The 144,179-nt window shown below is 44.3% G+C and overlaps 1 protein-coding gene across 1 annotated transcript; it reads left to right on the top strand.

The window, feature by feature from the left end:
• Positions 1-53,521: 53,521 nt before the first annotated feature.
• LOC126150385 (cytochrome P450 6k1-like) lies at positions 53,522-115,414 on the top strand. Its single transcript, XM_049915874.1, has 6 exons — positions 53,522-53,741; positions 65,488-65,726; positions 98,264-98,466; positions 98,576-98,584; positions 104,682-104,980; positions 115,251-115,414. Exons 1-6 carry the CDS (start codon positions 53,522-53,524, stop codon positions 115,412-115,414), a joined length of 1,134 nt encoding a protein of 377 aa, XP_049771831.1.
• The last annotated feature ends 28,765 nt before the right edge of the window (positions 115,415-144,179 follow it).

The following is a 144,179-nucleotide window of genomic DNA, read 5'->3' as shown; positions in this document are numbered from 1 at the left end:
CTTAAGTTTTTCCTTCGTGTTCACGTTTAGATCGGTCTCCAACGTGAGGCCCAACTCCATGCATTGGCGCTGACGACGGATAGCGGCCATGACCAGCACCCCATCTTCCGCCACACTGTCAGTTACATAGCAGCTACGGTATGTAGGGTCTCAGTTGATTTTTCAGCTGCCAAAAATTCGAACAGAGGTTTCTCAGCTGTGGCATCTGCAGAACCAGTTTGCCTCCTTAGGTGACGTCGCGTATTGCGTTCGATTACTACCCACTTGTTTACAGATATTATACAATTCCCCTTTTCTCTTTGCCCACCCCCCTCCCCCTTCTGGTGGTAGAGAAGCACACTAGACCCCATGCAGTGTCGTTTGTACTTCGTTCTTGCCAACACCTCCATCAACTGAGGACTATTTACAAATTTGGTTTACGTTTATATACATGATTGTTCCTCGTACAAATGAATGTAATTGTAAATTTTTAGGGCGTTAATTATCTGTTAAATAGTCAAACTCACAATAATAAGTTTGCCCCCACCGTCTTTGAAGGGGGATTGTGATCAGTTAATTTTATGTGTAAATTATACGACAGTATCCACACCACGTAGGATTTGTACCAAGGCAGCTATAAGATAGCGTTACACACGTTGTACATATTCAGTATAAACCCCCTTGTGAGTGATTTACATAACGTCGTGATTCTGCCCCCTAACTTGCATATGAGTTAAGGGTCACACACTAGCGACCACGCAGCTGGTTGATCTATTCTAATCGACTTTCATAAGTACACTGATTCATGGATCTCACCGTCGCCTTAGATATCTTTCTGAGTAATCCATCACAACACTATAATCGAACATTGAAGAAACTTCTGCAGAATTCTAGAACATTCTGGAAAATTCTCGAACGCTGTGCATATTATAATGCTGAAAAATTCTAGAAAATCCTCGAACATTCTAGAAAATTCTGAAACTTTCCAGAACCTTCTGAAAGTCTACAACATTGTGGAATATTATAAAGTCTTTTACAGCATTGTGGAATATTCCAGAATGAACGTTTTGGCCAGTATCAGCCACTTGAGTACTCATTCTCCAGCTGCTTCTGTATGTTGCGAAAATTAGCAGTTATCTCTGAGTAAGGAGAAGTGTGAGAACATCCACATGGGTACGAAAATAAATCCGTTAAATTTCGCTTACATGATAAATCATACAAATCTAAGGGCTGTGAGATCAACTAAATACTTAGGGATTGTATTCATGAATAACTTATATTTGAACCATCACGAAGATAATGTTGTGGGGAAGGCGCTTTATAGGCAGCACACTTAGAAAAAGTTTTTCGTTATGGCGAGATCTTTTCACGAAATTTGAGGCACCAACATTCTCCTTTGAATGCGAAAATATTCTACTGTCACCAACCTACGTAGGGAGAAATGATGATAATATTAAAGTAAAAGAAATCAGAGCTTACGTAAAAAAGATTTAAGTGTTCATTATTCCACAAGCTGTTACAGAGTTGAATGCTAAAGAAATAGTGTGAAGGTGGATCGGAGAACCCTCTGCCAGGAACTTACAATGAATTGCAGAGTAATCATGTAGATTTAGATGTAGACGAAGATGCTTCACTGACTTCACAGCAGTAGCCGACTGGTAGGGTGCCTTTCTTTGAAGAAAGCATGTTTGAACCCAGCATCAACGATTCCAAACCACATTGGAATCCTTGGTGATCACCAGTTCTGATGTTAAGTTTTTCAGTGGTCATATTTCCGCTACTTCTCGTTACTTCGTTTCGCTCTCTGTCCATATACTGTATTCATCAGACTGTTCATTTCATTCAACGCAACCTGTAATTCTTCGCCACTTTCACTCAGGATAGCAATGTCATCAGTGAATCTTATCAATGGTATCCATTCACCCGGAATTTTAATCTCGCTCTTGAATATTTCTGTCAGTCACTGCTTCTTCTATGTACACTCCTGGAAATGGAAAAAAGGACACATTGACACCGTTTTGTCAGACCCACCATACTTGCTCCGGACACTGCGAGAGGGCTGTACAAGCAATGATCACACGCACGGCACAGCGGACACACCAGGAACCGCCGTGTTGGCCGTCGAATGGCGCTAGCTGCGCAGCATTTGTGCACCGCCGCCGTCAGTGTCAGCCAGTTTGCCGTGGCATACGGAGCTCCATCGCAGTCTTTAACACTGGTAGCATGCCGCGACAGCGTGGACGTGAACCGTATGTGCAGTTGACGGACTTTGAGCGAGGGCGTATAGTGGGCATGCGGGAGGCCGGGTGGACGTACCGCCGAATTGCTCAACACGTGGGGCGTGAGGTCTCCACAGTACATCGATGTTGTCGCCAGTGGTCGGCGGAAGGTGCACGTGCCCGTCGACTTGGGACCGGACCGCAGCGACGCACGGATGCACGCCAAGACCGTAAGATCCTACGCAGTGCCGTAGGGGACCGCACCGCCACTTCCCAGCAAATTAGGGACACTGTTGCTCCTGGGGTATCGGCGAGGACCATTCGCAACCGTCTCCATGAAGCTGGGCTACGGTCCCGCACACCGTTAGGCCGTCTTCCGCTCACGCCCCAACATCGTGCAGCCCGCCTCCAGTGGTGTCGCGACAGGCGTGAATGGAGGGACGAATGGAGACGTGTCGTCTTCAGCGATGAGAGTCGCTTCTGCCTTGGTGCCAATGATGGTCGTATGCGTGTTTGGCGCCGTGCAGGTGAGCGCCACAATTAGGACTGCATACGATCGAGGCACACAGGGCCAACACCCGGCATCATGGTGTGGGGAGCGATCTCCTACACTGGCCGTACACCACTGGTGATCGTCGAGGGGACACTGAATAGTGCACGGTACATCCAAACCGTCATCGAACCCATCGTTCTACCATTCCTAGACCGGCAAGGGAACTTGCTGTTCCAACAGGACAATGCACGTCCGCATGTATCCCGTGCCACCCAACGTGCTCTAGAAGGTGTAAGTCAACTACCCTGGCCATCAAGATCTCCGGATCTGTCCCCCATTGAGCATGTTTGGGACTGGATGAAGCGTCGTCTCACGCGGTCTGCACGTCCAGCACGAACGCTGGTCCAACTGAAGCGCCAGGTGGAAATGGCATGGCAAGCCGTTCCACAGGACTACATCCAGCATCTCTACGATCGTCTCCATGGGAGAACAGCAGCCTGCATTGCTGCGAAAGGTGGATATACACTGTACTAGTGCCGACATTGTGCATGCTCTGTTGCCTGTGTCTATGTGCCTGTGGCTCTGTCAGTGTGATCATGTGATGTATCTGACCCCAGGAATGTGTCAATAAAGTTTCCCCTTCCTGGGACAATGAATTCACGGTGTTCTTATTTCAATTTCCAGGAGTGTGTAAACTGACCAGTAGGGACGAAAGACTACACTTCCGTCTTAACACCGTTCTGCGCACTTCGTTCTTGGTCTACCAGTCTTCTTGTTCCCTATTGGCTCTTGTACATATTACACACGGAAGGGCCAAAGAAACTGGTATTGGCATGCGTATTCCAATACAGAGATATATGAAGTCAGAATACGGCGCTGCAGTCGGCAACGCCTGTATGACAAGTGTCTGGCGCAGTTGTTAGGTCGTTTATTGCTGCTACAATGGCAGGTTATCAAAATTTATGTGAGTCTGAAAGCGGTGTTAGAGTAGGCGCACAAGCGATGGGGCACAGCATTTCCGAGGTAGCAATGAAGTGGGCATTTTCCCGTGTGTCTGTTTCACGAGTGTACCGTGAATATCAGGAATCATGTGAAACATAAAATCTCCGACATCGCTGCGACCGGAAAGAGATCATGTAGGATCGACTCCAACGACGACTGAAGAGAATCGTTCAGCGTGACAGAAGTGCAACTTATCCGCAGATTGCTGTAGATTTCAATGCTGGACCAAGTGTCAGAGTGCGAACCATTCAACGAAACATCCTCGGTATGAGTTTTCGCAGCCGAAGGCCCACTCGTGTACCCTCGGTGACCGCAGGGTACAAAGCTTTAAGCCTCGCCTGGGCCTGTTAATGACTGGATCTCCACTCCCTCGTACTCTTTCGGATTTATGGACAGCCCCGCAAGATTCGTGGCGTCGATTCCCTCCAGCACCACTTCAGACATTCGTCGAGTCTATGCCACGTCATCTTGAGACAGTTCTGTGTGCTCGCGGGGGCCCTGCGTGATATAAAGTGAGTGTTCCAGTTTCTTTGGCTCTTCAGTGTATAGTTCTTGAATTTTCCTATGGCTTACACCTACACTTCTCGGAATTTCGAACAACTTGCTTCATTTTATACTGTCGAAAACTTTTTCCAGGTAGAAAAATCCAATGAACATGTCTTTATTTTTATTCAGTCTTGCTTCCATCATCAAGCGCTTCGTCAGGACTACCTCTGTGGTACGTTTACCTTTCCTAAAGTCAAACTGATCGTCGTCGAAAAGATCCCCAGTTTTCTTTTCTATTCTTCTCTATATTATTCTTGTTGGCAACCTGATGGCATGAGCTATTAAGCTGATGTGCGATAATTCTCGCACTCACCGTCTCTTGCCATCTTGGGAATAATGTGGACGATGTTTTTCCGAATGTCGGGTGGTATATCGCCAGATTCATTCTACATGCCAACGTGAACAGTCGTTTTGTTGCCGCTTTACCCAATAATTTTAGAAATTGCGATGGAACGTCATCAACCACTATTAACTTATTCGATCGAAAATCTTCCAAACATCTTTTAAATTCTGGTTCTAATATTGGATCCCCTATCTGTTCTATACGGAAGCAGCAAAGAAACTGGTACACCTGCTTAATATCGTGTAAAGCCCCCGCGAGCACACGGAAGTCCCGCGAAACGACATGGTATGAAGTCCAGTAATGTCTGAAGTACTGCTGGAGGGAACTGACACCAAGAATCCTGCAGGGTTGCCCATAAATCCGTAAGAGTACGAGGGGATGGAGATCTCATGTGAACAGCACGTGGCAAGGCATCCCAGATATGCTCAATAATAGTCATGTCTGGGGCGTCTAATGGCCAGCGACAGTGTTTTAACTCAGAAAAGTTTTCCAGGAGACACTCTGTAGCAATTCTGGACGTCTGGAGTGTCGCATTGTCCAGCTGGAATTTCCCAAGTCTGTTGGCATGCAAAATTGACTTGAATGGATGCAGGTGATCAGATAGGATGCTTACGTACGTGTCACCGGTCGTATCTAGACGTAACAGATATCCCTTGTCACTCCAAGTGTACATGACGCACACCACTACAGAGCCTGCACCAGCTAGAATAGTCCCCTGCTCACATGCAAGGTCCATGGATTCATGAGGTTGTCTCCATACCCGTAGACGTCCATCTGCTCGATACGGTTTGAAACGAGACTCGTCCGACCAGGCTACATGTTTCCAGTCATTAACAGGCCAAGGCGAGGAGTAAAGCTTTGTATTCCGCAGCCACCAAGAGTACACGAGTGGGCCTTCGGTTCCGAAAGATCTTCTCTGAACCGACTTCCAATTATGTCTAGCCATTTGGAGCGAAAAAGGATGAATTATGACTTACAAAGGTTTTTGTCCATCGACCACAATCGCCCACGAAATGATGGCATTCTCAAAATTACATATTTCATCAATCGACATTTGCCTTCGTTGAAATGGATGCCGCAAACAAGGCAAAAGGAATCTAACCTTGAGCAATGGAACATCAGAGGGAGAACTGAATAACACCATCACATAGTCCATGTACGCATATACCTAGACCGTCTCGTACAAGAATGTCCATCCTTGTACGAGGGCTATTCGGAAAGTAAGATCCGATCGGTTACGAAACGGAAACCACTGAGAAAATCAAAAATGTTTTATTTACATCAGTTTCCTACACCTTCCAGCTACTTCTGTACGTAGTCACCACTCCGACTTATACTCTGTCGTTGCGTTGTACCAACTTTCCAATACCCTTGTCACAGAAGGCAGCCGCCTGCGTTATCCGCCAATTCTCTTCGCTGGTCTGCAGCTCGTTGTCTGTGCCAGAATGCCATAGCCAGCGGTTTATGTGAGCAGAGATGAAACTCAGAGCGAGCAAATTACGGACTGTATTATGGGTCATCAAACACTTTCCAATCGAAAACGCAGCAGGAGCATCTTCATTGCCATTGCATAGTGCGGTCGAGAACTATCATCAAGAATGACTTTTGTGTTATGCGTGCCGCATGACATCCGGCGAAATGTCTCACCAGGAGCTTATACTTGGCGGGAGACATTATTTTCTAGGCATCTTTACATGGTAATTTGTGCTCTCAGAACAGAAAAGAGCGACTTGAGGTGATCGACGGTAATAGCAGAGACACTGCCCAACACATTGTGCAAAGCTTCGTCAGATGTTTACTGTGATTTCCATATTTTCTATTTCGTGCCCAGTCGAACCTTGGTTTCCGAACAGGACTCGTAAATGAGAGACGATTCTTTGAAGGAGGGGCCCAAATGACAGAAAAAACAAGGCACTGAAACCGCACTTCCCCGAGAAAAGCCCCCATAGTTGGTAAACAGGGGTACCCGTTGCCCCTTAACAGTCACCAGAGCTTTCCATAAATACGTTACACAAAGTCCTGAGTGAGGCAGTTATGCACCAAACTGCTTTCCATACCTGCAACAGGCTTACCCGGTCGAATGCCTTATGAAAATCCATATACATCAGACTATCAGGAACAGCAATAATACCAACCAACGATATGACACCACATCATTCATCTACGAGGGTCGGCACAGTACGGCCAAAGTACTTTTATGGTCAGCAACAACTTCCTCCAGCAACGGAGACAGCCGGCTCTTAATTTCCCTCACCACAGGGTTATAACCAAAATTTGATAAGGTAATGGGGCAAAATTTATCAGTTTCTACAGAACATTTGCGAATTTACACGATTTTGTTAACTTTAAAGAACTAGGGCACAAACTCCGTTCTGGACACTTCATTCAAAAGCTGTGTAAAAGTAGACCCAATAGACGCAAAAAAAGCACATATTACTCATTAGGCATACCATCCAGTCCCGGTGACTTACGAAGAGGTGACCCTTCAATAAGTTCATAAACAACGACACAGCATTCCTAGCAGGTGTAACTCTACAATCCAGAGCCGGAACAAACAAATCGAATGACATTTCGTCGGGAAAGGGTACCTCATATGGCCCAACATAGAAGTGATGTAGAGCACGCAATACGTCCTCCTATTGCGTCACAGCACTGACGTTCTCGATGTTCAGAGACGAGATACACAGACTTCGACGACGAGTCTGATGTCGAATCACATGATACAGAGAAGTCAGTTCATCCGCTACCAAAGTAAGTGGTTTGGATAGCATCCTTTAATCTTCCATCTGGTGCTGCTTCGATCGTAACACTTCTGGCACCTGAAATCCGTAGAGGAGCCTGAGGAGCACTTTGGTAAAGGTCACATAACAGGGAGTGCTAAAATTCTTCTGCCCTCCGAAATTTCTGCGCTCTGTCTGCGAAAAATTGTATCAACTTAGGTCGGAGCTTGAGTTTTGCCAGTTGAATCCATCGCTCAAAATGGACTTCTATCATGCAGATGAATGGACACAACGGTCCCACATTTCCCGAATTACCTCATATAGAGAGGGCTCCTCCAAGTGAAACATGGAAGCATGTACATCATCCACGGCTATCGAAACAATCTCACCGATTACCGCATGTTGTTTAAAATAACAGTAAGCACACAGTGGTCCGTGAAGCTGGCAGTGATGACATCGACATCGACGCATCAATCTGATAAACAAAATGTGTCAAGCCTACTGCTAGAAGCAGCCGTAAAATAGGTAAATTTGACAAGAATCGGATATTCACGGACCCAAAAATCTTACAGTTTCGAACACATTAAATGTAGCAATTCCCGACAAAAATTGAGAGCCCAATCTACAAGAGGCAATACACAGTCAAAATATTCTACGGGCCTTACCGTAAAACGTAAACCACGTGTCCAGGAACAGTGCCAAGGGCGTCCACTGCCAGTCAGCGTGTAAAGGAGAATCAAGATAAGATGAAGTACATACATCCCATTCCTCAATCATGAACAAGAACTTCAACCCCTTCAATGGCAATGCCCTCCCTAAAAAAACAAGACTGCCCAATGGAACATTACGGAGCTACAATAAGTACATTGAAGAAACAGGAGAGAAAAATGAGTAAACTGAACTACTTGTAGGAATACATCTGCACAGGAATCATAGAAAAACTGACACAACGAAGCGAGTCGTATGTCCGATTCCATCCTATTAACATCTAGCGAAATAAATGGATAAGCCTGGATACTTCAACAAAAAGAAACAAAATTCCATTTGTTGAGCAACTTCATTACGTCATCAGTGTGTGTCAAGGTCCATCCATTGACGAGTCAGAGGGTGGGGGGCTTACCTCCTAGCGTCTGGAGTCTTTATGTTTCTTCTTTTCACAAGCCACTGCCTCCTCAGGTTGGACGCTTTGTATACAGCGACTTACAGGCAATACAGCATCAGCAGTCGGGGATGTAGCCGGTTCTTGAACACTTACCAAAGCAGGTGACAGACAAGGACCCTCAGAGGCGCGCTCCGCCGGATAGAATACTTGCAGTTCACATTGAGGCAAAGGAGAGGCGTCAGGCATCATAACATCTGGGTCGACAGGTAGGACTCCTTGGCCACCAATCGCCTCCACGGGAATAACAACAGTCCGGTTCTGAATGGGGACACCAAGAGAACAGGTAAATGTAATGGCGCCTAAATTGGCTGCCGTTGAATCACTGGATAGCCGGAACCCTCTACGGCTATTTCTGCAGAATCGGTCCAGCAGAAATGCAGGACAAAGCGCTACACGATACATTTTCCGACAAATTTCCTTCAGGGAGGATTGGATGAGGAGAAGACGTATCTGATTTTTGGCTATCCTGTGTACGACGTCTCTTATATTGGAATGCGGACACGGCTGGTTTGACAACAACAATTTCAGGACCATGCTGCGAGGGTGCAGGTGGAAAGTCAGGAGCAGTAAGCTGCGCGTCCCTCTGCTTTTTAGTGGCAACTTGGGAAGAAGTGCCACCAACCTCGTGAGCAGGAGAAACGAAATCAGCTTACGTTCATTTTCCACGTTGTCCAATTACATCAAAGGCGGCCACTTGCCCACTATATATTATATGAACATCGTAGCCACAGAGCTGTAGATGGGAACGAATGTTAGGTTTCACTTCCGTCCCCATCGAAAGGATTCCGGCATGGCATTGGAACCGCTGTTGAGTGGACCAGAGTTCACGTCGTATACCCTTCAAATCTCCTCCGTAAGTAAACTGTCATCAACTTCCGGCGGGAGACTAAACACTCGGAGATTGGTATAATCCAGTTCCTCGCTAGGAAGAAGCATCTTACTTATGGAACCACCATGACGCTTAAAAGGAATTTGAAAATCATGACACAAAAGCAACCTGTCTACTTGTAGTGGATCCAGAAATTTAACGAAAAAGACATAGTAATCAAAATACATAATACAAACCTGAACAGTTGTTACATGAATGGTGTCAACGAGGCAACTAAAGCTGACTGTACCTTTTCTCGGAGCACAGTGGGAACCCATGGTTGACATTACAAGCAGACTACGCAGCTACCATCTGACGCACACAATAACTAAATCTACTACAAAATGACGGTGTAAATGAAACACGCAATGGCAGAAAGAACACTGAGGAAAACCTGTCCAGGCACGTGCGACGCTGCTTTCATGTGGTAAATTAACAAACTCCCGAGTCGGCGGTTGAAGTGGAACAAAACTACACATCTCGGCTACTCCGACACGGTTCCAGGATCGGCCCAAACCTCCATTTTCCACAGTGTCCATGCCCCATTTCTCGCAGCTTACCTGGATTCCCGCAAGACTGTCAATGAAGAAACGTGTTCAACATAAGTATTATTGTCGTTTTGCATGTCTAGACTCTTGCAATTATTGTAATAATAATGCTTTAAGGAGCAGACAGTGTAGTAATACTTACGCAATGAAAACAAGTGTTATTGAGGAATTATCTGATTGGGGCCGATGTCGGTAGATGTAATAAAGACAAACAAATGATTACAATTTCAGAAAAATTGGATCATTTATTCAAGAGAAAGAGCCTCACAAACTCAGAAAGTCAATAACGTGTTGGTCCACCTCTGGCAATTATTCGACAGTTGTGTGTGTCGCACGAAAGCCGCGTAGTCCCCTCGTAATGGGCAAAAATTTTGTTCCGAGAAAAGGTACAGTCAGCTTTAGTTTCGACAGATCCACGCATTCCGTGCAGTTATTCGGCCTGGCTTTGACTTGTAGAGTTGTTGGAGGTCCTCCTGAGGGGTATCTGCTAAATTCTGACCAATTGAGAATTTCCTTTAGTCTTATCACAGGTTCGTTGCGACCCACCACGGACCCCTCTCCTGTGCTAACCGTTGTATCTCAAAGCAGCACTTGCAATCTACGTCCTCAGTTATTGGCTGGATTATTTGGACTTTCCCTGCAGCTGTTTTTACTCTCTGTTGCTCACTCTAGTACCACGGAAATTACTCCTTGACGACTTAACAGATGTCCTATCATCCTGTTCCTTATTCTTGTCACTGTTTTTCACGTATTCCTTTACTCACAGAGTCTGCGGAGAACCTCTTCATTCGTTACTGTATCAGTCCAGCTAGTTTTCAACATTCTGCTGCAGCACCACATTGCACGTCCGTTTTCGCGTTATATGCCAAAATCCCAAGATGGCTGGAAGGCTGTGCCCATAATGTTCCAAACGTTCTCAACTGGCGTGAGATCCGGCGACCTTGCTGCCAAACTTCAGTTTTCGCACACGAAGACAAGCAGTTAGAACTCTCGCCGTATGCGGGTGTATATTTTCTTGCTGAAATGTAAGCTGGAGAAGGCTCGCCACGAAGGGCAACGAAACGGGGCATAGAATATTGTCGACGTACCGTTGGGCTGTAGGGGCACCGCGGGTGACAAGCGTAGGCGTTCTGCAATGAAAATAAATGGCGCCAGAAACCATCACTCCTGCTTGTCCAGCCATGTGTGAGAGTCGGATTTGTATCCCACCGCTGTCTGGGTGTCTCCAGATAAGTCTTCGCTGGTCATCGTGGCTCATTTCGAAGAGGGTCTCATCACTGAAGACAATTCTACTATAGTAAATGCGATTCCTGGTCGAAGACGTGTCTTCAGACGCCCCAGGCAGAACAGGGGTACCATCCTGAGTGTCGCACGCCATACGGTCCGACTACCAGGACTGACGGTCTGAGGTGCCACTTGTTTTCAAAGCAAAAACCCTTTTGTTATGCGGGGCATTTTTACGGCACAGCAATACGTCGACGATATTCTACTCCCCGTTTTGTTGGAAAGTCACCGTTTGCTTACATTTCAGCAAAGTACTGCCTGCCCGCAAACGAAGAGAGCGTCTTCTGCTTGTATTCGTGCTTGACCAGCAATACCTTGGCCACCGAGGTCGCCGAATGTCTCACAAAATGAGAACGTTGCAAGTATCGGGGGCAGCGCCCTCCAACTATCTAGAGATTCTGACGATCTAACGCGCCAGTGGGACAGAATTTGTCAAGATATCTCTCAGGAGAATATCTAACAACTCTTTTTATCAACGCCAAGCTGAATAACTGATTGCGTAAGCGCCAGAAGCAGACCAACGCGTTGTTGACTCGCTCGTTTTGTGCAGCTCTTTCTCTTGAATAAACGACAGGATGTTTCTGAAAGTGTAAACATTTGCTTGTCCTTACGAGTGCGTCACATCTATCTGTTTCCTATTCATTCGGGTAATTCTTTCGTATTGTGTCGTTTCTTTTATCTTACAGTCGTTCTTGAAACTTTTTATACAGGTTTTCCGGGACAATAGGCGTATATCTTCTAGTGTTGTGTCATCTGAGGTTTGTTAGCACTTCCGCGATGCTCTGCTTTGTGTTCAATATTCCAGTTAGAAGTATTTGGTGTGGGTACCACACGGCGAGCAGCGTTCTAGGATGGGTCGCACGGATGTTCTTGTCATCGATCTCCTTTCTTGACTTGTTTCATTTCCATAGTATTCTACTAGTCAACTAAAATCTGCCACGTGGTTTACCTACGAATGAGCACATGTGATCATTCCATTCTGTAATCCTACTGACTATTCACTCAGCCATTTCTGTGCATTGTCTTACTCCATTCTGACCCATGGATACACTCTCATATGACACTACGATTACTTATTCCGTGAAATACATAACTTTACATTTAAGTAGGTTGCCATTCTTTGCGCCACTTTCAAATTTTATCAAGGTACACTATGTGCTCAAAAGTATCTGGGCACCCCCAAAAACATACACTTTTCACATTATATGCATTATGCTGCCACATACTGACAGGTACTCCATATCAGCGACATTAGTAGTCGTTATAAACCGTGCGAGAGCAGAATGGGGCGCTCCGCGGAACTCACGGATTTCGGACGTGGTCAGGTGATTGGGTGTCACTTGTGTCATATGTCTGTGCGCCAGATTTCCACACTCCGAAAGATTCCTAGTTCCACTGTTTCCGATTTAATAGTGAAGTGGAAACGTGAAGACACCTGTACAGCACAAAAGCGCACAGGCAGATCTTTTCTGTTGACTAACAGAGACCGCTGACAGTTGAAGAGAGTCATAACGTTTAATAGGCAGACATCTATCCAGACCATCAAATAGGAATTCCAAACTGCGTCAGGAACCACTGAAAGTACTATGGCAGTTAGGCGGCAGGTGAGAAAACTTGGATTTCATCGTCTAGCTGCTGCTAATAAGCCACACATCACGCCAGTAAATGCCAAACGACGCCTCGCTTTGCGTAAGGAGCGTAAACATTGGACGATTGAACAGTGGAAAAACGTTGTGTGGAGTGACAAATCACAGTGCACAATGTCGCGATCCGATGGCAGTTAGCAGCGATGGGGATCGCTTTCGTGCCGTTGGTAGGTTGGTATTGGTTAATAGGGATAGTGGCGTATAGGTTTCTTCTTGTGCTTACTGGCGCAAGTATGTTTGTTAGTGTTGTCTGTCCGTGAGTGGAAGCAACAGCGGTTATCGATATCTAGTACGGTGGGACTATCTTTGGAGGGACGCCAAGTATTTCTGAGTCGGAGTGTGTCAGCTAGTTCAATTGGGACGTAGCAGCCGTGAGGTCCGGCATAGCAAGGACATGCCGGGAACGCTGGCGGCACGCAGGCACTGCCTGATCGAGGGGCTGTAGTTGTGAGGGCCACAACCTCGTTCTCCATCGGACCCAGGACTTTTGAGTTGAGTGAACATTAACCCAGCAGCGAAACCTCCACTATTTTGAGATCACACCATTTGTTGACGTGTTGCTGCTCACAGGGTCGCTGAGATAAATAGCAAAGAGTGGACTGTTTGAAGTTGGCGAAATTAATTAGCTGTCCTCCCCCTCTTATTATTAATCATTGAATTCCTTGTGTTTATTGTTTAAGTTCAAACAACGGTATTTTTCTGCCCTGTGGCCGCTAACGCCTCAGTTACCTGCCCTGGAGGTAAGCTTATTTTTGTGTCAGTGACCTCTCCTCGCCTTGCCTCTGCTGTCCGGTAAGGCGTGTAGTTAGACAGCCTCCTTGATTGTGGTTCGGATATTTGTTTCTTTTGGACTACTTTGGTCGTAGTGGGTCCTTCTGCATCTGGATGTTCTAAACACCCGATTCAGAAGACGCATTGCTGTCCGCCGGTTCAGCCTTGCCTGGGTTATTCCATTGCTGTGATGGTTATCATAAGTTAGGTAGATGTTGCAAGAGTGTTGGCCGGTGTTTAAACTGTCACTAGTTCCAGTTGCCATCTGGTTAAGTGAATACAACTCTTGGCTGTCTGTCGCATCGTTTACGAAGTTGAGCGACTTTCCCAGGTCGGTCCTTGGAGCACTGTCTGGGGCCCACTTCTCTCATGATTTGATCAGATTCTGATGATTGGCAATAAGCCCCTAAGCCATGAATGAAATTTGTCTTAAGAAATTTAAATTAGATATTGTCTATTAATATGAGTGATATTCTTCTATAATATTTTAGTAAGAATTTGCTACCTAGGCATCCAGCCGTCAAATTGTTTTTGAGTAATTACTATTGGGGCCTTCAGTCGACAAATAATTTGATTTTTTTGTCACTAAGGTCTTCGCCCGTGAATTAAACTTGACTTAAGAATTTTTAATCATATATTGGCCCTTAATATGACTGTCTTTTCTTTTAAATAATTTTAGTAATAGTTTGCTATCTAGGCCTTCAGCTGTCAAATTGTTTTTAGATTTATTGCTATTGGGACCTTCAGCCAACGAATTTCTTGTCAATAAGGCCTTCAGCCTAGAATGCAATTTGTCTAAAGAATTTTTAATTAGATATTTTCGTAACAGATAAATTTGATAATTGTTCCTTATTGTCAACTTTATATGCACTTGGTTCCAAATGACTTGTACACACAAAAAACTGAGCACCCAACGGTAACTGAGTAAGGTCCCGTCCACACCGAAATCTGCCCTTTCCCTAAGGACCACGTCTCAGGCAGGGTGTGGGTATAGCGAATGCCCGGAAAAGATCATCTGTCAGCGTGTGTAGTGACAACAGTAAAATTCGGAGGCGGTAGTGTTACGATGTGGTCGTGTTTTTCATGGAGGGGACTTGCACCCCTTGTTTTGCGTGGCACTACACAGCACAGGTCTATATTGATGTTTTAAGCACTTTCTTACTTCTCACTGTTGAAGAGCGATTCGGAGACGGCGATTGCATCTTTCAACAACATCGAGCACCTGTTCATAATGCACAGCCTGTGGCGGTGTTGTCACACGACAATAACATCTCTGTAATGGACTGGCCTGCCCAGAGACCTGACCTGAATCCAATAGAACACCTTTGGGATGTTTTGGAATGCCGACTTCGTGCCAGGCCTCACCGACCGACATCGATACCTCTCCTCAGTGCCGCATTCCGTGAAGAATGGGCTGCCATTACCCAAGAAGCCTTCCAGCACCTGATTGAACATATGCCTGCGAGAGTGGAAGCTGTCATGAAGGCTAAGGGTGGGCCAACACCATATTGAATTCCAGCATTACCGATAGAGGACGCCACGAACTTGTGAGTCATTTTCAGCCAGGTGTCCCGATACTTTTGATCACATACTGTACGACTGAACATTACGTAGCTTATGCAGACAACACTTAATAACTACATCATGTGCAGAAGTTCATGGTCCCTATTGTCTACCGAATCATTAACACACACGATCGGCGCAGTCCGAGTTAACATCCCTGAGAAAAAATGTATAAGCAGAGTAAAGACACAAAGTTTGTACAGTTCGCCCAACTCCGTGACCTGGTTTTATTCTTTAACGGGATCGTGTACGTAGGGACTCTTCCGATGTATTATTTAGGCTTGTATTGAACGGAAAGAAGGCATAACAGAGTAGCATTGTGACTAAACGGTTTTCAAATGAGAGTTTCTTTTTAGTTTAATTGTTATTCCGTGTAGTGAGGTGGTAAAACGTAATGCGATTAAACATTTTCTGTAATCACACAACAAGAACAAAGAACTAGGAGGTTACTTTTTACACCCATTCTTAGTCTGCATTTATGTTCGAAGATATATAGGTTACTGTGCAGTATGTTAACACTACAGACAAATGAGTGTCAAAAGGAGTCAGCAGATTATGATTGTAGACATCCACAAGATGGAGATAACCAGCGGAAGTTTTTCACTCTACTGCTGGTGTTCGGTCTCTTCCTAATCTCAAGTTGTGAAGTTAATTCTTATAATTCTTAGGTCCCTGTCAGTTCCTCGACTAATGGTACTCAGGGAATGAGATTCCGTACCCTGTAGCCCCAGAAACAACCTATTCGAGTCTATTTATAGACCTGAATCAAAAGTCACAATGAACATAGATTAAGTAATGCTAATCATGGATGTGTAGATGAGCAGTAGAGGCTATACCATAAATATAGCGCCGAGAAGAAACCCAAACGGTCTCAGCAACTGAAAGCTTTTCGTACTGCTAAGAAACCAGAAACTTTAACATAAAGTCAGAGGAAAAAAGTGCTCTAGTTTTGGTCAATAGGTTTCACTGGTTAACATAAACGTCATTAGTCATTATCGATATGACTGCGATGGGTGTGAGACTGGTAATAGAGCAATGAGAGGTAAAATTTGGATCATTCAGATATATTAGCATCTTAATGTCTCCGTGCAGGTTGCGAATCGTCGGCACATTTTCAGTTCGCGAAAATAAGACAGCTTGTTTAAAATGCATCGGGTTGCCGTGCTTAAAATAAACAACATATCACGAAGTGTTTCTTGAATCGTTCACGTGCATGGATAAGACCGCACTGCCCAGATCAAGGCAAATCTATACCACGCCTCCAAGCACAGCACTTCTGTGTTTTTTTGCATATTTTCTCTGCCATCAGAGGCATACCAGGGTTTCTTGGCCTCAGATGACAGCCGTCTCCATACATTTTTTGGACATAAGGCTATCACTCTGTAACGTCGGCCATTTTTTCTCTTGTTATGTTTTAGTTTTTTAAATGCCGCGTTTACTCTGTCATGGTAACAGCCTAGTCTAACGCCGTCCTGTAATAGTGTGTATATTTCTGTCTTTAAACTGTTATGCATCCAATGGATAGTTGCTTCTGTCAGCGTGACCTTCACTCCCGAGAGTGTCATAAATATAACACTCTCAACAAACCATTAATTTAGAGTTTTTACTATTTCTAAGAACCACTTGGACTTAAGAATTGTTACTAAAATAATAAGAGAAGGTATTGATAGCAACATAGTCCTCAATCAACCGTGTGTATGTCTTAACTGAAACTTTTGTCATCGGTTATTGTATACTTACTTCCGAAGCGTCGTGTGGATATGGGGTTTGCTTTCTTAACTACAGTGCACACATACAAATGTATATAATTGACTTAACTACATTTTCTACCTGCAGTATCGTGTTCTTCTTTAATGATATCCACCAAATGAACAGTTACTACATATAGCATCAGGATGAGAGCAGCGCAGTCATGGACTGTGCGGCTGGTCCCGGCGGAGGTTCGAGTCCTCCCTCGGGCATGGGTGTTTGTGTTTGCCCTTAGGATAATTTAGGTTAAGTAGTGTGTAAGCTTAGGGACTGATGACCTTAGCAGTTAAGTCCCATAAGATTTCACACACATTTGAACTTTTTTTTTTTGAGAGCAGCGGCTAGCTTACCGTTAGTATAGCCCTCCGAAATAAATACTAAAAATAAAGTATAACAGTCGCCAGCCCTGATGGGGCAATTTTTTAAAATTGTTCTGAATTATACTGAACTGCTTTAATGCAAGCTTTTCTTTTACTATTGCAAAGTTATTTGAAATGAACATGAGTGTCAGCAACACCTTCATTACGTAGCTATCATGTTTGAATTCTGATACGAAATCAATTACTAAAATTCAGTTATGAGAAACCTGAAAATGTTTCACAACCAGTATAACCATGAAAAGTTACAAAGCGACGAAGGCAAATTAGTATTCTCCTTTTTGGCCATTAATAGCATTATTTACTTTGATAAATGACCGACATCCTAACATAGTCGTCTCAGATATTAAAGCATGCTGAATTAACCAACTCTGTAAAATGACCAGGAAAATAGGATTTTACTAACTTGGGGGTGATACCGAAACACACAACTTCTGACAGAACGTATTATATTGTTCCAAACGTTCAATGCAGTGACATCGTTGTTACTTCCTTCATTGTAGCAGTTGATTAGTCGTAATTGGCAGTGGTGAACAATAGTATGTAATTTAATCATGTTTCTAATAAAACAACTATAGCTCGCCATGAAACCTCTCAGGCCCATTGTTCTTGATGTAATTGTGGCACAATTACTTCAGCAAGATGCAATTTCCGAAATCTACATCTACGGTTACATAATTACTCTGCAATTCACATTTAGGTGACTAGTGGAGGATTCAAGTTGAGTTGCTTCTCTACCGTTCCACTCTCGAAGAGCGAGCGGGGAAAACGAACTCTCAAATCTTTCAGTGCGAGCTCTGATTTCTGATCATTTATCCCTGCATGGGTGACCGCCAACAAAATACTTTCACACTATGTGGAAAAAGTTGGTGATTAAAATTTCATGAGAAGGTCCAGCCGCAGCGAAGAATGCCTTTTATTTTAGTTACTGCCACCCCAATTCATGAATTATTTCCATTGCACTCTCTCCCTTATTTCGCGATGATACAAAATAAGCTGCCGTTTCTGAACTTTTTCGATATCCCCCGTCAATGTTATCTGATGCAGATCCCACACCCCACAGCAATATTGCAGAAGATAGCGGAAAAACCTAACGCAAGCAGTCTGGTTAGCAGACCTTTTCAACTTTCTAAGTGTTCTGCCAATAAATGGCTGTCTTTGGTTTCTTTTCCCCACAACGTTACTTATGTGATCACTTCTATTTAAGTTTTTCGTAAATGTAGTCCGTAAGTATTTAGTTGGCTTTACAGCCTTTCGATTTTTATGATGTACCCTGCAACTGAAATTTAGAGTATTCCTTTCAGTACTCATGTGGATGACTTCCGACTTTTCAGTATTTAGAGTCAATTTGCACTTTTTGCAGCACAATTCTTGTCGAAATCACTTTGCGACTTGTTTTGATCATTTGATGACTTCACAAGACGATAAATAACAGCATCATGTTCAAACAGCCGAATAGGGCTGCTCAAATACTTGCAATTTTGGCATTCACAAGAAACAGTACTTTAACAGGGCTTGTAATTAAACAAAGTATCGGCACACCACTTCACTGACCTCTTAATCACAGTTTTAACGCATAAACGAGATTGGTTTTCATTGTACGCTTTAACACATCGACCGTACGGCTTCACTGTCTGGTGCCTGTCGTCCTTCCGCTTCCAGTTCGGTTCTGCCTTCGGCCGCTAGGGTGCCAATGTCATCCAAAAACGCATCAGAAGAAAACCCAGTGTGGTTCGCCTTGTTACGTTGGAGATTCTTGCACTTGTGAATCTGATGTTCCCATGGGATTTGAACAGTCATTTACCATTAAGAACGAATTTTTCATTGTATGCTAATTAGTAATTTATACAGATAAATAAAACATTCGGATTTTGAAGTGCAAAGACACTATCATACTTTCACAAGCTTCATCCACAGGTTAGTATCGATTAAGATAAACTATGTGACCAGAAGTATCCGGACACCTCGCAGAAAATGACTTAAAAGTTCGCGGCATCCTCAATCAGTAAAGCTGGAATACAATATGGTGTTGGCCCACCCTTAGCCTTCATGACAGCTTCCACTCTCGCAGGCATAGGTTCAGTCAGGTGTTGGAAGGTTTCCTGGGAATGGCAGCCCATTCTTCATGGAGTGCTACACTGAGGAGAGGTCGGTGAGGCCTGGCACGAAGACGGCGTTCCAAAAACATCCCAAAGGTGTTCTATAGCATTCAGCTCAAAACTCTGTGCAGGCCAGTCCATTACAGGGATGCTATTGTCGTGTAACCACTCCGCCACAGGCTCTCCATTATGAACATGTGCTCGATGGTGTTGAAAGATGCAATCGCCATCCCCGAGTTGCTCTTCAACAGTGGGAAGAAAGAATGTGCTTAACACATCAGTGTAGGCCCGTGCTGTGATAGTGCCACGCAAAACAATGAGGGTTGCAAGCACCCTCCATGAAAAACACGACCACATCATAACACCACCGCCTCCGAACTTTACTGTCGCCACTACACACGCTGGGAGATGACGTTCACTGGGTTTTCGCCATACCCACACCCTGCCATCGGAGCGCCACAATGTGTACCGTGATTTGTCACTCCGCTGTTGAGTTGTGCAATGTGTACGCTTCTTACACCAAGAGAGGCGTCGTTTCTCGTTTATTGGCGTGATGTGTGGCTTATGAGCAGCTGCTCGACCATGAAATCCAAGTTTTCTCACCTCCCGCCTAACTGACATAATACTTGCAGCGGATTTGGTTGCATTTTGGAATATCTGTGTGATGGTCCGGATAAATACCTTCCTATTACACAATACGACCCTCTTCAACTGTCGGCAGTCTCTGTCAGTCAACAGACGAGGTCAGCCATTACGCTTTTGTGCTGTACTTGCCCCTTCACGTTTCCACTTCACTATCGCATCCGAAACAGTGGACCTAGGGATGTTTAGGAGTGTGGAAATCTCGCGTACAGACGTATGACACAAGTGAAACCCAATCAACTGACCACATTCGAAGTCCGTCAGTTCCGCGGAGCGCCCCGATCTGGTCTCTCACGATGTCTAATGACTACTGAGGTCGCTAATATGGAGTACCTGGCAGCAGGTGGCAGTACAATGCACCTAACATTAAAAACGTACGATTACATGGTGTATTATCGATATTTAGGGTACAATATGATTAAGAATTTTTTTTATAATTTCGTGGTGTAGTTAGGCATTATAAAGTCATTACATTATAATCTCCTTTCTTCTTAGCTTTAGCTTCCAGAATCACCCCTTCCACAAAACACGATCCTTCGAAATTTATGGTGCTACTGCCGGATGACACCAGTTCTGACTGTAGGATGTCGTGTATGGGAAGCTGTGGGATGAATTCTATAGCACTGCAACGAGCGCAAGGGTGAAGAGTGCACCAGTCGAAAGGACAGCGGCGAAGGACTGCTGCTACCTACTGTGGTGGAAGCGTTTATACTGGCTTCGGCGGGATGTCACGATGGGAAATGCAGCAAGCAGCAACGCAGCCGATCCCTGACAGCAGAACGCACGTTACAGAGGAGTGCACCAGCGCCACAGAATTACGTAACTTGCTGGCCAGCATAGACCTTGCTTTTACGACGGGGTACCCAAAAAAATACCGGAATAACATTGTAAGGGGCGGAGCGTGTATAGTAGGCATTTTTGGCGCTAGGCGTCTATTAGGCAACTCACTGCCAGCTAAGTGCCTCCTGTGTTGTCGACCTGACTTGTTTGTTCATCTACAGTGACTGTTTTTACTAGCGCTTTTTTGTTCTTTTTTCGTTTTTTATGATGGCAACCTTAAGTGAACAACGTGCAGCTGTGAAATTTTGTTTCCTACTCAGTAAAAATGATGCTGCTGACACTGTTTTAATGTTGAAAACAGCTTACCAAGATGATGCTATGGGGAAAAACTCAAGTGTACGAGTTATTTACTCGCTTTAAAAATGGCGTCATGTCGAGCGGCGACAAACTTCGTTCTGGAGGTCTATCAACTGCCCGAATCGACGAAAGTATTGAAAAAATTCGAGAGTTTGTGTTCACAGACAATTTTAAGGGGTTTTAAGAAGATTGTGCAACAATATTCGTCAAAAAAGACTCGATTTGTGGCAGACAGGAGACTGGTTCTTCCACTACGACAACGCACCTGCGCATACAGCCATCTCTGTTAGAGAGTTTTCTGCTGCTAATAGCGTGGTTCCGCGGCCATACGCACAAATGTGGATGTTGCCGTAGATCAGTGAGCACAGGAGTGAAATTTCAGGATTGTCAATTGTTGTTTCACTGGAGACATTGCAGCGGGGAAGCTGTTATAGTGCCAGATGAGGCTCGCCAATGGAGTTGTAGATTATGTAGCCGTGACAAGAAAATCGTGGAACAGGGAAAAAAGATTTGTGCCCTTCAGGCTGAACTAGAAACGGTGTACTTTGAATCGGACAGGTGGTAGGGGAAAAGAGACAATGGGAGCTGGGAACAGGTAACAAGTCGTAGTCAGAAGGAGAAAACCTCAGAAATCACTTTTCAGATTCCAGTGAGCAATCAGTTTGATTTATTACCTGAAGCAGAAGAGCCTCAGGTTTTGAGCAACGTAGAGCGCAGCAGACTCGTAGTAACAATTATAATGCTACATCTGGAGTAAATTCAAGCAGAAAGAAAAGAGTCCTGCTGTTAGGTAGCAGTCAAGGGAGAGGTGTAGGCCAGTCGCTACAGGATAGGCTAGGAGTCGAAGACCAGGTCACAAACATTGTCAAACCTAGTGCTAAGCTTAGCCAGGTTACAGGAAACCTTGGGACTTTGTACAAAGTTTTGATGACGAGAACCAAGTTCTTGTTTTGCAGTCCGGGGGGGGGGGGGGGGGGGGAGCTACTGTTGGCAGAAGCTAAAGCTCATATCTGTGTTGTGCCTGTTGATGGAATTGGAAGGTGGGGTTACACAAGTCATGGCCTGCACCTGAATAGAAGCGGGAAGGATAGATTAGTTGATCTTCTTGCAGAAGATGTAAGGGGTGCGGGCACATGCACACAAGACAAAATACTTGTGATTACTGGAGTCAGAGGGACACATTTTTTAGGTTACAGTGAGGTTACAGAGAGAGAGTATTGAAAGAGATTAGAACAGAACAGTGTCTGTAGCGTTATCCAAAGAAATAAAGTTTGTGTGTTTCATTAGAACATTAGAGGACTAAAAAATAAGATAGATGAGCTTCTTGTATGCCTAGAAAATGGGGTAAATTCTGAAGGTATGAATGTTTTGTGTCTCTCTGAACACCATGTAACCACAGGTATGGAGAAGTTATATTTAAGGGATTACATATTAGCATCTTATTCACGTAAAATCAACATGGAAAAGGGAGGAGTTGCTACTTATGTAAGAACTGGACATAAAGTGAGAAATATTGAAACAAATAACTTTTGTGTAGCTCAGATGCTTGAGGCATGTGCTTGTGAGTTGCTACTGCAATATACTGACTGTGTGTGTAGGACTCGCCCACTCAGAGTTCTGTAGAAACTTACAAGGGTCACTCCAAAAGAAATGCACACTATTTTTGTAAAAATACAGTTCTCATTCTGCATGTGTGAAAGTTTTAAGTGTGTAGATACATCCTTGCCGCTTGTTTTCAAACTTAGTTCAACCTGTTCCCGTGAGTGGCGCCGTCACAGCATGTCTTCAAGATGGCTGCTACACTTGACGTTCGTTAGAAGCAACGTGCTGTCATAGAATTCCTGTGCTGTGAAAACGGGACAGTGGAAAACATTCACAAGAAGTTGAAAAAGGTGTATGGTGATGCTGCTGTCGATCGCAGTACAGTTAGTCGGTGGGAAAGCAGGTTACATGATGAAAGCGGCAGGCCTCGTACTGCACACACTCCAGACAATATACAGAGAGTTAACAAATTGGTGACAGCTGACAGACGCATCACAGTGAACGAATTATCACGCTAGGTTGGGATAGGGGAAGGAAGTGTTTGCAGAATACTGAAAGTGTTGGCGTTAAAAAAGGTTTGTGCCAGGTAGCTTCCCAGGATTTTGACAGTGGCTCACAAGGAAACAAGAAAAACGGTATACAGCGAACTTTTGGAACAGTATGAGAATGTTGGAGATGAATTTCTTGGAAGAATTGTGACAGGTGATGGAACATGGCTCCATCATTTTTCATCAGAGACGAAGAGGCAATCAATGCAGTGGCATCATGCAAATTCAGACAAGAAAAAAAATAATTCATAACCACACCATCTGCTTGAAAAGTTATGCCTATGGTGTTTTTCGATTACGAAGGACACTTGCTTGGCCGGCCGGAGTGGCCGTGCGGTTCTAGGCGCTACAGTCTGGTAACGAGCGACCGCTACGGTCGCAGGTTCGAATCCTGCCTCGGGCATGGATGTGTGTGATGTCTTTAGGTTAGTCAGGTTTAATTAGTTCTAAGTTCTAGACGACCGAAGACCTCAGAAGTTAAGTCCCATAGTGCTCAGAGCCATTTGAACACTTGCTTGTGGATGTCATGCCATGTGGAACCACCATAAATTCTGATGGATATGTGACGACAATTAAGAAACTTCAATCTCGACTGAGTCGTGTTCGACCGCATCAGCAAAAGCAGAATGTTTTGTTGTTGCACGACAATGCACGACAATCGATTTACATCGATTGGATGAACGTTGTGGAAACAATCACTCGAAACCGACGTTTCACGTAATTCACATGCAACGAAAATCTGCAACGCAACCATCTGCGTGTGGCGTGTTTGTAATTATGTTTTATTTATATTTTAGGACAATTAATGTATAAAAAACACACCAAATGTCAGAAAGAAAGCGTGTAAACCGTCTGATGATGAATCGCAACGATTCGAAACCGGTAACGGTTTCCTTTGAATAAAGGAACTCAAAGTAAATTTGTGGCTGGTTGCTGTCCTAACACCATCAACGTTAACTTTTGGTGAATTGCGAATTTGCTGCACGAATGCGTGAGGATTCTCTACTGCCCAGATTCGCACATTGTGTCTGTTCATTTCACCATTAAGAAAAAATGTTGCTTCATCACTGAAAACAAGTTCCGCACTGAACGCATCCTCTTCCATGAGCTGTTGCAACCGCGCCGAAAATTTAAAGCGTTTGACTTTGTCATCGGGTGTCAGGGCTTGTAGCAATTGTAAACGGTAAGGTTTCTGCTTTAGCCTTTTCCGTAAGATTTTCCAAACCGTCGGCTGTGGTACGTTTAGCTCCCTGCTTGCTTTATTCGTCGACTTCCGCGGGCTACGCGTGAAACTTGCCCGCACGCGTTCAACCGTTTCTTCGCTCACTGCAGGCCGACCCGTTGATTTCCCCTTGCAGAGGCATCCAGAAGCTTTAAACTGCTCATACCATTGCGGAATGGAGTTAGCAGTTGGTGGATCTTTATAGAACTTCGTCCTGAAGTGTCGTTGCACTGCTATGACTGACTGATGTGAGTGCATTTCAAGCACAACATACGCTTTCTCGGCTTCTGTCGCCATTTTGTCTCACTGCGCTCTCGAGCGCTCTGGCGGCAGAAACCTGAAGTGCGGCTTCAGCCGAACAAAACTTTATGAGTTTTTCTACGTATATGTAGTGTGTCGTGACCATATGTCAATGAATGGAGCTACAGTGAATTTATGAAATCGCTTCAATCATTTGTAATAGCCCTGTATAGCTCTCTTGCCAATATCATTTTCTTTGTTCTATGTAAAATATGAATTTTCATCGTAAGTTATCATTTTGTACTAAATACACTCTAAGACAAAAAAGCGACACACCGCGAAGGAGTATTGGGAATTGATCACAAACTGATATTGCCGGCCGGGTGACCGAGCGGTTCTAGGGGCTACGGTATGGAACCCCGCAACCGCTACGGTCGCAGGTTCGAATCCTGCCTCGGGCATGGATGTGTGTGATGGCATTAGCTAGGTTTAAGTAGTTCTAAGTTCTAGGCGACTGATGACTTCAGAAGTTAAGTCCCATAGTTCTCAGAGCCATTTGAACCACTTGAACAAACTGATACTCATCGATAGCGAGGGACGATGAATGAATGTGTGACGCTGCAGTACAGATTCATCGCGCAATTGGAAAGGATAGTAAGCAGGGACAAATCGATACCAGGGCACAAAGATCTTCCGAAGTTCATTCCGTGCACTTAGTTGGGCAGTATCTACGCCTCGCAGGTAGATGCGTGAACAATACACGTAGATTTTAGCATTTGAGAGATTACGCGTAGCTGGACTCAAAAAAGTCGATTAGGGTAATCGGCGAATCGATCGACATTTGAACAGGAGTAATGCCACTATTCGACGATGTTGGCTGAAAATTTGTACGTCAATCTGGTGATGCGACCTGCTGTGCTACCATTCACAAACAGTATTCCAGGGGGTGTTTTCCAACAGGATAACGCCTTCCCACATTCGTCTATTGTAACCCAACATGATCTATGGAGTGTCGGTATGTTGTCTTGGCCCGCTCGGTCACCAGATATGTCCCCAATCGAGCACATATGGTACCTCATCGAACCACAATTGCAGCGTCAACCATGAATAGAATTAACCTTCCCTGTATTGACCAACCAAGTGTAACAGGCATGGAGCTCCATCGAAAAAAACTGACATCTACATCTACATATACATACATACTCCGCAATCCACCATACGGTGCGTGGCGGAGGGTACCTCGTACCACAACTAGCATCTTATCTCCCTGTTCCACTCACAAACAGAACGAGGGAAGAATGACTGCCTATATGCCTCTGTAAGAGCCCTAATCTCTCTTATCTTATCTTTGTGGTCTTTCCGCGAAATGTAAGTCGGCGGCAGTAACATCTGTACAACACAATGCATGCACGTTTGCATGCTTACATTCAACATTATGGGGGTTACACAGGCTGTTAATGTACCAGCATTTCACATTTGCAAAAAAAAAATGGCTCTGAGCACTATGGGACAACATCTGAGGTCATCAGTCCCCTAGAACTTAGAACTACTTAAACCTAACTAAACTAAGGACATCACATCCATTCCCGAGGCAGAATTCGAAGCTGAATGGGTGAACCACGCCATTAGAAAGCGTCAGGGAGGAAGCGGTCGACCTATAGAGACGGCAGACCAATCAATCATCAGAGACGCTCTCAGAGACGCGGATTTATAATTACCATAGATTCGAGGTGGAACTGGCGCTTCGGTGTTCACAAGGGCCATTAATAGGCGGTTCACAGAAAGGAGGCCGAGCTCATGGCATACCCTAGCATCGACTACTGTTCACCTCTGTACACCAACAATCCCGTCTGCTGTGATGTCGAGTAAATTCGGCCCGAAGTCTCACTGGCTGGAGTAGAGTTGTCTTCAGCAATGAGTCCGAACTGAGCCGGATGACTAGAGTGAGGAAGTGTTTGCAGACGACCACAAAGTAGTGGGACACCTTCCCGGCTGGCGACCACCATATGGACGGACAATCAGGAGTAATGTTCTGCGGTGCCTGCCATGCCATTTCATTGCTGGACGCCTTTCGTTGTCATCCGCGGCAGCCTTACAGCTCACTGGTGCGTCGACGATATTCTACGACCCGTTTTGTTGCCCTTCATGGCGAGCCACACTGGGCTTACATTTCAGCAAGATAATACCTGTGTAATCTCCCCACGGAAAATTCCCCTTACCACGCACCAATTAATCATTGTCAATCAAACCATCCACATTTATTTACTTTGGAAAAGTATCTGATCTGATTTTCTAGTAACATATGCGGCGACAGCTCGTCGACGCCAAATTATTTTCCAGTACGTTTATCCTTTGGAATAACAGAGATACATGTATGTATTCTCCAAGGTTGTTAGACTGGTAACGAGGACAGCTTCGGAAGTATCTGTTGAAAGATTGACGGGTTTCTAAAAGAGACATATTTGCTTTTCTTCTCGCTAAAGCGAGCTATTAACATTTGTGCCACTGGCGGGTTGTTTGAAGAGAAAGAAACTGTAATGGAAAATAATTGAGACTTGGAATCAACAGAGATCTGGACATGTAATGGAGGTGGATTGAATATACAATTTCCTTCATAAATAAGGTTTGTGACCCCTTTTATTCTGGAGTGAATGAACGAATGAGTTCTTTGTCTGAATCATTGATGATCGCGTTGGCCCTGTAATTAGTGGGGAAGTTTCAGCTGTGTCGAAGAGAGCCTGCAATCACCGAGTCTTTGTTACATCGTCCAAAAAGGCTTCGTACACATCTGGAATTCGAAATCTTCCGTAAAAGGAACGAATTGTTCAAACGATTGATTTTCCCAACTGAATGCAGCGCTTAATAATAATAATAAATATAAAGATCTCTTACAGCTGAATACTAAGACGAAGGGCTCCACCAGAGATTCTATTTGGCTGATTTCACGTAATGAAATATTATATCAAAAACTGTACACCGATAAAGGAGAGAGAGAGAGAGAGAGAGAGAGAGAGCGAAAGAAAATTAGAGAAAATACTAATAATCCTCCATTAGTCTAAATTTTCGCCTGTCTTATCACGGATCAGCCTAAAGACAAAACGGGAGGCCCTTACTTTACTGCATAGCTTTATGTGTGAAAGTGAAGGGATCTTAAAGGCAACAGATACACGTCTATACAGACAAGACATTACACAAAGTTAGCGGCAAGCTGCATGCATTCATCATTCAGCATCTATTCTCCTTACATTAATACATTATACCTGCCGCAGAGAGCGAGAGGTTCTACTGCCTCTCTTCGTGCATATCAATGTAAATTAATGCAGATCAGTTGGAGAAACAAATTCGTAATGTTCGAATACAGCAGTAGTAGTGAGCTGATTGACACAGTGATGTCGGTTAAATAGCTTGGAGTAAATTGCAAAGCAATATGAAATGGAATGAGAATGTAAGGATTTTAGTGGGGGAGGTGAATGGTCAACTTCCATTTATTGGTAGAATTTCAGCAAAGTGCGGTTCAGATGTGAAGGATACCGCATACAGGACATTAGTGCGACCCATTGTTGACTACTGTTCCAGTGTTTACGATCCGTACCGTGCCAGACTAAGGAAAGACATTGACGCAGTTCAGAGGTGGGCTGCTACATTTGTTACCAGTGGGTTCGATCAACACTCAAGTATTATGGATATGTATCGGGAACTCGAATGGGAATCTCTGGAGTGAAGGCGACGTCCTTTTGGAGGAGCACTACTGAGAAAGGAGCTGCCTGCAGAGCGATTCCACTGCCGCCAACGTACGCTACGCATAAGGACAACGAAGATAGGAAATTACTGTCTGTCACTTCCATCCGCTCTTCTTCCCATCGAAGAATAACCTTGTCGACATCGAGGCTGAAGCATAGGGGAACGGCACAATCAGACGGCTTCATTTAGTAGACTGGATTGTATTAGGTGACGTACGGATAGTATAAATTTAATATAGAAACTTACGGATGCAATTATGAACATTTTGTTTCAATATTGATCTTCAATATAATGGTTCCTAGCATTCTTTGACTGTGTGCACTAGCTATTCCTTAAGTTAAATAACGAAATTACGATTTTACAAATGTTCGATTTATTTGTGTGAGTTGATGAATAAATGACGCTTCACACTCTCATTCACCAAACCAATAAAAATACGATACAATGAAATTAAAAATTCATTTTAATATAACATCAGAAAATTATGGTATGTTATGGATTTTCTCTTGACCTACAATGCCACAAAGCATCCACTGGTGGAAAAATTAGTGGAATAAGTTTTGTGAGTGAGTAATTTATGTTTACACTTAAACAGTAAGACGATATACGTTTGGAGTACATACTCTGCCAAAGTTCTTTCATTAGCACTGTTTTACGATGGATAGTCCTATTGCATAGACAGCAAACAACTGATGTGCACTGATCTGAGACGCTTTAGAATGAGATTTTCACTCTGCAGCAGAGTGTGGCTGATACGAAACTTCCTGGAAGATTAAAACTGTGTGCCGGACCGAGACTCGAACTCGGAGTCTTTGGCATTTGCGAGCAAATGCTCGACCATCTGAGCTGCCCAAGCTCGACTCACGACCCGTCCCCACAGCTTCAATTTTGCAAGTACCTCGTCTCCTACATTCCAAAATTCACATAAGCTCTTCTGCGAACCTTGCAGAACTGGCACTCCTCGAAGAAAGTATATTGCGGAGACACGGCTTAGCCACAGCCCAGGGGATGTTTCCAGAATGAGATTTCCACTCTGCAGCGGAGTGTGCGCTGATATGAAACTTCCTGGCAGATTAAAACTGTGTGCCGGACCGACACTCGAACTCGGGACCTTTGCCTTTCGCGTTTTAGTTCGATACAGTGACAAATAAAAGACATTTTACAAATTTGTGAACCAAGCGATGAGATGTTTCCAGATGAAGTGTATGAGCAGACAATCCCTTCAACGGAAACTTTCAGTGTTTTCGGAATTAAGTTTATGAAGAAGAATTAAATATGTAAATTAAATGCCACTGTGGAACGATAAATGTATCACAAAAAGATAAACGTTTCAGAATCAATGCTTGGTTAGCTCAGTCGGTAGAGCACTTGTCCCCAAAAGGCAACTGTCACAGGTTCGAGTGCCGATATGGCACATTGCTTTAATTTGCCTGGGAGTTTCAAAAGATAAGACACATTGGAAGCCATAAAATGCCCTCAATTTATAAATATTGCTCCATACCAAGTCCAACAAATTGATCAAGTGGAATTCATCGCAAGGGACGTAATGCTTAACCCTAATTTCAATGCAGCCGACCCCATCCCTGAGATTTAAGCGCGGTTTTGGAAAAACAAGGGGGGAGAAAAACAGCGATACAGAAGTAGTGTTTACTATTTATTATTTATAACCTATTACCTCCGGAACGAAGTGGTTTGCGGATTAGAATATCTGAAGAACGTGATGTCCATCATGAGAACGGGCTTGCATCTCAGCGAATTGGGCAGCGGCCTCCAGAGGAAGACGCCAGAGAGTCCCCAGTTTGGTCCAACATCAGAAAATGTTTTAACTGAGTTACCCATTCTAAACGTAAAATAACAACAGGCTGTAAAACTATTTTGTAGAATCGTGTGTTTACATAAAACAACAAACAAAAAAACAACACTATCCGAACAAGCCTTCAAGGCCTAACGGTAGCGACCGGCCGCCGTGTCATCCTCAAGCCCTTAGGCGTCACCGGATGCGGATAACGGAGGGTCACGTGGTCAGCACAGCGCTCTCCCAGCCGTTGTCAGTCTTCGTGACCGGTGTCGCTTCCTCTCAGTCAGGTATCTCCTCAGTTGGCCTCACAAGGGCGGAGTGCACTTCGCCTGCCAAACGGCACTCGGCAGACCTGGACGCTGTCCCATCCATGCTTTAGCCAAGCTTCGGTAATCTGACGGGAACCGGTGTTACCATTGCGGTAAGACCGTTGGTATATACAGGGTGTTTTAAAAATGACCGGTATATTTGAAACGGCAATAAAAACTAAACGAACAGCGATAGAAATACACCGTTTGTTGCAATATGCTTGGGACAACAGTACATTTTCAGGCAGACAAACTTTCGAAATTACAGTAGTTACAATTTTCAACAACAGATGGCGCTGCGGTCTGGGAAACTCTATAGTACGATATTTTCCACATATCCACCATGCGTAGCAATAATATGGCGTAGTCTCTGAATGAAATTACCCGAAACCTTTGACAACGTGTCTGGCGGAATGGCTTCAGCTGCAGATGAGATGTACTGCTTCAGCTGTTCAATTGTTTCTGGATTCTGGCGGTACACCTGGTCTTTCAAGTGTCCCCACAGAAAGAAGTCACAGGGGTTCATGTCTGGCGAATAGGGAGGCCAATCCACGCCGCCTCCTGTATGTTTCGGATAGCCCAAAGCAATCACACGATCATCGAAATATTCATTCAGGAAATTAAAGACGTCGGCCGTGCGATGTGGCCGGGCACCATCTTGCATAAACCACGAGGTGTTCGCAGTGTCGTCTAAGGCACTTTGTACCGCCACAAATTCACGAAGAATGCCCAGATAGCGTGATGCAGTAATCGTTTCGGATCTGAAAAATGGGCCAATGATTCCTTTGGAAGAAATGGCGGCCCAGACCAGTACTTTTTGAGGATGCAGGGACGATGGGACTGCAACATGGGGCTTTTCGGTTCCCCATATGCGCCAGTTCTGTTTATTGACGAAGCCGTCCAGGTAAAAATAAGCTTCGTCAGTAAACCAAATGCTGCCCACATGCATATCGCCGTCATCAATCCCGTGCACTATATCGTTAGCGAATGTCTCTCGTGCAGCAATGGTAGCGGCGCTGAGGGGTTGCCGCGTTTGAATTTTGTACGGATAGAGGTGTAAACTCTGGCGCATGAGACGATACGTGGACGTTGGCGTCATTTGGACCGCAGCTGCAACACGGCGAACGGAAACCCGAGGCCGCCGTTGGATCACCTGCTGCACTAGCTGCGCGTTGCCCTCTGTGGTTGCCGTACGCGGTCGCCCTACCTTTCCAGCACGTTCATCCGTCACGTTCCTAGTCCGTTGAAATTTTTCAAACAGATCCTTTATTGTATCGCTTTTCGGTCCTTTGGTTACATTAAACCTCCGTTGAAAACTTCGTCTTGTTGCAACAACACTGTGTTCTAGGCGGTGGAATTCCAACACTAGAAAAATCCTCTGTTCTAAGGAATAAACCATGTTGTCTACAGCACACTTGCACGTTGTGAACAGCACACGCTTACAGCAGAAAGACGACGTACAGAATGGCGCACCCACAAACTGCGTTGTCTTCTATATCTTTCACTTCACCTGCAGCGCATCTGTTGTTGAAAATTGTAACTACTGTAATTTAGAAAGTTTGTCCGCCTGAAAATGTACTGTTGTCCCAAGCATATTGCAACAAACGGTGTATTTCTATCGCTGCTCGTTTAGTTTTTATTGCCGTTTCAAATATACCGGTCATTTTTCAAACACCCTGTACGTTTAATAACAGGGTTTCAATTCTTTTGGCACACCTTCTTGTTTTTGTATCTCGTTTCTTGATCCGTGATATTGTCCATTTCTTCTCATCCCCGTCAGCCAGTTGGCTGTCCAATTTCCAGTATTAATTAGTTTTTCTTACAAAATCACAAAGTCACATTAGCTTTTGAAGCGTAACCATGGCGAAAGCAATAGAAATAAAAGTTGGACAGCGCTGCTGTGGTGGTCCTCCCATTATCAAATAAACAATTAGTTTGGAAAGCAATACATACATAACATTGAATCTTTACTTACTAACGTTCGGATCAGATCTCGTTCTTTAAACACCCAATTACTTAACATATTCACCAAGTTTAAGTAGAGTATCCTAACTGTGGATGGCATACACAGTTATGAAGAGCTTAGAAAAACATTTTCCGTCACCTCTGTATATTCAATGAGAACATTGCGTACTAATGTGCTTTTACTTCTAAAATTTTGTATTTCTTAGCTGCATGCAGTAAAACAGTTTTAAAATATATCATGAATTTAGGGGTTGGTTGCTGTTTCAAAACGTATCTTATACCGGGGCATTGTCACTGGCTTGTTACTGACTCCGAATAATGAAGGAATGACGAGAAGTCAGTGGCAAGATGAGGCCTTCACTGCACTGTCGTCGGAAGGCGAATTGCTTATTTCTAGTATTCGTCGGTTCGGCACATAGTCGTAACTTATATATATCACTCGCACGTTCACAATGAAACTTCCAGAAGACGATCCTTTCAAGTACAAAATGTTTAAAAAAAGATTAATCTTCTGCACTAATGAAAATAAGCGATTGCCATTAATTTTATCTTACACACTAAACAGAGGCACAATCTCTGTTACAGGTTGCTTTCCCAACGGCTTCAAGAGGAAACAAAGATATGATTTGCAGTATTTCACACAGTTATTGACAGAATGTATAAACGTAAATACTATCATACCCCATTGATTAAGAGCTAGAGTCAGGTGGCTAAAATCAAGGGATAGCGTTATGCACGTACATAGATGGCCGTAGTAATCGCGTACACAAAGTGTACCACTGCAGTGCATTGGCGGGCCTGTCATTTGTACTCAGGTGATCTACACGAAAAAGTTTCCGACGTGATTATGGCAGGACGACGGCATTAACAGACTTTGAAAGCGGAGTGGTAGTTCGAACTAGACTCATGTGATATTCCATGTCGGAAATCGTTAGGCACTTCAGTATTCGGAGATCCACAGTGTCAATATAGTTCCAAGAACATTACATTTCAGGCATCACTTCTCACCACAGACAACACAGTGGTGGGCGGGGTTAACTTAACGACCGAGAGCAGTTACGTTTGAGTAGAGTTGTCAGCCCTAACAGAGAAGCACCACTGCTTGAAATAACCGTAGAAATCAATGTGGGACTTAACGACAAATTTCTCCGACAGGACGGTGCGGCGAAATACACTCCTGGAAATGGAAAAAAAACACATTGACACCGGTGTGTCAGACCCACCATACTTGCTCCGGACACTGCGAGAGGGCTGTACAAGCAATGATCACACGCACGGCACAGCGGACACACCAGGAACCGCGGTGTTGGCCGTCGAATGGCGCTAGCTACGCAGCATTTGTGCACCGCCGCCGTCAGTGTCAGCCAGTTTTCCGTGGCATACGGAGCTCCATCGCAGTCTTTAACACTGGTAGCATGCCGCGACAGCGTGGACGTGAACCGTATGTGCAGTTGACGGACTTTGAGCGAGGGCGTATAGTGGGCATGCGGGAGGCCGGGTGGACGTACCGCCGAATTGCTCAACACGTGGGGCGTGAGGTCTCCACAGTACATCGATGTTGTCACCAGTGGTCGGCGGAAGTTGCACGTGCCCGCCGACCTGGGACCGGACCGCAGCGACGCACGGATGCACGCCAAGACCGTAGGATCCTACGCAGTGCCGTAGGGGACCGCACCGCCACTTCCCAGCAAATTAGGGACACTGTTGCTCCTGGGGTATCGGCGAACACCATTCGCAACCGTCTCCATGAAGCTGGGCTACGGTCCCGCACACCGTTAGGCCGTCTTCCGCTCACGCCCCAACATCGTGCAGCCCGCCTCCAGTGGTGTCGCGACAGGCGTGAATGGAGGGACGAATGGAGACGTGTCGTCTTCAGCGATGAGAGTCGCTTCTGCCTTGGTGCCAATGATGGTCGTCGCCGTGCAGGTGAGCGCCACAATCAGGACTGCATACGACCGAGGCACACAGGGCCAACACCCGGCATCATGGTGTGGGGAGCGATCTCCTACACTGGCCGTACACCACTGGTGATCGTCGAGGGGACACTGAATAGTGCACGGTACATCCAAACCGTCATCGAACCCATCGTTCTACCATTCCTAGACCGGCAAGGGAACTTGCTGTTCCAACAGGACAATGCACGTCCGCATGTATCCCGTGCCACCCAACGTGCTATAGAAGGTGTAAGTCAACTACCCTGGCCAGCAAGATCTCCGGATCTGTCCCCCATTGAGCATGTTTGGGACTGGATGAAGCGTCGTCTCACGCGGTCTGCACGTCCAGCACGAACGCTGTTCCAACTGAGGCGCCAGGTGGAAATGGCATGGCAAGCCGCTCCACAGGACTACATCCAGCATCTCTACGATCGTCTCCATGGGAGAATAGCAGCCTGCATTGCTGCGAAAGGTGGATATACACTGTACTAGTGCCGACATTGTGCATGCTCTGTTGCCTGTGTCTATGTGCCTGTGGTTCTGTCAGTGTGATCATGTGATGTATCTGACCCCAGGAATGCGTCAATAAAGTTTCCCCTTCCTGGGACAATGAATTCACGGTGTTCTTATTTCAATTTCCAGGAGTGTATGTCGTTAATGGGCTGTGGCAGCAGAAGACCGACGCGAGTGCCTTCGCTAACAACACGACACCGCCTACAGCGCTTCTCACGGGGTTGTCATCGCATCAGTTGGACCCTAGACGATTGGAAAAACTTGGCCTAATTAGACGAGGCCAGATTTCAATTGGTAAGAGCTGATGATAGGGTTCGAGTGTGGCACAGACCCCAAGAAGGCATGGACCAAAGTTGTCAACAAGGCATTGTGTAAGCTGGTGTTCACTCCATAATGGTGTGGGCTGTGTGTAAGTGGAACGGACTGGGTCCTCTGATCCACCTGAAACGACAGTTGACTAGAAATGGTTGTTTGGCTACCTGGAGATCATTCTCAGCCATCCGTGGAGTTCATGTTATGGACGCCAATGCTCCATGTCAACAGGACACAGCTGTTCGCAAGTCGTTTGGAGAACATTGTGGACAGTTCGAACGAGTGATTTGGTCACTCAGATCGCCCGCCATGAATCCCATAGAACATTTATGGGACGTAATCTGGAGGTCAGTTCGTGCACAAAATCTTGAACCGGCACTCCTTCCGCAAGTATGGACGCCTATGGGGCAACATGGCTCAATATTTCTGTACGGGTGTTCCAACGACTTGATGCGTCCATCCCACGTCGATTTGCTCCACTTCGTCGGCCAAGAGGAGGTCGGGAACGATATTAGAAGGTATACCATGACATTTGTCACACCGAGCGAGGTGGCGCAGTGGTTAGACACTGGACTCGCATTCGGGAGGACGACGGTTCAATCCCGCGTCCGGCCATCCTGATTTAGGTTTTCCGTGATTTCCCTAAATCGCTCCAGGCAAATGCCGGGATGGTTCCTTTCAAAGGGCACGGCCGACTTCCCTCCCCGTCCTTCCCTAGTCCGATGAGACCGATGACCTCGCTGTCTGGTCTTCTCCAAAACAACCCCAAACATTTGTCACCACAGAGTATAATCATAGGTTAAAGGTTCAACACAATAAATCAAGTATTACAGTTGCAGGTAGAATCTGTGTATATCTCTTGAGGCAAAATGATATGTGGGAGGGAAATTACCATCGATAAATTTATCCATTATTTAACAATGAGTGCACTTAACGTCTTCCAACAAACTTCGCTCGTAACTTGAAACATTTACTGTACTTTTCTTGCTGTTACTCTCCCCAACCCAATCCAAAGAAAGAAGAAGAATTTTATTGCTTCATTTTAACTATTTATACGAGGGCTATTCCGAAAGCAAGGTCCAATCGGTCGTAAAATGGAAACCACTGTGAGAATCAAAAATGATTTATTAGCTACACTTAGCTACACCTTCCAGTTACTTCTCTAGATAGACAACGCTCCGACTTACAAATTTGTCTTAGGGTTGTACCACCTTCGCAGTACCCTCGTCACAGAAGGCAGCCGCCTGAACATTCCACCAGTTCTCTACGCTTCTCTGCAGTTCGTTGACTGCGCCAAAAAGTTGTTTTTAGAGCCAGCGCTTCATGTGAGCAGAGATGAAACTTAGGAGCATCTAATTAAGGGCCGTATTGTGGGTGATCAAAAGCTTCCCAACGAAAACGCTGCATGAGCGTCTTCATTGCCTCTGCAGAGTGCGGCGGAGAATTGACATGAAGAAGGAACCGCATGACAGTTGTGTTATCTGGGTTGCATGACTTCAGGCGAAATCTCTCACTTGGCTCTCATACTTTGCGGAGAGGGGGGGGGTTTAGCTAGGCATGTTTATGTGCTGACTGTGCGCTCAAAACTGGAAAGAGCGATGTGACGCGATCGATGAGAATGCTGGAGACACTGCCCAACGCATCTGTGCAAAGCTGTATCGGATTTTCTCTGTGGTGTCCATTTCACACCCGATCGCACCCTACTTTCCGAAAAGCCCTCGTATAGCGAAGCTGCTGCAGTGGGCATGATGTTTTAATTTATTACTTTTTTAGTACTAACTCTAACCATAACACAGTTTGCAGTAAATATCAATACTTACCAGTGAATGTGCCTGCAAAGTTATATAATTGTGTAACACATCTTTTACAAGATATTACCTTTTACACACGGGAGTTGGATTTTTCAAAGAATCGAATATCGAGACTAAATTCTTACCCTGGCTCCAATTTTAAGTTTCCGGTACTGATCTGCGAGGCGCCACTAGTTCATCTGCTCGTACATTTTTCAATGTGCGTCGCGTCGAGTAAGTGATAACGTAAGAACGAAAGATGCTTCAAGAGGTGCAGTTCAGTTACAACAGTGAGGCCTGGATTCCGGCTAGAGCGCCACACTGCACCTCCAACAGCTCAAATCATTCAACAACTGCTGGTTGATCCAAACTACTTCTTGTTTACCCGAGGGAAAATGGGCAGATCACGTCAGTGTCCGTAACATAAAGCGCGTTAATCACTACTATGCACTTAGTCTGCCGTAGTCATTTCTTCGTACAATCCGGGAGTTTGGAAAATCCAAGTGTCGGCCCGGTGCGTATTGTAACTAAACTGCACCTGTTGAAACGGTGAACGCAAATCGCCCTCTCTTGTAAAGTTATCGCCAGCTCGATTCGACGCGCGCTGTGTAATGAACGACCGAAGGAGCGAGGCAGCTGCACAAAACCGTCCTCGTTTCTCGTCGCGAAGCGCGTCAGACGTGGTGTCCGCCGTGGTCGCTGCAGGCTCCTAAACGACCTGCTACATCTCACGGAACGTGCTCGTGCTCGCCAACGAGATTTGTGACCTAAGCGCTCTTCCGCGGTCGCTCCCGCCTGCATCTGGAGAAGTAATGGCCGCTATCGACAGGGGATCTCAAGTTGACTCCGTATTTCTAGATTTCCGGAAAGCTTTTGACACCGTTCCTCACAAGCGACTTCTAATCAAGCTGCGGGCCTATGGGGTACCGTCTCAGTTGTGCGACTGGATTCGTGATTTCCTGTCAGGAAAGTTCGATACGGCACCTCTGCCGCCCTATACGCGGTACACTCGATAAAGACTGTATCTGCAAATGTTATTATTTGATCTTTAGCTACTACAGATTGTTCCAAAAAGAAGCGCTTCTAATATGTCATCATTTTGCGTAGCGTTTAAATGGTATACTCTCATAGGACAGTAGTTATGACACTAAAAATATCGCAAGCCTTAACTACCGATATGTAGTTTGCTGACACTTCATTGCAAGAAGTCGTGTCTAAAACGACTCGAGGAATCCGCAATTTGCTGACGCGTGGAGACAGAGTATGTTGTTGTTGTTGTGGTCTTCAGTCCTGAGACTGGTTTGATGCAGCTCTCCATGCTACTCTATCCTGTCCAAGCTTATTGATCTCCCAGTACCTACTGCAACCTACATCCTTCTGAATCTGTTTAGTGTATTCATCTCTTGGTCTCCCCCTACGATTTTTACCCTCCACGCTGCCCTCCAATAATAAATTGGTGATCCCTTGATGCCTCAGAACATGTCCTACCAACCGATCACTTCTTCTAGTCAAGTTGTGCCACAAACTTCTCTTCTTCCCAATCCTATTCAATACCTCCTCATTAGTTATATGATCTACCCATCTAATCTTCAGCATTCTTCTGTAGCACCATATTTCGAAAGCTTCTATTCTCTTCTTGTCCAAACTATTTATCGTCCGTGTTTCACTTCCATACATGGCTACACTCCATACAAATACTTTCAGAAATGACTTCCTGACACTTAAATCTATACTCGATGTTAACAGACCTCTCTTCTTCAGAAACGCTTTCCTTGCCATTGCCAATCTACATTTTATATCCTCTCTACTTCGACCATCATCAGTTATTTTGCTCCCCAAATAGCAAAACTCCTTTACTACTTTAAGTGTCTCATTTCCTAATCTAATACCCTCAACATCACCCGACTTCATTCGACTACATTCCATTATCCTCGTTTTGCTTTTGTTGATGCTCATCTTATATCCTCCTTTCAAGACACTGTCCATTCCGTTCAACTACTCTTCCAAGTTCTTTGCTGTCTCTGACAGAATTACAATGTCATCGGCAAACCTCAAAGTTTTTATTTCTTCTCCATGGATTTTAAGACCTACTCCGAATTTTTCTTTTGTTTCCTTTACTGCTTGCTCAATATACAGATTGAATAACATCGGGGAGAGGCTACAACCCTGTCTTACTCCCTTCCCAACCACTGCTTCCCTTTCATGTCCCTCGACTCTTATAACTGCCATCTGCTTTCTGTACAAATTGTAAATAGCCTTTCGCTCCCTGTATTTTACCCTTGCCACCTTTAGAATTTGAAAGAGAGTATTCCAATCAACATTGTCAAAAGCTTTCTAAGTCTACAAATGCTAGAAACGTAGGTTTGCCTTTCCTTAATCTTTCTTCTAAGATAAGTCGTAAGGTCAGTATTGCCTCACGTGTTCCAGTATTTCTACGGAATCCAAACTGATCTTAGCCGAGGTCGGCTTCTACTAGTTTTTCCATTCGTCTGTAAAGAATTCGTCTTAGTATTTTGCAGCTGTGGCTTATTAAACTGATTGTTCGGTAATTTTCACATCTGTCAACACCTGCTTTCTTCGGGATTGGAATTATTATATTCTTCTTGAAGTCTGAGGGTATTTCGCCTGTCTCATACATCTTGCTCACCAGATGGTAGAGTTTTGTCAGGACTGGCTCTCCCAAGGCCGTCAGTAGTTCCAATGGAATGTTGTCTACTCCGGGCTGCTTGTTTCGACTCAGGTCTTTCAGTGCTCTGTCAAACTCTTCACGCAGTATCGTATCTCCCATCTACATCCTCTTCCATTTCCATAATATTGTCCTCAAGTGCGTCGCCCTTGTATAGACCCTCTATATACTCCTTCCACCGTTCTGCTTTCCCTTCTTTGCTTAGAACTGGGTTTCCATCTGAGCTCTTGATGTTCATACAAGTGGTTCTCTTATCTCCAAAGGTCTCTTTAATTTTCCTGTAGGCAGTATCTATCTTACCCCTCGTGAGATAAGCCTCTACATCCTTACATTTGTCCTCTAGCCATCCCTGCTTAGCCATTTTGCACTTCTTGTCGATCTCATTTTTGAGACGTTTGTATTCCTTTTTGCCTGCTTCATTTACTGCATTTTTATATTTTCTCCTTTCATCAATTAAATTCAATATTTCTTCTGTTACCCAAGGATTTCTACTAGCCCTCGTCTTTTTACCTACTTGATCCTCTGCTGCCTTCACTACTTCATCCCTCAAAGCTACCCATTCTTCTTCTACTGTATTTCTTTCCCCCATTCCTGTCAATTGTTCCCTCATGCTCTCCCTGAAACTTTGTACAACCTCTGGTTCTTTCAGTTTATCCAGGTCCCATCTCCTTAAATTCCCACCTTTTTGCAGTTTCTTCAGTTTTAATCTACAGGTCATAACCAATAGATTGTGGTCAGAGTCCACATCTGCCCCTGGAAATGTCTTACAATTTAAAACCTGGTTCCTAAATCTCTGTCTTACCATTATATAATCTATCTGATACCTTTTAGTATCTCCAGGGTTCTTCCATGTATACAACCTTCTATCATGATTCTTAAACCAAGTGTTAGCAATGACTAAGTTGTGCTCTGTGCAAAATTCTACCAGCCGACTTCCTCTTTCATTTCTTAGCCCCAATCCATATTCACCTACTACGTTTCCTTCTCTCCCTTTTCCTACACTCAAATTCCAGTCAACCATGACTATTAAATTTTCGTCACCCTTCACTATCTGAATAATTTCTTTTATTTCATCATACATTTCTTCAATTTCTTCGTCATCTGCAGAGCTAGTTGGCATATAAACTTGTACTACTGTAGTAGGTGTGGGCTTCGTATCTATCTTGGCCACAATAATGCGTTCACTATGCTGTTTGTAGTAGCTTACCCGCATTCCTATTTTCCTATTCATTATTAAACCTACTCCTGCATTTCCCCTATTTGACTTTGTGTTTATAACCCTGTAGTCACCTGACCAGAAGTCTTGTTCCTCCTGCCACCGAACTTCACTAATTCCCACTATATCTAACTTTAACCTATCCATTTCCCTTTTTAAATTTTCTAACCTACCTGCCCGATTAAGGGATCTGACATTCCCCTTCCGATCCGTAGAATGCCAGTTTTCTTTCTCCTGAAAACGACATCCTCTTGAGTAGTCCCCGCCCGGAGATCCGAATGGGGGACTATTTTACCTCCGGAATATTTTACCCAAGAGGACGCCATCATCATTTAACCTTACAGTAAAGCTGCGTGCCCTCGGGAAAAATTACGGCCGTAGTTTCCCCTTGCTTTCAGCCGTTCGCAGTGCCAGGACAGCAAGGCCGTTTTGGTTATTGTTACAAGGCCAGATCAGTCAATCATCCAGACTGTTGCCCTTGCAACTACTGAAAAGGCTGCTGCCCCTCTTCAGGAACCACACGTTTGTCTGGCCTCTCAACAGATACCCCTCCGTTGTGGTTGTACCTACGGTACGGCTATCTGTATCACTGAGGCACGCAAGCCTCCCCACCAACGGCAAGGTCCATGGTTCATGGGGGAGGGAGACAGAGTATAGTCATAGAAAAATACAAACTCGATACAATATGATTAACCCTAAGATCTGTTTATGATGTAAAAGCAATGTCGCCTTGGCCATGTCCTCTCAACGAGGCAAAATTTGAAATGCCAGATTCCTCATTCCACGCTTTACAGAGTAGTGGAACGTGGAATTCCACGCCAGCTCCTCGTCCGTATGAGTTTTCACGTTCGGTGAGAGGACGGCTTAAGGGAGATCCCATACCGGCAACCAGATGAACTGAGAACTTACAGCTGATGCCAACACGCACTCTCAGTTTCGATAAGTATGTTAAAATTCACCAGAAGTTTTTATCTTCAGCGATGCAGAAGACAGCTGATGAAATCAGATGAATTTTTGTTAAAACATCCTTTATTGCCATACTCACATCGTCAGAAAATGTTCAGGTAGCAGATGACATCCAGAATTTTAGAGTGTTTGAACAGCCGTTCCTATCTTGCAGTGTTTGGTTAGGGGCCAGAGATAACGTTATCTTAAGAACTTAAGCGGCCCTCACACGCTCAATATTAGTGACACAATAACATTATTTCAGTGTAGAGGTGTTGCGTGAAAGTGCGAGATCTGGAAACGTACAATACTAGTGCGGCATATTTACGTCCGTGGTACTCCAGATAGAACTTGTTTTCACAGTAAACACATCGGCGCTCCACCATGTGAATGTGTACTGCAGGTGACTTGCTCGCCTAGGAAACACGAGCAGCAACTACGCAGAACGGCTGAAACAGGTCTGAGAAGCTATCTGTGAACATTTAAATGGATCAGAGACTCTTTCATGGCGGCCGCCAGATTCGTAAATCACAACAACAAATAACTACAATTTGTCGTGTACGTGTGCTTTCTGTGTATTTCTCTATCACATAGCTGTTGCAAACGAAATAAAACAATTACTCTTATGCTGATTGACAGCTTACATGATCTTATGTCTCTGCTGTAATAAATGTTACAAGAAAAATAGACAACTGTGTTCGATGGGCAGCCGACTTGATCGCATTCACCAGTTTTAAGAACTGCTACAAGTAAAGTAAACATTTCTCCTGGCATGACAATGTGATCTTCAGCTAGGTTCCCTATCGTAGACAACGAAGTGTCTGGTGTGTCCTAATCAGTTAGGAAATTCATTTCCTCAAATTTTGATGCTTTGATATACGTCATCCAGCCCAGCTTATAATGTTTTATCATTCCCATCTTTCAGTTCTTTGCGAAAAATCGTTCAGAGACAATTGAATGTCTGTCGTTCTCCGGAGGAACTGACGTGAATGGTGCAATACCGCCAGCACACGGCGCAGTATATTGCGTAAAATATTGGACAATCGTCAACATCTTTAAATCTCTCGCCTGCATCTCGTGGTCGTGCGGTAGCGTTCTCGCTTCCCACGCACGGGTTCCCGGGTTCGATTCCCGGCGGGGTCAGGGATTTTCTCTGCCTCGTGATGGCTGGGTGTTGTGTGCTGTCCTTAGGTTAGTTAGGTTTAAGTAGTTCTAAGTTATAGGGGACTGATGACCATAGATGTTAAGTACCATAGTGCTCAGAGCCATTTGAACCATTTTTTAAAATCTCTCACAGCCTTCTTGAACATAGATCGCTTTAAAACTAAGTATTCCACATTCTGAGAGGTGTGTGTATGAACCAATACAACGGAAAAAGTTGGGGTAAACATGGGCACTATGATGCAGAACGTGAGAGCAACGAGCACTTTTTCATCTTCGGTATTGCGAAACACATCTCCGTCACTGTAAGTTTTTCGCTACGATGAACGACCTACAGGGTGAAGTAAACAAATGGGAACACATTATTCTGTTACTGTCAAACAGCAGAGCTTACAACTACATGTGACCTGCACGTGGAGCCGTCGCTAAGCCAGGTGCTCGATATGATGTCTACTGATTGTATGTTTCTGTCCGACTTCTTAGAGATTTACATACTCTCTGAAAAACTTCAGGTTAGTCACGGATGGGCAGGAAAACCAATGACGCGTTCCTCTGACATTTGTACATCATTAAAGGGGTTTACGCACACCAAAGCTTTCAACCGTCTCCACAACCCAAAAAACCAAGTGTTTAAGATCCGAAGAACGAGCTGCCCAACGTAACGAACCTCTCCGACCAATCATGTCCATTAAACGTTCGTGTGAGGTGTTCTAGGACATTTTGGAGAAACTGGGCTGGTGTTCTATCGTGCATAAATCGCATCTCCAGTTGGTATGATACCTATCCCAGCACGACAAGCAGCTCCTTGGATATAAACTGAACATGCCTGTTAACTTAAAATTAATATATGCACTGCTCTTACCCAGAGCTGTAAATACGGTTTGCACAACACGACTAGCAGATGTTTAGCGCTTCCTGTATCCGAGGTCAGCCAACAGTCTTGCAACAGTGCTAACATGGGCTCCCGTCAGATCACCGAATTTAAGCGCTGTCGGGCTGGGCTAGCACTTGGCTGGGTGGTCGTCCGATCTCCTGAGCGTTGTTGGCAAGCGGGGTGCACTCAGCTCTTGTGAGGCAAACTGAGGAGCTACTTGACTGAGAAGTAGCGGCTCCGGCCGCGAAAACTGACAGCGGACGGGACAGCGGTGAGCTGACCACATGCCCCTCCATATCCGTATCCGGTGACGCCAGTGGCCTGAGGATGACACGGCGGTCGGTCGATGCCGTTGCACCTGCAGGGCCTGTTCGAATGAAGTTTAGAGTTTTAATATCTATGGTCAGGTACAGGGGAATTTGTCGTTCGTAATAAGAAAATACCATGACGTAATAAGGGAAATCAGAGCTGCTACGGAAAGATATTGGTGTTCATTCTTTCTGCGAGCAATACGAGATTGGAATAATAGAGAATCGTGAAGGTGGTTCGATCAACCGTCTGCCAGGCACTTAAATATGATTTGGAGAGTATCCACGCAGGTGCAGAAAGAGTTGGCATTAGAAGAGATGACTGTTTCGCAGTAGCGAGGATGAAAAAGTGCTCACAACTGTTAAAATATGCATTTTGGAGGCAATGTTTAATGGACATTTGTGTTTTGTTCTGGTCCATACTACGACCTCTCAAAATTTGTAATGTATTGCGCAATCCATCAACATCTGTATCAGGCGGCCGATGTAATCGCACCGTACTGCGATTGCACAATGACACGCGCTATAGCGACCACCGTCATGGTTACGCATCAGTACCTACCCGCCCCCCCCCCCCCCCCCCGTCCTCTCTTCCACCAACCACATAACGCTCCGCGGTGCGCGAACTTACAGTAGTATACAAAACAGCTGCACCATGCAAGCGGCATGTGCGTTCCATTCTGTTATATCTAGATATTGTAACGAGAGCGAATTTGCTTTCTGTTCAAACTGTGCGACGATCAGGCTAGCGTTATTCGTTTCGATCTACTCCTGAAGGTGAGTAATCCAATTACAAATTACTTATGTTTGATTCCCAAAGGATTTCTTTCACTTGCTCCATTGCAAAGCGTAATACTACGTGTGTTAATTCATGTCATAATCGACCATTGCTCTAATACGTAACGGGTACTGGGAATATTGAATTGATCCTGTTACAGTTGTTCCTGTACTAGAATTAGTTCCGATTTATTTTTGAAACTTTGTGTTACCTATAGTACATGGATATAGACAGATGGTATCGAGAGTTTTTCTTAATCTATGATGACAGGTATTCACTTTTTTGTGCCTTTGTAGTATCACTGTGAAGATAGGAGATACTGGAAATTTAATAGTCAGTCATAGGTGCACTTTGGATCGCATTCTTCTGCAATCATTCTTTCTGGGGTCCGTTACCGTTCTTTCTGCCATACTTCCACAGCTGTTATAACATGTTTCACGCAAGTAATGGGATGTTTGCTGCGGGAAACGTTCTCCTATTATCTACGTAGATGTCTCTTTGACGAGGTGCTCTGCCAGTTCGTTTCCGTACATGTCTGTATGACCTCTAATCCACCAGATGCCTGTAATTTAGTTCTCATTTTGCAAGACTTTAACAGTAATTCTTGTTTCTTTAAGTAAACTACACTCGATTGTTTCGATTCCCTCGATTGTTGTTTTACTACCGGAATTGCTGCCATTATTTGTAAGCTATGTGACGTGTTTTTTATGAAAATTATTATGTATGATCATGTTCCTGCTGTTTTGCTCCCGTGTGTTAATACTCCTATTAAGTATTTATTTTTATTACAACTATAATTGAAGAGGACGATATCTGCGCGAAGTGGCCAGTTTTCCCAATGTACAGCAGTTTCCAACGTTTGTTTAGAATTTCTAGTTTTAATTAGAGTGTATCTATTCAATATGTTCTTGGTTTCAATAGTTATAGGTATTGGGTTCGATAGAATACAAGGCGTATGATTTAATAATTTTCTACGGGCTTTGGAAATTTTGATATTAATGACTCGCAGTAATCAGTTGTACCAACGGAAGTTGCACCGTCTTGTTAAAAAGTTAAACCTTGGAAATAATGCATTCTATAAGTAATGTCGTTCTCGGTAGATGGTTACAGCAGCAAAATAGACATCTGTTTGTGAATTCAGTTGCTGTCCCAGTATGGATTTTCACTCTGAAACCTCCTGGTGGATTAAAATCGTGTGTTAGATGGACCGCTAGGCGAACCTGGTGTGACGTTCGCCTTATTTTGAACTTTTTATTTGCCCGTGTTAACACTGAATTGAAACGCTCAGTGTAATAACTCGCCTTCGTAAGCAGCAATGTAAAACGCTATAGGGACAAGTAAAGGCCCACGTAAACGATCAAACGTGCTTGACAAAATCACCCTTATCTGGTCACAGATTTGACAAGCAACATCGTACACATTCACACAACGATAGTCAGGTTAATCTCACTTTGAAGCAGACACTATTCGTGTTCGTGAGTATATTGAGAGAAGTGAGAACGGCCATTAGTTTAGACAGAGCAGTCATGGCGTTGACTTAGCCACTGTGTTTAAAGAAGGAGAAGAAAACAAGACTTTGATCCAGGGAACTGCTTGAAATGAGAGATTTGCCCACGAAAATACGCTAAAGGAAATACTACTCTTAGAACTCGATGATTACATCAACTTTCTCCAAATGGACAACGAAACTTCTTAAAACTTATTAAGTCTCTCCTACAAGAGCTATGGAGCTTGCTTTTATCTAGCCACGGATTTGTCAAACAAGCCCTTACACGTACTAAGAAAGCTTGTCAATTTGACCTTACTTTTGAAGCAGGCACTTTCCGCGTATGCTGCATTTTGTTACTAGTGGGAATGGCTGCAAATGCAGATAAAGCGTTTCCAACATTGCCTATGGCACTCTCTTTAAAGAAGAAGAAAACACGAGGCTGGTTCGGGAATGGTTTAAAATGAGAAATATTCAGCTGGAAACTTGTTAATGGAAATGTTTCACTCAGAACCCGATGATTAATTCAACTTTTCGCTGACAGACAGTGAAACATTTAATGACTTGTTTAGCGATACTTCGCCCTCACATTGAAAAAAAAAGGGCTCAAATGGCTCTAAGCACTATGGGACTTAACATCTGAGGTCGTCAGTCCCCTACACTTTGAACTACTTAAACCTAACTAACCTAAGGACATGACACACATCTATGCCCGAGGCAGGATTCGAACCTGCGACCGTAGCAGCAGCGCGGTTCCGGACTGAAGCACCTAGAACCGCTCGGCCACAGCGGCCGGCTCACATTGAAAAAGAAGACACAAGTATGTGACACCTCATTCTCTTCTACTTAGTATTCTAATGACAGGTAATTAAATTACCACAACTTGAGAACATATAGCTCACATCGACCGTGGAAGAACCGGAGGACTTCAATTTCTGTTATTTCATTGCACTCCCACTTACATGTTACTGTATGCGTAAGATATTTATTTTATTCATAACGTATTCATGCGTAACATATGGCTGGGAAAGAGGTAGTAGCTCTACCATTTAGGTAATTGTAAGGGCTATTTTGTTTGTATATTTGATCGTAGTTTCATATAAGTGGAAATTCACGATACAGTGAGATATATTTTTCACTAAGTATATGTGGCGAAACATCTACACAAGCAACATCCGCCATCTTCTCAAACTTTTTGTCAATCAAAATTTCTCGCAAACAAAATATGTTGGATCGTTTACAGTTGTCTTAACAAGCGATTCCGACTTTAGGAACTCAGGCAGCGAGCCTGGCGGCGCCACGTGCTACTGAAGTAGTACTGGTGCGATGAGCTGCGAGTAAGACGTGAAAATTGATCCAATTCGGCGATTCTGAATGATGAGGCCCCACGAACATTCAGGCGCGAAATTAACACATTTTCTTAATCAAATGTTGTTAAGAGTCGACTTCTGGTGTAATAAGTGCTAGGGGGATACTAAGTGCAATTAAAGCTTTTCTACTAAATTCTAAAGGTGGCAGGGGTAAAATTCAGGGAGCGAAAGGCTATTTACAATTTGTATAGAAACCAGATGGCAGTTATAAGAGTCGAGGGGCATGAAAGAGAAGCAGTGGTTGGGAAGGGAGTAACACAGGGTTGTAGCCTCTCCCCGAGGCTATTCAATCTGTATATTGAGCAAGCAGTAAAGGAAACAAAAGAAAAATTCGGAGTAGGTATTAAAATCCATGGAGAAGAAATAAAAACTTTGAGGTTCGCCGATGACATTGTAATTCTGTCAGAGACAGCAAAGGACTTGGAAGAGCAGTTGAACGGAATGGATAGTGTCTTGAAGGGAGGATATAAAATGAACATCAACAAAAGAAAAACGAGGATAATGGAATGTAGTCGAATTAAGTCGGGTGATGTTGAGGGTATTAGATTAGGAAATGAGACACTTAAAGTAGTAAAGGAGTTTTGCTATTTGGGGAGCAAAATAACTGATGATGGTCGAAGTAGAGAGGATATAAAATGTAGACTCGCAATGGCAAGGAAAGCGTTTCTGAAGAAGAGAAATGTGTTAACATCGAGTATAGATTTAAGTGTCACGAAGTCATTTCTGAAAGTATTTGTATGGAGTGTAGCCATGTATGGAAGTGAAACGTGGACGGTAAATAGTTTGGACAAGAAGAGAATAGAAGCTTTCGAAATGTGGTGCTACAGAAGAATGCTGAAGATTAGATGGGTAGATCACGTAACTAATGAGGAAGTATTGAATAGGATTGGGGAGAAGAGAAGTTTGTGGCACAACTTGACCAGAAGAAGGGATCGGTTGGTAGGACATGTTCTGAGGCAGCAAGGGATCACCAATTTAGTACTGGAGGGCAGCGTGGAGGGTAAAAATCGTAGGGGGAGACCAAGAGACGAATACACTAAGCAGATTCAGAAAGATGTAGGTTGCAATAGGTACTGGGAGATGAAGAAGCTTGCAGAGGATAGAGTAGCATGGAGAGCTGCATCAAACCAGTCTCAGGACTGAAGACCACAACAACAACAACTAAATGCCGCCATGTAGTGAACTGCTCTGAAGAGCCAAAGAAACTGGTACACCTGCCTAACATCACTTGCTCCCGCAACCACGCAGAAGTGCCGCACACGACGTGGCTTGGACTCGACTAGTGTCTCATGTGGTACTGGAGGGAACTCAGCCCATGAATCCTGCACGCCTGTCCAGGGTGAAGATCTCTTCTGAACAGCGCGTTGCAAGGCATCCCAGATGTGCTCAATGGTGTTCATGGTGGCTTCAAATGGCTCTGAGCACTATGGGACTTGACATCTGAGGTCATTAGTCCCCTAGAACATAGACTAATTAAACGTAACTAACCTAAAGACATCACACACATACATGCCCGAGGGAGGATTCGAACCTGCCGGCGGCGGTGGTCTAGCGGTTCTGGCGCTGCAGTTTGGAACCGCGGGACTGCTACGGTCGCAGGTTCGAATCCTGCCTCGGGCATGGGTGTGTGTGATGTCCTTAGGTTAGTTAGGTTTAAGTAGTTCTAAGTTCTAGGGGACTTATGACCTAAGATGTTGAGTCCCATAGTGCTCAGAGCCATTTGAACCATTTTTGAACCATAGGAATCGAACCTGCGACCGTAGCGGTCACGCGGTTCCAGACTGAAGCGCCTAGAACCGCTCGGCCACTTCGGCCGGCATGATGTTCATGTCTGGGGAGTTTGGTGCCCAGCGGAAGTGTCTAAACTCAGAAGAGTGTTCCTGGAGCCACGCTGTAGCAATGTCATGTGTGGGATGTCAGATTGTCCTGCTGCTCTTTCCCACGTCTGTCGGAATGCCCAATGGACACGAATGGATGCAGGTGATTAGACAGGATGTTTACGTACGTGTCACCTGTCAGAGTCGTATCTAGAGGTATCAGGGGTCCCATATCACTTCAACTGCACAAGCCGCACACCATTACAGAGCCTCCACTAGCTTGAACAGGCCTCCGCTCACATACAGGGTCCATGACATCATGAGGTTGTCTGTATACCCGTATTGTATTGTATTAAACCGGGAAACCAGAAACGACGGAGAGGCTTTGTCCCGACGTGGCCCTCAGTGGTTCACAACCCCACGACAAGTCACATCAGTCCACCCATCCCACCGCCGCCTCACACCGAACCCAGAGTTATTGTGCGGTTCGGCCCCCAGTGGACCAAGCCCCCCCCCCCCCCACCCCCGTCCCCCCATACCAGACGAGTGTAACCCCAAATGGTTGCGTGGTAGAGTAATTATGGTGTGCACGAATGTGGTAGCAGCGACTGCGCACCAATCGCTGACATAGTGTAGCTGATGCGGAATAAGGGAACCAGCCCACATTCCCCGACGTAGATGAAAAACAGCCTTAAAAACCATCCAAAGGCTGGCCTGCACACCGGCCCTCGACACTATTTCGCCCCCGCCGAAGGTTCGAGTCCTCTCTCGGGAATGGGCGTGTGTGTTGTTTTTAGCATAAGTTAGCTTAAGTAGTGCGTAAGTTTAGGGACCGATGACTTCAGCAGATTGGTCCCTTATGAATTCACACACATTTGAACTTATCTTCCTGGCGGATACGTGCCGGGGACCGGCACGCATTTCGGCTCGGAAAGAAGCGCATGAAACCTGGCGGGCAGCCGGGCGGGCTCTCTATACCCGTACACGTCCATTCTCTCGACACAATTTGAAACGAGACTCGTCCGAAGAGGCAACATGTTTCCAGACATCAACAGCCCAATGTCAGCGTTGACAGGACCAGGCGAGGCGTAAAGCTTTGTGTCGTGCAGTCATCAAGGGTACACGAGTGAGCCTTCGGCTCCGAAAGTCCATATCGATGATGGTTTGGTGAATGGTTTGCACGCTGACACTTGTTAACGACCCAGCACTGAAATCTGCAGCAGTTTGTGGAAGTATTGCACTTCTATCACTCTGAACGATTCTCTTCAGTCGTCTTTGGTCCCGTCCTTGGAGGCATCTTTTCTGGCCGCAGTGATGTCGGAGTTTTGATGTTTTACCGGATTTCAGATATTCATGGCCGCACGGAAAAGTCCCCGCTTCATCGCTACCTCGGAGATGCTGTGCTCCGACTATAATACTACGTTGAAACTCACGCAAATTTTGATAACCTGCCATTGTAGCAGCAGTAACCGATCTAACAACTGCGCCGGACACTTTGTCTCACATAGGCGTTACCGACCGCAGTGCCGTATTCTGCCTGTTTACATATCTCTGTATTTGAATACTCATCCCTATACCAGTTTATCTGCCTATTCGTGAATACCAATTCTAAATTTAACTAACTTTAAAAGAAATCTGATACTTTAAATAAGTTACTACCTCTCATTTATATTACATGGCCGGTTTTTATCTTCCACAGGTAGCTTCGTGTTTACTTGATTACTCAGATGTTAAAAAAAGTTTCCATCAAAATTAAATGCAGAGTCTTGCTTTTAATATATTTATACTTGTCATTCAACTCGACGATCAACACTGCTGTTCTCCGTGTAGCTGAAAAATTTTTCAATCCTTGAATGTATATAATGAGCTATGTTTTTAATTTTCCTTTGAAGGTTTTCGAATCTTCCACATATCTGATGGAAACCTTATGCATACAATTGGACGAGAAACTAGACAAGGAGGCAAAAACCACGTGAAAATTATTTTTGGCTCTACCATTGTAACTATGTGCGTTACAGATTATCTAAAACTGCTTTTCATTATCAGCAACAAAAACCGTTAACGAGAAAATACTCTGGAGTGTGTGTAAGAATCCGACGGTCCTTAAAAAGGCTTCTAAGAGATGTGCAGCTAGTTAATTTATGGAATATTCTTGCAGCTTGCCTTTGCTGAATATATACCTTAGGCGAACTGCACGTAAGGTAAATCCATATGACAACCGGAAATGAATATATCAACCAGCACCGGTCAGCACAATGAGGCGCCCATCTAAGGATAAAACAGGCTTAACTTGAGGTTTCTTATTTAGTTTTGTATTCCTTTTGGATCATTTTAACTTGTCTTCACATTGTTCACATTGGAACTTAAAGAATTTTATGCAGAGTCTTTCATTAAGTGTGCAGAACTAAACGGTCTACTGAATTGATAATAGTTTTTCCTATTATACAGACTTGGAAATAGGAATGACACTCGATTTCAACAAATAACGACTGATTAGAACTGTGTCGAACCAGGACTCAAAACAGGGATATCTGCTTTTGGTATGGCAAAGGTCCCTGTACTAGATCCCTCCGTAGTACTAAACCTCCGTAGATATTTCTCAGTCGAGCCGCGTGTCAGTATAAGTGGTATAGGCTATGTAACTGATCGTTCATTCCAACTCACGACTGCAGAAGTTCAGTTAACCATTTCCTGGATCATCTTAGTGAACTGACGTTTAGAAATCCTCCTACCTGTTCCGTGTCTCGTTCTTGCTGACGTAATCCATTGAAGCAGTTCTTGTAGCGAATTGTATTCGTTCGGAGATGCAAACCACCTGTCTCCATTATGTGGCTTTAAGTGGAAATGTGTGTAGGTAACCTATTTTAAACAAATTCCTACTATGCTTTTATTAACAAACACGCTAAGGTACTTCACAATTGCAGAATTTGATACATGTCTTCAAAAAATCTGAAAAATCGAATGCAATGGCGAGACGTAGAATAGATCTTCGTACATCCATAGTTGAAATGGAGGACAGTGGTATAAAGATGGTATAAATTTATATTAAAAGTGAAGAAATTCCTCCAGCTGTATTTAAGGTGTCGATTTTTTTGGCAACTAGTTTCAACGTTGTAACAACGTCATCTTCAGCTTGTTGATGTCAGCTGCGTGCGGCTGATACTAGAAGTCAGTGGTAAGATACGGATGTGCTCCGTGTGGAAGTTAGTAGAAGTTCGACCTTGCCGTGGTGGATGGGCTTTCCTAACTAACAGCACTACGGCTGTATAATGGCAAAACTTGTGAAGTGATGCACATTGCACAGGACGGCTGGTTTCATCTGCAAGCCACACCATAGCCGTCACTTGTAGATGAACCCATCTACGTTACGATGCTTACAGTGCCGTCTAGTGGGAAAAAAATTTTTTCCATGAAATTTCCGTCTTCTTCGGTAATATTCCGGTCAAATTTGATGTCATTCTGATCAGTGTCTTTTTTTCAGCATCTTCAAATTGGAACTTTAATGTGCAAACTGCATGGATTTTGCAGTTCTGCTGTTTTGCACCACTTACACTGCTGTGTTAAAGAGTAACAGCCACTAAAAACGATGATAATTCCGCAGTACAGGATCTGCGTGATGTGGTTAACAATGCAATGTAGAGGTTCAGTACATCAGGAGCCTTCAAACTACCTAGCGACGGACCATTATTTTTATTCAGCGCTAGCGCCGCACGCCAATAACCCCTATTTCGCCCTGCGGCAACGTTGGCTTAGTTCGATGGTCATTCAGTGCTCCAGCGTTCAGCTGTGGTTACGTAATGCTTTATTTACAGAGTCACAATGGGCGTGTACCTGGACAGCTGGCTGCTGGAGCTGGCGCTCGCTTTGTCAGCGCTGCTGCTGGCTGCCTACCTGAGCTTCCAGTGGAGATACCAGTACTGGAGCAAGAAGGGCGTACCTTGTGTGGAGCCGAGTTTCCCATTCGGTAATCTGGGGCACAGCCTTCTGGGCCAGAAGTTCTTTGGAGATGTCCTCCGTGAGCTGTACGAGAAGGCAAAAGGTGACTGTCCCTTTATTGCTACATTATTCAAGTGGGTTAAGTTTTATTATTACTACTATTTTTATTATTATTACATATTCCTCAGCCAGATTCATACTGCAGATACTACATCTGATGATGATAACATATCTTGTAATTACATTCAGAGCACTCAGTAGCTGACAAATGGTAATAACTACATACACTACTGGTCATTAATGTTGTTACACCAAGAAGAAACGCAGATGATAAACGGGTATTCACTGGACAAATAAATTATACTAGTACTGACATATGATTACATTTTCATGCAATTTGGGTGCATAGATCCTGAGAAATCAGTACCCAGAACAATCACCTCTGGCCGTTATAACGGGCTTGATATGCCTGGGCATTGAGTCAAACAGAGCTTGGATAGCGTGTACAGCTACAGGTGCCGATGCAGCTTTAACACGATACCACAGTTCATCAAGAGTAGTGACTGGCGTATTGTGACGAGCCAGTTGCTCGGCCACCATTGACCAGACGTTTTCAATTGGTGAGAGATCTGGAGAATGTGCTGGGCAGGGCAGCACTCAAACATTTTCTGTATCCAGAAAGTCTAGTACAGAACCTGCAACAAGCGGTCGTGCATTATCCTGCTGAAATGTACGGTTTCGCAGGGATCGAATGAAAGGTAGAGCCACGGGTCGTAACACATCTGAAATGTAACGTCCACTGTTCAAAGTACCGTCAATGCGAATAAAGAGGTGACCGAGACGTGTAACTAATGGCACCCCATACCATCACGCCTGGTGATACGCCAGTATGGCGATGACGAATACACGCCTTCCAGTGTGCATTCACGGCGATGTCGACAAACACGGATGCGACCATCGTGATGCTGTAAACAGAACCTGGATTCATCTGAAACAATGACGTTTTGCCATTCGTGCACACAGGGTCGTCGTCGAGTACACCATCGCAGGCGCTCCTGTCTGTTATGCAGCGTCAAGGGTAACCACAGCCGTGGTCTCCGATTTGATAGTCCATGCTGGTGCAAACGTCGTCGAACTGTTCGTGCAGATGGTTGTTTTCTTGCAAACGTCACCATCTGTTGACTCAGGGATCGAGACGTGGCTGTACGATCCGTTACAGCCATGCGAATAAGTCATATCGACTGCTAGTGATACTAGGCCGTTGGGATCCTGCACGGCGTTCCGTATTACCCTTCTGAACCCACCGATTCCATATTCTGCTAACAGTCATTGGATCTCGACCAACGCGAGCAGCAATGTCGCGATACGATAAACCGCAATCGCTACAATCGCTACAATCCGACCTTTATCAACGTCGGAAACGTGATGGTACGCATTTCTCCTCCTTACACGAGGCATCACAACAACGTTTCACCAGGCAACGCCGGTCAACTGCTGTTTGTGTATGAGAAATCGGTTGGAAACTTTCCCCATGTCAGCACGTTGTAGGTGTCGCCATCGGCGCCAACCTTGTGTGAATGCTCTGAAAAGCTAATCATTCGCATATCACAGCATCTTCTTCCTGTCGTTTAAATTTCGCGATTGTAACACTTCATCTTCGTGGTGTAGCAATTTTAATGGCCAGTAGTGTAATAATTTTAATAGGAACTCAGTTCTCGTGGATTATTCAGAGAATAATAAGATAAAGATTAAATTCAATAGCTTGTTATGAAATAATTCAGCGATGCTATCTTCAGTTTGTACGATAGATTCAATTAGAAAAAAGTTCAATAATACATAGATATAACACTATCGTGTTACGTTTATGGACTGACACAACAGATATTGGAGGGGTCAGCCAGTCTCATATTGCAGGTGGTACGTTTGAGGACTGAAACGTAATTTGTAATTACTTCAGCGCACTCAGTGGCTGATAATAGGAGACATGTACATAATAATTTTAATAGGAACAAATTTCCTTCTCCTGGATTATTGAAAGAATAATAAGATAAAGATTAAATTCACTAGCTCGTTCTGAAATGATTTAGCAACGATACCTTCAGGCTGTACTATGGACTACACTAGAGAATAGTTAAATAATTTCTAGATGTAACGCTAGCTTGCTAAGATCATGGAATGACGCAAGAGATCTTCTAGGAACTACATCAAGTTATACGTTAAGTTCACAAAACTAGTTCACAAACTAGTACTGTTAAAAACTACAAGCGTGCTTGTATAACCACATGTCTGGATAAAAGGACACTGTCTGATCAAAATTGGACATTGATATGAGCCGTGTCCACCCTTTTCGTTCATGGAGGCGTGAACTCCAGTGAGCTGTGGAGGAACAGCAGCCCATTCTTCCTCGAGAGCCCAAACCAGAGAAACTAGTGACGTTGGGCGCTGGCGTGTGGAGCTTAGTCGGCGTTCTGGATCATCCCAAAGGTGTCTCGTTGGTATCGGGTCTGGACTCTAGACAGAGCAGTCCATTTCAGCGATGTTATCGTCCATGGCCCCTTGCTGCACAGATGGTGCTTTATGACGAGTTGTACTGTCGTGCTGATACTATCGACTCCGACCAGTTGTTCTACCGTGCGCAGTAAACGATGCTGTTAAGTGTGTTCACACTCTTCCAGCCTTAGCTCTTCTTAAGCGCAGCAAGGGTATCACATCCTAAACGCAAAGACCACCCTCCATTGTCCTTTACATATGCCACTAGTAATGATAGCAGGCAACTTTCTCCAGGCATTCACCAAACCAAAATATTTCGATCGGGCCGCAACAGGGTATAGCGTGAATCATCGCTCCAAATCATTGTTCCTAGTTTTCGACTGTCACTCTTTGCACCACATCAAGTGTGGCTTAAGACTGACTACATACATGTGTAGCTTATGTGGAGCTGCACTCCATTCTAACGTACAGTCATGGCGCTGTCCACAGCACGTCGTCTAGTGACTAGCGTTGCTGCCTTTGGATCACGGGGTCCCGGGTTCGATTCAGGGCTGGATTGTGGATTTTCTCTGCCCGGAGACTGGGTGTTTGTGTTGGCCTCATCATTTCATCATAATCATCATCATCATCATTCGTGACAGTAGTTTGATCGGAGCGTGAAAAAATTGGACTGTGTGAAAATTTGCACTTTGTACGGGCGCTGATGACCGCGCAGTTGAGCGCCCCGCAAACCAATCATCATCATCATCGTCAGTCATGGCACTACTTGTACTGCTGGTAGCATTCTGGAACTGACGAGTGACTCCTTCCGCTCATTTCACGCGATTTTTTACAACCACTCTCCGCAGTGCTCGACGATTCCCGTCCGTCAGCGTATGGGGCCTGCCTGGTCTTGGCTTGCTCTTGGTTGTTCCTTCAGTCACTCAGGTGACGTCCAGTGACTAAGCCACTGTCCAAGTCGCTTAGTGCTACTGACCGACACACCCCGACAACTCAATAATTGCCGGCCGGTGTGGCCGTGCGGTTCTAGGCGCGTCAGTCTGGACCGCGATACCGCTACGGTCACAGGTTCGAATCCTGCCTCGGGCATGGATGTGTGTGATGTCCTTAGGTTAGTTAGGTTTAAGTAGTTCTAAGTTCTAGGGGACTGATGACCTCAGCTGTTAAGTCCCATAGTCCTCAGAGCCATTTTTATTTGAATTCAATAATTCCTCCCTCCTTTTATACTGGCGAGTGTGCTTCTCGTGATATCTATTGATGAATTCCGTCTTCCATAGTGATATGTGGGAAATTTTAAGCAGATGGTATACTTGCTGACGTATGGGCCATGCTGTGCTATTACAGTCCCGTGTCCGTCGATATTACGGGTGTGGTTCTCACTTGTTACACACCTTCAGGCTCTCCTTCTCAAACAATGATGAGTTAGTGCGGATATATCTGTCTCTCTGCCCTCATATTTGGTCACATTTATGAAACTCACGCTCCTCTTAACCCTTAACAACCATAATATCATTCACGGAAGTACCCATGTGTGGTCTGGAAGACCTAACAATATTTAATACCAAGAAATCAGATAACTGCCATGGAACTTCCCAACATTGATCTATTAATGCTTTAATGCATGTAACACGAATTATACCATTCCAACTTCAGAAACAAATTAATTGACTAACTGAAAATATTAATAATCATAAACGACAAAAACTAATAATATGTTAAATACATATGAAAAGGCCCAATGCATTACATTTTTAATGCTGCTTTCGGTTCATTATACATAGAAACTCTTAGTTTAGGAACAGATTTATATACTTTACATAAGAAGTTTAGAAGGAATATATTTATTCAAGAAAACTGCTAGCAACATTTTACAAATATAAATTCAGTTGGTTGCATTTATTACATACTTTCATTACACTTAATTACAAGTCTTCTTCGCATTGCTTATCATACATACACAGATAAAGACATATCCTCACGTATGGTGACAATTCAACAAATTGCATTGCGTACCTGAAATGAAGGCTTCGCGCAAGAACTGCACTTGTATACAGTTTTCTTCTTTTGCTGGAAGGATGCGTACAGCACACTTTCCGCTCTTCAAGTTTCTCTTCAAAGCATGGTAGTTCTCCTAAGAAAGGTTCGAATTTCAACGGTGAGGCGTTTGTCAGTAACTCGAATTTCCGTGAATGGACCATCGAGCTCCTTTGCAAACATTTTCACGAAATCTAATCTAGAAACTGGGGGATTGCTTTTGTAAGAGCAGTAAATCACATATTCACTTACTGCTCTAATGTCAACGATTTCGTAAAGAAGTGGCCACAGACCATCACCAACGACAACTGCTATACTGGGTGCATTTTGCATCTTCATTATGATTCTCTCTCGTTGTCGGCCATCTCCAGTTCAGATGCCCAATCATGATCAGTGTGTACAACGAATTCTTTGTCGCAATCAGTTACTTCTTCCTCTAACCATTGCAGTATTATGTGGTCAAAACCGGGATCATTCACCTTCATCCCTCGGGAAGGACCAGCTATCGATCACATAGGTGATACCTAGGTTTTGTCCCTCAGACCACGCGCAAAAAGTCGCAAGCCACAAAGTTGCACCTAATAAGAAAACTGCAACGAAACAACCACACATGCTGTAAATGACAGCTGTGGAGGTCTACGTCTCCGAATAGCTCTGTAACTAGGATGGTTTAAATGAAGCAACAAATACTACCAAACTCTGAGGTCTGACAGACAACACGTGTCACTGGGTGTTCAAGGGACCAATGCTTTTTAAATTACCTTTAGCCGCAAATAATTAAATTAAGGTGAAGGGGAGACAATGCGAGTGTGTTAGAAAAGCAACTGGAATCACTCAACAGAGGAAAGTCCACTGGACCTGACGGGATACCAATTCGATTCTACACAGAGTACGCGAAAGAACTTGCCCCCCTTCTAACAGCCGTGTACCGCAAGTCTCTAGAGGAACAGAAGGTTCCAAATGATTGGAAAAGAGCACAGGTAGTCCCAGTCTTCAAGAAGGGTCGTCGAGCAGATGCGCAAAACTATAGACCTATCTCTCTGACGTCGATCTGTTGTAGAATTTTAGAACATGTCTTTTGCTCGAGTATCATGTCGTTTTTGGAAACTCAGAATCTACTATGTAGGAGTCAACATGGATTCCGGAAACAGCGATCGTGTGAAACCCAACTCGCTTTATTTGTTCATGAGACCCAGAAAATATTAGATACAGGCTCCCAGGTAGATGCCATTTTCCTTGACTTCCGGAAGGCGTTCGATACAGTTCCGCACTGTCGCCTGATAAACAAAGTAAGAGCCTACGGAATATCAGACCAGCTGTGTGGCTGGATTGAAGAGTTTTTAGCAAACAGAACACAGCATGTTGTTCTCAATGGAGAGACATCTACAGACGTTAAAGTAACCTCTGGCGTGCCACAGGGGAGTGTTATGGGACCATTGCTTTTCACAATATATATAAATGACCTAGTAGATAGTGTCGGAAGTTCCATGCGGCTTTTCGCGGATGATGCTGTAGTATACAGAGAAGTTGCAGCATTAGAAAATTGTAGCGAAATGCAGGAAGATCTGCAGCGGATAGGCACTTGGTGCAGGGAGTGGGAACTGACCCGTAACATAGACAAATGTAATGTATTGCGAATACATAGAAAGAAGGATCCTTTATTGTATGATTATATGATAGCGGAACAAACACTGGTAGCAGTTACTTCTGTAAAATATCTGGGAGTATGCGTGCGGAACGATTTGAAGTGGAATGATCATATAAAATTAATTGTTGGTAAGGCGGGTACCAGGTTGAGATTCATTGGGAGAGTCCTTAGAAAATGTAGTCCATCAACAAAGGAGGTGGCTTACAAAACACTCGTTCGAACTATACTTGAGTATTGCTCATCAGTGTGGGATCCGTACCAGATCGGGTTGACGGAGGAGATAGAGAAGATCCATAGAAGAGCGGCGCGTTTCGTCACAGGGTTATTTGGTAACCGTGATAGCGTTACGGAGATGTTTAACAAACTCAAGTGGCAGACCCTGCAAGAGAGGCGCTCTGCATCGCGGTGTAGCTTGCTCGCCAGGTTTCGAGAGGGTGCGTTTCTGGATGAGGTATCGAATATATTGCTTCCCCCTACTTATACCTCCCGAGGAGATCACGAATGTAAAATTAGAGAGATTAGAGCGCGCACAGAGGCTTTCAGACAGTCGTTCTTCCCGCGAACCATACGCGACTGGAACAGGAAAGGGAGATAATGACAGTGGCACGTAAAGTGCCCTCCGCCACACACCGTTGGGTGGCTTGCGGAGTATAAATGTAGATGTAGATGTAGATGTGTGTGCCCCACGTCTTCCAGCGGTCGGTATGTACTGCACTACAAGGCGTAGAAAATTTGGCTGTGCCCCATTGTGCAACTCTATAATAACGCAGGCAATTTGAGGCGTAAAACTGGTAATAAAGAACATTTGTTAACATGTGCAGTAAATTGTACGCCTGGCCCTTGAATCTGCCACCCAAAATTAACCACACGTTGACACTAAAGGGAGGGGTTTAACGTCCCGTCGACATCGAGGTCATTAGAGTGCTAAACCGAAACAGGTGCTTTGTTCCACGATGTTTCGAAGATTTCTATCTGCCCACACGTGTTTATTCTGGTAATTCATCATCCCAAAATTATCCGTAAATGAAATGTAAGCTATTAATTGTGGAATTCCAGCGCTCTGTTTTATAGCGTCTGTTGGCAGAACTGTAATCTGGCGTGGCGCTCTCGTAGTCGGACAGCTTTCCCAAGCTGTGAGTTACATTGGTAAAGTAATAGTGTGTGAAGAATTGAGTGTTTTATGCCTTGAACAGCTCCATTTCTCCGCATCCTCGGTTCAGGCTATACTTCCTTTCATCGCGACTCTTGCTCCTTCATATCTGGCGCCCGTGAACTGTGCGAAGTCTGTCTCGATCCCTTGATGTTGCCTGCGAAAGATTCAGTAAGTCGCAGTTCGTGACAGCTAGAGCAATTTCATTTACATGTTCAGAAATGTGAAACTCCGCACGTCACAAAACAGAAAATCGTTGTACCCTATGAATATAATATCAGTGAGTCAGTTGAAATCGGTAAAGACATACAAATACCTGCGTTTAACGCTACTAGGGACATGAAATGGAACGATCACATATGCTCAGTCATGGGTAAAACAGGTGGTAAACTTCCTTTTGTTTCTAGAATATTAGGGAAATTCGGTATTTTAAGTTATCCATCCCAGAATATTGCGTAAGTGTGTGGGACATTAACAAACTGGACGAAGAGGGGGTATTGAACGTATATAGGAAAGAGCAACTCCGGCCACGGTGGCCGTGCGGTTCTAGGCGCTGCAGTCGGGAACCGCGGGACGGCTACGGTCGCAGGTTCGATTCCTGCCTCTGGCATGGATGTGTGTGATGTCCTTAGGTTAGTTAGGTTTAAGTAGTTTTAAGTTCTAGAGGACTGATGACCAGAGATGTTAAGTTCCATAGTGTTCAGAGCCATTTGAAACATTTTTTTGAAAGAGCAACACGAATGGTCACAGGTTTGTCTGACACATGGGAGAGTTCAAATGGCTCAAATGGCTCTGAGCACTATGGGACTTAACATCTATGGTCATCAGTCCCCTAGAACTTAGAACTACTTAAACCTAACTAACCTAAGGACAGCACACAACACCCAGTCACGAGGCAGAGAAAATCCCTGACCCCACCTGGAATCAAACCCGGGAACCCGGGCGTGGGAAGCGAGAACGCTACCGCACGACCACGAGCTGCGGACTATGGGAGAGTGTCACGGAGATCTTGGATGAACTGAATGGCAGACTCTCTAAAACAGACGGAAACTTTTCTGAGAAAGTCTAATAACAATGTTTCATGAACCAGCTTTAAATGACGACTCTACGAATGTACTACAATACCTTGCATGTCGATCTCACAAGGATTGTGAAAACAAGTTAGATTAGTTACAGCACAAACAGAAGCATTTGAGCAATCGTTCTTTCCGCACTCATTATGTGAATAGAACGAGAAAACAGCAATAATAATTGGTACAATGGGACGTAACCAACTGCCATACACTTTACTTTATTCGCAGAATGTAGATGTAGAATACCAGGAGTCACCTCCCTACATTTGTCGCAGGTTTCGTCCTCGGTCCTGATTAAACCAATATCGCAGTTGTTCAGAGGATGCAGTCAGTGTCACGATTCATAAATTGGTCCCTGATTTAAATGGCAATGTATGGTTCAGTTTAGTTGGTACTGAAGACGTCGCATGAATCATAATTTCTCATCAGGATTCCTAGTCCATTTTCCCATGCCGATTTACACTGTGACATAACGTTCGAACTTTCACTACAAATTGTATTAAAAACGACGTCATGCCTTTCTTCAAATTAATGAAACGCTCTCACTAGAATCGAATGCTCCAGTGGCCTTATCAACAACGAATGAATCACCTCAGACAGGTACGTTTTGTTCTCTGCATTTTTCGAGAAGTGGTATCTCACCTTGTCTGGCCTGTTTTTCTCCTACCTATGTGCATGATGGAGGGAGTTAGGATTACATAAAAATCAGTCTAGCACTGGCAGAAAGGGCATTTCTGGCCAACAGAAGACTGCTAGTATCAAACATAGATCTTAATTTGTGGAAGAAATTTCTGAGAATGTACGTTTAGACCTCAGCATTGTATGCAAGTGACTCGCGGACAGTGGGAAAAACGGAACAGAAGAGAATCGAAACATTTGAGATGTGGTGCCACAACAGAATGTTCAGAAACCGCTAAAATGAAGAATGAGCAGGTTCTCCGCCGAATTGGCTAGAAAAGGAACATATGGGGAATACTGACTAGAAGGAGGATTAGCATGATACATCGTATGTTGTGAAGTCAGGGAGTAACCTTCGTCATGCTAGAGAGTTCTGAAGAGAGGAAAAACTGTAGGGAAAGACAGAAGTTTGAATACATCCAAGAAATAATTGAGGACGTTGTATACAAGTGCTTCTCTGAGAGATGGAAAGAAAAGCATAACATACTTCGATACCTGAAAAGCATAATGCAAGGAATAGAAATAAGAACATGGTCAAAAGGATTTTTACTAAAATAATTAGGACGCAGGGGAACAGTAGCACAACCAAGACAATATTTTTATTCATTTTTCATTACTGTATTGGCGTTCCGTTTCTAAAAGAATGGACAGCCTTGACCATGATGCAGAGATTTTAACACTAAAAGGTTTTTGTACTCAAACAATTGTTCTGTATAATTAAATACTGTATAGAAAATCTAATCCAATGGCAATAGACAGTTTTTAAACATTATTAAGGAACAAGAGTGGCAGGATGTTCATAGTGCTGATAACATAGATGACAAATACCGGGTGATCAAAAAGTCAGTATAAATTTGAAAACTTAATAAACCACGTAACAATGTAGATGGAGAGGTAAAAATAGATACACATGCTTGGAATGACATGTGGTTTTATTATAATAAAAAAAGTATTGCAAGACGCGTGAAATATCTCTTGAGCGCGTCGTTTGGTGATGATCGTGTACTCAGCCGCCACTTTCGTCATGCTTCGCCTCCTCGGTCCCCAGACCTCAGTCCGTGCGATTATTGTCTTTGTTGTTACCTAAAGTCGCAAGTGTATAGTGATCGACCGACATCTCTAGGGATGCTGAAAGACAACATCCGACGCCAATGCCTCACCATAAATCCGGACATGCTTTATAGTGCTGTTCACAACATTATTCCTCGACTACAGCTATTGTTCAGGAATGATGGTGGACATATTGAGCATTTCCTGTAAAGAACATCATCTTTGCTTTGTCTTATTTTGTTATGCTAATTATTGCTATTCTGATCATATGGAGCGCCAGCTGTTGGACATTTTTTGAAATTTTGTATTTTTTTGGTTCTAATAAAACCCCATGTCATTCCAAGCATGGGAGTCAATTTGTACCTCTCTATCTACATTATTCCGTGATTTATTCAGTTTTCAAATTGATGCTGACTTTTTGATCATCCGGTATAATGCTTTCCTTAACACGTCTCTCACGCTCTTTGAAGTTGCTTTCCATTAGAACTTTCTAAATAGGGTAGTAGCAGTAAAAGGCAGCCTGAGTCTGTTTAGTATGATAAGGATATTATGTAGAAGAAAGTGGGAATTACATGAAAATGTTAGAAGTAGTCACAATTGAGCTACAGCAGCCCGTTACAAACACTACTGTAAGGTGCTTAAAATGTTATTTGTAAGGCACAGAGTATGTGGTATCCCAACAGAATAGCTAATTCTCAGGATACTTCCTTGGGGGACGTCAGATGTCACTACCGTTTTATTCAATGACCTTCCCTCAGTTACTACGAACTGTGGTCATCCTGATAGGATGTATAGTTGCACAACAGAGACGACACTCCATAGACACACAAATTGGTTAGACGCCCTTGTGCAACATGGAATCAATTTGAGATCCCCTGTCGATGGTTATTACTACATGAGAATAAAGAATTATTTGTGTTGCTCAAGAACGATAGTTTCTGAATTCCTACGGGTTATCTATCAACAGATCTTTTTCTTCGAGATAATCTGTCATATTCTAACGCAATATAATTATCTTACAAACTACTAATGCAAATATAAATTAGTGATACGGGGGATTCAGGGGATCACTCATGTTTCCCTTCTTGATTATTAATGTTACCTGTGCAAATTTCCAACCTTTAGGTATGAATCTTTCGTCGAGTGAGCACGTGTACGTTATTGCTAAACACTGTATGGAGCTATTATATCAGCTTACTTGGAAAGGAATCTGACTGATATATTGTCTGAACTGGAAGACTTTCCTTTATTAAGTCAAGTGAGATGCTTCGCTACACCGAGTATATGTACGTCTAAGTTACTCATGTTAGCAGCAGTTCTTGATTCGAAACTGGAATATTAACTTCGTCTTATTTGGTAAAGAAATTTAGGAAAACCACATTTAGGGACTCCACTTTAGTGGCCCTGACTTCGGTAACATTATCATCGCTATTTGCAATGGAGGTGTTTATTATATGCTGCCCATTGTGTCCTTTGCAAACGACCGAACCTCTTCCCATTTTCGACCAGATTTCGAAACAGAGCTTCCAGTAAAAGTATCTAGCATAGAAGTCCATATTAAACTTCTACCATCTGTAGGACTTAGCGCATCTTGAGGATTTTGGATTCTTTTAAATTTGGCGTGCTTTTTCCATAGCTTCTGCAAGATGAAATGTGTTTGCCCTTCGAGGCAAAAGTGGATCGAATTGGTGGGTAGTCACACAGTATTTTATTTCAATAATTTTAGGAAAACGATTCATTGGGCTCTACTCGATACTCCGTCCTGTGCTTCTCGTGCGGGATCCCGAAATTGTTCGCCACATTCTGATAAAGGGCTTCGCTTCGTTCCGTGAGCGGGGGATCTTCATGGACGATGAGCAGCCTCTCAACAGCTACTTGTTCTGGCTGCCTGCTCAGGAGTGGCACCATCGCAGGGCCAAACTGACCCCTGCATTCAGCTCCGGCAAACTGAAAGGCCTGTTCCAGGTGAGTTGAGTAATGATAATGGTATATATACTACAGAGTTACGAACTTATTTAGTTACGACTTAAACAGAACACTAGAAAGACATAGAGCAATGTCACGGAATGAGTCCTACACTGACGGAAAAAAAGCCAAGACACCAAGAACGAGCTGTGCAACATAAACAAAACTTGGTAGGCCTGCTTCTACATCTGATAGGTTACGACTATTCAAATTTTCGCCAGTCGCGTAACAGTGGGGCTGATAGCGCTACGGTGAGAGTACAAATGAGGTTTACCTTAAGTACACGCTGTAAGGGTCATGAGCGTTAGTTATCTTTAAGATTAGGCATGGTGACTTTCTGTTGATTAAAAATGTCTTTAAATCGGCAAACACGTCATTTACAACGCCTCACTGATTTTGAATGAGGACGTTGCTTCTACAATATTCCAGAAAGACTTGGCAGGATGTTGCCACATTACAGGGTTGCTGGCAGAGTAGCTCACGGCAATGTTCTGTCGCAAGAGGATCGGGCTCTGGAGACCCTCATGACACTAGCGAGAGGGAAGACCGTCGTGCTGAGCTTGCATCGTACTGCTTTTGCTGCAGCAATTAGAGCAGCAGTTGGCACAATGATACAATGAGCTGTTACAAATCGGTTACTTCAAAGACATCTCAGAGCCACACGCTCTGTAGCGTACATTGCACTAACCCCAAACCGCCACCATATGCGACTTCAGTGAGGGCTAAGTGGAGGGTAGGGTGGAAGTCTGTTCTGTTTTCTGTTGAAAAGTGGTTCTGTCTTTTTTGCTAGTGATACCTGTGTGTTGATTAGGAGGAGGGCAGTTGAGGGCCTGCAACCAACCCATCTGCATGCCAGACACACTAGACCCAAACATGGATTTATGGTCTGGGGTGCAATTTCGTGTGACAGTAGCAGCACCCTCGTGGTGATCTCACGCACGCTGACTGTAAATTTGTACGTCCATCCAATGGATCGACCTGTTGTGCTGCCATTCATGAACAGTATTCGCAAGGGTGTTTTCCAACAGAATAATGCTCGCCCACAAACAGCAGTTGTAACCCAACATGCTCTACAGAGTGATGGCCCATTGCCTTGGCGTGCTCGATCACTGGACCTGACATCATTCAAGCACATATGCAACATATTGGACAGCTCCAGCTTTATCCACAACCAGCATCAATAGTATTTGTATTGTCCGACCAAGTGGAACAGTCATGGAACTCTATCCCATAACTGACATCTGGAACATGTACATCACAAAGCATTGGCATTTGAATACTTGCCTTCAACATTCATGCAGTTTACATCGGTTATTAATGTACCAACATTTCTCATTTTTAATGACTTATCTCACACTTACACTAAACAATGATCTTGCAATGCTAAATCAGTTAAATATGTTACTTAGACAAATATATTTAGAAAATGTCATTACTCTACATAAATATTTTGGTTTTGCGAACTTTTTCTGTCAGTATATAATGGCCTGCCTAGCACCATTCTTTTCATTTCCATTGCAATGGCACCAAAGCTTATCACAGCCGAAGTAAAGATTTAATCCTCGTAGTGGATGAAAACATGGGTAGATACGGAAAAAGATTACTTCTTTAGTACAAAGAAGAACATCATGGCCAGACGGGAAGTACACTCCTGGAAATGGAAAAAAGAACACATTGACACCGATGTGTCAGACCCACCATACTTGCTCCGGACACTGCGAGAGGGCTGTACAAGCAATGATCACACGCACGGCACAGCGGACACACCAGGAACCGCGGTGTTGGTCGTCGAATGGCGCTAGCTGCGCAGCATTTGTGCACCGCCGCCGTCAGTGTCAGCCAGTTTGCCGTGGCATACGGAGCTCCATCGCAGTCTTTAACACTGGTAGCATGCCGCGACAGCGTGGACGTGAACCGTATGTGCAGTTGACGGACTTTGAGCGAGGGCGTATAGTGGGCATGCGGGAGGCCGGGTGGACATACCGCCGAATTGCTCAACACGTGGGGCGTGAGGTCTCCACAGTACATCGATGTTGTCGCCAGTGGTCGGCGGAAGGTGCACGTGCCCGTCGACCTGGGACCGGACCGCAGCGACGCACGGATGCACGCCAAGACCGTAGGATCCTACGCAGTGCTGTAGGGGACCGCACCGCCACTTCCCAGCAAATTAGGGACACTGTTGCTCCTGGGGTATCGGCGAGGACCATTCACAACCGTCTCCATGAAGCTGGGCTACGGTCCCGCACACCGTTAGGCCGTCTTCCGCTCACGCCCCAACATCGTGCAGCCCGCCTCCAGTGGTGTCGCGACAGGCGTGAATGGAGGGACGAATGGAGACATGTCGTCTTCAGCGATGAGAGTCGCTTCTGCCTTGGTGCCAATGATGGTCGTATGCGTGTTTGGCGCCGTGCAGGTGAGCGCCACAATCAGGACTGCATACGACCGAGGCACACAGGACCAACACCCGGCATCATGGTGTGGGGAGTGATCTCCTACACTGGCCGTACACCACTGGTGATCGTCGAGGGGACACTGAATAGTGCACGGTACATCCAAACCGTCATCGAACCCATCGTTCTACCATTCCTAGACCGGCAAGGGAACTTGCTGTTCCAACAGGACAATGCACGTCCGCATGTATCCCGTGCCACCCAACGTGCTCTAGAAGGTGTAAGTCAACTACCCTGGCCAGCAAGATCTCCAGATCTGTCCCCCATTGAGCATGTTTGGGACTGGATGAAGCGTCGTCTCACGCGGTCTGCACGTCCAGCACGAACGCTGGTCCAACTGAGGCGCCAGGTGGAAATGGCATGGCAAGCCGTTCCACAGGACTACATCCAGCATCTCTACGATCGTCTCCATGGGAGAATAGCAGCCTGCATTGCTGCGAAAGGTGGATATACACTGTACTAGTGCCGACATTGTGCATGCTCTGTTGCCTGTGTCTATGTGCCTGTGGTTCTGTCAGTGTGATCATGTGATGTATCTGACCCCAGGAATGTGTCAATAAAGTTTCCCCTTCCTGGGACAATGAATTCACGGTGTTCTTATTTCAATTTCCAGGAGTGTATCAATTGCACTGTGTTTGATGTGAATTGAGACACACACAAGACATGGTCACATGTCAATATAACTTCGTAGATGTACGCACCATAGGTTGCCATACAACGATTAGAGTGGCAATTATTCTCTGTGACAGGTAGAACAGTCTCCTGACTGTATCACTGTTGTTCATGTTTAGCGTAGGGTGTATAAGTAGGTAGGATATAAAGGGGCCGGGACACCTTCAGATGTTGAGTAATCACTGTGGAGGACAAGGGGATGTCGAGTACTCATATGTGGCAGTGTTGTCAGCACCTTGTAGGTTTTTAAAGTGGCTTCATCGTGGGTCTCCACAATGCTCCAACAGTATAGTATCTACATTTGTGGGGAAATCCGATGTGACAGTGGCCCATTGTTGGACTGCATGAGAACGCAAAGGCAGGTGTACTCATGATGATGTTCCAATCGACTACATCTGCCTAGAAAATTGATGGATCGCTGTACTCTGCACCAAGCATAGCTCCAACACATACACATGCGTGCCTGACATCTGAGAACAAATAACATGCTCCCTGTAACATTCTGGATCATAACATCACTTTGGCCAGTGGCTAGCAGCAGCCAGACTAGCGAACGACCATCTCAGCATAGGTTGTTGGCAACACCACAATGCAAACGGTTGAGTTTGCAATGATTCTGCGATTGGGAAACACGACTGATGAATGGTCTGGCTCTGTGTTGAGTGAATGGTGTTGAGTGATGAAATGTTGTTCTGCACTGCCCCAGATTGCCATCTTCAGTGAGTGTAGTAGTGATGTGGGAGAGGTCTTGGAAAAGCGCAGTGGTGTTACTCCTGGATATCAAGAATCAGTGACAAGAGATGTGGGCCAGTTTATCTTAAGAGAGGATACAAAGGCTTTATAACACCCCGTCCCAACCGAATTAGTGCATGCAACCACGCATGAATGGGTGCAATGTCATACTGACAAGCACATACTCCTCCCCACCTGGATGCTATGCTTTTTCATTAGACGCTGTATAAAAATTACACACAATATTCTCATTTCAGCTATTGTTACAAAATTTGATTTACATAATCATGTACAAATTTCAGTTATATGAACAAAAACGAGAAAAAGTTTTCTATCTGGCATATGTGAGCTTGTCACAGTGTGGCATGACACCATGGGCATCACATCAATGGAATTGCAAGTTTCTGTGAGACGCTGATGGCTGTCATGCAGGATGTGGCAGATTCATTGGGGCACGCCCACTGTGATATACTTCCAGCAGCTATGCTGCCACAGTGTAGGATGGCCTTCAGCAGCCACTCAGCCCACTCACAATAGGAGCCCACTGCAGTGACACTGTAGTTCATGCACAGTACAATGAGCTTCATCCTTGTTGATACTGTGATAGCTGGACTCAACTTCTTGCTGTATATTTGTAATGAGTCTACGTTTGTTTGGAGATATAGAAGCTAAGTAAATCTTCCATTTACTGTGTTACTTGTTCCCTAACCATTTACGCTTTTGTAATAAAGTGAAACATCTACAGCCATCATTATGATGTCATTTATTGTATGGCTATTAGTTATGGTGTTTCAGTGCAACACTACAGACCTTAGTCGATGCTGAAGGGGTTAACACCATCCGTATACACTATGTATTCGTGGACAACATCTATAACTGGTTTTCGCAGACTAACTGTAGCCGCCATGTTGTCTCTCCAACCATCCACTATCAACTGTAGTTCCTAGTTGGAGGGACAACATCGCAGTTACAGGTAGTCTGCAAAAACCAGTTGTAGTTGATGGTTGGAGAGATAACATAGCAGTTACAGGAGGTCGGTGAAAACCACTTATGCTAACCACTGATGCATCGTGCATATGAATGGTGTTAACGCCCTCAGCATCGACTAATGCATGAAGACGGTGCACTGAAGCACCGAAACTGGTAGCCATACAATAAATTATGTCATAAGAATGGCTTTATTACAAAATTGAATGGCTGCGGGTAAAATAACCCCCATTCGGATCTCCGGGCGAGGGTTACTCAAGAGGACGTCGTCATCAGGAGAAAGAAAACTGGCGTTCTACGGATCGGAGCGTGGAATGTCAGATCCCTTAATCGGGCAGGTAGGTTAGAAAATTTAAAAAGGGAAATGGATAGGTTACAGTTAGATTTAGTGGGAATTAGTGAAGTTCGGTGGCAGGAGGAACAAGACTTTTGGTCAGTTGAATACAGGGTTATAAATACAAAATCAAATAGGGGTAATGCAGGAGTTGGTTTAATAATGAATAAAAAAATAGGAGTATGAGTAAGCTACTACAAAAAGCATAGTGAACGCATTATTGTGGCCAAGATAGACACGAAGCCCACGGCTACTACAGTAGTACAAGTTTATATGCCAACTAGCTCCGCAGATGACGAAGAAATTGATCAAATGTATGATGAGCTAAAAGAAATTATTCAGGTAGTGAAGGGAGACGAAAATTTAATAGTCATGGAGGACTGGAATTCTAGAGTAGGAAAAGGGAGAGAATTTGGTAGAATTTTGCGCAGAGCATAGCTTAATCATAGCTAACACTTGATTCAAGAATCATGAAAGAAGATTGTATACATGGAAGAACCCTGAAGATACTAAAAGGTATCAGATAGATTATATAATGGTAAGACAGAGATTTAGGAACCAGGTTTTAAACTGTAAGACATTTCCAGGGGCTGATGTGGACTCTGACCACAATCTATTGGTTATGAGCTGTAGATTAAAACTGAAGAAACTACAAAAAGGTGCTAATTTAAGGAGATGGGACCTGGATAAACTGAATAAACCAGAGGTTGTACAGAGTTTCAGGGAGAGCATAAGGGAACAATTGACAGGAATGGGGGAAAGAAATACAGTAGAAGAAGAATGGGTAGCTCTGAGGGATGAAGTAGTGAAGGCAGCAGACGATCAAGTAGGTAAAAAGACGAGGGCTAATAGAAATCCTTGGGTAACAGAAGAAATATTGAATTTAATTCATGAAAGGAGAAAATATAAATATGCAGTAAATGAAGCACGCAAAAAGGAATACAAACGTCTCAAAAATGAGATCGACAGGAAGTGCAAAATGGCTAAGCAGGGATGACTAGAGGACAAATGTAAGGAAATAGAGGCTTATCTCACTAGGGGTAAGATAGATATTGCCTACAGGAAAATTATAGAGACCTTTAGAGAGAAGAGAACTACTTGTTTGAACATCAAGAGCTCAGATGGAAACCGAGTTCTAAGCAAAGAAGGGGAGGCAGAAAGGTGGAAGGAGTATATAGAGGATATACACGGGCGATGTACTTGAGGACAATATTATGGAAATGGAAGAGGATGTAGATGAAGACGAAATGGGAGATACGATACTGCGTGAAGTGTTTGACAGAGCACTGAAAGACCTGAGTCGAAACAAGGCCCCGGGAGTAGACAACATTCCATTAGAACTACTGACGGCCTTGGGAGAGCCGGTCATGACAAAACTCTACCATCTGGTGGCCAAGTTGTATGAGACAGGCGAAATACCCTCAGACTTTAAGAAGAATATCGTAATTCCAATCCCAAAGAAAGCAGGTGTTGACAGATGTGAAAATTACCGAACTATCAGTTTAATAAGTCACAGCTGCAAAATACTAACGTGAATTCTTTACAGACGAATGGAAAAACTGATAGAAGCCGACCTCAGGGAAGATCAGTTTGGATTCCGTAGAAATGTTGGAACACGTGAGGCAATTCTGACCCTACGCCTTATCTTAGAAGCTAGATTAAGGACAGGCAAACGTACGTTTCTAGCATTTGTAGACTTAGAGAATGCTTTTGACAATGTTGACTGGAATACTCTCTTTCAAGTTCTGAAGGTGGCAGGGGTAAAATACAGGGAGCGAAAGGCTATTTACAATTTGTACAGAAAGCACATGGCAGTCATACGAGTCGAGGGGTATGAAAGGGAAGCAGTGGTTGGGAAGGGAGTGAGACAGGGTTGTAGCCTATCCCCGATGCTATTCAATCTGTATATAGAGCAAGCAGTAAAGGAAACAAAGGAAAAGTTCGGAGTAGGTATTGAAATCCATGGAGCAGAGATAAAAACTTTGAGGTTCGCCGACGACATTGTAATTCCGTCAGAGACAGCAAAGGACTTGGAAGAGCAGTTGAACGGAATGGATGAACGTCAACAAAAGCAAAACGAGGATAATGGAATGTAGTCGAATTAAGTCGGGTGATGCAGAGGGAATTAGATTAGGAAATGAGACAATTAAAATACACTCCTGGAAATGGAAAAAAGAACACATTGACACCGGTGTGTCAGTCCCACCATACTTGCTCCGGACACTGCGAGAGGGCTGTACAAGCAATAATCGCACGCACGGCACAGCTGACACACCAGGAACCGCGGTGTTGGCCGTCGAATGGCGCTAGCTGCGCAGCATTTGTGCACCGCCGCCGTCAGTGTCAGCCAGTTTGCCGTGGCATACGGAGCTCCATCGCAGTCTTTAACACTGGTAGCATGCCGCGACAGCGTGGACGTAAACCGTATGTGCAGTTGACGGACTTTGAGCGAGGGCGTATAGTGGGCATGCGGGAGGCCGGGTGGACGTACCGCCGAATTGCTCAACACATGGGGCGTGAGGTCTCCACAGTACATCGATGTTGTCGCCAGTGGTCGGCGGAAGGTGCACGTGCCCGTCGACCTGGGACCGGACCGCAGCGACGCACGGATGCACGCCAAGACCGTAGGATCCTACGCAGTGCCGTAGGGGACCGCACTGCCACTTCCCAGCAAATTAGGGACACTGTTGCTCCTGGGGTATCGGCGAGGACCATTCGCAACCGTCTCCATGAAGCTGGGCTACGGTCCCGCACACCGTTAGGCCGTCTTCCGCTCACGCCCCAACATCGTGCAGCCCGCCTCCAGTGGTGTCGCGACAGGCATGAATGGAGGGACGAATAGAGACGTGTCGTCTTCAGCGATGAGAGTCGCTTCTGCCTTGGTGCCAATGATGGTCGTATGCGTGTTTGGCGCCGTGCAGGTGAGCGCCACAATCAGGACTGCATACGACCGAGGCACACAGGGCCAACACCCGGCATCATGGTGTGGGGAGCGATCTCCTACACTGGCCGTACACCACTGGTGATCGTCGAGGGGACACTGAATAGTGCACGGTACATCCAAACCGTCATCGAACCCATCGTTCTACCATTCCTAGACCGTCAAGGGAACTTGCTGTTCCAACAGGACAATGCTCGTCCGCATGTATCCCGTGCCACCCAACGTGCTCTAGAAGGTGTAAGTCAACTACCCTTGCCAGCAAGATCTCCGGATCTGTCCCCTATTGAGCATGTTTGGGACTGGATGAAGCGTCGTCTCAAACGGTCTGCACGTCCAGCACGAACGCTGGTCCAACTGAGGCGCCATGTGGAAATGGCATGGCAAGCCGTTCCACAGGACTACATCCAGCATCTCTACGATCGTCTCCATGGGAGAATAGCAGCCTGCATTGCTGCGAAAGGTGGATATACACTGTACTAGTGCCGACATTGTACATGCTCTGTTGCCTGTGTCTATGTGCCTGTGGTTCTGTCAGTGTGATCATGTGATGTATCTGACCCCAGGAATGTGTCAATAAAGTTTCCCCTTCCTGGGACAATGAATTCACGGTGTTCTTATTTCAATTTCCAGGAGTGTAGTGAAGCAGTTTTACTATTTGGGGAGCAAAATAACTGATGATGGTCGAAGTATAGAGGATATAATATGTAGACTGGCAAAGGCAAGGAAAGCGTTTCTGAAGAAGAAAAATTTGTTAACATCGAGTATAGATTTAAATGTCAGGAAGTCGTTTCTGAAAGTATTTGTATGGAGTGTAGCCATGTACGGAAGTGAAACTTGGACGATAAATAGTTTAGACAAGAAGAGAAAAGAAGCTTTCGAAATGTGGTACTACAGAAGAATGCTGAAGATTAGGTGGGTAGATCACATAACTAATGAGGAGGTATTGAATAGAATTGGGGAGAAGAGGAGATTGTGGCACAACTTGACTAGAAGAAGGGATCAGTTGGTAGGACATGTTCTGAGACATCGAGGGATCACCAATTTAGTATTGGAGGGCAGCGTGGAGGGTAAAAATCGTAGAGGGAGTCCAAGAGATGAATACACTAAGCAGGTTCAGAAGGATGTAGGCTGCAGTAAGTACTGGGAGATGAAGAAGCTTGCACAGGATAGAGTACCATGGAGAGCTGCATCAAACCAGTCTCAGGACTGAAGACCACAACAACAACATGGCTAGAGTCCCCCAGACCTCCAATCATAAGGATGGACATACAAAAATGTCTGCTTCTATCCAGCTTTCCTACGACGACAGTTGCCACACCATTCTGTAGCCCACCTCTGCTTGCTGTTATGTACGAAGTCATACAGGTATACAAACAAGTTTTTAATTAATACATCCACCCTGTACTTTGAGGTACAAAGGTTGCCACATCCTTAGGTCGGAATCAATCCTGTCAACATGAAGGATTTGTATGAAGAGTATGTACATGTATCGCTCAGTCATATCTAAAATTTGTACGTTTTGATTCTACCAGCAATGTATGAGACTGAATCTTTACTTTGTGACTATTGCGAAGTATAGATTTCAAGTGGGCTGTGCTCAACAGCTGATCCAGGAATGCGGCCGCGAGCTGGCTAAAGTAGCGACGGAGGTTAGATGGCCTCGGGCAAGTACAGAAAGGGCAACAGCCTCAGCGGGTGCGGGGAAAAGTCAGGACATGCGGGGACCAAGCAGTAATCGGTATTGTAATTGTAAACTGTCGAAGCTGCGTTGGTAGAGTACCGGAACTTCAAGCGCTGATAGAAAGCACCGAAGGTGAAATCTTTATAGGTACAGAAAGCTGGCTGAAGCCAGAGATAAATTCTCCTGAAATTTTTACAAAGGTACAGACGGTGTTTAGAAAGAATGGATTGCATGCAACCGGTGGTGGAGTGTTGGTCGCTGTTAGTAGTAGTTTATCCTGTAGTGAAGTAGAAGTGGATAGTTCCTGTGAATTATTATGGGTGCAGGTTACACTCAACAACCGACCTACGTTAATAATTGGCTCCTTTTACCGACCTCCCGACTCAGCAGCATTAGTGGCAGAACAACTGAGAGAAAATTTGGAATACATTTCACATAAATTTTCTCAGCATGTTATAGTATTAGGTGGAGATTTCAATTTACCAGATATAGACTGGGACACTCAGATGTTTAGGACGGGTGGTAGGGACAGAGCGTCGAGTGACGTTATACTGAGTGCACTATCCGAAAATTACCTCGAGCAATTAAACAGAGAACCGACTCGTGGAGATAACATCTTGGACCTACTGATAACAAACAGACCCGAACTTTTCGACTCTGTATGTGCAGAACAGGGAATCAGTGATCATAAGCCCGTTGCAGCATCCCTGAATATGGAAGTTAATAGTAATATTTAAAAAAGGGAGAAAGGTTTATCTGTTTAGCAAGAGTAATAGAAGGCAGATTTCAGACTACCTAACAGATCGAAACGAAAATTTCTGTTCCGTCACTGACAATGTTGAGTGTTTATGGAAAAGGTTCAAGGCAATCGTAAAATGCGTTTTAGACTGGTACGTGCCGAGTAAAACTGTGAGGGATGATAAAAACCCACCGTGGTACAACAACAAAGTTAGGAAACTACTGCGAAAGCAAAGAGAGCTTCACTCCAAGTTTAAACGCAGCCAAAACCTCTCAGACAAACAGAAGCTAAACGATGTCAAAGTTAGCGTAAGGAGGGCTATGCGTGAAGCGTTCAGTGAATTCGAAAGTAAAATTCTATGTACCGACTTGACAGAAAATCCTAGGAAGTTCTGGTCTTACGTTAAATCAGTAAGTGGATCGAAACAGCATATCCAGACACTCCGGGATGATGAAGGCATTGAAACAGAGGCTGACACGCGTAAAGCTGAAATACTAAACACCTTTTTCCAAAGCTGTTTCACAGAGGAAGACCGCACTGCTGTTCCTTCTCTAAATCCTCGCACAAACGAAAAAAATGGCTGACATCGAAATAAGTGTCCAAGGAATAGAAAAGCAACTGGAATCGCTCAACAGAGGAACGTCCACTGGACCTGACGGTATACCAATTCGATTCTACACAGAGTACACGAAAGAACTTGCCCCCCTTCTAACAGCCGTGTACCGCATGTCTCTAGAGGAACGGAAGGTTCCAAATGATTGGAAAAGAGCACAGGTAGTCCCAGTCTTCAAGAAGGGTCGTCGATCATATGCGCAAAACCTATATCTCTGACGTCGATCTGTTGTAAAATTTTAGAACATGTTTTTTGCTCGAGTATCATGTCGTTTTTGGAAACCCAGAATCTACTATGTAGGAATCAGCATGGATTCCGGAAACAGCGATCGTGTGAGACCCAACTCGCTTTATTTGTTCATGAGACCCAGAAAATATTAGATACAGGCTCCCAGGTAGATGCTATTTTTCTTGACTTCCGGAAGGCGTTCGATACAGTTCCGCACTGTCGCCTGATAAACAAAGTAAGAGCCTACGGAATATCAGACCAGCTGTGTGGCTGGATTGAAGAGTTTTTATCAAACAGAACACAGCATGTTGTTATCAATGGAGAGACGTCTACAGACTTTAAAGTAACCTCTGGCGTGCCACAGGGGAGTGTTATGGGACCATTGCTTTTCACAATATATATAAATGACCTAGTAGATAGTGTCGGAAGTTCCATGCGGCTTTTCGCGGATGATGCTGTAGTATACAGAGAAGTTGCAGCATTAGAAAATTGTAGCGAAATGCAGGAAGATCTGCAGCGGATAGGCACTTGGTGCAGGGAGCGGCAACTGACCCTTAACATAGACAAATGTAATGTATTGCGAATACATAGAAAGAAGGATCCTTTATTGTATGATTATATGATATCGGAACAAACACTGGTAGCAGTTACTTCTGTAAAATATCTGGGAGTATGCGTGCGGAACGATTTGAAGTGGAATGATCATATAAAATTAATTGTTGGTAAGGCGGGTACCAGGTTGAGATTCATTGGGAGAATCCTTAGAAAATGTAGTCCATCAACAAAGGAGGTGGCTTACAAAACACTCGTTCGACCTATACTTGAGTATTGCTCATCAGTGTGGGATCCGTACCAGATCGGGTTGACGGAGGAGATAGAGAAGATCCAAAGAAGAGCGGCGCGGTTCGTCACAGGGTTATTTGGTAACCGCGATAGCGTTACGGAGATGTTTAACAAACTGAAGTGGCAGACTCTGCAAGAGAGGCGCTCTGCATCGCGGTGTAGCTTGCTCGCCAGGTTTCGAGAGGGTGCGTTTCTGGATGAGGTATCGAATATATTGCTTCCCCCTACTTATACCTCCCGAGGAGATCACGAATGTAAAATTAGAGAGATTAGAGCGCGCACGGAGGCTTTCAGACAGTCGTTCTTCCCGCGAACCATACGCGACTGGAACAGGAAAGGGAGGTGATGACAGTGGCACGTAAAGTGCCCTCCGCCACACACCGTTGGGTGGCTTGCGGAGTATAAATGTAGGATGTAGATGTAGATGGCGAGTCGTGGAGACCCTGTGGAGGTGGGGGCGAGGTGGCGCCTCGCTTCACGACTGACGCCATCGTCTCGGTAGGCTTCGGCCTCTCGTCGGACTACCAGCGAAACCCCGACTCCGTATTCCGCGACTGGAGCAGCAGGGCGTTCGCAACCGGTCTCGTGTCGAGTCTCAGCGTCAGACTGAATTTCATGGCTCCACGGCTGACCAGCTTACTGATGCAAGTCCTTTGGGTAATATCAATTTTCGTGTATAGAATTATGCCTATAAAGTCATGGGAGTGGTTGAGTTATAGATCATAAAGCTTTATTGTAAGTCATTAAACTGCTTAAATTGTAATTGATATGGAAGCTGAAGAAAATTTTTTTATTATAAAAGGGAAGGATAATGTAAAATGAATGTTTCCTCAACATCGTGCTCTCTGGATGCAGAGCGACGTGGATAGCAGTAAGGCCTAGCTTACGTAAGAATCGAAGAGGCACAGCAATGATGCGTCCCATGAATACCAGTTTATACGAGTGTCTTAAACCAATATGGCTGGCCATTCATACGGAAGTATAAGGGAGGATGGGAAATAACGTGACTGTAGCTACTTTGTGTGTTTTTGGGCCATGGAAAACAATACATCTTTTTTTTTTGTTATTACAAGGTACACCATATATTTATATCAATATAACTTATAGATAGTTGTTCTACACACGTTCCCTGTTCTCAAGAGCCAAACACAAGTTTATTTCTTAAAAAGTACATCACTGAAATTGTTTTCATCATTGGCGATGCGTTGCTGAAGACGTTCGTGTACCGCCACATTACTTTCTGAGTCAAGTCTTGAAAGAAGCTCTCTGTCCCTCTGCCTCCGTCTCAGCATTGTGGACTCACACAGTGGCCCAGAATCCTGAAAACCAGATCAAAATATCAGAACTGCTCCAATATGGCCAAAAATGGGTATAATTGGATTTCTGACCCTTCTGATAACGATTTTATATCAAAATTGAAAAATTCAAAATGTTTTGATTCCGTATGAAGAAAAGAATATGAAAAAAGTAATAAATTGATAAAAAAAGTTACCGGTGAACATTTATAATTTTAAAACTACAATTTATTAAAAAACTGTCTTCATTACAGATGTGTATTAATAAGAATAACTGAAAAGTTTTATTTCTTAATCTTCTTCCTCGTTTGCTTCTTCTTACCATTTGCATTTCCCTCTACATCTTCCTACACACTAACATTTGTACCAGGTGTAGAAGTATGAAACCGGAATTTGGTTGCAATAATTACACGTCTGTTGTTTAAAACTGATAAACAATATAACGTGACTGGAGCTACTTTGTGTGATTGTGGCCCATGGGAAACAATACATTTTCTTTTTGTTATTACAAGGTACAGCGTATATTGACATCAATATAACTTATATATAGTTGTTCTTCACACGTTCCCTGTTCTTAAGAGCCAAACACAAGTTTATTTCTTAAAAAGTACATCACTGAAATTGTTTTCATCATTGGCGATGCGTTGCTGAAGACGGTCGTGTACCGCCACATTACTTTCTGAGTCAAGTCTTGAGAGAAGCTCTCTGTCTCCTCTGCCTCTGTCTCAGCATTGTGGAGTCACACAGTGGCCCAGAATTCTGAGAACCTGATCAAAATTTCAGAACTTCTCCAATATGGCCAAAAATGGGTATAATTGGATTTCTGACCCTTGTGATAACGATTTTATATTAAAATTGAAAAATTCAAAATGTTTTGTTTCCGTATGAAGAAAAGGATATGAAAAAAATTTATAAATTGAAAAAAGTTACCGGTGAACATTTATAATTTTAAAAGTGCACTTTATTAAAAAACTGTCTTCATTACACAGATGTATATTAATAACAATAACTGAAAAGTTTTATAAGTCTTCTTAATGTTCTTCCTCGTTTGCTTCTTCTTCCCATTTGCATTTCCCTCTTCATGTTCTTACTCACTAACATTTGTACCAGGTGTAGATGTTTGAAACCGAAATTTGTTTGCAATAATCACACGTCTGCTGTTTAAAACTGATAAACAACATTTTATGGAAAATAATCACCGTTGCTGTTCATATATATCTTCCACCTCTCCGGCAGGCTATGAATGCCACACCAAAAACAGTTCTTCTTTTGAAGCGAACCAGTCATCAAGCCATTTTCGCACATTTTCATACAAATTAAAGCGTTGTTCAGCGAGAGAGTGTCCCAGTGACGTAAACAGACGATAATGGGACGGAGCCAAGTCTGGAGAATAAGCCGCATGCCCCTGTGTTTCCCAACTGAACCCCTCGATCGTTCCCTTGACCCGTTTTGCTGTGTGTATGATGGGGCATTATCATGCAGCAGTACGACTTTGTGCTTCCTTTTCCCATATTCCGGTAGTTTTTCACGTAATGCTCGATTTAAATCGATCATTTTCTGTTGGTAGCGATCAGTGTTAACCGTTTCACCAGGTTTTAGCATTCCATAATAGATGCCTCCCTTCTGATCCCAAAATAGTTCAAATGGCTCTGAGCACTATGGGACTTAACTTTTGAGGTCATCAGTCCCCTAGAACTTAGAACTACTTAAACCTAACTAACCTAAGGACATCTCACACATCCATGCCCGAGACAGGATTCGAACCTGCGATCGTAGCAGTCGCGCGGTTCCAGACTGTAGAGCCTATAACCGTTCGGCCACACAGGCCGGCTTCTGATCCCACCAAACACGAAGCGTTATCTTCTTTCCAAAGCGATTTTGGTCTGGCAGTGAATATCATTAGTTTTCCTGGATTCACCCATGATTTACGACGCTTAGGATTCTCAGAACATATCCATTTTTCATCACCTGCCACTGTTCGATGGACAAACAACATTCTTTTGTATCTGGAGAGCAGCATTTCACAAGTCTGGCTTGCTGTCTTTCATTCAGTTCATGCTGAACCTATTTTCCAACTTACTGCACCTTTCCCATATCTTTCAACTGAAGAGAGGCGGCTTTCTGCGCTACATTCAATTGTTCCGCGAGTTTTTGTAGAGTTTGCATATCATCTTCACCCAATAAGGCCTGCAATTCGTTGTCTACGAACTTTTTCAGTGGTTTTCCGCCCTCGTCGTTCCTCACGTGAAAATCACCACTTCGGAATTTTTTGAACAAGTCGAAACACTGAGTTTTCCCAAGAGCATGTTCGCCGAAAGCTTCGACAAGCATTCCATGTGATTCTGCAGTCGTTTTCTTCAAATAATAACAGGAAACCAATGCTGTCCCCAAATCGTAGTTCGTAGGCACAGAACTCAACATGTTTACGTGTCTGAAACAAATAATGATGTATGGAACTTGGGCTACTGTGGGTTCATATTCGTCGTCAGCCGTTACAGGATGCAGTGGTGCTGCAGACTCGGTCTACGGGCCCTACACTGACGGCCAGCAGCATCTATAGGGAAGTTCCGGTTTCACACCTCTGCATCTCATCATCCTCAGCATCTGATCCCTCGTAATCCTCTGTAGCAGGTACCAAGACGGCAACAGCTTTCGACGACAGAATTTTCACTTTCCTCGTAGATGGTTTCCGCAAAGAAGAGATATATTTCCAGAATGAGATTTTCACTCTGCAGCGGAGTGTGCGCTGACATGAAACTTCCTGGCAGATTAAAACTGTGTGCCCGACCGAGACTCGAACTCAGGACCTTTGCCTTTCGCGGGCAAGTGCTCTGCCATCTCAGCTACCGAAGCGCGACTCACGGTGGGTACTCACAGCTTTACTTCTACCAGTATCTTGTCTCCTACCTTCGGCAAGGTTCGCAGGAGAGCTTCTGTAAAGACTGGAAGGTAGGAGACGAGATACTGGTAGAAGTAAAGCTGTGAGTACCAAGCGTGAGTCGTGCTTCGGTAGCTCAGATCGTAGAGCACTTGCCCGCGAAAGGCATAGGTCCCGAGTTCGAGTCAGGGTCGGGCACACAGTTTTAATCTGCCAGGAAGTTTCGTATCAGCGCACACTCCGCTGCAGAGTGAAAATCTCATTCTGGAAACAATCCCCAGGCTGTGGCTAAGCCATGTCTCCACAGTATCCTTTCTTTCAGGAGTGCTAGTTCTGCAAGGTACGCAGGAGAGCTTCTGTAAAGTTTGGAAGGTAGGAGACGAGATACTGGTAGAAGTAAAGCTGTGAGTACGGAGCGCGAGTCGTGCATCGGTAGCTCAGATGGTAGAGCACTTGCCCGCGAAAGGCAAAGGTCGCGAGTTCGAGTCTCGGTCGGGCACACAGTTTTAATCTGCCAGGAAGTTTCAAGAAATATATTGATCTGTTGTTTCAAAAGTCTCCGGAACACACCCTCTATATTTCTCACAAAGGAGGACATTGGTGCAAAGCTTAGACATATTACTTTATTAACTTGTTTGTTGATTCCCGCGCATCTTCAGACTGCTGACCGACTGATAAAATTGTAGTAATTATATTTGTTTTTTAAAATACGCTTATTACACTACTGGCCATTAAAATTGCTACACCACGAAGATAACGTGCTACAGACGCGTAATTGAACCGACAGGAAGAAAATGCTGTGATGTGCAAATGATTAGCTTTTCAGAGCATTCACACAAGGTTGGCGCCAGTGGTGACACCTACAACGTGCTGACATGAGGAAAGTTTACAACAGATTTCTCATACACAAACAGCAGTTGACCAGCGTTGCCTGGTCAAACGTTATTGTGATGCCCCGTGTAAGGGGGAGAAATGCGTACATCACGTTTCCGACTTTGATAAAGGAAGGGTTGTTGCCTATTGCGATTGCGGTTTATCGTAAAGCGACATTGCAGCTCGCGTTGGTCGAGATCCAATGACTGTTAGCAGAATATGGAACCGGTGGGTTCAGGAGGGTAATACGGAACGCCGTGGTGGATCCCAACGGCCTCGTACCACTAGCAGTAGAGATGACAGCCATCTTATCCGCATGGCTGTAACGGATCGGGCAGCCACGTCTCGATCCCTGAGTCAACAGGGACAACAACCATCTGGACGAACAGTTCGACGACGTTTGCAGCAGCAGGGACTATCAGCTTGGAGACCAATGCTACGTTTACCCTTGACGCTGCATCACAGACAGGAGCGCCTACGATGGTGTACTCAACGACGAACCTGGGTGCACGAATGGCAAAACGTCATTTTTTCGGATGAACGCAGGTTCTGTTTACAGCATCATGATGTTCGCATCCGTGTTTGGCGACATCGCGGTGACCGCACATTGGAAGCGTGTATTCGTAATCGCCATACTGGCGCATCACCAGGCGTGATGGTATGGGGGGCCATTGGTTACACGTCTCGGTCACCTCTTGTTCGCATTGACAGCACTTTGAACAGTTGACGTTACATTTAAGATGTGTTAAGACCTGTGGATCCGTGCGAAACCCTACAGGTCAGCAGGATAATGCATGACCGCATGGTGCAGGTCCTGTATGGGCTTTTCTGGATACAGAAAGTGTTCCACTGCCGCCGTGGCCAGCACATTCACCAGATGTCTCACCAATTGAAAACGTCTGGTCAATGGTGGCCGAGCAACTGGCTCGTCACAATACGCCAGTCACTACTCTTGATAAAGCTGCATGGGCAGCTGTACCTGTTCACGCCATCCAAGCTCTGTTTGACTCAATGCCCAGGCGTATGAAGGGCGTTATTACGGCCTGAGGTGGTTGTTTTGGGTACTGATTTCTCAGAATCTATGCACCCAAATTGCGTGAAAATGTAATCACATGTCAGTTCTAGTATAATATATTGGTCCAATGAATACTCGTTATCATCTGCATTTTTTCTTGGTGTAGCAATTTTATGGCCAGTAGTGTAGCAATGTTATAGAAATAAGAATCCTATTATCACGTGTGCATATGTGTTATATTTACTAAAATTTTGAATTGTATTTTCTCATTGTAAATAGTGGCATTTTGCAATTGTCGCTCAAAAAATGACTCAAAGCTCGAAATGCGGTTGGTGGCTGGATTTTAAGACTGATTAGAGAAGATACTAGTACACACATAAGAACAGAATGAAACAAAGGGCGGGATTTTGAGGATTCTAAACCTTTGCTTTTCTCTCGAGGTTTCACAGTTTCTTGGATTGCATTCCGGTAAAAATCAACTGACAAAAACCAGTTGCTAATAAAAGATCAGATAGTAAAATAAGAGTTGGTAATTAAGTACTTACCTCCTGGAATACATTCCGTTTAAAACATTTGGGTCTGATTCCGCTGAACAAAAATATGTCATCCGAATGGCGCAGTACTCCTCCAGACCGGCTAGATAGGCGCGCGTCTCACAAATAAATGCCGAGTAGGATTTAAAATTCAGCTCCTAACTCCGAACCATTTTTTTATGTCCACTTTTTCAGCATTCTGACCCACTTTGAGTCGCCGTAAAGAAACTTCGTGACTGAGATGATCCCACAGAACAAACTCAGCGGTTGAAAGGTGAGGTGAGCCCGCCGGCCATGATTTGTGTCCAAAAAATTTCGACATCAAGCATCAACCATTAAGCTCGTTGAGATGAAAGTTTGCCTCTTCAGACATCACAGGATTTGTCTGAAATCTGTTATCCTGGTCGATTCAGTCCAGTAATGCACAAAAATTGCACCTACTCTCTTTATCTCGCAGCCGTTACTGTCGAGCTACTCACAGAATGTAGGGATGAAACTTTAAATCCTCGTTCATATTCACCTGCAAAGACCTGAGAGAGATTTTTAATGTTCCGGGATAATGAATGGCAGGTTACGATGCACTTCGTTGTTGAAGTGCACGAAATCTTCGAATATTTTGAGACGTAACAACGGTCATATCAGGTACGTTATGCTTCACGCGGGTTACAGACACCGTATCACACCGTTCTTTTATCCATATGGGTACACAGGGTGCCAAAATTTGAACACAGATCTACAATCTCTAAAAGCGACAATGACTCTTACCCAGCAAAGCATGGAGTCGAACTGAGCTTGGTTGACGACATCAGTCACAGTGGCTAGTGAGTGCTGGCGTGACAGTCTCTCGGAAATCCGTGACCAGTAGTTTCCAACTAATTTCTAATTCATCATCATCGTTCCCCAGCTCCAGTTTCTGTGCTCGCCACCTCCTCCTGAACAGTGCTGTATGAGCCTTCCGCATGGTCTTTTACCTCAGACATTTATTTCATAATATTTACGGGCTGGTCTTTTCTCGCCCAATCTCATAATGTGCCCACATGACTGCAGTCTGTGTAACACGGAGAAATGTACTGAGAAGCGTCTCCTTTACTATCAGAAAGGTTCTGGGAACCATATGTTGTTATACTGAAGCACATGCAGAATTTATCTACACATAAAATCCGGTCCGAGATGCAAAGTTAGTGTTTCGTTATTTCAGTTTTGTGGTGTCACCGCCAGACACCACACTTGCTAGGTGGTAGCTTTTAAATCGGCCGCGGTCCGCTAGTATACGACGGACCCGCGTGTCACCACTGTCAGTAATTGCAGACCGAGCGCCACCACACGGCAGGTCTAGAGAGACGTACTAGCACTCGCCCCAGTTGTACAGCCGACGTTGCTAGCCATGGTTCACCGAGAATTACGCTCTCATTTGCCGAGACGATAGTTAGCATAGCCTTCAGCTACTTTTGCTACGACCTAGCAAGGCGCCATTACCAATTGATATTGTGATTATAAAGCCTGTACAGTAACGAGAGATGTTCTACAAATGTGGATTAAAGTTAAGTATTCCAGAAGCTACGTACTTTTCTTTATAGCATTCATTACGTATCCTGTTTCAGACCTCCCGCCAGCCTGCGTGAGCTTATAGCGTGCATTTCGGTCTCCTCCAACAGAACAGTGTTGGCACGTCTGCCGACACTTCAAGTTTCACATAATTAAACTCGTAGTATTTTACTGGCCCGTAAAGTTCTTTTCAGATGAGTGGCATGTCCTGCTGTAGGAAGTAAAAGACGGGAACCAGCGGGAAAATGCTCCTATTCAATATATGCTCGTATTTAAATGACTATGGCTGGAAAGTGGGGTACCAGCTGGCTAAATCTCCCTCAGCACATTTAAAAAATTTCCCAGAGATTTTGGCATGCGAACATACTCGCCGTTTTTTATGCTGAGAGAGGAGACAGTGGCAGAGGAATAGAGAGGGAAAAGCAATAAATTCTGCAAGCGTATGCAGTGGTTGTAGTATAGAAAAAGCGTAGGAGCCAGTGACAGTGTGAGGGAGAGAGTGGGATACAGTGGCAGCGGAACATTGTTGACAATTACAGAAGAGTGATAGGAAAAGATTGACGGAGACAGAGCTAATGGAAGACGAATAAAGAGAAAGAGGAAATGAGTGAGAGCCAGTGATAGCGAGAGAGAATGACAACGGCGACGAGAGAGACTGTGACCGTGAGAACAGACAGCAGTAGAGCGAAGAAATGAATGAGAGAGTAGCAGCAACAGAGAGCGAGAGGAGACAGTGGTTGTTAGAGGAGACAGTAATAGGAGGACAGAACGAAGGAGACTGAGGTCGTGAGACAGGAGACAGTGACAGAAAGACACAAAAATATGATGACAAGGAGTTGGTCCGAATGAGTCAATGAGAATGAGCAATCGGGGGTGGATTGTTGTGAGCGACTCACTGTGATGGCCGAACTGTTAGAGCTTGTGAAGGTGAGCGGTGAGTAACATGTCACAGACAGCGCGAACATGTTCGCATGCCAGATGTTTGGGAAAATTTTGAAAGGTGGTGAGGGAGATAGAATGAGGCAGCTGGTACCCCACTTTTCAGTCACGATCTTTAACAGGAGCATACTCACCTATTTTAGGCTCCAGTATAAATATTTTTCAGCTGGTCTTTTCAAGGCCGCGCTATTTTGCGCATAAAACTTTACACTCGTGTGGTATTTAACTATCGAAATGATTTTCTCCGAATCAAAAATAGACAACAGAAGACACTTAGAAAACAGATGACATCTCTAAATGATCATTCTTCCTGAACAAAATTATAAAATGAAAAGGAAATTTGAAAAAAATCGATCACATATTTTGTGATATTATTCGTCTAAAGGTAAGAAACGAAACAGGTTAGAGATTCATTGGAACCGCCTTCGAGTGATTGTCGACGTCGGCAACAGCTAATGCGGTGCGTCAGATATTTCTCTAATCTATTATGTTTCCTCCTTTAGATAAAACATTTCGCAAAGCATTTGACCGAGCTATTTTTCACTTTTTAATATTATTATTATTCATATTTTGCCAACACCTATTGGGATCACTAATTTCGTAACTATTGTTGTTGTTGTTGTGGTCTTCAGTCCTGAGACTGGTTTGATGCAGCTCTCCATGCTACTCTATCCTGTGCAAGCTTCTTCATCTCCCAGTACCTACTGCAACCTACATTCTCCTGAATCTGCTTAGTGTGTTCATCTCTTGGTCTCCCTCTACGATTTTTACCCTCCACGCTGCCCTCCAATACTAAATTGGTGATCCCTTGATGCCTCAGAACATGTCCTACCAACCGATCCCTTCTTCTGCTCAAGTTGTGCCACAAACTTCTGTTCTCCCCAATCCTATTCAATACTTCCTCATTAGTTACGTGATCTACCCATCTAATCTTCAGCATTCTTCTGTAGCACCACATTTCGAAAGCTTCTATTCTCTTCTTGTCCAAACTATTTACCGTCCATGTTTCGCTTCCATACATGGCTATACTCCATACAAATACTTTCAGAAATGACATCCGGACACTTAAATGTATACTCGATGTTAACAAATTTCTCTTCTTCAGAAACGCTTTCCTTGCCATTGCCAGTCTACATTTTATATCCTCTCTATTTCGACCATCATCAGTTATTTTGCTCCCCAAATAGCAAAACTCCTTTACTACTTTAAGTATCTCATTTCCTAATCTTATTCCCTCACCATCACCCGACTTAATTCGACTGCATTCCATTATCCTCGTTTTCCTTTTGTTGATGTTCATCTTATATCCTCCTTTCAAGACACTGTCCATTCCGTTCAACTGCTCTTCCAAGTCCTTTGCTGTCTCTGACAGAATTACAATGTCAAACCTCAAGTTTTTATTTCTTCTCAATAGCTTTTTGATACCTACTCCGAATTTTTCTTTTGTAATTATTATATTATTTAATTACAAGCTTTTGAACTGATAAATAATAAAATTATTTGATCTGCGCAGATATTTTGTCTGAACAGGGTTCTAATTACATCCTCGTTCTACTTCGCTTCTACTACACTGGTGTTTGTGTGCCTGTGTGCACTTGTATTCAGTCAGTCATTCAAGTATCAGAATCTTTTCCTTCTCCCGTAGTATTTGCTCAGAATTCTTTATGAAATGACAAATGTATCTTCAGCCTTCACCTTCTAGCTTTATTCTGATCCTTTAATGTACAATGGTACGATATGTCTCAGTCTCAATGCTGTTTTCCAGATATTGTTGTTTTTCATTATATTCCACGTGGCACATATCTTCCATCTGTTGTTCTGCATTTTGGTGACAAAGCTCTTCAGACAGCGATATGCTCATATACAGATGGTGGTAGTATCGGGTACACAAGGCATAAAACGGCAGTGCTTTATGTGAAAGTCATGAGAATCTGGTGAAATAATCAGAATGGGATTTTATTTTGTTCTTTATTGTTGTCTTCCTAGAACATGCTGTTCAATCATCCATGTACCTTAACGAATTTTATTCTCTCACATTGAAACGTTATGTGTTGTACTTAGTTATTTAAAACTACTGTTTGTAGCGGCTGTCGTTAAACTTCTCCTTGAAATTGCCCTAAGATATCCTCTTTATAAAGTGAATAACTCCTCAAAGATAATAAGTTTATTATGCGATCTGACTGATCACCACAGACACACATACTGTGCATAACGGCTAGAAGAAAGGAGGAGGTTAAGAAATACAGTTTTCTTTTATGTAAATAACTTGTAGGATATTTATCCAAAGGAAAGTTTTTTAACGTAGATTTATTGTAAATTAATCTGTTTCAGTCACTGTACAAATATATCTAATGCGCAAATGAAATGTGTAAATTATTATAAGGGGCGTTCAAAAAGAAATGAGCCGGAGGCATGATTACAGATACCCATACCTGTATGTTAGGATGCGATGTTAACCCTTTCAGCACGCACAGGTGGACGTCGTGTCCACACGAGTGCAGGAAAGGTTATGCTGACGTTCTTCTTTGACCAAGATGGCCCCCTTCTGATTCACTTCCTGCAGCAGAGGCAACAGTGAATGACCAGCGTTACTCGCAAACCTTGACCACCCTTCGCCAAGCGATCAAATCAAAACGACCAGGCAAACTCACCCGTGGGGTTATTCTGCTCCACGACAATGGAAAGCCTAATACGGCCAACACACTTGCGCCACTCCTGCAGAAATTCAGATGGGAGTTTCTCGGCCACCCTCAATTCAGTCCGGACCTCTCTCCCTGTGATTACACCATTTTTGGTCCCCTTGAAAATGCTCTGAGGAGCAAATGATTCACCTCAGACGACGTCCAGCAGTATGCGCGAAACTGGTTAACATCGACGCCCCGAGAATTTTATGAGACAACCATTCACCGCCTTGTGTCACCGTGGGAGAAGTGTCTCAACGTCTAGGGTCAATACTCATACAGGTACTGGTTTCTGCAATTATCCCTCAACTCGTTTCTTTTTGGATGTCCCTTATCTGGTAACGCGCGCCGCGGAATTTGAATCCGCGCCAAATGTCATGGACGTCGAAGGCCCATAGAGGTCTCCGCACCATAAGCTGTGGCAGAGCGCGCCTCCTGGCCCGCTTTTAGTGAGGGGGCGCCACAGTGGAACACGTGGTCCCAGCGACCAATAGCGGCGCCCCTGAGAGCGTACTTAAGCGCCAGCCACTTGCTCATCCAGTCCCCCCCCCCCTTCCATCCTCTTTTTTTCCCCACCTCCCCTCTCTATGCCCCCTTCTCTCCCCCGAGTCCTTTTTCATTTCCTCCTCTTCCTCCTCATTCCCTCTCGTGTCTGTCCTGCCCTCTCCCCCTTTATGAGTCCTCTCCCTCCTTGGTTCCCCCCCTTTTCGTTTTTTCCTCCTTCCCTCCTTGTTCTTCCCCCTCCTCCAGTCCCCCCCCCCCATCTGCCTTTGGCTCGGGAGTGTCATCTTTGTGCCGCCATTTTCGTGCAGTGTTTTACAGTGAGTGTTTTACAGTGAGTGTTCCGTGTTGTGTTTTTTGGGAAGTGTTGCGATTGCTCGTCATACTGTCGCTTCGTGTGCTTTTTATCTCTTGCGAACAGAAACCAGACTGTCGCCATGTTTTTTAATTGTGTGTGTACTACGTTACTTGTCTGATTCCTGTGTCTTTTATTAACATTGCCAACGCCTTTTGCTTTCTGTTTTAACTTTCCGCATTTTTCCGCCATTTTACACTTTAAGTCACCGTTTTATCGCCTGTTTTTCTTGTTTCTTTTCTTCTTCCGGTTCTTAAAACAAAGTCTGCAGGCTGTAGAGCAGCGTACTAAGCTGCTGCCAGCCCGCCCCCTTAAGGGAGAATTGAAAATAAAAAAAAAGCTCATCCAGTCAGTCTGATGTCTGATCTCGCTTACGTCGGTTTACACCTCGCTTGCGCTAGAGTGCTTTCTTCCTGGTTCGTGTACGAGTTTGTTTCCTTGTGACTGTTGTTCGGTCTTGTTGTATTCGTTCTGTCTTACGTTGGCCGTGTCCGTCCTCTTCCGCTGTGTTGTTGATCGCGGGTCTCTCCGCGGGTCCCGCCGCGCCTTCCGTCTGTGCTACCCCGCGACCGTCCTGGTCGCAGTTACAACACCTTATATCAGAAAACTGAAGACAGATAAATGTGGCGGTTATGGAATATCGACGGGGATATGGACCAACAGACACCGTATTCAATGAAACGTTTTTTGAAGCACAAACATCATAAATATACTGATGTTTACCACAACCAGGACATTCTCAATGGGCACATATTTCGCATTGTATTCATTCTATCAGGTTTTACCCACAACGTCACGGAAAATTTTGCTTCACAAAATATGCATTCTGTATCTCCACTTCCTGGTTCAGAATGCATTCTGACCTCCTATTTGTCAGTGGAGTCTAGCAGTTCCACTATATCTGAATCACTGAAAGTAGTTTGGGGCTACTTTCTCTTTTCAAGCTCCTTTGAGATTCTCTTTGCCCCACAATCATTTCTGGTAGATGTCTATGGGCGTTTAGATCATCTTGCTTTACCTAAAGGTTCCATTTCTTTATAGGGGGAAATGTCAAGGCCTGCTCTGAACCTTTGGTGTCTCGCAGTTTCAAGTCTTCTTTGCTGTGTGGGCGATATATCACAGAAACTCATAGTAGCTGGGACAGTAGACGACTGTGGCAAACGGAAAATGCTGTGTCTTTATTCATGAAGTGTAGATTGTTTTGAGCATTGTAGAATAGCTTATCAAGGCTTTGTTTTAACAGTCTATAAATAATTCTAATTCTACTAACCTGCTTTAGTTTCATGCTCAACCAGCACCTCTTGACTTTCTCACTCGACAGGACGTTGGGTAGCTCTGTTCTCGCGACATCTATCGTTTTTAGCAACGAAGTCATGTTCTCTGAACACTTTTTTTTTTTAGAGGGAAACTGCTAGTGACCCTGAACCCACTGACAGGCTCTACCAAATTCTTCTGCAACATCAAATGGTCCCAGTGTTCTGTCTTGTGCCCATTCGCTGCAGTAGATCTTGAGCGATCCCATGGTCGCTTTATCCGGTGGCTCAATCTCATGAGTGCATTGAGGAGGGAGGTTAACTGGACGAACTACAGGGTGGCGCACGAAATGTGTTACCAATTGTTTCTTTCACAATTTACGACGCACATTTGATACCCCGCTGGGATCTCTACAGCAGTACCAGCAGAACTTGGATGGTTGGTTGGTTGGTTTGTGGGGATTAAAGGGACCGGACTGCTACGGTCATCGGTCCATTTTCCCAAATACTAAAAACACCCACAGAGAATAAAAACGATCAACAGAAGAGAAGACAGGCGACACAGAACAAGAGAAACTTAGACAAAGACCAGACAAGACGAACTAAAATCACACAGAGTGTGACGGTGGTTGGCCAACCATAGAAACAAAAAGGGAAAAGCCAACCACCGAGAAACACATTAAAAACTCAGATTAAAATCGTAGGCCAATGGCCAGAATCAACTTTCAATAATCCCTACAAAAAGAATGGCCCTGACTAACATTAACCTATACCTTTCACAAATCACTTACCTCACAAAAATCTTCGTTACTCGAACTACTGCAATAGAGCGAGCGCCACTACTGACAGTTAAATAAAAGATTCAAACTACTGAAGGCACTGACTACTGATGGGCATAGTTAGCAAATGAAAGATTTTGATAGAGAACAAACAATGTATTTACCTTAATAGTGTTCAAAAGTCATAATGTCTATATCAGTCCATGATATCCAATATTACAAATTTACTCTTTCTGATGGACACGTCCAGATCGGCCGCTCTCAAAATTCCGCCATCTCTCTCCCCACATCCACCACTGCTGGCGGCTCACCTGCAACTGCGCATCGCTACGCGCTGTTAACTTCCAGCTGCCCAACACTACAATGGGAATATTACTCCAACAATGAAAACCAACCACAGCCTTCACACAGGGCAGTCAGTGATTTTCATATAGAGCGCTGGATGGCGTTACCAACATAAAAACCTAAACAGCCTACTTACAATATGAATAAACTAAAACCATAAATAAAATTAGTTTTCTCGGCATCTAATGTACTATTTTAGTGATTCAATGAATCAAACAGTACATAAAACAGCTTTGAAAACCAGAAACACTATTTAAACAGCTATCTAAATATTGGAAGAGGCTCTGGAACTTTGCAGTTTTTGCCAGTGTAGCAATCGAACCAGCCAGATGCAGTACAAGTTACGAGTCTGAGTCAGTAATAATTTTGTAAATCAGTAAAACAAGCTCCTGCTTCTGCAGATTTTGTTATGATTAACCAATTATGCTGTGCTATGGGGAGCAAAGTTCAAAATCTCTCACACTACATGACAGGATTCTGAATCTGATAAATACACTCCTGGAAATTGAAATAAGAACACCGTGAATTCATTGTCCCAGGAAGGGGAAACTTTATTGACACATTCCTGGGGTCAGATACATCACATGATCACACTGACAGAACCACAGGCACATAGACACAGGCAACAGAGCATGCACAATGTCGGCACTAGTACAGTGTATATCCACCTTTCGCAGCAATGCAGGCTGCTATTCTCCCATGGAGACGATCGTAGAGATGCTGGATGTAGTCCTGTGGAACGGCTTGTCATGCCATTTCCACCTGGCGCCTCAGTTGGACCAGCGTTCGTGCTGAACGTGCAGACCGCGTGAGACGACGCTTCATCCAGCCCCAAACATGCTCAATGGAGTGTTAAAGGGCTTCCACATAGATGTATGTAGGTAAGTCACATTCTGCATTAATAAATACACTCCTGGAAATGGAAAAAAGAACACATTGACACCGGTGTGTCAGGCCCACCATACTTGCTCCGGACACTGCGAGAGGGCTGTACAAGCAATGATCACACGCACGGCACAGCGGACACACCAGGAACCGCGGTGTTGGCCGTCGAATGGCGCTAGCGGCGCAGCATTTGTGCACCGCCGCCGTCAGTGTCAGCCAGTTTACCGTGGCATACGGAGCTCCATCGCAGTCTTTAACACTGGTAGCATGCCGCGACAGCGTGGACGTGAACCGTATGTGCAGTTGACGGACTTTGAGCGAGGGCGTATAGTGGGCATGCGGAAGGCCGGGTGGACGTACCGCCGAATTGCTCAACACGTGGGGCGTGAGGTCTCCACAGTACATCGATGTTGTCGCCAGTGGTCGGCGGAAGGTGCACGTGCCCGTCGACCTGGGACCGGACCGCAGCGACGCACGGATGCACGCCAAGACCGTAGGATCCTACGCAGTGCCGTAGGGGACCGCACCGCCACTTCCCAGCAAATTAGGGACACTGTTGCTCCTGGGGTATCGGCGAGGACCATTCGCAACCGTCTCCACGAAGCTGGGCTACGGTCCCGCACACCGTTAGGCCGTCTTCCGCTTACGCCCCAATATCGTGCAGACCGCCTCCAGTGGTGTCGCGACAGGCGTGAATGGAGGGACGAATGGAGACGTGTCGTCTTCAGCGATGAGAGTCGCTTCTGCCTTGGTGCCAATGATGGTCGTATGCGTGTTTGGCGCCGTGCAGGTGAGCGCCACAATCAGGACTGCATACGACCGAGGCACACAGGGCCAACACCCGGCATCATGGTGTGGGGAGCGATCTCCTACACTGGCCGTACACCACTGGTGATCGTCGAGGGGACACTGAATAGTGCACGGTACATCCAAACCGTCATCGAACCCATCGTTCTACCATTCCTAGACCGGCAAGGGAACTTGCTGTTCCAACAGGACAATGCACGTCCGCATGTATCCCGTGCCACCCAACGTGCTCTAGAAGGTGTAAGTCAACTACCCTGGCCAGCAAGATCTCCGGCTCTGTCCCCCATTGAGCATGTTTGGGACTGGATGAAGCGTCGTCTCACGCGGTCTGCACGTCCAGCACGAACGCTGGTCCAACTGAGGCGCCAGGTGGAAATGGCATGGCAAGCCGTTCCACAGGACTACATCCAGCATCCCTACGATCGTCTCCATGGGAGAATAGCAGCCTGCATTGCTGCGAAAGGTGGATATACACTGTACTAGTGCCGACATTGTGCATGCTCTGTTGCCTGTGTCTATGTGCCTGTGGTTCTGTCAGTGTGATCATGTGATGTATCTGACCCCAGTAATGTGTTAATAAAGTTTCCCCTTCCTGGGACAATGAATTCACGGTGTTCTTATTTCAATTTCCAGGAGTGTATAATGAGCCAATCGGAAAATCCATTGCAAGGATTTTAATCGAACATTCCTGCGGTGGCGTCGCTTCTTAGGAAAATGTCAGGTATCGTGCATGCTCTGCTGTCTGTGAAGGCTGTACCTGGCTGTGATTTTATCGTTTCTAAAAGGATTCCTCTTAGTTTCTTGAACAATATAGTTTTACCTATGATAACTGGATGTCTGGGCCTCCTCGTGTGCAGAGGTGGAACAAAGAGAATTCTGCTTCACCTACCTCATCTGAACGACAGCTTTCAGCCCTAAACATATTTTTGACTCTCCCTCGTGTTTTTAAGTAAACTCCCACGTTGCGAGCAAGCTAGGAAAGCTCTCCAAGGCAGTAGACAGTAACAGTTCCCTCACAGAAATAATTTGCGGTTTTCAGTTACTATGCAGCCTTAAATGGTCACGATAGTGACGTGCACACAACGTTATGAAACATGTCGCGCGACAGTTTGGGGATAAACTGCCGTATAACACGACGTCTCCTCCTGTACCCCTTCAGCTATGACCCCAGGCGTGGGTTCCGTTCTACTTCCCACGAAATTGAGTCCCTGCCTGAACTCAGCCATTCTATCACTTCAACCTATTGATGTATAGGGTGCCCACTCCTGCGTCGTGGATGTGTCAGGCAGGAATCACTCAAGTGGCAGAACAGGAATAGTGGCTATGTCCCCTTGAGTCATGTCAGTGGTTCTGTATGTTGTTAACGGTTGTGTATGTATGCCACAAGCAGAATCTTAGCTCACTCACCAAACGTACTTTAACCACGGCACTAGCAGTTCCCATACAATTGGTAACGTTCAACTGGTTAAAACGTGCGTTACACAAAAACACGTCTACAGAAACAGTACTATCATAATCAGGCCGTCAATACTCGTACGGTTTAGAAACTAAAGCCCTAACAATACATTTGTGGGACTCATAAAATAAATTGAAGTAAAGACACATTGCACTGTTGGCCCTCATTTAATTTTAAGGTCGCCCATTTCGGTGCTTAACCATCCCCCACACTCTACAACCGTGGACAAGGCCGTGTGCTCTTCAACTGTGGGCGGCAACAGGGCCCAGCAGAAGTATTGCTAGCTGCTGTTCGTTCACCACCTGTTCACATGTATCTGTACACCCCTATGACATGCGAACTTGACCACTAGATCTCTCGAGAGGTGGACACACAAGTTTAAACTGATGTACGAAGTAATGTATTGTCGGTACAGAACCAGTAACAGCCAAATGGGTCGGTCAGCCGAGCTCAAGGACTTCCAACATAGATTAGTCACAGGATGTCATCTGAGAAACAAATGCACAAGAGACATTTCAATGTTTCGGAAGCCGCTCAAGTCGACTGTTGGTGATGTGATTCTGAACAGAGGACGCAAAGGATCAGTCACAGTTAAACAAAGACTAGGTAGTATTCCTGTACTGATGGACAGGGACCGGCCAACATTGCACAGGGTGGTTGTAGAAACGAGCAGGAAGTGAGTGGAACGAAATGCTCGAGAGTTCCGAAGTGCTATCAGCAGCCCAGCTAGGACAGTGACTCTGCGTAGGGAATTTAAAGAATGGGTTATAAATGTCAAGTAGCTCCTCATGACCAACACATTTCTGTAGTAAAATATAAGCGACACTGTAGGTGGTGTACAGTTGATGACTGGAAACGACTGATTTGGAACGATTAGTCACGCTAGACCATCTGAAAATCCGATGAATGGGTTTGGCGAAAGCCTGCATAATGTCACCTCCTTTCAAATGTAGCGCCAACAGAGAAGCACATTTGAGGTGGTGTTCCGGTATACGGAAGTTTTGCGTGTTTAGTATGTGTTCTCCTTATCGCGCTTAACAAAACGCTAAATCAAAAAAGACGTGAAGACAATAACAGAATTTTGAACTGCGTAGAATAGAGGAACTGTTTGGAGGCGAAGACTTCGTCAGCATTGCAATACAGACTGTCATAAACCTGTATCTGTGAGGAAATGGTTTGTAAACATTCCAAAAGTGTATTGAGTTGCCCAGATACCAGACCTGAACTCAATGCAACACCTTTAGGATGAGTTAGAACGTGGATGTCACTCCTAACCTTCACCGCTACCTTCTCTGGCTTAGGCACCTGCCTTTGAGCGTGTCCGCAGCAGGGGTCAATATTTCACCAAGTGAAAGGGTACACACACCTTATATTATGTCCACTAACAGATGTACGGATGCTATTGATAAGATAGTGTACAGTTGTACCTAGTGTATAGCAAACAGCACTAACATCCGGACACTAGGTGAAGCATCAACTGGAGACTCCTAGAACCCACAGGTAAAATGGGCACGGCAATGTGCATATATTCTGAGCCACAGTCGAGGACAGAAAGAAACGATCTTAAATGAGGATGTAGATAGATCCACAGTCCATTGTATTTTTATTTCATTTTACTTCCTGAACGCCGAAAATGTGGTGTGTTCAGTTTTGACAGTCAGATGACGAGAGCATTCTCTTATAAATGTGCTGTGTACACGTGTATGTGTGAAACGCGATTAAAGTGGGTGAATATTACCCATTATTACTATTAAAATACAGCCGCTGCATCACTTCCCAGAAGTAGGTAATATTAAATGTGCTCGCTGGTCGCGGTGGCCGAGTGGCTCTAGGCGTTTTAGTCCGGAACCGCGCGACTGCTACGGTCGCAGGGTCGAATCCTGCCTCGGGCATGGATGTGTGTGATGTCCTTAGATTAGTTAGGTTTATGTAGTTCTAAGTTCTAGGGGACTGATGACCTATGATGTTAAGTCCCATAGTGCTCAGAGCCATTTGAACCATTTGAGCCATTTGAACCATTTAGACAGACAGGAGTCACTCAGGTAATATTACGGCGCTATATTACAATACGACAATAAATCAAAATCAATACACCATAGATTCACTAAAAGGTCGGTGTTTCTTCTTCGTGACTAACAGCAACAAAACATTACGCCACTACAGATTTTTCATTGGAGGACCTGGCGGCAGAATGTCTTGGCCTCTTCGCTGTGGGCTTCGAGACTTCTGCGTCCACAATCAGCTACAGCTTATATGAGCTGGCGCTGCTTGAGGACATCCAGAGTAATCTGCAGCTGGAGATAGACTCTGTATTGCAGCGACATGATGACAATATTACGTACGACGGCATAGATGTCCTATCTCGACAAAGTGGTGTCTGGTAAGTTTCATAACTTTCTTCCTCTATTCTGTGGTGACATGGACGCTAGAGTTAAAACTGGGACCATGTAAAATTTTGTCATTTCTGAGTTTCATTTTGCTTCTTGTAGTCGAGACAGGTAACTGTCAGGAGAATAAACAGTGCAGTGTATATTCCCCCGACATCGGTTAACAGATTTGTGCATTTCTAAGAACTGATATCTCTGTGTTCAGTAATACGCTCTAAGGAAGAAAAAAATAAAAGCGACGCACCACGAAGGAATTATCCGAAGGAGGTGGAAACCAGTACATGTTACGTACATGACAGGTAAACAAATGATTACAGTTTCGGAAAAAATGGATGATTTATTCAAGAGAAAGATCTTCACAAATGAACAAGTCAGTAACGCGTTGGTCCACTTCTGGCCCTTATGTAAGTTTGACAGAGTTATTGGATTGCCACCTGAGGGATATCGTATCAATTTCTGTCATATTGGTGCGTTAGGTCGTCAACATCCCGATTTGGTGGGAGAGCGCCTTCCATTGTGCTCCAAACTTTCTCAGTTGGAGAGGGATATGGTGACCTTGCTGCCCAAGATAGGGTTCGGCAATCACGAGGACACGCAGTACAAACGTTCACTGTGTGTGGACGGGCCTTATCTTGCTGAAATGTAGGGCCAGGATGACTTTCCATGAAGTGCAACAAAACCGGGAGTAGTACAGCGTCGACGTTGGGGCTCCTCCAGATACGTCGTCGTTGGTCTCACGGCTCAGTTCGAAGCGAGACTCATCACTGAATAAACTTCTACTCCAGTCGATGAAATTCAGAGTCGAAGACGTGTCTCGAGACGGTCCAGTTAGCGAATGGATACTAACCAGGCTGTGGTCTGCCTTATGGCCAACGACCTACAGTGACCAGGGTGCCGTTTCATAGCTGAATCCCTTTCGTAGTCATCCGCGGTAGCCTTACATACAGCACAGCTGTACCTCGGCGAGATTTACGCCCAGTTTGGGTGCCTTTATGGCAAGATGTGGTGGGCCTACCTTTCAGCAACACAATGCCCGCCGGCAGACGGCGAGAGTTTCTACTGCTTGTTTTCGTGCTTGACAAGCCTTAACATGGGCAGCGAGGCCGCCAGATCTCTCTGTAATTGGGACGATTTGGAGCATTATGGGTAGTTGCCTCTAACCAGGTCGGGATTTGTAAAACGCCAATTAGACGGAGTTTGGCACGACATTCCTCAAGAGGATATCCAACGAGCCTATTAACGAATACCAAGCCGAGTAACTACTTGTATAACGGCCAAGCAAGGTCCAGCTCGTTACTGACTTGCTCAGTTTGTGAAGCTCCTTCTATTCAATAAATAATCTACTTTTCCTGAACTGTAATCAATTCTTTGTCTTTACAAGTACATCTCATCTACCCATTTCTGTCCCATTCGGACAATTCCTTCGTAGCACTTGGTTTCTTTTTTTCTTAGAGTGTATAATTTGCATGTTTACTCAATGTTCAGTGTGGCGGAGTGTGGTTCGAAGTCTCTCGTTTCTAGTAATTCCGGAAGTGATAAAGGTAATGAAAAAGACTATCACTAATTTGTATACATTCCAAGTTTTAATTTAATGTTCATGATTTGTGATACTGGGTAAGAGTGTAGTTTCAGCATTTAGTTTCACATTGAAATTGTCTTCATTTGGTTTTATTGTGAGAACAGAATTACAGCCATTTCAGGAATGGGCCTGACGACCAAGTTTTAATAAATATTTAAACCTCTCTTCCCTTGTTACAAAAAAGAGAATTGCCAAATATACATTAAATTTAAAACTGATAACCGGATTGCAAACGAAGGATGAAATTAAACACTTACAAACGCTCATGAGCTAAAAGACGTGATGAAAGAGCCCTATAAAAGATAAATAACCACAAGAAACTTCTCCCCTGCATAGTCCTTGTGTACCGTACTTTCTGCCTGAATCTAAAATCGAAGAATATTTTTGATGAAGGATATATAGCTTTCTAAAGATGGAGATAGTGAACCAAGACCTCCTGTAGTATAACGACGGAAAGGCTTTGTTTTTTATAAATATTTAGATATATTATCCACATGAGATGTATGTTTTTTTTCAGAAATTCGTTAAATGACATTGTGCAATGTGTAGACGGTGCAGTTTTCTTGAAAATTCCAGGCCCTCTACAATAAGAGATAGAACTACGCTCTGTCGACATAAAACTTTGACGACAAATTTCATCCTTGATATCATTTAATAATATTGATGATATTCTACCAAATACGACAAAATAATATATTCAACATGCTATTTGTGTCAGTTGCAGTTAACAAAGAAAAATGTATAGGTATGTTTCCCACGAAAGTCAGAATGTAGACACGGGTTTTTTTCCCTTTTTTACTCAAGTGTCCATATTACTCTGAAAAGCCAAAGAAACTGGTATAGGCGTACAGAGATATGTAAAAAGGCAGAATACGGCGCTGAGTTCGTCAACGCCCATATGAGACAATAACTGTCTGCTGTAGTCGTTTCTGCTCCTACAACGGCAGGTTATTAAGATTTAACTGAGTTTCAACGTTTTGTTGTAGTTGGCGCACGAACGATTGGACACAGCTACTCCGAGGTAGCGATGAAGTGGGGATTTTCCCTTACGAGCATTTCAAGAGTGCATCGTGAATATCAGGAACCCTGTTAAACATCAAATCTCCGACATCGCTACGGCCGAAATAAGATCCTGAAAGAACTGGACCAACGACGACTCAAGAGAATGGTTCAGAGTTACAGAAATGCATATCTTCCGCAAATTGCTGCAGATTTCAGTACTGGTTCAACACTAAATGTCAGTGTGCGAACCATTCAACGAAACGTCATCTTAGCCGAAATCCCACTCGCTTACTCATGATGACTGCACGACACAAAGATTTACGCCTCGCCTGTGCCCGTCATCACCGACATTGGATAGTTGTTGGCTGGAAACATGTTGCCTGGTCGAACGAGTGTCGTTTCAACTTGTATCGAGCGGATGGGGGCGAACGGGTATGGATCCTGCGTGTCAGGAGGGGACTGTTCAAGCTGATGGAAGGTCTGTAATTACGGGGGACGTGTGCAGCTGGAGTGACATAGGACCTGTGATACGTCTAGATACGACTATGATTGTCAACACGTTTGTAAGCATCCTGTCTGATCACCTGCGTCCATTCATGTCCATTGCGCATTCCGACGGACTTGGGCAATTTCAGCAGGCCAATGCGACACCTCACATGCCCAGAATGGCTACAGAATGGCTCCAGGAGCACTCTTCGAATTTAGACACTTCCGTTGGCCGCCAAACTCCCAAGACATGGACGTTAGTGAGCATATCTGGGATGCCTTGCAACGTGCTGTTCAGAATATATCTTCACCGCCTCGTACTCTTACGGGTTTATGGACTACCTTGCAGGATTCATGGTGTCAGTTCCCTCCAGCACTACTCCAGACATTAGTACAGTCCATGCCACGTCATCTTGCGGCACGTCTGCGCTCTCGCGGGGCCATGCACGATATTAGACAGATTTACCAATTTTTTGACTCTTCTGTGTATCTTTCATTTTAGACAAATGTAAATTAGATGAGAATAAATGGAATAGAATTAAGCTGAAAAGGACGTCTCAGGTAGGATGGTAAATATTTACTAAACTGGCCTTTTGTGACAGCTTGAAGCTGTGTCAGTTTTAAAGTTCGTATCATTGAGTGATTCGAGGCCTCAACTGCAGATGTGAAGTGGAAACGGGCGCCTACTGGAAGAGTTAACTTGGCGGCGTTGTCGCGCAAAACGGCAGGAATACCAGACGGACAGGATTGTGTTTCGTCGACAAGAAATACGGTTTCTCGTGCTTTTCTAGCCTGTAGTTGATCCAGTATTTTGCAAAAATGGAATGGCCACAACTCGAAACAGACGTGATAGTCGCCCGGTTGGCATGGTATGAAGCACGAGGGTATGATCTTGCCTTCACGTCTGTACTGGGACAGTGCGGTGGATCCAAATAGCTGACGGAGACTAGTCACATGGTCTCACCGCAGAACTGTTCAGTATTTGACCTGAGATACTGACACACCGTCTAAAGGTTTGAGTGAAAATTTCGCTAAGATACTGTACGTTTGTGATCTTCGTCCAGAGGAACTCGACTGATTTATGAATGTCTCTTTCAATCGACGACATCAAATTACAAGGGAAGTGAACTGTCTGAGCTGGACAAAAGTTTCGAATTTGAATTCTACTGCGGGACATCTGTTCACGAACGTTAATATTTTTACTTTAGGTTGACTCCACAAAGCTCTCGAAATCTTCGGAGGGCTATGAGAGTTTGCGATCATCGGCGTATTTGGCTAGCTGATGTACCATGTTCCCAGCCGACTTTCTTCCATAGATTTAACATGATATGCATCATAATTGAAAAGAACGCATACATGGTATGCAAATTTTTCAACTTGTAGAATCTGGTGGATATTGATATAGAGCTGACCAAATTACGTGCAGGACAGTAATTATTTGAACAGTTTGATACTGGTATACACACGTATGTGCATTACTATCTTGTCCTACAGATTATTACGTATGAAAGAATATACACTCCTGGAAATGGAAAAAAGAACACATTGACACCGGTGTGTCAGACCCACCATACTTGCTCCGGACACTGCGAGAGGGCTGTACAAGCAATGATCACACGCACGGCACAGCGGACACACCAGGAACCGCGGTGATGGCCGTCGAATGGCGCTAGCTGCGCAGCATTTGTGCACCGCCGCCGTCAGTGTCAGCCAGTTTTCCGTGGCATACGGAGCTCCATCGCAGACTTTAACACTGGTAGCATGCCGCGACAGCGTGGACGTGAACCGTATGTGCAGTTGACGGACTTTGAGCGAGGGCTTATAGTGGGCATGCGGGAGGCCGGGTGGACGTACCGCCGAATTGCTCAACACGTGGGGCGTGATGTCTCCACAGTACATCGATGTTGTCGCCAGTGGTCGGCGGAAGGTGCACGTGCCCGTCGACCTGGGACCGGACCGCAGCGACGCACGGATGCACGCCAAGACCGTAAGATCCTACGCAGTGCCGTAGGGGACCGCACCGCCACTTCCCAGCAAATTAGGGACACTGTTGCTCCTGGGGTATCGGCGAGGACCATTCGCAACCGTCTCCATGAAGCTGGGCTACGGTTCCGCACACCGTTAGGCCGTCTTCCGCTCACGCCCCAACATCGTGCAGACCGCCTCCAGTGGTGTCGCGACAGGCGTGAATGGAGGGACGAATGGAGACGTGTCGTCTTCAGCGATGAGAGTCGCTTCTGCCTTGGTGCCAATGATGGTCGTATGCGTGTTTGGCGCCGTGCAGGTGAGCGCCACAATCAGGACTGCATACGACCGAGGCACACAGGGCCAACACCCGGCATCGTGGTGTGGGGAGCGATCTCCTACACTGGCCGTACACCACTGGTGATCGTCGAGGGGACACTGAATAGTGCACGGTACATCCAAACCGTCATCGAACCCATCGTTCTACCATTCCTAGACCGGCAAGGGAACTTCCTGTTCCAACAGGACAATGCACGTCCGCATGTATCCCGTGCCACCCAACGTGCTCTAGAAGGTGTAAGTCAACTACCCTGGCCAGCAAGGTCTCCAGATCTGTCCCCCACTGAGCATGTTTGGGACTGGATGAAGCGTCGTCTCACGCGGTCTGCACGTCCAGCACGAACGCTGGTCCAACTGAGGCGCCAGGTGGAAATGGCATGGCAAGTCGTTCCACAGGACTACATCCAGCATCTCTACGATCGTCTCCATGGGAGAATAGCAGCCTGCATTGCTGCGAAAGGTGGATATACACTGTACTAGTGCCGACATTGTGCATGCTCTGTTGCCTGTGTGTATGTGCCTGTGGTTCTGTCAGTGTGATCATGTGATGTATCTGACCCCAGGAATGTGTCAATAAAGTTTCCCCTTCCTGGGACAATGAATTCACGGTGTTCTTATTTCAATTTCCAGGAGTGTATAATGAGCCAATCGGAAAATCCATTGCAAGGATTTTAATCGAACATTCCTGCGGTGGCGTCGCTTCTTAGGAAAATGTCAGGTATCGTGCATGCTCTGCTGTCTGTGAAGGCTGTACCTGGCTGTGATTTTATCGTTTCTAAAAGGATTCCTCTTAGTTTCTTGAACAATATAGTGGTGAGTTGTGCTGTTTAACTTTAGATGCCATCAGCCTCTGACTCAGTGCCCTCTTCTTGGTTTCTGGCAGAGACGCTCAGGAAGTACCCCTCCGCTGTCTTTACTGAACCGCGACTGCGTGGAGCCCTACAAGATGCCAGACAGCGACGTCGTCGTGGACAGAGCAACGGCAATCCTCGCCAGCCTCTTCGGCCTCCACTACGACGCGGAGCACTTCCCTGATCCAGAGCGCTACGGCCCCGAGAGGTTCTCAGAAGAGCAGAAGGCCAAGAGGAACCCTTACGTGTACCTGCCATTCGGGGACGGGCCTCACATCTGCATTGGTTTGTTTCCTACAGTTGTTCTATCATTGTTCATGATAGAGATTGATATAAGTATACAACTATAGTTAGAAGTATCAGCAGTGTAGACAATAAAACTTAGATAAAGAAATTTACTCTACAGTTAAGTTTATTTTACGAGCTTTCAGGATGCTGGAGTAGCTTACGTCAGCAACTTCTGTTAATCAGTAGAAAGAAAAACCAGTCCGAGCTGCAAATTTTCACTTTTTATTCCTCCGATGACTAGTTTCGGACGGAGGCTCATTTTAAAATCATCATAACATAGTCGAAAATGCCATTTCAGAATATGTCAAAAATTTAGAATGAACATTCACAGTGCATACAGGGAACAGTTACCTGTATGCACTGTAAATCTTCATTGCACATTTTTAAAATCTTCGCAACTGCCATTTTCGACAATGTTATGATGATTTGGAAGTGGGTCTCGGCCCGAAATTAATCGTCGAATGATTAAAAAGTAAATATTTGAAGCTTGGACTGATTTTTCGTTCTCCTAAGTTTAGTTGGTTTGTTGTGTGTTTTCCTGGATCAGATATACTATAGTTTGAAAGGTTTCCTCGAGTAGACTGTTTGCTGGATATTTACAGAGCTGCATTTATATCCACTTATCAGTGTTTATGACGAACTGAACCACTTCAAAGTTTACCACAGAGAATGAAGTATCATACGTTAGAAATACTACCATGTAATAGAAAAAGTTTGAATCAGATATTTTTTTCTTTAGTTATAATAAGCACACTGGATGAAAGGTACCAGACAAAGCAAGCACGCTCAGGGGAAACTCAGCTTGGTCTTTCCTCGCGTGATATCCTGCAAACGAAGGATTAGGGGTAGTAGGTGGATTCCCTACTCCTAGATTTCCGGAAAGCGTTTAACACGGTGACCCAGTACAGACGTTGTCCGCCCCAGTAGCTGAGTGGTCAGCGTGACGGATTGCCGTCCTCCGGGCCCGGGTTCGATTCCCGGCTGGGTCGGAGATTTTCTCCGCTCAGGGACTGGGTGTTGTGTTGTGTTCATCATCATTTCATCCCCATCCGGCGTGCAGGTCGCCCAATGTGGCGCCGAATGTAATAAGACCTGCGCCAAGGCGGCCGGACCTGCCCCGCGAGGGGCCTCCCGGCCAATGACGCCAAACGCTCATCATCATCATCACTGCAGACGTTTAACGAAGGCAGTAGTATCTGGAATAGGTGCCCAGACATCCGAGTGGCTGAAAGATTTTTAAGTGACGAAGCTCAGTTCGTTGTCCTCGGCGACCAGTCTTCATCGGAAACAAGGTTATCGTCGTGAGTGCGCAGGGGAGTTGATGGACGGACAGGAAGAGTGGCAGGCAGTCTGAGGCTGTTTGCTGATGACGTCGTGTTGTAAGGCGTGAGGTGTCGTCGTCGAAAAACTATAGGAGCACACAATCGCTAATCGTTGTGATGAATGGCAGTTTGCTCTGAATATAGAAAAATGAAAGTTAATACACATAATTAGGGAGAACAATCCCCTAATGTTCGGATACAACATTGGTAGTATACTGCTTGACACAGTCACATCGATTAAATATGTAGGTGTAGCGTTGCAAACACCAAAGAGCACGTAAGGACGGTAGTAGGGAAGGCAAATGGTCGACTTCGGTTTATTGGGAGAATCTGACGAAAGTGTGGTTCATGTTTAAAGGGGACGCCAAATACACTTGATACATCAAAAAGACTAGTACATCTGCCTAATATCGTGTATGACTTCCACGAGCAAGCAAAAGTGCCGAAACACGACGTGGCATGGACTCGACTAATATCTAAAGTAGTGCTGGAGGTAACAGACACCATGACCCGTGCAGATATCTTCTGAACAGCACATTGCAAGGCATCCCAGACATTCTCAATAATGTTCATATCTGGGAAGTCTGGTTGCCAGCGGAAATGTTTAAACTCAGGAGAGTGTTCCTAGAGTCACTCTGTAGCAATTCTGGACGTGTGGGGTGTCGCATTGTCCTGCTGGTATTACCAAAGTCCGTCGGAATGCGCAATTGACATGAATGTAGGTGGTCAGGCAGGATCTTTACATACGTTTCAACTGTCAGAGTCGTATCTAGCCGTATCAGGGGAGCCATATCACTCCAACTGGACACAACCCACACACCATTACAGAGCCTCCAACAACTTGAACAGTCCCCTGCTGACATGCAGGGTCTATGCATTCATGAGGTTGTCTCCATACCAGTACACGTCCATTATCTCGATACAATTTGAAGCGAGACCCCGTTCGACCAGGCATCATGTGTCCAGTCAACAACAGTCCAATGTCGGTGTCGACGACCGCAGGCAAGGCGTAAATCTTTGTGTCGTGCAGTCGTCAAGGGTACACGAGTGAGACTCCGAAGGCACATCGATGATGTTTCGTTGAATGATCCGGATGCTGACACTTGTTGATGGCCAAGCATTGAAATATGCAGCAATTTTCGGATTGGTTGCACTTCTGTCACGTTGAACGATTCTCTTCAGTGGTCGTAGGTCCCGTTCTTGCAGAATCTTTTTCCAGCCGCGGCGATGTCGGAGATTTGATGTTTTAAAGGACTGCTGATATTCACGGTACACTCGTGAAATGGTCGTACGGGACATCCGCACTTCATCGCTATATCGGAGATACTGTGTGCCATCACCCGTGCGCCGACTATAACAACACGTTCAAACTCTCTTAAATCTTGATAACGTGCCATTGTAGCAGCAGTAACAGATCTAACAACTGCGTCAGACACTTTCTGCCTTATATAGTCGTTGCCGACTGCTGCGCCGAATTTGTCTGTTTACGTATCTCTGTATTTGAATATGCATTTCTTTTGCGCTTCAGTGTAGAACACCAATGCGACCCATTCTTGGGCACTGCTCTAATGTTCAGGATTCCCACCGAGCCGGATTAAAGGAAGACATCGAAACAATTCAGAAGCGGGTTGCTAGATCTGTTACCGAACAACAGGCGAGTGTTACAGAGATGCTTCGTGAACTCGAGTAGTAAACCCTGGAGGGAAAATGACGTTCTGTTCGTGGACATCTATTGAAAAAGTTTTGACAATCAGCATCTGAAGCTGAGTGCAGACCGATTCTAATATCACCAACGTACATTTCGCGTAAGGGCCATGAAGATAAGAGAACTTGGGGTCCATATGGGGGCATGTAGAAAGTCGCTTTTCCATCCATGTGTTTGCGAGTGGAAAAGGAATGAATACTGCTAGTAGTGCTTAAGTTACCCTCCGCCACGCAACATACCATTTTCTGCTATAAATGTAGATGCAGATACAGATGAAACTATGTCACCATCAGTAGACATGCTTCAAATACCGTAAATCAGCTCCTCTGCTCTTGATAATGGCGAGTATTTCTGTCTACAAGTTTCTGGCAACATCCGAATAAAGCCGTTTATTGACTTCTCAGCGCTGAAACAATTTATATGTCGTGAGAATTTTTTGCGCACGTACAAACTTCATTACACTGTGTATTAGGCCTACATTACTGACCAGTTGCTGACTGTATAGAAAAATACTGACAGCCTACGGTGGACACAAGAAATAGTTTTAGCATTCAGAAATTACGTCGAGGTTTGACACCCACACATGAAGAAATTAATGCCATTAACTTAGGGCTGGAGCCAGTAATACTCTTAAATTTCAGGAAATTTCTACGTTTCACCTGCTGTTCAAAACAGTCGCAGACTTTTGTATGACACAAAGTGCTCGGGAGATTGAACGGACCAGTCGAGGTGTATCAGGATTCCTGAAAATCCAACAAAGGTGGAAAGTGTGTATATGTGGACCCGTCAACACGGCTATTGTCATCTTGGGGGACTGGAGAGTCCACAGCATACTGATAATGAACATGGACAAGGAACGGGAACAACTGATCCTGGTTCATACTCACGATATGCTATAGTAGTGGTCCCAAGTCACAGTACGAAAAACAATTCCCAAAATTGTAGAACTACCTCCTGCCTCTATATTCAGGGGCTTAAATGTTTCATTCGAAAGACTATGTATTCGATTCCTTCCATCTTTCGAAATAGACATATTCGCGACCCGTCGGACCGCACTATTCTCCTCCAGTCAGTTCCTCACCAGTTTTTGTGTCATTTGGCCCAATGTAGATGTTCAGCTTTACGTGCCACTGTGAACAATGGACCTATCCGGAGTATACGATTCCGAATGTCCATCGCACGCCGTACCCTGTGCGAAGACTGGACGAAATGGACCTGCAGTCATTGACAGCGGCAGTTCTAGTGAGTTTTGAAACTGACTGTCACTGACAAGTCGTGCCGATAGGTTGATTCTTTCATTTAGGGGAGGGGACCAAACTGCGATGTCATCGGTCCCATCGGATTACGGAAGGATGGCGAAGCAAGTTGGCCATTCCCTGTCGAAGGAACTATCCCAGCATTTGCCCGAAGCGGTCTAGGGAAATCACGGAAAACCTAAATGAGGATGGCCGGACGAGGGTTAGAACCGTCGTCCTCCCAAATGCGAGTCCAGTGTGCTAACAACTGCACCACCTAGCTCAGTCCCGATCATAATTAAAGAAATGTTTGCTTCATTGGCCGCTTTTTATTTCTGCATCATTTTTATTCTGTATACTGTCAAGTTTGGGCTGTGCAGCAGAACTGAAGCAAAATGTTTCACCCGTTAAACAAATATGTTTCGAAAAACTGGACATACTTGGCACAGGCAGTTATCCGCGACCCTTATGTAACCAAAATAGGATTATTCTATTCTGTCAGTCGTTGTTTTTAATTCTGGCAATCTCTTCCATCACCAGATGTGTTCGATTTGAAAGCGCGTGATTACTGTTAAGATTTTTGAATTCCAGTAGTAGCTTATTGAAAATGGTATTCTGCACACCTTTCTGCCCAAGAGTTAAGGAAGTCCGATCCAAATGCACTTTTGATTTCTGCCGAGTTTTAACTGAGTGAAAGCTGCCTATTCTTGAGAATAAGCTAATATTGTTAACAGGAAATGACGGTAAGGAATATATATATTGAGAGACCAATGTCAAAATACCCAGAGTCGTCAAAAGGGGTCGACAAGTGTTTCGTAGACTTGCACCACTTATTGCCCGAACCACCCGTTTCTGAGCCAAAAATATCCTTTTAGAATCGGAAGAGTTACCCCGAAAAATAATACCATACGACATAAGCGTATGAAAATAAGCAAAGTAGACTAATTTTCGTGTCGAACGACGACTCGCTTCAGATACCGTTCGAATAGTAAAAATGGAAGCAATAAGTCTTTGAACAAGATCCTGGACGTGGGCTTTCCACGACAGTTTACTAACTATCTGAACACCTAGAAATTTGAACTGTTCAGTTTCACTAATCATATGCCCATTCTGTGAAATTAAAACGTCAGGTTTCGTTGAACTTTCTGTTAGAAACTGTAAAAACTGAACCTTACTGAGATTTAGCGTTAGTTTATTTTATAAAAGCCATGAACTTAGGTCATGAACTGTACTATTTGAAACCGAGCCAATGTTACACACAACATCCTTTACTACCACGCTAGTGTCATCAGCAAACAGAAATATTTTAGAAGTTACCCATAATACTAGTGGGCACATCGATTATGTAAATATGGAACAGGAGTGGCCCCAACACTGATCCCTGGGGCATTCCCAATTGACCATACCCCACTCAGACCCCACGTCACAGCCATTCTCGACATTGTGAGTAATGACTTTTTGCTGTCTGTTGCTAAAGTAAGAGGTGAACCAATTGTGAGCTATTCCCCGTATTCCATAATGGTTCAACTTCTGGAGCAATATTTTGTGATCAACACAATCAAATACCTCAGTTAAATCATAGGTAAGGAAAGAGGAGGTTCTACGCAGAATCGGAGAGGAAAGGAATATGTGGAAAACACTGATAAGGAGAAGGGACAGGATGATAGGACATCTGCTAAGACATGAGGGAATGACTTCAATGGTACTAGATGGAGCTGTAGAGGGCAAAAACTGTAGAGGAAGACAGAGATTGGAATACATCAAGCAAATAATTGAGGACGTAGGTTGCAATTGCTACTCTGAGATGAAGAGGTTAGCACAGGAAAGGAATTTGTGGCGGGCCGCATCAAACCTGTCAGTAGACTGATGACCAAAAAAAAAAAAAAAGTTAAATCAAAAACTACGCCAAGCTTTCGAAATCTTTTGTTTAACCCATCCAGTACCTCACAGCGAAAAGAGAATATAGCATTTTCAGTTGTTAAGCAACTTCTAAAGCCGAACTTTAAAGTTGATAGCAAATCGTGTGATATAAAATGATCAATTATCCTTACATACACAGCCTTTTCAATAACTTTAGCAAACAGTGATGACATAGATTGTGATGTAAAATTGTCTACGTTATCCTTTTCTCCCTTTTTATAAAGCGGCTTTACTAACAAGTACTTTAATCGTTCCGGAAACCAACCATTCCTCAAGGAAAAATTACAAATGTGGGTAAATACAGGGCTAACGTTTGCAGCACAGTACTTTAATATTCTGCTACGCACTCCATTATAACCATGAGAGTACTTCAGTGAATTAATTACTAATTCAATCTCCTCCTTGTCTGTATCACAGAGGACTATTCCAGACATCAATCTCGGAAAGGCATTTGCCAAGAGAGTTATATGATTCCCTGTAGAAGTTAAATTTTTATTTCATTCACCAGCTTTGCTCAGAGTCTGTTCAGATTTCACTCCAGTCGCATTAGAGAGCGCTAGTAGCGCCTCTACGACGATGCAGATCAGGTTTGCTTTAAATGCGGACTGTAGCAGTCGTGAGTGTCAGTTACCTTTGAGGTTGGACGTGGTGGGTTGATGTTAGTCAAGTATGCCTTTCAGGCGACAAAGACGCCGTTCTGAGCACATCACTGAGTTTAAATGAGGCCGTGTAGTGGGGCTATGAAAAGCTGGGTGTTCCTTCTACGATACTGTAGGAAAACGTGACAGGAGTGTAGCCACGTTACATGATTGCTTGCAGCGGTGGTCACGAGAATGTACGGGCGCAGGGAGACCAGGCTCCAGAGGGCCATGTAGCACTACGCAGAGGGAAGACCATCGCGTCCGGTGTATGGCTCTGGTGCATCATACTGTACCTGTAGCAGAAATCTGAGCAGCAGTTGCCATCACAGTGGCACAAAGAACTGTTACAAATCATTTTCTTCAAGGACAGACTCGAGCCAGACGCGGCGTAGCTTACGTTGCACTGACTCCAAATCGGCGCCACTTGTGGCTTCACTGGTGTCAATAGAGAGCTAATTCGAGGGCAGGGCAGAGGCCTGATGAAAGCTGATTCTGTATCGGTGCCATTGATGGCTGTTTCTATGTCGGAAGGAGACCAGTTCGAGGATCTGGAACCAGCCTGTGCTGTAATTCGTGAGCAGCAGTCCACGGGGTTTTCAACTGGATACTATCGCTCACATACCGCTGCTGTAGGGCAACACGCTATACAGAGTGTCGACATGTTGCCTTGGCCTGTCTCTAAGACAGCACATATGAGTCATCATCGAACAACTTCAGCGTTATCCACAAACAACATTAAACGTCCCTGCACTGAGTTCAAGTGCAACAGACATGGAAGTTTATAGCACAAACTGACTCCGGCACCTTTACAACACAATACGAGGGCAGTTCAATAAGTAATGCAACACACTTTTTTTCTCGGCCAATTTTGGTTGAAAAAACCGGAAATTTCTTGTGGAATATTTTCAAACATTCCCGCTTCGTCTCGTATAGTTTCATTGACTTCCGACAGGTGGCAGAGCTATACGGAGCTGTTAAAATGGCGTCTGTAACGGATGTGCGTTGCAAACAACGGGCAGTGATCGAGTTTCTTTTGGCGGAAAACCAGGGCATCTCAGATATTCATAGGCGCTTGCAGAATGTCTACGGTGATCTGGCAGTGGACAAAAGCACGGTGAGTCGTTGGGCAAAGCGTGTGTCATCATCGCCGCAAGGTCAAGCAAGACTGTCTGATCTCCCGCGTGCGGGCCGGCCGTGCACAGCTGTGACTCCTGCAATGGCGGAGCGTGCGAACACACTCGTTCGAGATGATCGACGGATCACCATCAAACAACTCAGTGCTCAACTTGACATCTCTGTTGGTAGTGCTGTCACAATTGTTCACCAGTTGGGATATTCAAAGGTTTGTTCCCGCTGGGTCCCTCGTTCTCTAACCGAACACCATAAAGAGCAAAGGAGAACCATCTGTGCGGAATTGCTTGCTCGTCATGTGGCTGAGGGTGACCATTTCTTGTCAAAGATTGTTACAGGTGATGAAACATGGGTTCATCACTTCGAACCTGAAACAAAACGGCAATCAATGGAGTGGCGCCACCCCCACTCCCCTAACAAGAAAAAGTTTAAAGCCATACCCTCAGCCCGTAAAGTCATGGTTACAGTCTTCTGGGACGCTGAAGGGGTTATTCTGTTCGATGTCCTTCCCCATGGTCAAACGATCAACTCTAAAGTGTATTGTGCTACTCTTCAGAAATTGAAGAAACGACTTCAGCGTGTTCGTAGGCACAAAAATCTGAACGAACTTCTCCTTCTTCATGACAACGCAAGACCTCACACAAGTATTCGCACCCGAGAGGAGCTCACAAAACTTCAGTGGACTGTTCTTCCTCATGCACCCTACAGCCCCGATCTCGCACCGTCGGATTTCCATATGTTTGGCCCAATGAAGGACGCAATCCGTGGGAGGCACTACGCGGATGATGAAGAAGTTATTGATGCAGTACGACGTTGGCTCCGACATCGACCAGTGGAATGGTACCGTGCAGGCATACAGGCCCTCATTTCAAGCTGGCGTAAGGCCGTAGCATTGAATGGAGATTACGTTGAAAAATAGTGTTGTGTAGCTAAAAGATTGGGGAATAACCTGGTGTATTTCAATGCTGAATAAAACAACGCCTGTTTCAGAAAAAAAATGTGTTGCATTACTTATTGAACTGCCCTCGTACATGCATTCTTGCATTCATCATTCTGACGGTTACGCCGGGTATTATTATACCAGCATTTCACATTTGCAGTGGCATATCTCTCGCTTATATAAACGTGTGATCATGCAATGTTAATCACTTAAATACGTTACCTAGACAAATGTATTCCAAAAATTTCATTACTGTACATTAATTGTTTTTGGTGTTGCTATTTTTTCCGTCAGTTTCGGGAGACGTACAGAAATCTGCATCTGGACGTGCGCATGTGTGTTTGATCCTTTCATCTGCACTGTGGCAGGATGCGAATATATTCGAACGCCGTCCCCCTTGCCACAAGGGCCCACCTATGCACGTAGTGGGACGTAACCTCTTGTCGGGAACTGTTTACAAGGGCTGGAGGTTAGCTCCTGATAGGGCTGCCATCACCTATAAACGACGAACGCACGTAGTGGTAGGTAACCTCTTGTCGGAACTGTTTACAAGGGCTGGAGGTTGGCTCCTGATAGGGCTGCCATCACCTATAAACGACGAACGCACGTAGTGGTAGGTAACCTCTTGTCGGAACTGTTTACAAGGGCTGGAGGTTGGCTCCTGATAGGCCTGCCATCACGTATAAACGACGAATGCGCAACAGCCTACTTCACCAAGCCCAATGGCTCCTCCACTGTTGGTCGTTAGTTGATTTGCTATTCTACGATCACTTACCTCAATAAATATTATTTCGGTTTTCATACCAGTACTGACAGCGGAATCTTAGCGTATTTCGTGTCGGTGAATTTAGTATTTCAGCTTGTTCGGGGCCGACCTCCGTTTATTTTTATGTTCACTTAGTAATCGCATTGGTCGAAAGGTTTAATGCTTTATCAACAACTTTCGATAGTTTCTGAACTCGTATACAAATGATGTCGTAGGAAAATCACCAGCAAGATCATGAGAATCTCTTCCTGTGAACTGTACCTAAGATATAATCTACAACACGGGGCATAATATAGTTCTAAGATCCCAAAATCACGGATCATGCACATATCTGTAATTCTAATAACTTGTATTTTCCTGTACCTAATTTCTAATTCCGTATTCGCTTCCCCACATTTATTCTTATTAGTTCTGCAATTTTCAGAATTATTAATGCACTTAAAAGTTGTACACATTTTCATGTTTCTTCAGTACCTGAACAGCAAAGGCAAAACATGTATTTGAATTATTTCATTGTCAAATCTCATGCGCTATCCAGATACCTGGAATCTTAATCTGACGTAAGTTATAGGCAAACAGATCTGACGTTCTCTTTTTCACTTTGCAGTTAAGAGACTCGGTTTGCTGCAGACCAAAGTGGGACTTGTGAACATCCTGTCCATGTGCAGCGTGCGACCCGCGGAGAAGACGACCAGGCACGTCACCTACAACAGCAGAGGTGTAATGCTCGTTCCCACAAAGGAAATCGAACTGAAATTTGACAAACGATGACTGGAAATTCAGTACCAGCCAGACAGGATCTTAAAGACACTCTGTGGCTGAATCGTCTGATTACTTTGCAGGAGTACTGTTTTTAATAATAAAATACACTTACAAAACCATTTTCACACGTTTATATTGTTCCTCCCACTACGGACAGCGTGTCGCCAAAGTTTACAGTGATTGCTGCACAGTGCTCAACGCAGGCTCAACTCTCGTATTCAGATCACTGAACTTTCTCTCTGCCTGCACAAGCAGATTGTACCACTCTGGAAAGAAACTGCAACTTTTTGCATGAGTACACAATGTTTTCAACTCAACTGTCCGTGACTAAAAATATTATTGGTTTAGTTAACTGCATCAGATAAGACTTCTGTATCCATAATTCAACCATACCAAGCTTTACCAGTGTAGCTTCTAAAAACTACTTCTTATATAAGGGCAGTCCAATGAAAAGGAGAGAGGTTGAAAAAGTAAGTAAACTGTTTATTATTTCAAAATTAATGGCGATAACTGTTAATAAATTCATCACACTGTGAGACAAGGGGGTCAATACCCTCATTGAAAAATGTTTGCTGTTGCCTACGAAGCCCTGACTGAACCCAGGCGTCCACCACTTCGTCCGAAGCAAATCGCCGACGGCCACGAATGTCCTTCTCCCGGATCCAAAAATATGGAAATCGCATCGGGAGTGATCGTGACTGTATGGAAGTCGTTAAAGGCTTTCCCAGCGAAACTTCTGCTGTGCAGTCGATACAGTCTTGGCAACATGTGAGCGGGTATTATTAACCTACAAAATAATGGTGTCCGCCTACCACGTACCGCTGTGTGTTGATTGTTTCTCCATGTTCCAGAAACTTAATCAGCAGTCGGTCGTGGTAGCCAAAGAAAATACATGGTCATCGTGAGTTTCTCGGACCAAGTATGCCTGTAGAAGTTTCGCTGGAAAGACCTTACACATTCGCCATACAATTCTGATCTTTCCCTATGCGAGTGCTACACTTTTGGAGCCCTGAAGAATGACATTCGCGGCCGTCGATTTGCTTCGACGACGAGGCGCACGCCTGGGTACAATTAAGATCTCTTGGGCAATCGCTAACATTTTTCCACGAAGGCGTTCACCGTCTTGTCTCACGGTTTGATAAATGTATTAACATCTAGGATGATTGGTTTTGAAATAGTAAAGAATTTTCTTACTTTTTTTCCTTGTATCTAGTTTTCAGTCGTCTGCCCATTACATACATCTGTGACTCACTAAAATGTGTGTGACCCATACAATAACTGTTGTTGTAGGTAAAATGTTAATAATAACGGTAATAACAATAATAAACACAGCAGCTTCCCGTGGCGATCTGAGAGAGAGAGTGTTAAGTATGCACAACAATGAAAAGCACTTTCTGAAAGTTTAAATGAATTAGAGAAGCAGTAAAATGAGTATTTGGACCCATGAATTGAACACCTAATGACATGATGGAGGGACAGTATGGTGGGATGTGTGTTAAGAGGACAGGAAATAACTATCGTACGAAATTGGTGTAGTCTAGAATAATGTTTGTGGTTGAGAGAATGAAATTGTATTACTATATTACGACTATTGCAGACAGTTGTAGAGACAAGTTAACATAAGTCATATACGGAGAACATTGACAGACGCTCTTTAAAAGCAGAGATGGAACATCACACCAAAGAAAACTTGTCAGTCTAAGGTGAATGTGTGCGCAGTCGATATTGATCGTTACGAACTCCCCATACTTCCGTGGTACTAGAAGGAGCTGCAGAGATTAAAAATTGTAGAGGAAGACAGAGACTGGAATACAGCCAACAGATACCTGAAGGCACAGGGCGCAATTGTTACTCTTAGTCGAAAAACTTGGTACAAGAAAGGAATTCGTGCCGATCCTCATCGAACCAATCAGAAAACTGAGGACTCAAAAATAAATAAATAACTAAATAAAAGAAACTACAAATAAAGTTGAAAACTCAATACAGTTCAATTTATGTTGTTTTCTAGTTTCATACTTGATACCACGCTGTACATTTGACACTTTTACAAAATGCTTTTTTCTTATTTGTTCTATTTCTTTACTCCTAGAATTAAAATCGATTCCTTCGTTTCATTTCTGACAATGACAGCACTAATTACATGTCAATATGACGTCCCATTCTGTAGTTAATTTAATGATATTTTTTTACTTTTGATCTGCTGAATACATTTATGTAACAGGACGTGTCTAGAACACTTCATTTTACAATTTACTACTTTTCAACACAATAATAATTAGAGTAAAGTAATAATAACAATGGCAATAGCCATAAGGATTAGTAACAGCAAAAATGTTACGTGTTAGTGGCAATATTAATTGAGAGAATATTTGTGTGTGTATTGGGTAAAAAATAAAGAAAATATAAGTTTAAAAGAAGAAAATGAAAAACTGATTCTTTAATGTGTATTTACCATAATCCTTCAAATGTGACTTTGCATAACGGTCGTCACTTCATACAGAAGTGGCATCGTCTGAAGTGATAGGTCGCTGCTCGTTGTTAGTGCTGCAACAGTGTTGTATGCATCAATGACTTCGGATGTGGGGTCAAATTCACCTATTACTGCAGCACCGAAACTAATGCCACAATCACATGACCCTAGATCTTTACAGCAAATAAAATTCCTTCACCATATCCGTCAGTTGTAACAGTCTGCAACATACTTCGTCTCATAGACAGGCGACTATGGCCGGGTGTTAATATTAGAAGTAGTGGGCATAGCAGACTAGCTGTCAGTGGAACACACTGCAGACAGCTCTGTATGGCCATCTCATGGCGGAGTAGACCAGGCTGTTGCGATATCGTCATGTAGGGGAAGGACACTTACAAGTAACCTCTTGAATACGTGGTAGCAACAGGCCAATGATGTATATGGCATTCGACGCCCCACATATTGTCTACCGTGAGACCACAATAATGGCCGCTAATGACAGCAGGGGGTGGGACTGGAGGCATCCAATGGAGCACAACATGAAGCTACGGAGCGTTGTTGAATTGCTGATTCAACGAGTAACTCGCAACACTGCTACAGTACTAGTGGTGCTGATACAAAGCAGAGCAATGTCAACGATAAACAAAACATTACATTATATCTGAAACAGCAGTAGCTGAAGTTGACATTTCGTCAGAAAGGAACCCAAGCAATTTAACAGAGTTATAAAGGAGTGACACATGAAATACTGGCTTTTCTACAGGACGAGTCAGTGAAATGCGTAGCGTCATACACAATCGATTGCGCGGACTATGGAGTAGTACAATGATGACGGTACGTGATTAACAAGTGAAACTTATTTTGAAACAGGTGCCGAGCTCTGTAGTTCACCATCATCGTCTGACAAGGAGCTACATATCCCGTCTTCAGTGAAACACTGTAAAGGGATATCGTTGTTAAGCACATGGAAGATCATCCGCAGCCTAATAAAAAAACAATTATGAACAGATTTAGAATAAATCCGCAGCGGTAAGATCGTGTAGATCGTAAGAAAAACTATGGATATTCAAAGAGGATACGGCGCAATTGTTACAAAAACGAGTTAACGGGTTTCAAGGATGCTCGATGCAATTTACAGGATGTGCATGATAGTGACCTACTGCGTTATGTACAGTCGTGCTCAAAAGTATCCGAACGACCTGAATTGCATTTCGCCTTATTCGCCTGCAATCCGCATAACGCAACTGTCTAGCAGGTCTTCTAATCGCTCCTCGGTAGTCGTTTGACTACTGAAAATGGTTCCAACAAGTCACCACTAGAAAACACTGCTCTGTATTGCAATAACTCAAGATGTAAAGTAATACCAGCCGACTGTGGTGGCCGTGCGGTTCTAGGCGCTCCAGTCCGGAGCCGCGCTGCTGCTATGGTCGCAGGTTCGAATCCTGCCTCGGGCATGGGTGTGTGTGATGTCCTTAGGTTAGTTAGGTTTAAGTAGTTCTAAGTTCTAGGGGACTGATGACCACAGCAGTTGAGTCCCATAGTGCTCAGAGCCATTTTTGTAAAGTAATACCACGGTACTACAAATATCGAGTAACACCTTATCACAGATACAACTGTCCTTAAGGCTTGTAAGCTCACATTTATTACAATAAATGACTTACCTGAAATGTTACCACTCTCATTATTACGTCAGATAGGTAATGCACGTAGTAAGTTCGTCGTTTTCATGGTTTCCTCTTCAAAGTAACATACCGTACTTATTATTTAACACCAAATGACATTGAAAATTTTAGTTATTCACGAGCAGCTAGTTGAGAATATGTATGCAGACTAATCAAAGATCTCGTGACTGACGGAAACTAACAGTCATTCCTGATTATCCATACAGAGAGAGATATGCTTCGATTTTAGACAGTATGCGTTATTAAATATCAACTTTAAATTACTAAACGTAAACATTTTTAACGGACGGCAATTGCTACCCTGTTAACGAACTACGAGAGATGTTAAGCATTGCTTCTTCACAAGTAACTTACTTGAAATGCCGTGCCATAAAGCTTTGTCTTGGACAGGGATTCGAAACCAGAACCTAATCGGATTGTTATAGAAGCACAATCAACTGCGGCATATCGGACTTTCTCAGCAGTAGCTAGATGTTTTAACTGAAATGACGAGACGAAACATTAATTTTTTCTTTCCCGCGACTCCAACCCGGCACATATTGCTGTTAGATTCTACAGAAAACGAACGTTAAATATGGGTTACACGACCAGCAACATGTGAGCATGTTGAACTAGAAGTAATATGACGAAGAGTTCAGAGTTGACTGGGAATCGAGCCCCACACATGTCGTTGTTGACTGTTTCTCCACCAGTAGCTCGGAATAACATCCTTGAACTCACAGTGACCTCGCAAATAGTTCTGTGTCTCACTGGGAGTCAAAAACAAGAGATATCGTTAGTGCTGACAACGAATGAAAATACATTAAAAATCACCATTATCCACCAGCAGATAGGTGTTCTCATGCTACAGCTTGATAATACATAATGAAAACATTAGTGCCGAGCCAGGATTCGAACCCACTCACGCGCATTGTGTGTAGATGTTGACGATTCTGCAGTTCTAACCAAAGAAAAATTGTAGTGGAGCTGTATTGTCGCGTTTAGGCGGTCTGAGTTGCTTTCACAGTTCGGAACCAGTTTTATCGACATACAGAAACTCAAATAAAAGATGCAATAAGTGTCCTGTGACCCTACATAGCGTTTGTTTCGTCACTAGAAAGAAATAACTAGTATAAGAAAGGTTACTGGTGATAGAGTTTCTACATGTCGCCACTCCTGACTTTATTGTGGTTCAACCTAACGTCTACTTGGTAGAAAGGAATATCATGTTTAATGTGAATTTCAGACCATAATGTAAATAGACACACACACACAGACACACACACACACACACACACACACACACACACACACACACACACACAACCACAACCTTCATCGTTTGTCCCGTTCTCGCAGGATCTTTTTCCGGCCGCAGCGATGCCGGGGATTTACGTTTTATCTGATTCCTGATATTCACGGTACACTCGTGAAATGGTCGTACGGGAAAATCCCCACTTCATCGCTACCTTGAAGATGCTATGGCCCATCGCTCGTGCGCCGACTGTAGCAGGACGTTTAAACTCCCATAAATCTTGATAACCTGCGATTGTAGCAGCATTAAGTGATCTAACAAGAGCGCCAGACATTTGTTGTCTTATATAGGCGTTGTCAACCGCAGTGCCGTATTCTGCCCGTTGCATATCTCTGTACTTGAATACCCATGCCTATACCAGTGTCTTTGGCGCTTCAGTGTATTATAAAGACGTGATAGGAAAGTATAAACAGTGTAAAAAATACTGAACATAAATAATTCCAACATGCATAACTGTAGACAAAAATGTTCTTCGTTTTCTTTCAGCTTAACGGATATGCATACACATTCCAACAACTGATTAACGTGGTCAGTACGGCGAGTGACCATCTTTGGCAACAATACAGGCCTGACAACCACTGAGCATGCTGTGAATGATGTCTTCAATTTCATGTTGAGGCAATAATGCCCATTCTTCCTGCAGAGCTGTTCGCAAGTCTTGCAGAGTGGTTGGTGGATGCTTACGTGATGCAACCTGCTCCCCTAGTGCATCCCAGAATGGAGTTCAAACCGGGAGAGCGAGCAGGCCACACAATGAGTGCAACATGTTCTGTTTCCGAGAAAACATCAGCCATCCCGTAAGGCAGAGCGTTATTGTTCATCAGTACGAAGTCTGGTCCCGCGGTACCTCGCGACAACCACATATGATATCCCAAGATTTCGTCACATTACCTGACACCATTTAAACCTTGCCAGTTCAGCTGCACTGTCTCATGAAGAGGTGTCTGAGTGATCAACAGAACACCGGCCAACACCATTAGGAACCTCCTCGATATCCGTCTCTTTCCACAATGTCTGCGTCCCAAACTCATGTCTCACATTCTCTCCAGATGCGAATCTGTCGGGAATCACACTCCAGACCAAACGGGGAATCATCCGTGAAAAAAGAACATTTGCCCACTGTTCGACCATGCAGATGGTACGTTGAAAACTCCGCCCTTGACGTTCCCTTCTGTTAAGATGAGTCACAGATACACATACAGCTTGTCTCCGACAAAAGAGGCCACTCTGCCGAAGCCTTCTGTACACCGTCAAAGTGCCAAGTGGATGCAGCGAGGTCAGATGCCAGGTGCCGTGTAGTGGCAAGGCAGCACTGTCGCGTCCTTACAACCAAATAACGGTTCCCTCTTTCTGATGTCACGTGGTCAGCCGTGCCCTGGTGTCAGGGATACAGTTTCGGTCTCCATAAACTGTGGGCGCCTCCGAGAAACAACAGAAGGATTCACACTAAGCGATCGGGCCACATCTGTTTGCGACTGCTGTGCTCTCATCCTTCCTGGGCCCTCCAGCGTCTTGTCTGGACCTTGCTGCACCATGTGTGACTGTGTAAACAGTGACTGTGGATGTGGGACTACCCGGCAGACACTATCCTGTTCGCCAGATGCCCTGACGTCAACGTTGGCGTGGTGTCCGTTGGCCAGAGTGCCATCTTCAGTGAAGAACACGATCGTAGGGACATGTTTTGATAGTTTGTATGATTATATCCTAAATTAGACGCGGGACGGGGAAGTAATGGTTTGTTGTTTTAATTTTGAACACCACTGTACGTTCGATAGCGCCATGGAGCTAGAAACGTTCCCAAACAGTTTTTCCAGCAAACCACCTAAGCGAAAGGAGTCATCACATGGAGAAGCTAGCAGAAACATTTGTTTGCATGGAAAAATACGAGGGTTGTTTTTTAAGTAAGGGCCGTTCGCGCGTATAGTCCCGTAGTTCGCGCGGACGCCGCAACAAGCCAACGCGCCACTTGCCGACATCCTTCCCGTTCCACTGATGCAAGTTGCAGCTCTGTAGCTGACGTGTACGCGTCGCTGTGCTACTTTATAAGGTGTACGATTATTGAATCGCCCGCCGCGTGTGAGATACGGTCAGTGATACGTTTTTTGACCGCGAGAAGCCTATCAGCTGCAGAAATTCATCGTCAGTTAACAGAAGTTTATGGCTTGAATGCAATGAGTGAAGGTAAAGTGCTTCAATGGGTTAGAGAGTTTAAAAATGGCCGTCGAAACGTCCATGACGAAGAACGCTCAGGCCGGCCCTCTGTGATCACTGATGATTTGGTGGCTGCAGTCGAAACAAAGATTCGTGAGGACAGAAGATTCACAATTTCCACTCTTTCTTTGGAATTTCCACAAGTTTCAAGATCAGTTTTGTACAAAATTGTGTCTGAAAACCTAAACGTTAAGAAACTGAGTTCTTGGTGGGTACCCAGAGCCTCACAGAGGACCACAAAGGGAAGAGATTTGCCACTTCATTGGACTTTTTGATTCGTTGCGAGGAAGAAGGGGATGACATGTTGAGTCAAATTGTCACTGGAGATGAAACATGGGTATCCCATATCACTCCCGAAAGCAAGCGACAATCGATGGAATGGCGACACACAACCTCACCTGTCAAGGTCAAAGCCAAACAGATGCTGTCAAAGCGCAAGATTATGGCAACTGTGTTCTGGGACCGGTGCGGTGTTTTGCTAGTGGACTTTATGCCACGAGGAACGACAATGAACTCAGATGCCTACTGTGCAACTCTAAAGAAGCTCCGCAGAGCAATTCAAAACAAAAGGCGCGGCATGCTGACAAAAGGAGTTTTGCTCCTGCACGATAATGCTAGGCCTCACACCTCTCAAAAGACTCGGGATTTGATTGATTCTTTTGACTGGGAAGTTTTGGACCATGCACCATACAGCCCCGACCTTGCTCCTAGTGATTTTCACCTTTTCCGGTACCTGAAACACCATCTTGGCGGGCAGCGCTTCAATGACGACAATGAAGTGAAAGCGGCCGTAAACTCTGGGCTGTCGGAGCAGGCGGCCGAATTCTTTGAAGAGGGAATTAAAAACTTAGTTGTACGGTATGACAAGTGCTTAAATAAACAAGGCAACTATGTAGAAAAATAGGTAAAAGTGTGTAGAATCAAAAAATAAACGTGCTTTTACAAAAGTATTTGTATCTTTTTTAAAAAATAAAAACGGCCCTTACTTAAAAAGCAACCCTCGTACTAAATGTCGACATGAGTTAGGGAAAAAAACAGTACACCACACACAACGTAAGAAATGCTGGAGGTGTCTTATGCGACGCTACGTACTCTGTGGCCAAACATGATCTCTATACTATGCACGATTATTCATACGTACCTCCAGGATTCCAGAAGACGGCTGCTAGTAAATGACAAGACATACAGAATTGTGACACATGTCAATGCACGGAGCATCTCTGCAAGTTTCAGTTCGTAGTAGGCGCCCTGGCATAGCTGCGCAAGGTTCAGACATGGCAGATCACGTAGCCAAATACAATTACGTGGGCTTCTAGCGGCAGAGTCTGCTGACATAAAACTTTTCCGCGTTTGGTAGCGCTTCATAACGTAAAAAGTTATACTGGAGAGACCAGTGGTTACATAGGCCTTCTTCTGGGTTTAATGGAGTGTTTAGCTGTGCAGAGGCATTAAATTTCATTATTGCAGCACATTGAGCATGACATTACATCACAGTTCTAAAAGATCGTTGTTGCGATTGCTCTCTCAAACGGATGGAGCGGGAACATTATTGTAATGTGTTAATACGGTGGGCCAACCCACCGCAGAAGAACATACACTACTGGCCATTGCTACACCAAGAAGAAATGCAGATGATAAACGGATATTCATTGGACAAATATATTATACTGGAACTGACTTGTGATTACATTTTCACTCAATTTGGGTGCATAGATCCTGAGAAATCAGTAACCAGAACAACCACCTCTGGTCGTAGAAACGGCCTTGATACGCCTGGGCATTGAGTCAAACAGAGCTTGGATGGCGTGCACAGGTACGGCTGTCCATGCAGCTTCAACACGATACCACAGTTCATCAAGAGTAGTGACTGGCGTACTGTGACGAGCCAGTTGCTCGGCTACCATTGACCAGACGTTTTCAGTTGGTGACAGATCTGGAGAATGTGCTGGCCAAGCCAGCAGTCGAACATTTTCTGTATCCAGAAAAGCCCGTACAGGACCTGCAACATTCAGTCGTGCATTATCTTGCTGAAATGTAGGGTTTCCCAGGGATCGAATCAAGGGTAGAGCCACGGGTCGTAACACATCTCAAATGTCCACTGTTCAAAGTGCCGTCAATGCGAACAATAGGTGACCGAGACGTGTAACCAATGACACCCCATACCATCACGCGGGGCGATGACGAATACACGCTTCGAATGTGCGTCCACCGCGATGTCGCCCAACACGGATGTGACCATCATGAAGCTGTAAACAGAAACTGGATTCATCTGAAAAAAATGACGTTCTGCCATTCGTGCACCCAGTTTCGTCGTTGAGTACACCATCGCAGGCGCTCCTGTCTGTGCTGCAGCGTCAAGGGTAACCGCAGCCATGGTCACCGAGCTGATAGTCCATGCTGCTGCAAACGTCGTCGAACTGTTCGTGCAGATGGTTGTTTTCTTACAAACGTCCCCGTCTACTGACCCAGGTATCGAGACGTGGCTGCACGATTCGTTACAGCGATGCGGATAAGGTGCCTGTCATCTCGACTGCTAACGATACGAGGCCGTTGGGCTCCAGCACGGCGTTCCGTATTACCCTCCTGAACCGACTGATTCCATATTCTGCTAACAGTCATTGGATCTCGACCAACGCGAGCAGCAATGTCGCGATACGATAAACCGCAATCACGATAAACTTCAATCCGACCTTTATCAAAGTCGGAAACGTGATGGTACGCATTTCTCCTCCTTACTCGAGGCATTACAACAACGTTTCACCAGGCAACGCCGGTCAACTGCTGTTTGTGTATGAGAAATCGGTTAGAAACTTTCCACATGTCAGCACGTTGTAGGTGTCGCCACCGGCGCCAACCTTGTGTGAATGCTCTGAAAAGCTAATCATTTGCATATCACAGCACCCTGTTCTTGTCGCTTAAATTTCGCGTCTTTAGCACGTCATGTTCGAGGTTTGGAAATTGTAAAGGCCAGTAGTGTAGTTATCCGATCTTCAGCGCCTAAGCGATGCTCAAAACAGAATACACGAGTTCAAAAGGGTACGTACAACTTTTCTGGCCAACGGTTACAGCCATAAATCGAAAGAGACGAACGAGTCAGCTAACAAAAGAAACCAAACTAGGCAAGAAATTGAGAAACTCTGCCGGCCGGAGTGGCCGAGCTGTTCTAGGCGCTACAGTCTGGAACCGCGGGACCGCTACGGTCGCAGGTTCGAATCCTGCCTCGGGCATGGATGTTTGTGATGTCCTTAGGTTAGTTACGTTTAAGTAGTTCTAAGTTCTAGGGGACTGATGACCTCAGATGTTAAGTCCCATAGTGCTCAGAGTCATTTGAACCAATTTTTTTCTTAGAAACTGTAGCCAGCAGCGCCTTTACCCAATGTGAAAAATTTCATACATTAGTGCAGTGTATGTGTTTGACAGTCAAGTTCGACGCGATGTTCCTTCGGACATATCTGCCTCCCTGTGAGGGCGTGGAGCAGTTCCACGAGCACTGCGGGAAGCAGACACTGGTACGTATGGAAGTCTGCGTCTGTCCCTGAAGCGTGCTAGGGTAGCCAGACGGTTCAGACGACCACTCACATAAAGGGGGAAATCCGGGTTCGTGTTCCGGTCCGATATAAATATTCATTTGTTTAGTCAGTTGTACAGATATACTGGTACCGTATTAACAATTTGCGAATATATTTCATGATAAAAACATCTTACTGACTGTACAACTTCGCCGGGTGGGTGTGTTCACCACGTCAGCCACAGAAGCTGCAAGATTCAGGACAAGATAACTGCTTTAAAGGCTGCATGTAAACACGGGGTGGAATGGCAATGTGGGGAAGTGTACATCGGCGCGACTGGCAAGCCAGTAATAAAGCGCATGGGGAAATCCGGGCGTTACATTATTCTTAAGTAACACAGCAAGTCTGTGGTGGACGAACAACACCAGAATTGCGGCCTATAGCACTCCGTCTTCAGGAGACCATCCGACCACCGTGTCGTCCTCAGCCCAGGATGCTGATAGGAGGGGCGTGTGATCAGCACACCGCTCTCCCTGTAGTTATGACGGTTTTCTTTGACCGCAGCCGCTAGTATTCGGTCGAGTAGCTCCTCAATTGGCATCACGAGGCTCAGTGCTCTCCGAAAAATGGCAACAGTGCATGGCGGCCCGGATGGTCAACCATCCAAGTGCCGCCCACGCCCGACAGCGCTTAACTTCGGTGATGTGACGCGAACCGGTGTATCCACTGCGGCAAGGCCGTTGCCACCAGAATTGCGGCAAGGAAATAAAGTTTAAAAAAGACTTGCGTACTTGCAAAGCACCCCGGTTTGATAAATCGCAAGATCTGAAAAGTCAAAGAAATATTAAACCATCGTAACAATATGGACAGAGAGGATGGATACAGGCCTGCCCCATCCTAACTGCCTGCCCTCATAGTACAACAGACAGCACCAACATCACGTGATGCGTCGCGCAGGGGGAAAGCGCGAGCCCACGCCTCATTCGCACACAATGCAAGGAGCTACAGACGGCAGCAGATCCCCACTCCCTCGACCGTAGTAACCTGTTATAGCAAGGTTCCTGCTCCTTCACCCTCAGCAGACCAGTCGCAATAACGATGTTTTAAAACAGTGACGTAATTTCACGCTCAGTGAGCACTAATAACAATAATATATGTGACTCTGTACAGCCATATTACACTAGTAGACCCAGAAATAGGCCACTGCAACCGCGGTCGAAACGTTGGTTTCTCCAGTATATTTTTTTTACATTATTACGCGATACCGCACTCAGAAATCTTCTGCTCCGTACTGTCGCATCTAATTAATCTGCAACTGCAGACAGGCATCACAATGAACATATCTCCAAAACAAGCTGTTGTCGCCCCATCCCGGGCAATTCGTCTCAATGAGTTACGTGTGAACTGCACACACTTACTGCCATTTGCCGCATTACAAACTCTACCTATACTTAGCACCTGTAATGTGAGTTAAGAACCAGGAGAGCTGCCCTATCCACTGATTAGTGTTTCTTTTCAGTGCGTTCTGTAGTTCTTGAGCAGCCGTCTTCTGAAAGCTCAAAGGCATTTATCAACAGCACTGTATGTGTTACGCTCTAGATATCTCTCACTTGAACCTTCAGGACATCTGCAGTTGCCTCATTTCGAAGCATGAAATTCCCCTTGGGACACTAAAAGGGAAATGCAGCACACAGTTCCAAAGATTCCTTTGGGTTTCCACATCAGATTTGAAGCATTATCATTGAATTAGGTGCGGTTCGAATTTACATACGAGTGACGTAATGGACATACGCGACATCTTCCACCTTCTGAGTATCAAAACAGACCACAAGATTCATAGGTCCTAAATCGTGGAGTATGCACACTACACCCCCACAAACGATTATAAAAGAGTCTTCTCCTTTATTTCATTTTTTTAATGCACATGTTGTCGCGGATGACTTGAACTTCTTTCCCACATATGTATAAAACAAACTATATGTTCTGCCTCCCCATATTTGGTTTGGAACACTGGATAACAATTTAATCAGTAGTTTGTAACAATAGATTAAGTTACCTATAAGCATTTAAGAGACGAACTCTCTTTCGACTGCCTTCATCCCGTGAACAAACTCGGAAAAATGAATACTGCTCACGTTAAGAGCGAACTTCCAACAAGAAAGGAAATACATGAGGGGTCCGGAATTCGGGAAGCAAAAAAAAAAAAAAAAAAAAAAAAAAAAAAAAAAAAAAAAAAAAAAAAAAAAAAAAAAAAAACAACATAAGTACTACGACAATTTTCGGGCCGAATTTCGTCTACAGCAAATTTTTGTTTTGTAGTTCCGTCAATTTGTTTAATCTGCAGAACAAACAAAATTTTCGAAACCAACATTTAACGACTGTCAGAATTTTCACTCTCAAAATGGGCAGCATGTTCTACCTTCTCCAGTTAATGTCTCGTCCAAAGCCTTCCTAATTAAATGATAGTATATGTTCTGCGAAGAAGGCAGTCGATGAAGTTGGTAACAAATATTTAGTTTTTTGACACCTTCTTCCAGGTATAGCAGGTGACGTTCCAAAGGTAGCCACGGTATCTAAGTATGGGGTCAGGTCAGTTTTTTGATATAGTTTCAGTTGTCTCTGCAAATACATTTTCACTTGGAGTTCGTAGTGGTGCAGCTGAGAAGAGGAATCTCTTCTTTTTTCAGTAAACCAATTCCGCATCATGGCTGACATTTGTATTGAAAACTAATCTTTCTGGAAGTAGATTAATTGCTCAGAATGTAGTTGTTACACTGATTTCAATTTTAAATAATAACAGAATATTCCTTTTCCAGAAAAGTATTTGTATCTTCTTGGAAGGAGCAGTTAGCGAAATTTTTGAAATCATATTTCCAGTTCGACAAATGTCAAATGCAAAATGAAATCGTGGCATTTTGTATTTCAGTTGTGTAGTTGCTGGACAGGACTTTAACACTGCCCATGACTGCCATTAACAAAGATTTGTACCTTTAAAGGAAATTTTGTTAAGTAGATTTGCATAAATTAAAGTGTTCTGCGCGGAAAAATGTTAATGAATCAAAATATGTTCACTCATACGAACCTGTTTCATTGCGAAATAGCAGTTCTTCATTAAGCATGACAGTGCTAATTACCTCTGCAACTGTGGTGTGAGAGACTGTTACCAGGAAAGCACTTTTGTACAAATAACATAATTCTGCTGATTATTTTTAATACACTCTTCGTGGAGGCAATATCATCATCATTTAAGACTGATTATGCCTTTCACCGTTCAGTCTGGAGCATAGCCCCCCCTTATACAGTTCCTCCATGATCCCCTATTCAGTGCTAACATTGGTACCTCTTCTGATGTTAAAACTATTACTTCAAAATCATTCTTAACCGAATCCAGGTACCTTCTCCTCGGTCTGCCCCGACTCCTCCTACCCTCTACTACTGAATCCATGAGTCTCTTGGGTAACCTTGCTTCTCCCATGCGTGTAACATGACCCCATCATCTAAGCCTTACAACCTCGACGATTACTATATGCGTAAGTACCCATTGTAAGCTGACATTCAGCATGCTGACTCGCTCACTGCGTTGTCCAGCACAGTTACATGAGCCTGGAGGAGCTTTCAGTGAGCTCTGGTTATCCTGCTCTTCAAGGTATAACAGTGCGACTACATCCATAATACCACATGCACTACGGCTACCCTGCAAATTTACTCAGATGATTTGTAAACAAACTGCCTGCTGAAATAATTTGGTCATTCAAATCTTGTAGTTTCATTCGTAAACTTTTTGCTGAAGTGCGTATAATTCGTTACTGATCACACTTTTTGTGATACTTCGCATTTATGTAACACACTACGCACAATTCGAATAGATTGGAACGAGAAGTAGAGTCACTATGAATTTACGTTAGGTGCATAACAGATACGAAATTTAGTTAAAATACTGACATTTTCTTTAAACTTGGAAGGAGGCTAAGCAATAATGTAATTTTTAAGCGTCATCAATAGCCGATGAAGTGAAAATTAGTGTGGCTTTGCAACAGCATAAGATAAGAAATTACACATTTCTATTTATAAGGTGTATATGCTTTTTCAGAAACTATTCTACATCTATACTCCGCGAGCCACCTTACGGTGTGTGGCGGAGGGTACTTATTGTACCACTATCTGATCCCCCCTTCCCTGTTCCATTCACGAATTGTGCGTGGGAAGAACGACTGCTTGTAAGTCTCCGTATTTGCTCTAATTTCTCGGATCTTTTCGTTGTGATCATTACGCGAGATATATGTGGGCGGTAGTAATATGTTGCCCATCTCTTCCCGGAATGTGCTCTCTCGTAATGTCGATAATAAACCTCTCCGTATTGCGTAACGCCTTTCTTGAAGTGTCCGCCACTGGAGCTTGTTCAGCATCTCCGTAACGCTCTCGCGCTGACTAAATGTCCCCATGACGAATCGCGCTGCTTTTCGCTGGATCATGTCTATCTCTTCTATTAATCCAACCTGGTAAGGGTCCCATACTGATGAGCAATACTCAAGAATCGGACGAACAAGCGTTTTGTAAGCTACTTCTTTCGTCGATGAGTCACATTTTCTTAGAATTCTTCCTATGAATCTCAACCTGGCGCCTGCTTTTCCCACTATTTGTTTTATGTGATCATTCCACTTCAGATCGCTCCGGATAGTAACTCCTAAGTATTTTACGGTCGTTACCGCTTCCAATGATTTACCACCTATGGCATAATCGTACTGGAATGGATTTCTGCCCCTATGTATGCGCATTATATTACATTTATCTACGTTTAGGGAAAGCTGCCAGCTGTCGCACCATGCATTAATCCTCTGCAGGTCTTCCTGGAGTACGTACGAGTCTTCTGATGTTGCTACTTTCTTGTAGACAACCGTGTCATCTGCAAATAGCCTCACGGAGCTACCGATGTTGTCAACTAAGTCATTTATGTATATTGTAAACAATAAAGGTCCTATCACGCTTCCTTGCGGTACTCCCGAAATTACCTCTACATCTGCAGATTTTGAACCGTTAAGAATGACATGTTGTGTTCTTTCTTCTAGGAAATCCTGAATCCAATCACAAACCTGGTCCGATATTCCGTAAGCTCGTATTTTTTTCATTAAACGTAAGTGCGGAACCGTATCAAATGCCTTCCTGAAGTCCAGGAATACGGCATCAATCTGCTCGCCAGTGTCTACGGCACTGTGAATTTCTTGGGCAAATAGGGCGAGCTGAGTTTCACATGATCTCTGTTTGCGGAATCCATGTTGGTTATGATGAAGGAGATTTGTATTATCTAAGAACGTCATAATACGAGAACACAAAACATGTTCCATTATTCTACAACAGATTGACGTAAGCGAAATAGGCCTATAATTATTCGCATCTGATTTATGACCCTTCTTGAAAATGGGAACGAGCTGCGCTTTCTTCCAGTCGCTAGGTACTTTACGTTCTTCCAGCGATCTACGATAAATTGCTGATAGAAAGGGGGCAAGTTCTTTAGCATAATCACTGTAGAATCTTAAGGGTATCTCGTCTGGTCCGGATGCTTTTCCGCTACTAAGTGATAGCAGTTGTTTTTCAATTCCGATATCGTTTATTTCAATATTTTCCATTTTGGCGTCCGTGCGACGGCTGAAGTCAGGGACCGTGTTACGATTTTCCGCAGTGAAACAGTTTCGGAACACTGAATTCAGTATTTCTGCCTTTCTTCGGTCGTCCTCTGTTTCGGTGCCATCGTGGTCAACGAGTGACTGAATAGGGGATTTAGATCCGCTTACCGATTTTACATATGACCAAAACTTTTTAGGGTTCTTGTTTAGATTGTTTGCCAATGTTTTATGTTCGAATTCGTTGAATGCTTCTCTCATTGCTCTCTTTACGCTCTTTTTCGCTTCGTTCAGCTTTTCCTTATCAGCTATGATTCGACTACTCTTAAACCTATGATGAAGCTTTCTTTGTTTCCGTAGTACCTTTCGTACATGATTGTTATACCACGGTGGATCTTTCCCCTCGCTTTGGACCTTAGTCGGTACGAACTTATCTAAGGCGTACTGGACGATGTTTCTGAATTTTTTCCATTTTTGTTCCACATCCTCTTCCTCAGAAATGAACGTTTGATGGTGGTCACTCAGATATTCTGCGATTTGTGCCCTATCACTCTTGTTAAGCAAATATATTTTCCTTCCTTTCTTGGCATTTCTTATTACACTTGTAGTCATTGATGAAACCACTGACTTATGATCACTGATACCCTCTTCTACATTCACGGAGTCGAAAAGCTCCGGTCTATTTGTTGCTATGAGGTCTAAAACGTTAGCTTCACGAGTTGGTTCTCTAACTATCTGCTCGAAGTAATTCTCGGACAAGGTAGTCAGGATAATGTCACAAGAGTCTCTGTCCCTGGCTCCAGTTCTGATTGTGTGACTATCCCATTCTATACCTGGTAGATTGAAGTCTCCCCCTATTACAATAGTATGATCACGAAACTTCTTCACGACGTTCTGCAGGTTCTCTCTGAGGCGCTCAACTACTACGGTTGCTGATGCAGGTGGTCTATAGAAGCATCCGACTATCATATCTGACCCACCTTTGATACTTAGCTTAACCCAGATTATTTCACATTCGCATTCGCTAATAACTTCACTGGATATTATTGAATTCTTTACTGCTATAAATACTCCTCCACCATTGGCGTTTATCCTATCCTTGCGGTATATATTCCATTCTGTGTCTAGGATTTCGTTACTGTTCACTTCCGGTTTTAACCAACTTTCCGTTCCTAATACTATATGCGCACTATTTCCTTCAATAAGAGATACTAATTCAGGAACCTTGCCCTGGATACTCCTGCAGTTTACCAATATTACGTTAACTTTTCCTGTTTTTGGTCTCTGAGGACGGACGTTCTTTATCAACGATGATAATGTCCTCTCTGGTAAGCCGTCAGGTATTTTATCGTTTCGCCCAAGGGGGGGTCCCTCTAACCTAAAAAACCCCCGTGTGCACGCCACACGTACTCTGCTACCCTAGTAGCTGCTTCCGGTGTGTAGTGCACGCCTGACCTGTCTAGGGGGGCCCTACAGTTCTCCACCCAATAACGGAGGTCGATGAATTTGCAACCATTATAGTCGCAGAGTCGTCTGAGCCTCTGGTTTAGACCCTCCACACGGCTCCAAACCAGAGGACCGCGATCGACTCTGGGCACTATGCTGCAGATATTAAGCTCAGCTTGCACTCCGCGTGCGATGCTGGTTGTCTTCACCAAATCAGCCAGCCGCCGGAAGGAACCAAGGATGGCCTCAGAACCCAAGCGGCAGGCGTCATTCGTTCCAACATGTGCTACTATCTGCAGCCGGTCACACCCAGTGCGTTCAATAGCTGCCGGAAGGGCCTCCTCCACATTACGGACGAGACCCCCCGGCAAGCACACCGAGTGCACACTGGCATTCTTCCCCGACCTACCCGCTATTTTCCTGAGGGGCTCCATAACCCGCCTAACGTTGGAGCTCCCTATAACTAATAGGCCCGCCCTCTGTGACTGTCGGGACCTTGCCGGAGAATCGGCCACTGGCCCAACAGGCGAGGCATCCTGTGGTGGCTCGGAAACGATGTCATCACCACTAGGAAGCACCCCGTACCTGTTGGAAAGGGGTAAGGCAGCTGCCACGCGGCCAGATCCCACCTTCGCCTTTTGGCCAGGCACGCGAGAGCCCACCACTGTCCGCCATTCACCCTGGAGTGATGGCTGACCGGTAAGATGCTCACTGCCGGAAGACGCAGCGACATCAGGGGTTCCATGTGATTCCAAGGCCACCGAAGTAGGCATAGGTCTCACCACAGTTGCCCCAACGCCACTACGAGCCGACGCCTGCGCCTCGAGCTCGATGAGCCTAACAGACAAAGCCTCCACCTGCCCCCGAAGAGTGGCCAATTCTCCTTGCGTCCGCTCACAACAACCACAGTCCCTACACATGACTATGTTTACCCTACCCTATACGGTGACAAATTCCCAAGATAATCTTCTGATGAGCTACTCTGATAATCAAGAAACACTCACTGAAATACGAGACGCGAAAACTACGCTAGGTTTTCCCAGAAAAACTATTTAAAAGCTAAGCGCAGCAAATAAGTACAAAAACGCTTTATACAAACAGTACTCGCTGCTGCTGGTGCTCTCGCTCTCGCTGTCACAAGACAACTGCTGATTCAAGTGACTAGTGGCTAACGGCCGCGAAACAAACAAAGACGGTTTTAGGGCGCTTTCTGTTCTAAACGATCAAGAAAACACTAAGAAACCTAACACGAAAACTACGTAAAGTTTTATCAAGAACTGTTAGTTACTATGCAGAGCAGATAAACACAAATAGAATCCCTTCCTTAGTGGAAGGTCGTAAACAAAATGCAAAATAAACGCTTTATACAAACAGTACTGTGCTGCTGCTGGTGCTCTCGCTCTCGCTGTCACAAGACAACTGCTGATTCAAGTGACTAGTGGCTAACGGCCGCGAAACAAACAAAAGACGGTTTTAGGGCGCTTTCTGTTCTAAACGATCAAGAAAACACTAAGAAATCTAACACGAAAACTACGTAAAGTTTTATCAAGAACTGTTAGTTACTATGCAGAGCAGATAAACACAAATAGAATCCCTTCCTTAGTGGAAGGTCGTAAACAAAATGCAAAATAAACGCTTTATACAAACAGTACTGTGCTGCTGCTGGTGCTCTCGCTCTCGCTGTCACAAGACATCTGACTTGCCGTTAGTATTCTTTTAATAATGAATTGTTCCGGGATTCTGTCGCAATTGCAAAAGCATAGCGTGTTAGTGAGTTGAGGTTGTTTGAACTCCAAAGGTTGAAATGGCTCTGAGCACTATGGGACTTAACTTCTCAGGTCATCAGTCTCCTAGAACTTAGAACTACTTAAACCTAACTAACCTAAGAACATCACACACATCCATGCCCGAGGCAGGATTCTAACCTGCGACCGTAGCGGTCGCGCGGTTCCTGACTGTAGCGCCTAGAACCGCTCGGCCACTCCCGCCGATGTGTGAACTCCGCTGTGATTTGGCTGAAGAAGCAAATTTTGACATGGCAACAAGGGAAATTTAGATGTTACTGAATATTCTCCACTGACGACCATAGACAAAATCATAGCCACTGTGCCTTGAAGCTGACATATAAACCTGTATGTAATGAAAAAATCTAAGCTTCAAAAAATTTCCTTAAGAGCGTTTGAGAAAGTTGGCGAATCCGTCGTTTGGCTACCTGCCCTGCCAAAATTGAGAAAGAAGGTTTCGTTCATTATTGCTAACCATTCAGTGCATGTCCGCTGAGGTTTTCTTTTCTTTTCTTCTTTTTTTTTTTCTCGGGACCTTTGAAAACTGCTTGGACTCGGTTTAGCGGCAGGGAAGGGCGGACACAGTCAGCTTCCCGCTGGCGAAGACGAGATGGGTGGGGCGGAATCCCGAAGCCTGGCCGTGATGCCTCACCTCTCACCTCCCCCTCCCCCTCCTCCTCGCCCTCGCCCTCGCTTTACACTGTGCTGGTCCTACACTAGGTACTGGCCTTCTTTAGCTTTTATCTTTATACATGTTTTATTTTTTGTTGAAACCATACAACATGCTACTCAAAAATGAAAGAAACAAAACTTATTCCTACATGGTTCCACGAATTAAAAAATCAAAAAAGAATTCATTTTCAGTCAGGGTCTGTAACAATGTTTATTTTTTATTAATTAATAAATAAAAATCATCTGTCTAATAGTACACTTAAAACATGGACCATGATGAAAACACCAAGAGCAGCTGTTAGTTCAACACTTTCTTTTCCTGTCCTTGTTTTTTCTTGTTTTCCTTGTCAAGTTGAAGCAAGGTACATCTACATCTACATCCATACTCCGCAAGCCACCTGACGGCGTGTCGCGGAGGGTGCCTTGAGTACCTTTATTGGTTCTCCCTTCTATTCCAGTCTCGTATTGTTCGTCGAAAGAAAGATTGTCGGTATGTCTCTGTGTGGGCTCTAATCTCTCTGATTTTATCCTCATGGTCTCTTCGCGAGATATACGTAGGAGGGAGAATTATACAGTTTGACTCCTCGGTGAAGGTATGTTCTCGAAACTTCAACAAAAGCCCGTACCGAGCTACTGAGCGTCTCTCATGCAAAGTCTTGCGCTGGAGTTTATCTATCATCTCCGTAACGCTTTCGCGATTACTAAATGATCCTGTACCGAAGCGCGCTGCTCTCCGTTGGATCTTCTCTATCTCTTCCATCAATCCTATCTGGTACGGACCCCACACTGATGAGCAATATTCAAGCAGTGGGCGAACAAGTGTACTGTAAACTACTTCCTTTGTTTTCGGATTTCATTTCCTTAGGATTCTTCCAATGAATCTCAGTCTGGCATCTGCTTTACCGACGATCAACTTTATATGATCATTCCATTTTAAATCACTCCTAATGCCTACTCCCAGATAATTTATGGAAATAACCGCTTCCAGTTGGTGACCTGCTATATTGTAGCTAAATGATAAAGGATCTTTCTTTCTATGTATTCGCAGCACATTACACTTGTCTGCATTGAGATTCAATTGCCGTTCCCTGCACCATGCGTCAATTCGTTACAGATCCTCCTGCATTTCAGTACAATTTTCATTGTTACAACCTCTCGATATACTACATCATCATCCGCAAAAAGCCTCAGTGAGCTTCCGATGTTATCCACAAGGTCATTTACGTATATTGTGAATAGCAACGGTCCTACAACACTCCCCTGTGGCACACCTGAAATCACTCTTACTTCGGAAGACTTCTCTCCATTGAGAATGACATGCTGCGTTCTGTTATCTAGGAACTCTTCAATTCAATAACAGAATTGGTCTGATAGCCCATATCCCCTTACTTTGTTCATTAAACGACTGTGGGGAACTGTATCGAAGGTAACAAGAATGAAACATTATAAGAGAAAAGGGATTCTACATTTCATCCATCTCTTTGACGATTGAAAAGCAGATACAGCATATTCGCAATAGGCTCACGATAGTGTGTCATCCTTCGCCATGTCCAATGGGCCGTAACCAAATACTGGCAGGCCGAGCGAGGTGACACAGTGGCCAGCGCACTGCACTCGCATTCGGGAGGACAACGCTTCAATCCCGAGTCCGGCCATCCTGATTTAGGTTTCCGTGATTTCGCTAAATTGCTCCAGGCAAATGCCGGGATGGTTCCTTTGAAAGGGCACTTCCGACTTCCTTCCCCGTCCTTCACTAATCCGATGAGACCGATAACCTCGCTGTCTGGTCTCCTAACCCAACCACCCCAACCCCAGCCCAAATACTGGTAAAAGGCACAAGGGTACGCATCGTACCGGCTCGCCACCATGTAATGACCGTAATACCCGACAAGCCACGTATATGTATTTCTGGGGAAGGAATCTGAATCGGGATGCTGAAGAATGATTGCGGCTTCCGACGTCCTGGCAGAAAAGGCTAATTGTCGCCGGAGGCAATTCCAGTGTCTGTGTCCGCAGGCGACCAACAGATGACGTAATGTATCTCTTTCATGGCAGCAACTGCATTGGCCTGTCTCACGAAGGCCAATGAGAAAAAGTCGAAAGGTTGTGGGAAGAAAGTCTTGAACGACTTGGTGTCATGAGGACACCGGCCGGAAAAACAGATACGCTGACGTTCGACGAAACAAGCTTCCAATCTGTCTCTGGTGACAGGGACTCCACAGAGGAAGCGCAATTTCAAAACTTCCAGTACAGCTGCTCTTTTGGGGAGAGATGCGGCCAGGAAAGAATATCAACCCCCAAATAATTAAAATCAATAAAAAATGTCCCTTAATTTATTTTTTATCCCAACAGGTTGCATCCAGCAGTCATGTGAGATGCCTCATTAAATAATACTCCAGAGCTACACAGGTAACCAGCTCTCTTTGTGTATGTACCATATGTCTGTACTATAGGCATCAGGACATTCACTCCATATATATCATTTAATGATGCTGTCAGTTTTAAGACTTTCATGTGCAGAATATGGAGCTCTAGCACACGCTTGCAGGACAGAGCTTACACGTTGAGTGCGAGACATGACTGTGTCAACACAGACAGTGAGAATGGTGTGGGTCTCAGAAATATTTCAATCTATGTCCTAGTGGAAGTAATATTCGAATTCCGCCATCATTACATTCTTGAGTGACATGAATCTTTCACGAAGAACCAGACACAAATTAACAAACTGAAACGAGACCACAGTTGTTGTCAAACTAAGCGCTAGCTATGTACTATGGGCGTTTAATAACAATGCAGTTGAGAGGCGGACGTAAGTTTCTATTAGACCAAACTGCTGAGGTCATCGGTTCCTAGGCCTTAATCTAACTAATTTACGCTAAGGACACCCATGCCCGAGGGAGGACTCGAACGACGTGAGGAGCCGCGCGTGTCATGAAATATATTTCTTTCCTGAAAGCAAGTTGGTTTTACTCAGGATTCCAGTACACCGTATTATTCCCCACTCTCTTGGGTACTGAAGCCCTATTTTTCAACACAATCTTCGTTCAATGCGACGGCCTTACTCCACCTAACTGGGAGAACCTGCGCACCCACGTGGTACTACTGTAGTGGCAGACGTCGGAGGCAACGTCTTGATTGATTAATAAACTCCCCGTCATCCACGTACTGATGCCCACAGAGTGCATCTTCCACTGGGCCAGACAGATGGACGTCGGAAGATACTTGGTCTGGGTTGTAGGGATGATGAGGAAGAACAGTCCAGTGAAGTTTTTTGAGCTCCTCTCGGGTGTACAGACTTGTGTGAGGCCTTGCGATGTCACGGAGAGGGACAAGTTGTTTCCATTGTTGTGATGACGAACACTCTGAAGTCATATATCTTCAGTTTCCTGCGGCTGTGTGCGGCCGGTCGGCACGCTGGAGATCGGACAGCTTTCCGCGACGCTGTTGCAATGGGGACAGACATCTCGCCCAACGCCTTACCGTGCTTTTGTTCACTGCAAGCTCTCCGTAGACATTTCGCAAGAACCTCTGTGTGGTGTCACCGCCAGACACCACACTTGCTAGGTGGTAGCCTTTAAATCGGCCGCGGTCCGGTAGTATACGTCGGACCCGCATGTCGCCACTGTCAGTGATTGCAGACCGAGCGCCGCCACACGGCAGGTCTAGACAGACTTCCTAGCACTCGCCCCAGTTGTACAGCCGACTTTGCTAGCGATGCTACACTGACAAATACGCTCTCATTTGCCGAGACGATAGTTAGCATAGCCTTCAGCTACGTCAATTGCTACGACCTAGCAAGGCGCCATTACCAGTTTATATTGAGATTGTTATTAATGTATCAACAAGAGCGATGTTCTCCAATTATGGATTAAAGTTAAGTATTCCAGCAGCAACGTACCTTATTGGCTATATTAATTACATTGTCCTGTTCCAGACCTCACGCCAGTTTGCGTGAGCTTAAACGCGTGCATTTCGGCCTCCTCTAGCTACACGGTGTTGGCTCTTCTACCAACACATCACGCTGAATATCTGCGATGGAGAGTTTTCTCTAAAAGAACTTCAATTAAAGCTTTCTACGTGAAACGCAGCTACGTTACAGAAGTGTTGAAGGTTACGTGTAGCGGCGTCACCGATCTTAACTTCATGAAACTGTTGGGACTGAAGTGGGAATATTCCACGACGCCCCACAACAAATTCCGCACCTTTTCAACAGAAATTGACCGAGAAAAAAAAATGTGCTGCATTATTTCTCGAACGCCCCTCGGGACGGCTGTATTACTGAGGTGCTCAACTGATTAGTAATAGGTTCAAATGGTTCAGAGGGCTCTGAGCACTATGGGACTTAACATCTTAGGTCATCAGTCCCCTATAACTTAGAACCACTTAAACCTAACTAACCTAAGGACATCACACACATCCATGCCCGAGGCAGGATTCGAACCTGCGACCGTAGCAGTCCCGCGGTTCCGGACTGCAGCGCCTAGAACCGCACGGCCACCGCGGCCGTCTAGTAATAGGTGATGATCCCAAAGTGACCTGCAAATATGAAGGACAGAGCTCAAGTGGAGAAGATTTTGGTCTTCAGGTTTTCTCGCTGCGCATATTTCTAAAGCACAATATCAACACTCTGAATATCAGCAAGGATTTTCATAAATTTTACACTGTTGTCATGCAGGAAGCCTGAAATGCAGACAGTTATTGACGTAACGTGCGGGTGAGCACAGACAGCAGAGACCAGTGTTACCACCATGTTGCCCAGGAAGGTAACTAAGGCAAAGAACTGTGGTCAGCACTGCTAGATTGCAGTCACGTAAAGAAACAGTGAAAGGGCAGGATCGTGGGCACTACAACGGTATGCATACAGCAAAATCCTGCACTAGACTTGTGTGATTCACTGACACGGGAATCAGTGACATTTCCATGCTAGTAAAGACAGAGAATTAAGAAATAAATGAGTTTCAGTAGCAGCTGGTATATTAATCGAACTTCCTCGCTAATGACATTAAGAAACTTTCGACCTGGGAGTGGAGCACAAGCAGATCAATATTTCATTAACGGAGTGCCTAAGTACATTGCTTCCAGTAGAGGATTACATTAATTAGCACATACCTCCTATCTGAGGATAAATGGCCAAACGAATTTTCAGTTACATTACCAAATGAAAGATTTGTGCGTGTGGTGTTCTTCAGCTTGCAAATACTGAAAAATATTATGATATTATAAATATAAGGTGTCCATAAATTATCATTACACCTATAAACACAAGTAGTTTACAAACTACACTCGATAATAACAGCTGGTTTGCAACATAGAACAATATAACGCAACCGGAGTTTCATTTCTCCATCGCCAAAGACGGCATGAATAATGTCGATACCACAGGACTAAACTCACCGTTCATGGAGACAAAATCCGACACTAAATCACATCGAAACTTCTGGGGCACAGTGTGCATGGAAACCACCATCCTGAATAACTATTCGACCTTAGCTCAGGTGACTTAAGGAAACAGGTAGTTTTCTACATAAAAATGGGGCGGGTTGCCAACATGGACAAGGTACGACAGGCGTATGCAAGAAGTACGACAAAATCAGTGCAAGGAGCTAAAAATGCTGTGATTAACAGTGCCCAAAATCTGGTCATGTCTTTATGACCGCAAGGGACGTCTGTTTCACGCACTAAAGCCGATGGACAAACCCAGCACGAACCGTTTGAAGTGGATATGGTAGCCAAGATTAAATCAAACAATATATTTTTTCTGATGCGTTAACGTTTCACGTAGGCCTATCTAGAAAAGCTGAATCGTCATAACTTTCGTATCTGCGATTCAAAGTGTTCTCGTACTCTGCTCGAAGTGGAAAGGGACAGTCACAAGGTTAGTGTGTGGTATGAAGTTATGCACAAGTGCAACACGGGGCACTCATTTCGTCGAGCCTACCGTCATCACCGATGTTTATCTGTATATGTCACAGATATTTGCCGTGCCACAATTGGAACACCTTCCACCCCACGTCATATTTTAGCAGCTTGCTGTCCCACATTATTCACCCCTGACTATCTCTCAGCTTCTCAACAGAAGGTGTCCGAGTAATTCGAATGGAAGAGATGGTTCAATTTGGTGGCCAGAAAGGTTGCCTGACTTCACACCACTAGACGTCTACCTATGGGGTTCTGTAAACGATCAGATGTCCAAAACTAAGTACTTCCTACAGCGTACGTGGAGGGCAACAGAATACAAAACTGGCGTTCTCCGTGTCACTGTGGGTGCATAGCTTGATTTATACGTATGAGGAAACAAAACTTTACGAGTTATATTGTCCCATGTTGAAAAGCATTTGTTATTATCTAAAATGGTTCTTAATGTATTAAGGTCTAAAATAATAAAGGTACTTCACACTCATCTTGTATATACACTTTTATACTTTCTTTATCTTGAAGTCACAAAATCATCAAAGTGCACGTAATCAGGGTCTTCTCGAAAATATTGTTGAGAACTGCATAATTCAAAATAGTTCTTGCAATTCAAAATCACATAAAGCAGGATGTTTTCGGAACTATTAACGAACATTAATTAAATATCCACTAAGTAAAGAAAAAGTAGCATGTGAACTAGAAACTCTAATAAAACTAGCAAAACGTAGTGGTCAATGGAATTTAGATAAAAAACTACACTCTAATGAAAATAAATTTAAAGACATTCATACCATAGTAAAGCCACGCGATAAAAATAAATCTCAAATCACTGTCACAACATATTAGGGAAAATTTTCAGATAAAAACAAATTTGAACTTGAAAGAATCAACCTGAACATGAGCTTCAGAACGCACAGCAATTTACGGTCACTACTTTGTCATTCTACTGAATAATCTAATAAATTTTCCTTTTCAGTGTTTATACGTAAAATTAAAGTTAGTATGAGAAAATATGTATCGGAGACACGGGAAGAAATCGGAAAACAAGATTGAGGGAAAACGTGAATCTCATTGGCAGCGCCATATCTTCATTTATTTCGTAACTAAAAGAGAGGACACACACGTGACATAACGCAGTGCCTGTCTGTCATAATCACCAGTCATGGAAAAGACAGCCTATTATATATTTCAGAGGAAATAGGAATTTTCACATGCATGGTGTCACACCTTGACATTATTTTCAACGAACAAGGGCAACTAAAAACCAAAAATAGTCACGGGAAATTTAATTATTCCCTTAGACTTTTTTCATTAAGTTCATTTCTTTGGTTTAGATATATCACTAACCCACAGACTCACATTACCCTGAAATGTGCTGTATAAGAAATACATGTTTCGCACATTATATTAATATTTCACGATTTGTAACAGCTACAAGAAATAAACGTTGCGAACTCTGATATGTTTTCTTCATTTTCTGCACTCAGTACGACTTTGGATGGTACCTTACATATAAAACACAAATGGCGTTTCTCTATAGGTACACAAATTTAGTAATCACATGGTTATATGTTGAAAATAAACGTTCCAGTAGTAATCATGAAATTTATAGTAAAATAAATGTTATTAAGCTCAACCTTATCATCTACTACCTTGAGAATATAATTTGTCTTTCACACACGAATTTCAACACAATATAATAAATCAGTAACCCATGACAGACCATTTTCGTTATACTCAGTATTTAAAAAAAATTCGACATGGTAATGTACGATAACAGGTCTTAACACTAAGTTCAAAGAAATGTCCTATACAGAAAACTGCTTGAATTTCAACAAGTTAGACATCTGAATAATTTACATTTGCCTCGATAATTACAATTATCACAAATGCTGCAAATTGTGCATATCATGATAAATTCATGCAAAAGTTAAAATATTTTGGAACTGATACACAATAGGACCAGCTTTTTGTCGTTCCTGACGGACAGAAATTAATGTCTCACAGCACAGTTGTTATCACACAAGCATATGGACTCATGCACTGAAGTCATTTGACGTGTTATACCATAGATTTATGGGTTAGGATATTTTGTTGTTTCTCAAGCACATACATGACCTTCAATTTGAATCCATAGAACATACAAATACTGTAATTATGCACATGATACAGTAT

The sequence above is a fragment of the Schistocerca cancellata genome, chromosome 2, assembly GCF_023864275.1.
Source record: "Schistocerca cancellata isolate TAMUIC-IGC-003103 chromosome 2, iqSchCanc2.1, whole genome shotgun sequence".
Classification (NCBI taxonomy): domain Eukaryota; kingdom Metazoa; phylum Arthropoda; class Insecta; order Orthoptera; family Acrididae; genus Schistocerca; species Schistocerca cancellata.
This window is presented reverse-complemented; position numbering and strand designations above follow the sequence as displayed.

Bases quoted from the DNA above. Each gene is read 5' to 3' on its own strand.
- LOC126150385 (XM_049915874.1), top strand. From the start codon at position 53,522: ATGGGCGTGTACCTGGACAGCTGGCTGCTGGAGCTGGCGCTCGCTTTG. The intron at 65,727-98,263 runs GTGAGTTGAGTA...TTTTCATTGGAG, and splicing joins AACTGAAAGGCCTGTTCCAG to GACCTGGCGGCAGAATGTCT. The intron at 104,981-115,250 runs GTTTGTTTCCTA...TTCACTTTGCAG, and splicing joins CGGGCCTCACATCTGCATTG to TTAAGAGACTCGGTTTGCTG.